Below are 137512 nucleotides of genomic sequence, written 5' to 3'. Positions count from 1 at the left end.
ACGAAGCCCTCCTGGCCGGACTCCAGTTAGCGCAAAGTCTGCTCGTCAAATCTCTCAAAGTCCATTGTGATTCACAAGTCATAGTAAATCACATGTTGGGTACGAGTGAAGCTCGTGACGAGAGAATGAAGAAGTATTTGGACAAAGCGCAAAGCATCAGCCGAAGTTTCTCCTATTTTCGGATAATCCGCGTTCCCAGAGCGGAAAATAGCCGAGCAGATACCTTAAGTAAGTTGGCCTCAGATCCGAGCTCAAAGGCGGAAGAATTAATGCATCGAAGCATTGATGAAGCCGAGGTACATTCAGTATCCAGCTCGCCGAACTGGATGACGCCGATCTTGCAGTATCTGGATCAAGGACAATTGCCCGAGGATAAGAGAGAAGCTCGGAAGATCACGTGCCGAGCACTTCGGTACGAACTTCATGAAGGAGTCCTCTTTAGAAAGTCTTACCTCCAGCCGTTATTGCGGTGCGTAGGACCAGAAGAGACGGACTACATCCTCAGAGAAGTTCATGAAGGATCGTGCGGCAGCCACATCGGAGCTAGAGCTTTAGCTAAAAAAGTTCTAAGATGGGGATATTATTGGCCAACCTTGGTACAAGAAGCAGTGCAGCTCGTCAAGACCTGCCCGAAGTGCCAAATCCATGCAAATATCCCAAGGATGCCGCAAACCGATCTATCCACTATGCAGAGCCCTTGGCCTTTCATGCAATGGGGCATAGACATAGTGGGACCACTTCCTCAAGCTCCTCGGCAAATGAAATTCCTAATCGTTGCCGTGGACTACTTTACGAAGTGGGTGGAAGCTGAACCATTAGCTACGATAACGAGCTCGAAGGCATTGGATTTCGTCTGGAAGAACATAGTGTGCCGATTTGGCATACCCCACATCCTCATCTCGGATAACGGGACTCAGTTCACCGACAAGACGTTCAAGAATTGGTGCCAAGAGCTGAATATTCAACAGCGGTTCACTTCGGTCTCTCATCCACAAGCAAACGGACAAACGGAGGTAACAAATCGTATCCTGGTGAAAGGGTTAAAAGCTCGGTTAGAACAAGCCAAAGGACAATGGGTAGAAAATCTCCCTCAAGTCCTATGGTCCTACCGAACTACACCCACAACCTCCAACGGTGAAACTCCGTACAGTCTGGTATACGGCACTGAAGCCGTGATTCCGGTGGAGATCGGCGTACCCAGTCCCCGAACTCTAAATTTCTCCTCAGAAATGAATGATGACGGACTGAGAGCCGAGCTAGATCTTGCCGAAGAAAGAAGAGAATTGGCATGCATAAAAGCAGCCAAGTACAAGGAGCAAGTAGCCCGGTATTACAACCAAAGGGTGAAGAAGCTGCAATTTCAAGTGGGAGATCTCGTCCTGAGAAACAACGAAGTAAGCCGAGCAGAAAAGCTGGGCAAGCTCGAACCCACATGGGAAGGTCCGTATCGGGTGTCAGAAGTCCTCGGCAAAGGGTCTTACAAATTGGCTCACATGTCAGGAGAACAGGTGCCCCGAACATGGCACATTTCCAACCTCAAAAAGTTCCATTTGTAAGAGACAGTCCGGTCAGTCAGTCTTGAGTCCTGTTTGCTCAATGTGCTTTATTTTGTTTGCTTGGTCTTTATTTGTCTCTGTGCGTTTTGTCTGTGTGTTTTGTCTGTCTCTGTGTGTGTCGTCTCTTACAAATGTTACTGAGGTATCTTGTTCTTCGAAGGCTGATCCCCTTCTTAGAACATATACAAGCACACGATTGTGAGTCAAAGCTTCTACAGAAGATACAAGACCACAATTCAGCTTAAACAAGCAGTTCGTCTGAAACGAGCTGCAACAAGCCAACGATTGTGAGTCAAAGCTTCTACAGAAGATACAAGACCACAATTCAGCTTAAACAAGCAGTTCGTCTGAAACGAACTGCAATAAGCCAACGATTGTGAAGTCCAAGCTTCTAAAGAGGATACAAGACCACAATTCGGCTTAAGAATCAAGCACTTCGTCTGAAACGAACTGCAACAAAAGTCTGATTCTCGCGATAAAACTTGCCTGAATTAGGACTAGGGAAAGTCCGATCCACGCGATAAAACTCGCCGAATTAGGACAAGGGAAAGTCCGATCCCCAAATTAGGACAACGGAAAGTTCGATCCGAGCGATAAAACTCGCCAAATTAGGACACAAACCAAGTCCGGTCAAAGAAGAGTTCACTTCATCAGACCGAGGACAAACATCAACTTACCCCGTACCTTTATCCAGAATGCCGAAGTGATTCACTTCACTTTTCGGGGGGGGGTAGTGATGGAGTACGTACTAAACAAATACTAAACAAGCCCAACAGCAGTAAAACCCAAGAAAGAGTATCAGTTCGGCATGGCTAAAGAGTATCAGTCCGGCATGACTCAAGAGTTCAGTTCGGCACAACCACAGAGTTCGGCCCCAGCCTACAGCTCGGTAAAAGCCAACCAATCAAACTCTGCTCTCTGGTCGGCATCAAGCTCTACTCTCAGATCGGCAAAAGCTGCTCGGCAATAATTCAGCAGTCCGGTCTCAGTATTCGACCGAACTAGGAAATAGTGGACTCATGCAAGATTTCCACCTCCGCTACACCGACGATCTATTTAGTGGTGTCAAGCAGTCATTAACTCATGCAGGATAGTGGACCCATGCAAGGTCGCCACGACCTCCACGACATCCACTACCTAATAAATGCTGCATGCCACGATCTTGGTTCAATGTATAAATAGAACCTAGGTCAGATAGATAAGCCCCTTCTGTTAACTTCTGTTAAGCTCTCTAGAGAGAAAATAGCAAATAGCAAGTCTGTATTGTTAGCTGTAGAAAACAGATCAAGCAATACAACTCTGCCCTCTTTTCTTCCCGTGGACGTAGATTTACCTCAGTAAATCGAACCACGTAAATCTCTGTGTGTTGATCTTCCTTTATTTTTACGAGCATTCATCACCATCAAAAATTCGCCGATTCATCAGTAAGGTTGTTTTGTTTTATAGGAGGTGCGTGTGGGTACGGGAACTTGTACTCGGCCGGGTACGGGACGAGGACGGCGGCGCTGAGCACGGCGCTGTTCAACGACGGGGCGTCGTGTGGGCAGTGCTTCAAGATCATATGCGACTACAATGCGGACCCCAAGTGGTGCAAGAAGGGGGTGTCGGTGACCGTCACCGCCACCAACTTCTGCCCCCCCAACTTCGATCTCCCGAGCGACAACGGCGGCTGGTGCAACCCGCCGCGCCAGCACTTTGACATGGCGCAGCCGGCTTGGGAGAAGATCGGGATCTATAGGGGCGGGATTGTCCCCGTCATCTACCAGAGGTAATTTATACTACTCCCTCCATCCATAATAATTTGTCACCATTTGAACCGGCACAGATTTAAGAACAGTAATAGAAAATGTATTGAAAGGTTAGTGACATGTGAGTCCTACTTTTATATATTAGTTTTATAATAAAATGTGAGCGGAAATAAGTCAGTGGAATATGAGTCTACTACTAACAATGGTAAAAATGAAAGGTGACAAATTGTTAAGGACAAACGAAAATGAAAATAAGTAACAAATTTTCATGAATAGAGGAAGTATATTTTTTTTAATTGGTGATAGATTCAAGTATCCCATGCATTTAGATTGATTTAAGATATTTGTTTATTTTATTCGGCAACAACTTCCCTCAGATCATTCAAAGTGCATTTCGAAGCGATGGACTTTTTCTCTAATTATGTTAGACTAGTCTAACACTGACTTGAGCCTAGATTAAAAGCTTAGATACTATTGGGTTGTTATATTTATGTTTAGGGCTAGTTAAGTTGCAACCCATAATTGGTAACCCACTTTGATATCAAATTACCAAATTTGATGGTTGGAGGCTCAACATCTTACCAATTAAGTTGTGCTTTATCGTCCTATAAAATTTTATCGATCGACGTTCTCGATTTATTTATGTGTAAATTCCTAATTTCTTGTCGTAATTCCAACATTACCTCAGGGTTCCATGCAAGAAGCACGGCGGGGTTCGGTTCACGATCAATGGCCGGGACTACTTCGAGCTAGTTCTCATCAGCAATGTCGCCAACGGTGGCTCGGTACAATCGGTCCAAATTAAAGGCAGCAAAGCAGGGTGGATGTCCATGTCAAGAAATTGGGGTGCAAATTGGCAATCAAGCTCAAAACTAGATGGACAATCACTCTCATTCAAGGTGACCACAAGTGATGGGATCACAAAGATTTTCAACAATATTGTGCCCTCTAATTGGGCTTTTGGACAGACATTTTCAAGTCCAACCCAATTCTAGGCCCATTAGTACATTTTGAGGCCCAAAGCAAATTACAATTTGGGCTTTGCTGCTTTTAAAAAGGCCGTGGTGTGCTTTTATACGAAAAGCAGCCCGCTAAAGGAATTGATATGCATTTTGGTAATGGTGATTGAGAGAAATGGCAATTTGGCTATGGTTAAGCTTCAAAAGAGTTTAATATTTTTGAAACATAAATTATTGGTTTGTAATTTAGTGTTTAGGCTATTTAGTTTTGATGAATAAGTCAAATAAAAGTGTTAATACTATTTTTCATCCTGAGCTCGTTTAGTTATTAGATATCAACTCAAATAAAAGTGTTAATACTATTTTGCAACTACAGATATTAAGGGCATTTTCAAGAGATTGCTCTTGTTTTTGCAAAATATTAACTCAAATTTAGTCCAAACCATATTTAACTTTGCACCAAAGCAAAGTTACCAATTAAATTAAGTTACTACAAATATTAACGCAGATCAATTGATATATGATTAGTTATTAGAGAAATTTCCAAATAAATCTCAATTATGGCCTATCTATTTTGTAATTTCAGTACTACTATTAATTAAGTTGACAGCATGTACCACTCAAATCACTGTTTTATCAAATATTAATAACTATGCGACTTATGAGATAACGACGCACCAATTATTGAATGGAAAAGGAATGTTATAGCACTAATAATGGAGTTTATTAATTTGGAAACCATTATCTCCAATATTCTTTTTTCCCCAAATTGAATAAATTAACGAATCTCGTCGATAATAATCGGTTGCGTCAAAACTGTGGCATACCTTATATTTAGACTAAATGAAACAAGGATATATGTTTGATCTTTAATTGCACGCAATTTATTTCATTTATATGTTTACACTAATCTAGAACTATATATATGTTGAATCTTTTATTGTAAGCTACATACAACCCCCACATTTATGAACACCGCTAGTGTGTGGTCCATAATCCATATGAATATTTTATTAATTTGTAGCAAAAAAATAATCATATTTCAAATGATAAGAGCTATAAATACCTACTATTTGATTTATTGGCAATCTAGATGCTTTAAACATGCCATGACAAGCTTAATTTTCCATATCAATTTAACCTAAAATTTAGTCATTTAACTTTAGTTTCAACAATGTAAAATCCTATTATAACCCCACGTTTTTGAGGACGTGTGCAATTCTTTGCCGTACACGTAGCCGATATGCATATATACATCACGCTGATATGTTGCATATGCACTACTTATATGTTCCTCTGGTCATCATAATCTACAAACTCTCTATAATACAAACTATACAAACTTTAGGTGTTGACATTATTGACATTCCTCCAGTGACAGAATTTGTATTATGCGTTGACATTCCCCCAGTGACAGAATTTGTATAAGGCGTTGACATTGACATATGAATCTTATTGCTAACCGTTGATTACTTACAAGGAGTGTGTAAGATTAAAGTTTGTAGTTTGTATTATAGATAGGGGTTTGTATTTGATCACACATCTATGTTCCTCACACATTTAATTAATATGTTAATGACTCAATAATTCTAAATCAAAAAAATGTATAATTATTTTTACTATTATTTACCAGGTCATACATATTTATGTGGGTGTGTATAGTATATTTCACGTTGACTCTTCATTTCTTGTACCTCATCCACCAAATAGTTTCATGTCTCCTTCTTTTTAGAATTCCTGGCTAAGAATTTTTATATGAAGTGGTTAATGATCAGTAGGGTGAGTTGAAGTTGTAAATAACCAAAATTCCTCTCTTTTGACCAAATTCCATGTGCCTCACATTGAACTACTTATCAAGTCACACTTAATTATAGCAATTAATCCAAGTTCCAACTACATTATTTCAGTCTCAAGCATAATGGCTTGCAATATAAAGCTTACTATAAATAATGTTCTTATCTTCCCTTAACCACTCTTGTGAATCTCAAAGTGGTTCTAGCTCACCTAACATGCCATTACCCTAAACCTCCTGTCCGCCCTATTGGAGGGGTGGTGTCCTTACATATACTTACTCAAGGTCAAAGAAGAGAGTAAACAAAAAAAATGGCCTCCTTGATCACTATTATTCTCATCATTTCATCTATTTTCATGAGCTCTTCAAATTCAATTAGTGTGGACTACTATAAGCAAACATGCCCGGAGGCGGAGCCGGTGATCTCCAAGATTGTGCATAAGGGCATGATCAATGACAAGACTGTGCCAGCAGCACTACTCAGAATGCACTTCCATGACTGTTTCATTAGGGTATAAATAATTTTCTTTCTTTTTTCTTGATAGAATTGTTTTACATGTGTGTAACTTTGTGTATGGTTTGAAGGGTTGTGATGCCTCTGTGCTGCTGAATTCAAGTGGGAAAGAGAAGGCTGAAAAAGATGGTGCTCCAAATATTTCATTGCATGCATTTTATGTGATTGATAATGCAAAGGAGGAATTGGAGAGGATGTGCCCTGGTGTGGTCTCTTGTGCTGACATTTTGGCTCTTGCTGCTAGGGATGCTGTTGCACTTGTAAGTTCATTAAGTTATTATGACGTGGTGCTTCATCTTAATTATCAGGAAATATTGTTGAAAACCATGAAATTTGGTTAAATTCTGGTTTGTCCCACAACTCTAAAAATCAGTTTGAAAAACCATGAAAAGTCTTCTATGTGTAATATATTGTTGATGTGACAGATACATATCTCAAATTGATGGTGTGGCTAAGTAGATGTTAAGTATGTTGCTTAACTGATGAAGATTCTAAATATGAAGATTTTGAGGGAGATATAAACCTAAATTTCGGTTGCCGCGTTAGATACCATTTCACCAAAATTAGACACGTGGGACAATGTTAAAATTCAAGGTTATTTGACTAGTTTTTAAAGGTAGGGGACAAACAGGAATTTAGGGTGATTACTAAAACAGGAACTTATGTATTGTAGTGTGATTAATTGGTTTGTTCTTATCTATGTTAACTAACTAGTGTGGAGGACCAACATGGGATGTGCCTAAAGGGAGGAAAGATGGAAGAATCTCAAAGGCCAATGAGTCATTGCAATTGCCATTTCCCACATTCAACATCTCTCAATTGCACCAAAGCTTCTCCATGAGAGGCCTTTCTTGGGAGGACCTAGTTGCACTCTCAGGTAGTTAAGCAATTCCCATTGATCCTCTATTTTCATATATAGGAGTGGAACTCTTACCAACTCCACCTCGTTTGTGTTATACAGATCAAATGGAGTTGTTTTCTCTTTGAACATAATAAAATAAACACTCTCCTAAAATGAGTTCTCATGTTTAGTCTGATAACCGTATACTAAACCATGCATAACATATTTATGCAGGAGGGCACACACTTGGATTCTCCCACTGCTCATCCTTCCAGAACAGGATCCACAACTTTGACAACTTAAACGACGTCGACCCAACAATGAGCCCTGCGTTCGCAGGCGCCCTGAAGAGGACTTGCCCCATCCACAACAAGGTCAGGAGCGCAGGAGCCAACATGGACTCTTCACCAACTGTATTCGACAATGCATACTACAAACTGCTTCTTCAAGGAAAGAGCCTTTTCTCTTCCGATCAAGCGCTGCTCACAACTTCTAAAACCAAAGGTTTGGTCAGAAAATATGCAGCCTCTCAACAACACTTTTTTGAGGCATTTTCCAAGTCCATGATCAAGATGAGCTCCATAAGTAGTGGTGGTGGGACTGAGATAAGGTTGAATTGCAGAGTTGCTAATTGATTATATTGATCAGGATGTTTCGATTGTTATGCTATGTTATGTTATGTTATTGTTGTATAGATTGGCTTTGTAGTTTGTCGATATATACGTGTGATATGTACCGATGAAATGCGACTGTGATTTGTAAATGCATCTTGAAACAATGTGTGTTCATTTTCAAAATTACTAAATTTCACCAAGAAGCGAGGGCATATATTTCTTTTGAATTCATTATATTAATTATGATGTAGTTGCTATATGAGTAAACTAATAAATAGCCCCCACCAACTATGATCTAACTTCCCCAAAATAGGATTTAATTTACACATCAATGCTCATTCAATCTCACTATGAAGTTTGCCTCTTATTTGTTGGAGTATGGAGCTTGAAAGGAAAGTGAATCAGTTCATAGCAAAGTGACAATTTTAGTTTTTGTATAGTTTATATTCAGGCCCAACTCAATTCCTATAAAGATAGAATTAGAGTTTGATACTTTTGACAATTCATATCTAGATAGCAAGAAAAACGAGCATCAATGAAGAAGAGTGAAAACTAAACCAAAGTACTCCTAAAACTATATATCTACTTGAACATACATAGTAAAAGTGAAATGCGACCAACAATAACGGACGGATCAAAATGAGGCATGTAGTAATTGCAGACACGAGAGTACCAATTAAGTGATCAAGATCTAGGCATCAACAAACATGATTCATATCTATACATTCTGCAATATACTTGATTTATATATACTACTCTCTTTTATCCAAATAATTCATAAAACTAGCTAATCCTAGCCCAAATATTGACATTCATTTAAACTATTCAAACACAACATGGCACTAACTATCTCTTAACCATCTCTCTTACAAGAAGCCTTTTGGATCTATCTGTCCAAGAAACTCAAACAAATCTGTCTCTCCAACTCCTCCAACTGTTCCTCAACGTCTCCTTCTTCCCTTTCCTAACACAAACATCTGCAACAAATCTCCTATGCTCAATCTCATCCTCAAGCCTCTTCACGATCATCCTCATCGTCGTGAAGTCATTGATCATTATGAACACCCCTCTCGCCGCGACGTCCACCTTCGCGGCCAAGCCCTCGAGCCGTTTCTCGTCGCAGCTCCGCTCCAATCGCCTCATCTTCTTCGCCATTAGCGCTAGCACAGCCATAGCTGGCGCGATCGCTAGCCCTGCTGTGCTTGGTTGATGTTTGTGAGGAGGGATTCGCAGATTCTGGAAGCTTCTAGAGTGATCTCAAAGTAGTTGGTGAAGAAATGGTTGAAATCGGAAGTGGAGGGTGAGGAGTAAGGGGGGAGATGGATGGGAGGAAATGGCGGCGGAGATGATGACGTGGAATTGGCGATTCTCCTCGTCATAAGTTGTTGCTTTGATGAGATGGCTCTCGACTTTGTCGGATATTTCTATGTAAGACTTGGTTGAAAAGGCTTCCTTGTATTCCTCCTTCACATTTGGCTTTGTGGTTAAGCTATCTCCCTACTCTTCTTTTCGATGTGAACCTAAAAAACCGTACATTTCAAACTTCTAAATACATACTCCATTTACAAACATAAATTACTACTATAATAAATTACTAGAAAATTTATAAATTCTAATCAAATACCGTCTATCATGCAATTTAAAATGCAGCTGTAATAATTATATATTTAACATTTTTATCAAATTTTTCTGAATTTTATCAGTATTTTCTTAACATATTCAACACAAAACTCAATCACGCTACCAATTTTAAAACATAATTGTGCTAATAACTTTTGACCAAAATTTGTGAAAAATATAAAAGGTTTTCATGGTCGATTTTAAAAGTTACTCCATGAGATAAACTGAAATTTGACCGAAATTTATGACTATGAGCCTTATATTTTAAATTTTGAGATAATAACTTTTAAATGGTAATAGAGGTTTATGTCCATCAGCCAATGCTTAAAAGGCAAGAAAAGGGAACAAGGTTACAAGAAATTTTAGTATTGAAGAAGGAAACTATATACTCTCTCCGTCCCAGGGAAGATGACCCGTTCCTGGGACGGAACAAGATTTTATGCAGACTTATTTAAGATGTTTAAGTAGAAAGAGAGAAGGTTAGTGGGTGTTTTAAGTATGAGAGAGAAATAACGTAAAAGAAAAAAATATAATTGGAAGTTTTAAGTAAGAGAGAGAAATTCTCAAAATACACAATTAAATATTGACAATATCATCGAATTTTTTTCATTAATGATATGCTGGATCAAAAATTTTGAAATTTAGGAAATGAGTTTGTCATTTTCTAAGTTAATGAGTTATCAAAACGGAAAACATGATTGTAGTTTTCAATATTGTCCATTTGATTTTTCATTTAATTAAAGTGTGAAAAACAATAAATTCAAAAATTACATAAAGTGTAAAATTATGTGAATTTAAAATCGACATGGAATATAAAACCTGAATTTAACTTGGCGGCAGATCCATTAATTCAATTTTGGAAATCTCAACTTGGCGGCAGATTTAACAATAGAGGATTTCATTTATTTCATTTTGAAACATTTCAAGTTGGCGGCAGAATTCAACAATAGATTAGGCAATATCTATAAATAGATTTTGAACATTAAATTGCTTCCTAACACTAACACTAAAACGACAACAGATTTAAAGGAAGTCATGGTGGGCAAAAAGGAGTCTTCCACAAAAAAAATTAATCTTGTCGTCCAATTTATCCTGGGGGCTAGTGCTGACGGCACACCACCTCAGGGCATCTTCAAGGACGCTCAACGCAAGTTCTCACTGTCCCGACGAACCGTCAATCGATATTGGAATGCTGCAAAAAACAACAAGACGAAGGCAAAACAATGCAATTAGTGAGTGGTAAGAAATTTAGAAACAATTCTAAACATGTTACTCTTGATTTGAACTTATTGTCTAGTCTACATTACACAAAGAGAGGTACAATTAAACGACTTGGCGTTGGTTTGGGGTGCTCGAAATCTACTGTCGGAAGGTGGGTAATTCAGGGTCTAATTAGAGCTCAAACATCAGCCATTAAGCCGAATTTAACCGCCCCTAACAAACTGTTACATTTGAGATTTACACTTGAATCTATAAAGCTTGACAGAATGCTCAATGTAATGAGGTTTAGAAACATGCACCACACAATACATATTGATGAGAAGTGGTTCTACATGACAAGATCAAGTCACATATTTTATTTGGCACCCGGAGAAGAAGAGCCACATAGAATGTGCAAAAACAAAAATTACATAGAGAAAATAATGTTTCCGTGTGCTGTTTGCCACTTTTTGCAGATAATGGTGAAGTGTTATTTGATGGCAAGATAGGAATATTTCCTTTTACTGTGAAAGTTCCAGCAAAGAGAAAAAGTAAGAATAGACCAGTTGGGACAATGGAGACAAAAGCTATACAAAGTGTCAATAGAGAAGTGATGAAAGCATGTTTGATCACTAAGGTAACAAAATTTAATTTTATGCACTGATTTTATGCGCTTAATATTGAGACAAAGTATGCAAAAAAATTTTTTTTTGAGAAATTTCTGTAATTTATGCATTGATATTATGAATTTGATATTGGACTTGTAGATCATATCAGCCATTGTCTCAAAATGTCTCAAAAAAAATATGATATTGCTCCTAAAGTAATCTATATAAAACAAGACAATGCAAAACCTCACATTCTGGATAGTGATCCAGAATTCAGATTGGTTGCACAACAATCTGGTTTTGACATTAGATTGGTACATCAACCACCAAATTCATCAGATACAACTGTTAATGACTTGGGTTTTTTTTAGAGCTATACAATCTCTACAAGTCCAGACAACATGCAAGAATGTTGATGAGTTAGTAAATGCAGTTGAGAAGTCATTTGCAGAATTGAACCCTACTACACTTGACAATGTGTTTATAAGTTTACAATGTTGCATGCTGGAAATCATGAAAGCGAATGGACACAACGATTACAAATTGCCACACATGAGGAAAGATGCGTTGAGAAGGTCACATGAACTCCAACAGAACTTCCAAGTTCCTTTAGAGTTAGCAATGCATTGCATCAAATATCTCCAAGACATGGGATGCAGTGAGGCAATAGCCACAATAGTTCAAGCTCTGGGCTTGGAGCCTATTGATGTCATGTGAATGCATTGTGTAGATGATAAATGATTTATGGCATGATGCACTAGTTTTTTGAAAAGATACATCATTTTTTTGTAAAGATTCATGCTGATTAACATTGTATGGTAGTGTATGCAATGATTTTTTGTCAAGATGCATCACTTATTGAAATGCTCTTATTTTGTAAAGATCCATACATATCAAAGTGGATGGATTGAATGCAATGATCTTTTGTAAATTATGTATCCTATTTTCGGTAGAGACTAATGTTAATGTAATGCATGATGGTGACTAATGTTAAATTGTTAATGCAATACAGTGGATGGTGACTAATGTTAACGCATAATGAAGCTAACACACCACAATTACAACAACACACCACAACCACAACCAACACACCATAGCCAACAACCACCACACCACCACAACCAGCACATCAACTCACCTGCCAACAGCAATATATAGCCAACAACCAAGAAACATAGCCAAGCAGTATAATCAGTGAACAATAAAGAGAGTCTAGCATTAATAGACACAACCAACAATAGATCCAAATACGAAAAAAGGGTGAGAAGAGTACCACCCGTTTTCTTCAGAGGAACTCTCATCATACGAATAACTGGCCCATCTACTAGGATGGATGAACGGTCTGAAGCAACTGTCATGAACAAACCCAAAATCAATAAAAACAAGCAGCAGTTTAGGCATTAAAATCTTACAATTACCTCCAGTTTTCTTGTCAAATCTCGAAGTGATGAAAGTCATTTGCCTTTTTCTTAACTTGATATGTGAAACTAAGAAGATCCATTAAGATTTTTTTAGGAGGCAAGCACTGAAATTCTGCTTCTCCAGATAGTTTAACCCTATCGAGACCTGAGAATTTTCATTCAAGATGAGAATTTCTTGAAAAAAAAGAAGAAACAATCGAAATATCAAGAAATTCAATAACCAAAAGCCAAATGCGATGCTAAAAACGAATAAATTCAGTCACTTTACCGTCATACTTGGCTTGGCTAGATTCATCCACCATCTCCGTCGTAAAAATCGGCAATACGCCTGAAATTTGGGAAAACTGAAAGGGCACCGTCGGAAACCGCACTGCTCTCGTCGGTCATTGCGGGGAGGGTGGCGTCCTTTGCGCTATTAGCACAAACATAAAGAAGATCGGTGAAAGGAAAAGACAATGAAAGAGTTTATCGAAAGTTGTGGTGCCGGAGCCGGAGACGATTGTCGGAGATCGAGATCGCCGATTAGATCTAGGGTTTGGGGTGGGCGGTAAATTGGGTGGGTGGGTTCTCAGGTTTAGTTAATTAGTGAATTAATTAGGGTTAACTAATTACCCTTAAAATCCCTTATTTTTTCTTAATTATTTCCTTATTAAGTAAGAAGTCATCTTGGCTGGGACAGACGAAAAAGGAAAATGAGTCATCTTTAATGGGACGGAGGGAGTACTATAATACTGAAAAATAGAAATTTATCGACTTTGAGTTTTGATTTTCACAAACCTAAAAATAAAACACAGTAGTATCAATTTTGGAGTCCGCAATTGGAACTGGAGAATCACTTTCAGAATAAATTTGGAACGATACAAAGTTCGGTTATCATGACCAACGCACAAGGATGACAAGCATAAAATATTCACAATTATTTTAATAAATTGATTGTTATTTCTTTAAAAATCATTCACATCATTTGTAAAATATATGTACACATTAAGTCACACTAACATAAACCATAAAACTCTAAAAAATTTACATATTAACTTATTAAGCTAGTTGTTAGAAAAAATAGGATGAATTATAAATAATACTTATATTGAATAAATAAAGAACTAGCCGTTATTTACGGATGGTATTTTGAGCTTACAACATATGATCTTTCTCATCTTAATCAGACAAATGATCCTAAGAAATTAATGGATAAGAAAATTTATTTTCCAAAAGAAGAAGCCCTATTTATAATTTTCTTGGTTTAGTTAGGCTTTATAGAAAGAGAGACGTGAAGTATTTATGAACAAGAAATTAGTTGGCAACTACAATACTACACCCACAATTATAGCCTTTTACATGTTTTGTGTGTATTCCTTCCACGTTAACATTGTTTACGTGTAAGATATAGAGAAGCTTCGGTAACATTATAACGGTTTGAACTAAAAAAAATGAAGGTATATTTAGAGCCAAAAATGAAGGAAATATTTAGAAGAATAAAATCAAATGATACTTATTGGATTTAGAATATATTTTTATTGTATAGTTATCATAGGTTGTGTAATAATTAGAATAATGATCCAACCCATTGGGGGTGGAATCGCGACCCAAGTGCAGGATTGCTGCGCCGTGATTTCCACCTAGTGTGGATCAAAAAGTAGTACTACTGCTTTACTCATTCGAGGTCATTCAATATTTTTCCTGTAATTAGTTGTTAAAACTTCGATGACAACGATGTCCAATGTCAATTATGTCATTAACTAATCAAGCTCCTTGAGATAAATTTAGGAATTCAGATTGCGATGTTATTTAGTTATTTTGGAAAACTTTTTAACAAGTTATATTATGTAATTTATGACTTTGGCTTATGTGATATAGGAATTAAATTATGACTTATCACGTGTTTAACATTATACTCCATTCGTCCACCATTTGTAGTCCTATTTTGATTCGACAAGAGTTCTAAGAAATTGTTTAGTTATGGAATTTAGTTATGGTTTAGATGTGTCTGCATCCATTGCTGGATGATATCAGAACCGAAAAGTAGAGTTGTAATTGAAATAAAGTCCCTTGCTATGGAGGTCCTTTTCCATCCTTTTTACTAGCGAAAATATTTAGATGTTTTATAGTAAAAAATATTTTGATATTTTTAATATTATTATTTTTAAAAGATATCTTAAAGTGTGCTAATTTTAATCAACAGAAACAAAATGATAAAAGAAAACTATTTTGATATTAATTCCTATAAGTCTAGAAAAATTAACAAAAGTGTGAAAATAGACGAGGTGAGAGAAACACCAAAAGTGTATGAGGAATCATAAGCCTTGTGTGTTAGCTTTAGGAGATGACCTTAGATGGGCATTAAATAAAATAATTCTAACTAATAACTCTTGGTACGAGAAGTAACCTACACTCTATCTTCCAATAAAAATGCAATGTTTCATAAAATGAAAATACCATCATCTCTACTTTTTTATCTTTTACTTTATTATCACTTTATTAACTCACAAAACAATATTACATAAAATTCTGTATTGAAAAGTAAACGTTTCATATTTAATAGGATGGAGGAAGTACATTTTAATTAATACTACTATACTATTGAGTTGTGTTTTTATGTACGTGAATTGTGGTGTATGTTATAGGCGAATAGAAACATAACCCCGAAAAATGTTTCGCCATGTGGATAATTATATGCGATGTGCATTTAGTTTTATTTGATTATGTAAATAAAATCTACAAAATCTCAAAATTTATGTATTTAGATTTTGTAAATAAATAGGGAAATCTGTTATGGTCATGAATTTTGGCGCAGATTGCCTAACAAATTATTGAAATACTCGCTTGGTAGAAAGAGTTAAAATAGGAAATTAAAAAAAATCGAAAAAGATGGAGTATTGAAAAGTAAATAAATAAGAAAAAAAGAGAGCGGCCGAAACCCTAATCTTCAGTCCGATCACCACCCTAACCGTTTGTTAATTCTTTCGCCCTCTTTTCTCTTCAATCCATATATATTGATCCTCTCACGCATTCACGCATTTGGTTTTCGCTCTGAAAATTCCAAATTTCTCTGCGCTCTTTGGTTTTGGCATTCATCCTTTTGATTGATGGTGTCTGACGCCTCGCCCCCTCCATCAGACACCGACCCCCTCGCCAACGGCGGAGCGCATCTCAGTCCCCAATCGCGCCGCCGCAGCCTCCCCTCTCCGTGGGCTTCGGTTGTGCGCGGAGATCCCGAGCCAAACTCATCCGCCGCTACCTCTCCGGAATCTTCGTCTGCCGCCGCCGCCGCCTCAGCCTCCACGTCTTCTCCGCCGATGGAGGAGGCTTTGTCTCCTGATAACTCGGAATCTCAGCCGGAAAACGGCGACAGCATTGCGAGGAGGCCGGTTTGGAACCGGCCGCTAAACGGCGTCGTTGAGCCGGTTACTGTTATGGGTGGAGCCGTCTCTTGGCCGGCGCTCTCTGAAACCACCCGCTCTGTTCCTAGATCGTCCTCGGATGCTTCTAGAATCGTCTCTGACGGATCAGTCCCCTTTTCACAGGTTACTGTACGTATTCATTATAATTCATCTTATTTAGGGTTTCGTACTTTAATGTGATTTTGCCCTAATTTGTGTGCATTGCCATTGAATTGATCAATTCACACCTTCAGTGAAAATTGGCTTTTACCCTAATTCCTTGCATTGTTTTGAATGTATATTTTTGCGAGAATTGTATCTATATACTCGTTTTGAAATTTTGCTAAATGGAATGACTGTATGATAAATGAATGTCTTTTCTGATTAATCTGTATATCTTCCTTTGGTTTCAGTGAAAATTGTCATAAAATTCTTCACAAGTTATGCTATTTGCTATTGTATCTAATGCTCTGTAAATATGCACATTTTGAAGTTACAACCTTTTTGAGCTTTCAATAAATGGAATGAGTTTATGGTAATTGAGTGGCGGTTCTGATTAATCTGAGATATGCTCCTTTGTTCAGCAGGCTCCTATAATATCCCAACCTCCTCAACGTTCACCTTATAATAATGCTAATAATGCCCATGGTAATTCCGGGGGAAATAATCCAAATCCGGCTAGGCTAAGGAGGAATCGCGGTGGTGGTGCTAGTGGTGGTGGAAGAGGTAGCTTCTCAGTGAGTGGACCATCTCAGGGTCCTTTTAATCCGCCACCTCTCCCAATGCCACCACCGTTTCCTGTTTTTGAAGTACCATTTGGGGTTATTCCTACTGTTCTAGATAACTCTGTTAGAGGTCCGAGACCTATTGGAGTAGGGGTCGGGCCATCTCATTCTGGAAATGACCATTCTACTCAGAGGATTAACACAAGGAGGAGCAACAACTATGGCCCCCGTCCTCGGGGAGATGTACAGTTCCACAACAACCATGGTGGAAGGCGTGATCATGACCGCAGAGAAGTCCGTCACCCGCCTCCTCCTTATGCTCCCCCACCCATGGGATATATGCCGCCTCCACTGCCGCCTGGTGCTGCCTCCTTTATGGCACCGCCGCCCATGATGCTTTTTCCTGGACAAATGGGCTTTAGTGAGTCCATGGCGTGGTTTAGTTTCTGTTACAATATGACTCTTTATGTTCTTTAACGTTTGTTTTCAACTTACAGATATGGAGTCTCCCTTTATGTATGTTCCACCTATGCCACCGGAAACGTTCAGGACTATGCCCATGGTCCCTCCTCCGCCACCTGTGATTTTCCCTCCTGCTAATGAGAATCCATTACCAAATCCAAATCTATCTCCAAATTCATTACCAAATATGATAGTCAACCAAATAGACTATTACTTCAGGTTATTTTCATTGAAAACTTATATAGAAGTTGCACTCACTATGCAAATGATGTTGAATTAAGTACGGATGTTGTTCCAGCGATGAGAATTTGTTGAAAGATAGCTATTTGAAGTCTAAGATGGATGATAATGGCTGGGTGCCCATCTCTTTGATAGCTGAGTTTCCACGAGTAAGTTTATTGGATATATATTCTTATGTTTTATGTAACCTATTTGTACCTTCTCAAGTTATAACAAAGTCTATTTCTTTAGTCTTAAAACAAGAATGAAATTTGTTTCCATCAATTACTCTGTAACAAAGTCTATGATGAACTTTTCTTCAATTGGAGAATGCATATTGTGTATTTTATTAATTTACCAAGACATATTGACCTTTTGCTGCAAACAATGTTCTTGTAAATGAAAGTCAATTTGAGTGTTACAAATGAATATTTGCTGCTTATTTTTTTTTTACCTTTTGCTGCAAAGCATCCTCTCAAGAGATTTCATGATATTTGAAAGAAACTCTCTTGTTATTAAATTACTCAGTATATTAGAAAGTGGACAAGCTGTGGTTGTTACATCTTCACCCCTCTTGAGATCACAGAAATCTTTCACTAGGTTTGGTTCTCTTGGTTTTTCAATGCAAATATCAAGGTTGTCTCTATGTCTGCCTTTTCAGGTTCTGCATTTAACAGAGGATGTCCCTCTCATTGTGGAATCATTGAGACGTCATTCTACGGCTGTGGAAATACAGGCCAGCTCTCGTTTCTTGACTTCTTTTGATGTTGCCAAGTAATCTTTTAATCTGAAAAACCCTGACCAGGAAGAAAGCATCAACTTAATTTTTTCTATTTTTGTCACAGGGTGACATGATTAGGAGACGTAACGACTGGAGTTTGTGGGCACGTTCAAATGGTGAACCTGGCACCAGTGGTGCCTCCATTTCAGCTCCAGAAAATACTCTGGCAACCTCATTAAATGAGGTCTCACTGGATGATGCCACAGCCCATGTAAATGGCAATATTGATGATGCAAGGGAAGGTCGGTTGGGAATGGCTGATGGTCAGTTGCCTGAGGACTCAACCATCCATTCTGGGTTGGCGAATGGAGACCACGCTGATGAGGTCCATTCGAATAGCTTGTGACCTTTCATTAACGAAAGTTTTGCACAGCCAAGGTTGGTTATTTATCCTTCATTACGGCGCCCTATTTGTGCTTTGGTAATAGTCTTTTCCTCTTAACACGTAGTAATGTCTATGCAGCACAAGGAGAGGTATGAAGGAGTATTTGTAATTTATCAGACACAAGAAGGACCGGAGAAGAATTTGGAGTGGAGCTGACCCTAGTTTATTGCACAACATGGACAACTGATTGTTCTTTTCCTGTTCACTAATTCATTTTTTGAAGCATCCGGCATAGACGATATGAGGTGCACTTTCCTCATTACACGGGCATTACATTTTACGTAAACAAAAAATGATATTGGTTTTCTGCCCGACATTGAGAGTGAAGCTCTTGGTTTTGTTGATACTTTGCAAATGACTCTGAATTCCATTATGATATGTGCTTTAACTTATTTTTTGAATATTCTTTCTTCTAATTGGCTTCTTATATTTTGGGGCATGACATACTTGATTCTGCCTGCGTTTTTATGTTGATTAAATTTTAACTCATTAAATAACGCATGCATGAGGTAACAAGAACAGATGTTGAAACTAGTACTGAAAAAGTGCACACAACCAAATCATATCCAAGGTTTAGACATTCACTCTATTTTACTAATGTACCAATAAGATTGATAAATTTGACAATCAACTCCTCTACTCCGCCGCTTTGAAGACACTAAAATAATCGTTCCCACTTGCCAATTGGGTTCATATTCTCTTGAAGTCCACCTCTCTTGAAGTCCACCTTATTCCGGATATTCCAGAGGGACCATGAAATAACATAAAACAACGCAACCACATTCTTTATGTCAAAATTGATGATGTGTTACACAATCTCTATCTTTTCCTTGCATAAAACCCATCATCGATCGTCTTGAATTCTGATTTTCAAGGTTACAAGACCATAGAAGCAAATAGAGTTGTGCTTGTAGTGGGAAGAGATTTTTTCAAGCAAAATATTATTATGCGCTATATGATATTGAGAAACCTGTAAAACAAAGCTAGATATAGGTTACCCATGTTTTCTCTTATCACACAACACAATCCACGGCTTGGTAAAGGTCTCCAACAAGTTCTTCTTTCCGAGCAAACATATTCCTTTTCCAACAAAGTCTCTATCTCCACACCTCGTCCTCCCATATCCCCATTTCCCCAATGTGATCATCTTTATGGAACGGCAAGCGTCAATAATATGGGGAAGAGGTTCGTAATATCGCCTTCCCCGGCTCAATAGTCAAACCAAAACCATGTTTGGTTATATATTTTACCACGACCATCATTCAATTTTTTTTTTCCAAAACACTTCATATATATACCTTGTTGAAGTTCCACGTGTTTCCTTACAAATTACCTGTCTCGCTTTAATTGATATTTTTCTCGGACATTGAACTTAATATGATTATAAATACTATGCTCTCTTCTACGTTAATCGTTCTCCACTTAACTCGAAAAAACAACATTGCATAAAATCTTATTTCAAAAATGAAATTGATCAAATATAATGGGATTAAATCATTAAAGTAGTGATGAATTTAAATATTGTCCCATAGTATTTTATAATTAGTTAACAGTTCTATATTTGAAGTGTTGATTTATAATCGAATGAATACTCTATTTTAGTTCTATAGTGAACTACATATTTACCCCAATTAATAAATAAATTACAAAAATTATGCAAAAATCTTTACGTCTCAAAACAATGATTATAGACTATTTTTCTTGTTTTAAAAATAAAATCAATAATATTGTGGCGTGCAATTTGATACTAATTCAATTATTTCAGTTTTTTCATAATATTATTCTGAGAAAAATAGACTATTTCGATTAATAACTTGGGGTTTTCTAGATTTTGCCAAATAAGTTCAGAGTCGCTGCAAGTTTGCATCTTCCACGGCTACAACTTTGCAATTCGTGAACTCTTTAATCTTAAGCTAATCTTTCATTTTTCATATTGTTTTGTGGTGAATCTGATTAATTGAAATTTGATGTACGATTAAAAAGCTTCTTATTGTTTCCAATATTGACTTTTTTTTAATTAGCTGGCAAATCAGAGGAGAAATAGTTATAAATGAAAGTGTGTCATATATATTGCGTTAACAGAAGTGCCACAAATGCTTCATGTTGGTCCTCGTAGTGGTTGAAATGCTTGATTGAGAATATGTGCAGCTAAGCTGTTTGTGAAAATGTCAAATTGAATTGTATCACATATATAGCGTTAATTATGTTTCTGCATTATGATTGAAGTTTCCTTATCGTGATTTAAATGCTTCATTGCGGAGATAGTTGTTTGTCAAAATGTCCAATGATGCCACACCACGAACCACTCACATTTTGTATGAATTTGTGACTACTATGGTTTCAGGCATGGCTGGGAAAGCAGTGAAATCTGTTGCAAAAGCAGTTGGAGAATACCAGTTCCCATGGAGAGAGAAGTTGACAAAATACAGAGATGAGCTGTCAAAGGGTGTGTGGGGTTACTGGGAGCTTGGTGCTTGGAATCCTCTAGCTATTAGTGCACGCCACCGAGCTCGGATCCGCAAAGAGGTCCTCCTTGCTGGAGGTGATTGGGAATTTGATCCAGAAAGGAAGGAGATGAAGACGAAGAGAAAAGGGCACAAGGTTGATAGGTTGGCTGCCGAGAAGCGAGCCAATACTGCTCGACTGATGGGAGAGATGCCCAAGATGTTGGATGATTACAAGAAGAGAAAGTGGGAGAGGAAGATGAAAGCAGAAGAGGATGCTGCCAAGAAGGCATTGAACGAGTAGCTAAAAGCTCAGCCCTTTCGATTCATGGTTTTAAAAGCTGGATTCCTTCTTGTTCGGTTTCACCTTGATGCTTTCTTAGTTGTTCTTACATAAGTTGTTGATGGACCTCCGTTTTGAACCTTTATGTATTGATGCCTTGTTGAGCTCTTACATAAGTAGGTCGTGCTTTTTAGACATTTGTTTTCTCTCCGGCCTCTGCTAAAACTGAGATTCTGATGAATTGTTATATCATATGCCAAAAAAGGCGTTGAACTAGCAGCTAACAGCTCCTCCCTTTCATTTCATGTTATTAAAAACTGGATTCCTTCTTGTTCAGTATCTTCTTGAAATTCATGATGCTTTGTTAGTTAGTTGCATATGTTGTTGAAGAACTTCCATTTTGAATGTTTTTGTTATGATGCTTCGATGAGCTCTTACATAAGTAGGTCGTGTTTTTTAGATATTCGCTTCTCTTTGGCCTATGCTAAAACTGAGATGCAGATGAATAACAGGACATCATCTTTTGTAGTATGAAACATTTTCCACAAGGTGTTGATATGCTTTCATTTGTGATGTTTATGAAGTCGATTTTGAGGAAAGAAATAACTTTTGAACTTGTGTGGGATGACAAATTAATTGAAATACTCTTACGAAATTCAAAACAACAAAAATGGAAAACAATAATGTAAACCAGATTAAATAGGAGAAACATTCCATTTATAAGACAATACCCCGAAAGTAAATTGATTTGTTCCTAGGGCATAGAAGTGCCTCAATCAGACCCACTCCCGCTAGGCACCAATGAACTTATACAATGAGCCGAGGGTACACCTATCAGACACTGTATGAAAGCAGTGGCGGTGTGTCGCACACCCATAAATAGGCCTGGAGGACTTAGAAGGTCTCGCCGTCAAATTACATCAATACTCAATAGCAGTTACGGCTATCCAAAAAGCCAAAGAGCTAGTCAAATACTACAAAAGGTTTAAAGTCTTTCACAATAATTGGTTATGCAAAACAAAATTATTTTTTTTAACTAGATATACCCCGTGTTGAATTCATTGCGCAACATTTATTTCTCAGAAAAGGTAAGCACTTTTGTATTTGAAACTTTTCCCTGCTGGAATGTTGTGTGCTCTTAGGAAGATCAACAAAAGAACAAAACCAATATGCAACACGAATAATAATAATAATAATAATAATAACAACCACCATAGTAAAATAGATATTATTACCCAGTCACAGCTCAAGTTGATGCCAAACATAGGAGAAACCAAACTTAACAAAACATTCAATTCAAAGGTAAACAAAATAAGCCATAAACAGCAAGTAGCACTTGATTCACAAGCCAGAATGGTTTTACATCTACTCGAAAGCCCACTGGTTCTCTCTTCGGACCTCTTCTTCCTCTTCAGGAGTGAAATCATTCTTGATGTTGAACGTCTTCCTGATCTCCTCCGGAGTCTTTCCCTTGATCATGTCAGCAACTGTTTGGCAAGTCAGATCCAGAAGGCTCTTGATGTTCAGGTAGTTAGCAGACTGCAAATGTTTACATTGGTTAAATCCACACTTACAAAATCAAAGAAATAATAAAATGTCAATGAGGCAAAAAAAGAACAGGAATGAACAATCATCAATAGAGATTGTTAGAAATAGAGTTTTCATAAAGATATAAAATATCCACAAGGGTCTAACTACAACGAGTATTATTCATTTTGAAAGTGAAATCATCAATAGTTAGATTTACAAGCTTTATTTAACACGAGCACCAACAAATCTGAAGAAAAGCTATTATCTTCACTGGTTAGACAGCAGAACAAACAATGATTGGAAGAATCATGATTCAATAAAAATATGAAATGATCAATAAACAAAAAACAAGAAACTATACATATGGAATAAGCTTTCGATCATTCTCCTCAGATATGGAGCAGTTGTGGGAGATTTTCAAATAGTCTAAATGATATTCAAATTTGATGGGTTATCATATCAAAACCAGAGAAGAATGTCAAATTTAAAAGTCCACAGTTAGTTTTAAACCTCAAATTCTATAAACAGACAACAACGCAATACTATCAGACCCAAAATCAGTAATGTATAAAGATAGTAAACAAATGAAAACGCATAAAATCAGTCAACAACAGCAAGTTATGAGTTATAAAACCAATATCACAAAGTTGAAAGCAAGTAATATAGTAATCATGATAGTAATTGGAGAATAGAAGGCAAATATAGATGCAGACAAGTAGAATTAAACAAAGCCCTAAACCACAACGCACAAACAATAACAGCAAACAAAACAGCAAAAAAAGTTATCAAAAAGCCTAGACAAACACCGAAGAACAAAAAATGTACCAAAATCAGGTCGAACAGCGTGGCCTGGTCGACTTTGACGAAGTCGGCATCGAAAGCCTTGAGGTCATCGTCAGAGGAGGCAACCTTGTCCTCGGCCTTGGTTGAAGCGGAGGAGGCGGCGGCGTCGACGTGCTTTTTGCAGTACTCGATGACCTTGGAGAGGATTTTTCCGGTGACGTTGGGGATCGGAATGACATTGTCGACGCAGTCGTCCTCGATCATGTGCTTGATGGTCTGAGACTCGACGGCGACCTCCTCGTCGACCTCGAAGACCTCGCCATCGGAGCTGCGGAGGATGATCTTCTTGCCGGAGTTCTCCGACGCGGACGCCATGGAATTTGATTTGAGAGAGGGTTTGGAATTTGGATTAGGGCTCGAAATTGGGGATGGGGGATTTTTTGCTACAGAGGTATAAATAAGGGGGAAGCCCAAATATATCGCACGCGGAAGGCGAAAAGATATTGTTAAATTATTTTTTAAAGGAAAATATACCTAAAATAAAACCATGAAAATAGTAGATTCTGGTATATTTACTCTTCTTAAAATTGAGAGTAAGTAACGAATTAGTACTCCATTAAATTTCAAATTTCACAATCTACTAAAAGGTACTACTAGTATTTTGTTTTTTTCATTTTTCCTTATATCTTTTCGGCCATTTCGCTACCATTTGTTTTGTTACCATCATCACCCCTCTAAATTCAACACTGCCACACACTAAACTCACATATTGAAACATTTTTCATGTCACATTTCTCCATTAGTACATGTTCTGATTGACAGCCTTACAATAATGACCATTGTCCCAGCTCTTAGTCCCTTGACTCGTGACCAAAACAACAGCCTACACGCTCAACCCCCCTTCCTCTACATTCAAAAGAAAAAAAACATAGACTTTCGAGTGGTTCCACTAGAATCGACCCACTAAATAATACAAAGCGAGGCCATAATGAGGCTCATTGGTAGTAACAAGTTTTGATTGAACTTTTTGTAAACCTAGGAATCTAGGATTGGCTTGGGCCAGCCGGAAACAATCCAAGAGAGGATTTGAATTTTGATTATGATACTATTTCAGTTTATTTAATTAGCTTGTTGTTAATTTATCAAAAAATACATATAGAATTTATTTTATATGGGATTATGCAAGTGATTATTTTCCTTTTCAGAAACAAGGTGTATTAAGAAATAAGAACTTTACATATAAGTTATAACGTCATGTTTCGAGCCAAATTTATTACTTATTTATTTCACTAATTACCTCTCTTAGTTCTCTATATCATCATTATCTTTCTAGTTATCAGGCATTGGATTTTTTGGAGGGAGGCGTTGAAAATTGTTTATTTAACACTAGTATAAGGAATTGATTGGTCATAGCATAGGTATGAATGTGTGTAATTAGGTGAGACTGAAACGACAATTTTTATTTAATTGGTACGCCTGGTAAATAAAGAATTGAATGATATTAATTACTTTCATATTGTATTATATGGGCCGGTTTAATTCAATCTGGACCGAAAATTGAAAATGATAGGCCTAGTTTGGCCCATGATCTGGGCCCACCTCAAAACGTCAACTCAATATTTTGATATCCATTTTCTTTGTATCATGTATATAAACCTTCATAAACTCTTAACTTCTTTGACACTTGACAGATCCTGAAAATAAAACCTATAACACTTTGAAGGTCGTTGTTTTCGTATGGTTTGGGAAATAAATAAATTGAAATAAGTTATAAAAGGTCAGTCGTTGTTGACATTTGTCTTTAAAATTGGAAGTTCTAATGCCCTCTCTCTTCTCTCTCAGTTCTTCACAAATAAATGGGTTGGTTGGGCTAAGTGTGAGCAAAACAATACATATATCAAAGCCCAATTTTCACCAAAATCAAAATTATTACTAGTACATCACAACATTTAGGCGTAGCTTTTATATACTGGCCCAGCCCAATTCTAGAGAAATGACTCAGCTCATTGCAATTGTTCATCCCAACATATTTTATTTGAGACTCAATCCTAGAAAAATGTATATTTCAAAATAATGTATGAATGATATAGCATTATAGCTTAATATGACTAACAGAAAAATGGAAACGTAATCTCATATCCTGTAAAGTCAGATTTGGCAACTTTCATATCTATAACTATAATAATACTAACTTTTTGATAAAATTAAAATTGGGTGAAAAAATCATTTCTAAATCAAACTTTAGTGTATATGCATATTTTGTACTCCTAGTAAACACGTCTTGCATACCATATTAATTTGTTTACATTTGTCAAACTATAAACCTTAATGTATGCTCTAATCTTGATTTTTGAATGTATGATAGTTTGTATAAATTTTTGAAGAGTTTACGTTACAAGTATAGCCATAAGTAACAATATCCTAAATTATTGACAATTATACCAGAATGAAAATTCAGGTGCGCGCACAATGTCACCTCCTCCTCCCCAACTCTCGTGTCTTCCCCTTCTGTATGTCGGGTGAAACTCAAATTCAAATCGGGTTTTGACCTTGCTCCTTGCGCTCACACTCATAGTCCTTCCTTGATTAAAAAAAAGACAATTAAAAATAAAGAAGAATCGATTGATTGTGTTAGTGTGACACATTAATTTGGGAATAAAGCATATGATGATGATGATCATGATTTATGTAGGCATGGAGCACGGGATTAAAATTATCACTAACCACAATCATTAGCCCACTAACCATCCAACTAATTGATTCTGTGGTCCAACCCCTTTACTTTTACTGCCATTAGACGGCGCCATTGATTTCATGGTATATTTTTTAAATTTAAATTCTTATCTTGATTAAAACATCCCCCACATTACCAAATAAATATAACATGTTAACATTATTTTTCCAATTTTATGAATATTTTAATTTAATTGATATTCATATATAGTACCGCTATAATTTTTTGGCCCATCAACCGTGCGATAAAACTAGTGAGGCCTAAAAAATAAAATATACAGTACTTCCTTGGTCTATGAATGTTCTGACTCCGGTAAGGATTTTAAGATTTGAAAATATAAAAAAAAATAGGATTAGAAAAAATGTTAGTGCAATGAGTCAATATTTTTTGGGGAATTTTTTCTATTTTGAATTAGATTAAAGGCAAAAATTGGTACTGAACGTATACTCATTTTACGATTCTCGATTCCACCCCTCTCCTCGAGGCTCTTCTTCCACGCCTCCGCTATCTCCTCCGCCTTCCCCTTGATGCTCGGCGTCACCGACATCGTCTCCTTTCCCAGCACAGGATCCACCATCATCGGAATCAGCAACTCCAGCAGCAGCACGCATGCCCACCCCAAATCATAGCTATTGCTATTGTTCGTGCTGCTCGCCACAGTAAACACCTCGGAGATCGCCTCCAGCACTAATCGCGGTGGATCGACGCAGCTGGAGAGGGCTTTCGGCAGCTCCGACCGGAACAGCTCGATCTCCTTCCGCGATCATGAAGATCCAGAACTCCTTCGCCGGCGCCATTATGCGATTCCTAATCTTATATTCAATTTATTTATTTAGAATATATGATGTTAGTTTCAAAATAATTAGAAATCATACTTAACAGCTAAATTTGGTCAAAATAGGTATTAAAAATGTTGACTGTTAACAATTTAACGGAACAGTTAGTTTTGGACCAATTGTGATCCGAATTGAAATGTTTGGTATGCAAAAATTCAAAAAATAATATTTAGGACCAAAATCATAAAATAGACATATGTTCAGGATCAATTTTGGATTTTTCTCTTTAAATTAATTCTACACAAATGAGGTAGAAGTAAGAGTATTTAATATTAAACTATATTTTTATTGATAATATTGACGTTACCATAAAGTATTTATTAGTCGACGTAATTTGTTCATTTCTCGCCAAATTAGTCAATGTATATATTAATATGTCAGCTTCAAACCTATTCAATCTTTTTTATATTTATAATTAATATCTCAGAGATAAGTCTTCGATATCCCATGCTGATAAGCCCTCTGTATAAAATATTGAAAATTAGGCATACTGCCTAAGTTACAAGGTGTAATAATTTGATTAAACTCTAGAGCATCTATGTATTTATTTAGTTATTTTTTGAGTTGTTTAAAGCGTTATTTATTAATCACAGCTAGGCTATAAGAGGCAAACCAAGACTGGTAAAAATAATGCTAGAAACAAAATAGAATAGGATAATAGCATGCCTAGAAATTATAAGTAATTTTTAGTCAAAAATGGTGGTTAACGGAGTTGACCCTCACACTCACGATTTCAATGCGAGTGATGTAACAAATCAAACCCATATTGGAAGTAAGTAATGTAAAAAAATATATTTTGAAGTTTGAATTACATGTAAATGTCGGATATATACATATGACAAACGCAGTGGCATTCCATATACCGTGCCATGTTGATTATGTAAGATAATAGATGCGGGGTTTATATAGATCAAATAAACTCTCTTCTGATCGATTAGTTTTTTGAAATGAATGAATCTATAAAATTTGCATCTTTTTATAAAATTCTAATGTCTTAATTTGTATATAAAATTGATGCTGTCATTTAGAAGTCCTATTTTAAGAATAGTGGATCATGGCATGAGAAAAGAGTGAATGGTGATGAATAATGATGTATAAGAGCCAACTTGAAATAGTAAGACATGAAAGGATGAGTTGGGAAGGACCAAGGACTCAAGGTGGGTGGGCTTGGGAAAGGAGCCAAGCGTGACTAACGATGATGTGTAAGAGCCAAATCAAAGTAGTGAACCATATAGTGACATTGGCCCGATTGCTACAGTCCTTATGAAACATCCTAGTTCGTGGAAATGAACCAATCGTGGTGGCGTAAGGAGGATCGATTGCAATTGAACATCGACTTTTTCTTTAAAATGAATTCTCATATAACTTTTGAAGAAGAGAATCCAAAATCAAAATAGAATATCTAAATTAAAAGAAATGGTAAATAAATAGTGTGAAAAACAGGTGAAGCAAGATCAAGAACAGTAGCTCTATAAAACCAGCTACTCCACCTCTCTAAACACAACCTTCATCGAGCAATGGCGAATTCCACCAGCAATCACTCTCCCGCCAAAAACGTGGTCTGCACCGCGCTAGCATTCCTCGCTCCTCTCCCTTCCATCTTCTTCTACCACTCCTTCCTCCGCCTCTATGCAGGATCGGCCGACTCTCTCCCCCCTCCGTGGGCGGCGTGGTGCTACCACCACCCCGTCCTGCTGGCCAATCTCCTCTTCTTCCTCAACATCAACGTTCTCTTCTGGGCCCTCGCCCTCCTCCAGTCAAGCAACTGGGTTCGTTCGTCCCCTCCATTTTCCCCCAAATTGACAAAAAATCCTAATTTGATTTGATTTTTTCAGTTGATCGACCTGTACTGGACGGTGATACCGGTGCTGGCGCTGCACTACTACAGGAACCACCCAGCGGCGGAGTGGGAGGGGCGGCGGTCGGGATTGGTGGTGGGGCTGACATGGGTGTGGTTCGTGAGGATGACGCACAACTACTTGCGGCGGGAGAAATGGCAGTTGGGAGAGAGAGAAGACTGGAGAATTAACGACATGCGGAAACAGTACGGCACTAAATTTTGGTGGGTGTCTTTCTTCACCGTCTATGTTGCTCAGCAGGTATAATTTTATCATCAACTTATTTTACAAAATTCAGGCCATTTCTAAAAATTCATTCCGATCATAAAAATTTTCGCCACGGATTTTGTCCGGCAGTAAAATTTATAGGTAGACAAATCGCTTCGTAAACTTTTGCCATCCAAATGTAACCCGACATACTTTGAATACACCGGCAAAAATTTACAATTTTTAGTCCTTAGACATTAATTTAAGTACTAGTATGTGTTTTTTTTTAATTTCAAATTTTATAGCATTGACTAAGTAGTTTATAATTTAATAAAATTTTAAGTACGATTGAATTGACTATATTTGAGTTATTAGTTGCTATGAATTATGTGAATAATGTACTTACAAACTATATTATGGTGTGAAGGCGTTTCTGATGGCCATAACCATGCCATTCTACGTGATCCACTCAAACCAAAAGCAACTAAGTTTTTGGGACGCGGTCGCGGCGGCGACATGCTTGGCCGGAGTCACAATTGCATATTTCGCCGACACACAGCTCTACAACTTTGTCGGTCGAAACGAGAGGCTGAAGAAGTATGGAAAAGCACTAGTGCCAGTTTTGGATGAAGGGCTATGGCGCTACTCGCGCCACCCCAACTACTTTGGAGAGCAGTTGTGGTGGTCGGGAGTCGGCCTTTTTGCCTGGAATTTGGATTATAGTTGGTGGTTCATTGGGCCATTGGTGAATAGTGTGTGCTTGGGCATCGTCACTGTTCTTGTGGAGGAGCGGATGTCGAAACATGACTATAGGGCTCGAGCCTACAAGGAGTACCAGGAAACGACGTCATTTTGGGTGCCGTGGTTCAAGACATCCTTGACGGGGAAACAAAAAAAGGAGATATGAATGTCTCTCGTGTTTGGGATCGTATGAAAATGAATGTTAATATTTGCTATCGCGTTAATTTCTCTTTTGTTTTCAAGTTTAAGTGTTGTTCGAATTGTGAGTGAAATTGAATGTGCTATGGTAATTGTGAATCCAAGAATTATTGTATCTAAATATTACGTGTCAAGGTAATTTAAATTCTGAATTTTAGATAAATTCTGTACATTTCACCTATAATGTCCACGTCTACTCTTTGCTCTGTTGCATTTGAGATATTACATTGTACTGCTAGAAAAGATTTCATTTCATAATCGCCTGCAGGTTGAACTTGTTAAGAGGATTTTAGAACAATAAATCTTTCCAAATAGTGGATGAATTATGCCATTTTGTAGACCACACTGTCCTCAAATATTTGGTAGACCTTGAGATCATTCATATTTGTTATATATAGTGATACTCCATAAAAAATGCTTATTTGTTCTGTTTCATCTCCTCTTGTTGCAAATTAATCATAACAAAGAAAGAAAACATGTTTTAGATGATTTAGTTGTAGAAGTTTGTTATGTTTGTGATATACCTCAACCTGGAAAAGTCACTGTCTGAACTTCGAGGAGCTAAAATATCTCAAAAGCTTAGGCAAAGAAATTTTCTGAATTGATTGAGAAGTAGAACATATCACTTGAGGCAGATGATTTACATAAGAAAGAAAACATGTTAAACAAACTATATGCTGATTGCATAAACCCTCTCTTTAAACATTGGTCCCAATAAATCAAATTGTTTTAGGCAGTTCCAGACCTCATTCTAAGCTCTTGATGTATTTATGTAGGACTAGATCAACGAGAGCCCTGTATGCTCTCTCAGTGGGATGGTAGCTGTCCCAAAATACGTACTTTGAGTCATCGCTGCACGTTCCACTCAATTTGTTACACAGTATGACCACTTCTATGTTTCCTGTCCCGCAGCAGCCTTTGTCACTAACCTCGAACCCTAATACAACCATGAGAAAGAAAGTAGTAAGGTATGTATGTGTTTGTTTGGGTATGAAGAGATCAAGAAGTAAAAATAGAAAGAAATTATCGAATATGGCTAACCGTGGTTTTGAGGTTGTTGAATGAGATCAAGAAGAGGGTCATAGATATTGACGTAAACAAGCTTGGACTGAGGCAAGCTTTTGGCGAGGGAAGCAAGTTCCAGTGAGAGCTTTTCGTTAACCATTTGCGCAGCCTGATTTTCTTCCTCGGAACACATCCTCGCTATGCCACCTGCAAGGGTTCTTTGAGCCGGCAAACATCCTATTGGTGGGGTGCCGAAAACAGCAATTCGTCTCGCTCCAAGCTTGTATAGTTCCTGTGTTTTATTCGTAAATCGAACATGTTATAGTCATGATTCAAGATGGATGTTTTATTAGGCCCAATATCCTGTTATAACTATGATTTGTTTCTTGTAAATTGCATTGAAATATTATAGTGAAAATCTCTGGCTTAAGGTATTCATCTCTTATTGTATATCAAACTGGATAAACAATTTCATGTGTTAATTTCTTTTTAATTTGTAACATTTTGTTCACCTGTATGAAGTTGGAAGCCGAGGACACCATGAGATCGGTGTATGAAGCGATGTCGTATTGCTTGCGACGGAGGCCGATGGTGAAGTAAGTGTTTGCAAGATCATCACTGCCTGCCACCACCAGGTATAAGCTGTTGGCCAAGATAAAATTGCCCTTTTCTTCCCCAACAGCTGCTTTCAGCTTTCCAATGTATTCTTTGAAATGCTTCAACTGATCAGACAGAGATATTGCTGACTGCACAAGTGCATTTGATTTTTCACAAACATTAGGACAAGAAAATCCTCAAATTTTACATGTGATGTGTCATTTGTTTTACGAACTGTACATATATTGATGATGTCATTTTACATAGTTGCATCACATTATTTGAGAGAGACGAGCGGGATGGAACTCGTACCACTATTTGAGCAGTTTGCGGGTCGAAGCCGCATCCTCCCGAAGCAAAGCTGACTCCAGTTGGAAGGTCTTGAGGCTTCAAATTGGGATCAAGATATGCTGGTATCAGTTCTTTCACTCCAAGTTCTTCAGCTGCAATGCAAAAATCAATTTTGTTACAATCACATGGTTTGGTTTAGTTCAACCATATCTCTTTCTGTCATTAGATATCACACTTTTGCTATTTCGAGATGTTTCTTATTACACGTCTCATTTCTATTTTATTATATATACTATATTTGGTAAATATGTCTTAGATTTCATTAACTCGTTTCCCTTACATTTAATTAAAAAAAAACTAACATTTTCCACACATACCTTTGCATTTTTATTAATATTATGTCATCCAAGTGGGATTCAATTGCTAAAAAATGATATACAACATGTATCTGAATGCTCTAATTATTGAAATTAGTATTACCTATTTTATATCTCACGTACAAAGTTAATTGCCTTCACATTGAAATTGACTGTAGTGAAAAAAAATGCAAATTTGTCCTTATATATGATTGAAAATGATTTTTATTTAAACCCTTCATGTATTAGTATATACTACTATATATGTAGTTTAAATAACAGTCAAATCAATGATTTAGCAGAGTCCAATAAAAAATGAGCGTTGCAATTGAATATGCTGATTGTGATGTAGTACTACTACTCATTAATTGAGCTTTGCAAATTAAACCAATTATTGATTAAAGTTGGCTGTTGAAGTAGTATGCATCTTCCAAAATGATAGAGAAATAAAGAAAATAAATATTAAAAAAAAAAATTGACGTTAAACTTGTGTATAAGTAAAGTAAGAAAATAAGGTCAATAGTATTTTGTTAAACATGCAAGGCACATAGAGATGAGAGAGTACCGATAATGTCCGGAGGAGTCTTGCCGTTGCTGAATCTGCCGGTGGGAACGGCGCCGTTGAGATCTTTTCCGTAGGGCGGGAAATTGCATTTGACAAGTGTTGCCACATGATTGTTCGCGCCTTGATCAACGATCGAATCTCCGAACGCATATACCGCCGGAACCGTTACGTTCGGAGGCAGATTAACACGCCCTTCACAACAACTCATCATTACATATACAATTACACCAAACCAACAACTCCATGAATTCCTCCTCATCTTCACAACCTCTTCCTTTTCTTTCTCTTTCTCTCTTTTTTTTGCTTTGCCCTCCAAAATGAGTCTATATATAATTGAGAACATGACGTCGTTGTACATTATTTTACTATGGAATAATACATTAATTATGAGATACAATTAATAATACAAAAGTACGGCTTTAATTGCTCTAAAGTCTAAAGTCCATTCATGCCTTTCTTTTTACATATATTTTCCTTTGCTTTTTTATGTTTCCGACTAGAGAATTTTATATTTTTATTTTAAATTACTATAAATTTGTTATATTTGTTATTAGTAGGGGAAAATTAATTACGATATTTAATAGTAATGAATAAATGGGCATTCGACATAACATATTATTACGTAAATTTATCTTTTCTCTTATAGTATTAGTAACATATAGTACGTGTCTGTATTTTTTAAATGAAGAGTGGAAAGTAATAAAGTATTTGTTGTATATGTATACGTGTGTTCTTTATTTCCACTTGTATACAAGTTAGGTGTACAAATTTAATTCTATGTGACAATTTCCTTAAGGATAGCCATGCATAATACTTTGATCTCTGCTTCACGAGAAATAATATTTTTTAATATTTTTTTGGTATGACGATTATTATGATAATTACTACTATTATTGATTCATTTACATAATCAATTAGTCAAGTAGTTCTCCAATAATATTCCAATATTTAAGCGTAATCTCAAAAATATCCAACATTTTATTATGTAGTAACATTTGGTATACCTAGCTTTTAATATTTAATATTAAAATATATCTAAGTAATTATTTTATCTTATAAAAAATGTCTATGTGCATATATATTATGAGTAAAATTCAAAAGTTATATGTATATTATGAATGTTAAGGGTTCTATTTCATGCTTTCAAGATTTTGAATTATGAATTATGATACGGTTCGACATCCAATTAACATTTGATTAATTATTCTGAAAATCCACTTTTCATCATTAAGTTGTTGTTAGGGTAGGTCCATAATAAATTACTAATAATTAAACATAGTTTGGTTATCTACCTCGATTCAGCTACAGAGCCACTAAATTTATTAATTGAAGAAAGTTTGAGATATTAGTATTTTTTATTGATGAAGCTAAACAAGATTCACTTTTGTGGATTACTTTTTAAAGTTTGAAATATTACAATTTGATACCCTGAATTATTGGCCTTAATTGGAAGTATTCTGAACTATACATAATGCTAAACATATCACTAGTTATACATAATTATGATTTAATATATACAAGAATTTTCGTAGTGCTAATAAACATGTCCCAATATTGAATTTTCTGGTTGACATAAACTTAATAAAAAATAGTGCCTCAATAGTGAGCTAACACCATTTATATGCCTAATAATAAAAAAATCTGATGAGTCACAATATCTTTCCACTACCCAAACATTAAAATAAACCTTGAATTTGGCAATACTAGTTAGTAGTAGTACTACATTTTATATACATTCAAATTCTGCAATACTGGTTGTAACGTTTACTAGATTCTAGAAATTGATTAGTTCGGTAAACTGCCACATTGAATTAGTAGCTTTTTTCAATACAAATCTGCCATATTTTTTGCAAAGAGATAAGTCAGAGTATAATATGGAGTACAATTTTTAATAGGATTCGTATTAAACCTGTCACAGTGCTAATTGATAAAGCCTAATACTACTAAATGTTAGTATCTGACTACCATCAATTCATTGTAGGAGGATCAAAACAAACTTAATCTAACAACATAATTTCAAATTCCAAAAATGTAAATATATATTTACTTAGTCAAATTAGATATTTAAAAATAGAAAGGAATAAAACGAGTGTGTAACATTATACCTAAGATTGATCAATAAGTATCTAATAATGTTCAAACAATTATATTTATAGTATTGATAAGTGCATCTGTGTACTTTTTTTCTTCTTTCGAATAATTTTTTTATGCAATTACAAAAAGCTCAAACCCAAAAAATTATAATAGCAAGCAATGATGCAACATATAAAATTGAGGTTCAAAAGGCCAACAGAAACAATAAAAACAACTGATAAACACAAAACTAAGCCAATAATTAAGAAATGACGAGCGAATAATCAAACAAAATCTATATAAAAAAAAGTCCTAAAGAAAAGAAACACCCAAACAACACCAAAAGCACCCAAATAACAAAACATCTAAAAAAATCAGCCAAGAACAGTAGTAGTAAAAGAAGAAAAGCATATCTCTGGATTTCACCAAACGACGTACCTGTCACTTTTTCAGTCTCCATTCCAATCTCTGATAACCGTCAGATCTTTTGTTACTAAGGTGATTGACAGTAAAATCCAACTAGGTATCACCTTCTAATCCACGAATGAATGTGCAAAATTAACATTGTCTTTTCTAAGTCCCAATTTGGTTTGAATCCATAAAAAACTATTTTATTCCAAATATATATTAAATCGATAATAATATGACATATACTAAGGAGATCCATAACTTTATGTAAAACCTACGAACTTTACAGTGCTCTTTAAACCGAACGATTAATAAAGCAAACTTAATTACAATTAATTCAGTTGGATATTTTAGTGATATTGGTAAGACGTCACAAGTCGCAAATATTGATCATAAGACACCGACTTATCTACAAAATTTTGTTAATATATAGATAAAATAAATATTGCATTATTTTAGAGATACTATTATCAACAAAATTTGAATCATAGTCTATGAATGAACTTACTATCACCAGATTTTATATAATGATATATTTTATATAATTTCGCTTAAAGTTGGGGTCAAGTGATAATATTAACCCAAAATATTAACAGAAAAGACAACAATTGCCTTCACAAATTTTCGTAATAACTCCTCTTCAAGAAATAGAATAAAAATCGTTATAATTGTAGGCCTGAAAATGTGGTTATTAGGTTTTGCATTAACATGAAATGAGTCACGAGCCGTATCAATCAACTAACTCCTAACTGCCCTCTCTCTTCATAAGTATACACATTAATTATGTTTACTAGGTATTTATTAAAAAAATCTACTTATTATTATAAATACTGTATAATAGTTATTTTTATATAAAATAAATAAAAAATTTGTATTATATGCATTTCGTATAATAATTAATTTTGATCTGTCACGCGTATTATTCGCGTACCAAAAGATATCTTAGGCTAGTTTAATAGTTTTATATACTTTTTAGACCAAAATAGATATTTTGAATTATATGTTTATACCATTTTTGTTCATTTTATTTGATATTACTATACTTTTTCTATTTGAGACGTCCATTATGCTTGATACATTTCTTGAAATGTGAGATTATTAGTATATATCTACTATAAATTTGAAATACTACTGTATAAGTTTATGACATAAATTCCAAATATGAAATCTAAAATATATAATCTCTACCATAACAAATTTCTTTGTCTGCCCCTTTATGTATCGGAAGAAAATTGATGCACGTTGATCTCAAACGTGCGAACCAATTATGTGGAGTACAATATTAATGGTGTTAATTGCGATGGTTAAGTATTAAGCATAGTAGTTAAGTATTAATCATGTTAGCTAAGTATTAATCACAACATTAACTACAAATTAGTAGTACTAACATAGAAGTTGCTTTCAATAGAGTTGAATGATTGTTGTATATTGCATGTGGTATGTATAGCATGTCGCTGTGACATCATTTATTACAAATAATGTTGAAACTCACTACCACACATTATTAACAGGCTAAATCGGCCTTATCTCCTTTTTTGGTTTTGTTTTATTTCTATAATAACAATGTAGGTGGAATCGGCTGATTCAATTGCTGGCTCACGAAAAGCGGCAGCCCAAATAAATAGGACTAGTAATTCCTTACAAAGGCTTGTCTTTTCGATAGAAAAATCTAACAACAAAACTACGTTAGTTTAATTGTCATGTCATATTCGATTTCTTCGTCAATTTTTTAGGTATGTACGTCACTACGTGTAAATCCTTATTCTTCTACAATTTTTTTAATTTTTACATATTAGTATGTAGTATGTAAATTAACAACCTACTAAGTTATTTAGTTTTACAATTAATCAATTTATCACTAACATGATTGAATGACTTTAATATAGCTTTGTCGGATGTAAGCAAGAAGATATTGCATTATACTAAATTAAACCATTTCATTTGTTAAACTCCTTTGTATTCCTTTTGTCCCAATTTAGTTAGACGTTTCTTTTGAGCGCTGAGATTAAGACTATAAAATGAAATAAATAAAGATAAATTAAAATAAGATAGAGAATAAGATACTTAGAAAAGATGAGCGAGATTAAAGAAGAGAGATAATAAAATAAGAGTGATTAGATATTTTGTTTATAGTCAAAATATGAAATAACTCAATTAAATTAGAACATTCCAAAAGGGAATACAGTTGTCTTGTTTATGTTTTTTTCATCGTCTCCCTTCCATCCCAATATAAACCGAAATTCAACAAATAAAATTATTTAATTTCATACTTATACAATGTCATTTTGCTACTTACAGTCACTTTAGTTAATGTTCAATAATAATAATTAATCAAGCGATATCAACGCCAAAATCTAGATCTAGATTAGTTACAAAATCAAAATAAATCAATCTTTAATAATTTCAAAATGCGCAAAATACAAACTTGGTAACCTAAAAACCAAGAATAATTATCATTTACCGTACCACACTTCAACAAGCATGGGAGGAACATTATTTTCTTATATTTTGAAAACCTTCAAAAAATGAACTTTTAAGAGAAAAAGGGCAATAACGGTTTGGAGATATCAAGACTCCTATGATACCAATATTTTTATAAGCCAATCATTCAGTTAAACGTCAATAGCCTATTTCTATTCCCGGAATCCGGCAGACACTCCGACAGCATTTTCCATCCGATCATACCAATCACCGATGCGTGTATGCTGTACCATGTCTTGACCAGCCCTGAGGTAGCGAATGGATTTCAAGACACCAAAGACGGCTAGGTCAGCTAGGTTGGGTTTAGCTCCACCTGGTGCAAGATAGTTATGAATAAGAATAAGCTGTAATGTTGCATAGGTGAATCTAGTATCAGCACAGTCGAACTTGATCATGAGACGAACCTAGAAAATCTCGACCCTGAAGAGCATCTACCCATGTTTCGGCAGCTTCATACAAGGCCGCCCTCTCATCTGTAATGTTGTGTCTTTTCTTCAACCTCTTTGATATAAAATACATCGCACCAGCTCCGACATATTTTGCACTCATTTTCTCCATGAAGCTGAAGTTGCCTGCAAACCAGAGACCAACGCAGTTTAGGGAAAAGAAAGCAATGTCAAGTTTTGAGACAAAGGATAAGGAGTAACAACATTTATTCTTGAAAAATAGAAAGAAAAAAGAGAAAATTTGGTAACAGCCAGCAAAACCAGCCTCTATACAGTTTAATCAGCATCAATCTTGAGACAAAGGATAAGGAGTAACAACCAGCGAAAACAGGCAATGGATAGTTTTGCCTCTCATAGGAAGTAAGATTACAAGTACCTCAAAGCACTTCAAAAGCCAAGATCCAAACGTGCACTAACACACATTCTTTAACACGGCTAGTATGATAATAGCTAAGAAAGACTACTACTAGCATCAATAATAGGGGGATAAGCTTAATAAGATACACATCAACCCAAGAGACTGTCATGCCTACAAGAAACAAATAAACATTTATCAGGAAAAGGTAGTTCCCACATAGCCAGGCACCTTGGAGATCTATCATTGCTTTGTTATACTACTAAATAATAGTTGTAGCAAATGAGTCTTATATTGCTGAAAGTGAGAGACACCAAGGACATTATAGTAGTGAAACGAAATGACTGACATGATTGTTCTTTCTCATGACATTATGAATTATGTCTCTGCTATAGCTATGTTATTATTAATCTCCATTTCTGTTTCCCCAGAGTGGGTGAAACTATTACGTTAAAATAAGCATCTTGTGCATCTGTTACAATGTGCCTGACCTACTCAGCACCTGCTTTTTATATGTACATTATAACCATCAATTTGCACAAATGTATATAAACTAGACTGGTGGATCACTTTGACGCGATTCCGCGAATCGTAAAAAAGGCTACAAATTTTGAAAACAACACAATCTGCCCCAAAAATGGACAAACTGAGACATGATTTTCAAATTCAATAAATATTGCAAGCAACTGAACTAATTTTAAAAAGATCTTACCCTTTGTAGTGATGTAGTCAAATGAATCAATAGCCTCAGAAATAGATCTGTATATATTAGGCGATAAAATGTGCACCAAGTGATTGTCCACCCATCTGCAATGATAGTAATTGGGATACAGTTAATCCTCACCAAATAGCCATACTTGAGAGACTTTGCCCAAATGACAAAATAAAAATACTATATAAAATTGGGCATAATGGAGAAGAGCAATATAGAAAAAGTGTGACACTATAAGAGTCAGAAGCACATGCCTTCGCCACTTCTTCTCTTCACTTTCTTCAGCAGAATCAGTGACCGCGCCAGGATTGATCTTTGTGTACAATTTATCAATTATATCTAATTAGATAACACATGAAGAGAGTTAGGAACTTAGGACACGTCATATTGATAAACTAATTGAAAACAGATATCATACTGATCTCATGTTCTACTTATTCAATACCTGATGAGTCAACCATTTGTACTCCATCAACCATCAATATGGGTACTTTCTTGTATTCAGACCACTTGGTTTCCTTTTTGCTAAGAGGGTTGACCTCCACAACTTTGTATGGTATGTCATAGTAATCCAGGAATGCTGGAAAGTAAAGGACAGAAACATAACCCATGTTATGAATATCAACATGATCAGAAGAGAATACTTCATAAGATTGGGAGTAGCAGCTAACAAGATAATGATCAGAAAAGGATGCTACATGACTTAAAAACTGCACAGATTGTCATTTCCTTGCTAATATGTACTATCAACAACTGGCATATCATTTATATCATTATGTTAAATTGCACTTGCACACCTCAGTTTAACGCACATTTTCTTTGATCAGGGTTAGGCAGGCAGATTTACAGTCTGAATGTACATCAAATTTCATTAGCTTCAACTGTTGGCCTTCGTATTAATTTTAAATTTTAACCTTGCACGTATTTAAAGGGGTTTGCTTTGATAAAATTTAGGCAACAGGTGCATCAGCACCAGTGTCGATAAGATAGTGCATAAAAACCCGGCAATCATATTAGGCATGTGCATCAGCACCAGTGTCGATAAGATAGTGCATCAAAACCCGGCAATCATATTAGGCATCAAGATGCATCTTACTACATAATAAAATGAGGAAGAGATATCCTGAACTTTTATCAAGCTTGAATTACTTCAACTATAATCCGTGTTGTTAAAAAATTACCTGGCTCGCAGGGCGCTCAGGGCACCAACTGAATCGCCCGATTTAGCTTAGGTGAGCCATATTCACGGGCGGGCCAGGGGCGAGCCTTGGCGGCTTGGGGCGGCTGAAAATTTTAATTAAGAAAACTCTAAAGACTTCAAATCTTATCAAATCTTCTTTTCCTAAAATAAATCAATCATAATTAATGTTGAAATCTTTTCCTTCTAATCTGATCCTAATCCATTCAAATCAACAAAACTATTGCCAAAAATAATATAAATTTTATAATTTCTCCAAAAATAATACCTATTCTCCTCTTCTCAAGACATTAATTATTCCTTATTATTCTCTTCTCCATTAATTCTTCTTTCTTTTGCTCAAATTCTATTTGAGTACAGCTAGAAAAGAAGCATTCTAATTTGTTAGAGCACCCCATTGCCCTCCGGAAATTTACATAATCTCCCCATTGCACCCCACGCCCCTAACAACACTGGTTATAATATCACTAACCAGTAAAAAAATTGGCTACTTACATGTGAATTGATACACACATGAAATTTGTCTAATGTTTATAACCAAAGAGATCAATAACCAGTAAGTTGCACCCATTTCAATTGTAACCAAAAGAATGTTCCCATCAAGATGCCGTGATTATGCTTAATTGTAACAAATAGTTCCACAAATAGACACCAGCCAGAAGGGTAGGCAAAGCAAATATGAAACAATTACTTGATAAAAAATTCTTATTTTAAAAACAATGGACGAAAACCTCCAGATTCTATAAAACTTAAACAATAAACAACACGGATCGAGCCCAAATAGTTCGACAGTGTCACAATTAATACATCGTATAACACCTATCAAGCCGATCATTGAATTTTAGATAATCGAAACAAGTCTTATCAATTGCTTAGTTTGACTTTCAACAATGTTAATAAGGCTCACAAACTAATCAAGTCACACCAATAACGGATCCAAATTGCAATTCCAACGTTATTGATGGATAATTCCCGATTGGTTGAATTGAAGGAAACAGTACAAAAAAACCGCTGAAGGCAGAATCGAAATCAAATACCTTTAACTTTATTGCAGAAAGGGCAAGCTTCATACTGATACAGAACGACATCTTTCGGGCGGAATTTGACGGTCTCTTTAGCGTGAGCCTCTTCGACGATAGCAGTGGCGGCCGTGGAGAAGAGCATTGTTCCGAAAACAGCGTGTGTGGCGGCCTTGTCGCCAGCGATGCCGTTGTACGAGAACCAGTGAGATCTCGACGAGGAGTTAGCGCTGCTGGAGATGAAGAGCGCCGCCTGGAAGAGGCGGTGGTGCTGGTCCGCGGAGGCGATGCCTCCAGCGGCGCGGCGAACGGCGCCGAGTCCGGCGGCCCTTCGCATCTGAGGAAACATGGGGAGATTTTTTGGTGAGGGAAATGAAAAAACTAGAAAGTTGGAGAAAAGGGTTTTTATAATTATGTGGTTTATACAAGGGTTTTAGATTCTGTACACCTCACCCTACAAATGGCTTCTGGTTTTGGCCTTTTTCTTTTTATTATGATTTTTTTTATTTTCAAAGCAGTAGTATAATTATAATTATAATTATAATTATGGTATTTAGAGAAGGATAGAAGGGGATTGTTATATTGTTAACTCAATATTTAATTGTTAACTATAATTAAATAATAGTGTTTAGATATTCAAATCAAGGGTCTAGATCATCAGTCTCGAAATATATCAATATGATCAACAAAAAATATCAATAAAGGTATTAAGGTCAATTTACAACAAATTACTTGTAACTAATTTTTAAAAAATATCACATAACTTTAAAACGCATATAACTTTTTCGATTTAAATTATTTTTTCACACAACATATATCAAATTAAAGATAATTTCATAAGGTTTCTAACGAGATCTCACTTGCATATGTTCCGATGTCAAAATTTGAAAAAAAAATCGACAATTTTCATTTTTTTCGTACAACAACAAATGTCAACCTAGTATATAAAATATGTCAATATAATACCCGTAGAATGTCATTCTTAAAGAAATGTGTTGACATTCTCAAAGCATTGTGTTGATATTTTCAAAATACTATATTGACATTTTCATTCAAAACCCTAATTTGATAGTTTTTTTTTATCTTTTTCAATTTAATTACTAAAAATAAAAATTACACGTGACAAATTGTAGACCTCTGAATTTCTAAAATCATATGGTCTTAAATTAGTTGTAGTTAATGAGAATGAGTTAGCAATTGATCGTTCGCAGAAGTTTATCATGAAACAAAAAATTTTAAATCCCAAATTCCAAACTAGCATGTCGATTCATATAAATTGATAATTTTAGAGGCCATATAAAACTATTTTATCAATCTAAAATGGGCTAGAATTAAAATGGGCCGGTAATTGGGGATTGGCCCAATAGCCATTGCCTCTTTATTTCTTGAAGAATTCAGTCATCCCCTTTTCTGATAAACCCTATTCCTAAATCCCTTCTCCATAGCTCTCTTCTTCCCCAATAGATCACTTTTATCATCATATTTTCGTTCAAAAAATCTAAAGTATGTCGGAGTACTGCCGTCAGCGTGACTTCATGTTCTGCGAATTGTGCGGGACAATGCTCTCCTTCGGCTCGCCCAAGTATGCTCAATGCCCATTGTGCAAATCCCAGAAGCGTCTCAAAGGTCATTTTTTTCTCTTTTCTTCATACTCTATTGACAGTATATCGTCTTAACTCTCGAGGAATGATTGGATTTTTACTTTAATTAGTTTATTTTTGCTGAATTTTGAGTTCTATTGGAATCAACAAAACAGCAGCTTTTATTAACTTCAAAATTTGTCTATTGAATTATGGTAACTGATCTTAATAATGATACAATAGGAGATTGATTACCTTATTACACTCTTTAGATATGATCACTTTACAGGTAGAGATGCAAATATTGAACATTGTGGTTTGAAGCTGGACTTTTACTTGATATAGGAGTGCATCAGTATATGATTTAGTGATTGCATTGGCTATACAACTGCAAAGAGAAATATAATTAGTTTTGATTTCTTAAGAGTAGCAGATATATTATTGAGTTTTATGTTTCTCATTTATGAACTTGGAGCTATTAGTTTCTGCCTATTGAGTGAGGCTTTATATTGTCTTCAGATATGAAGAGAAAAACGCTCCGCTATACAGTCAGTGCTGAGGTATGATGTTCGGTTTGATTGTGTGTGTCATTCATTAACGTCATAGGATTTGTGTTTTAAGAAGCATATACTATTAAAGAGTTTGATATTTTTTAGTGTTGTAATTAGTTGTGAAAAGGATGCAGGCTTATGATCTTTTGTAATTATGTGCATTAAGAACATGATGCTTGTCTCTTAAAGGATAAGTTCTTTTTTCGAATAGCCTTAGATATGCTAGATTTTGTTACTTTTGAGCTGCTACAGAGTTCCTCATTTCAATCCTATTTAGTTGGATGTTGAAAACATAGGATAGTAATCTTCCTACATCACCAAACCACATATATTGAAAAAATAATAATCTTCCTATATCGTTTAAATGCAATTGAAAAACCACATATATTGCAGGATTTGAGGAGGGAGATGGGAGTGTCTACCCTCGAGGATGTAGAAGAGGAGAGGGAGCTGAAACAGATGGTCAGAATTATTCATACAAGTGCTGTCTGTTATGTTGTATAAAACCACTATTGCTCTTGTTATATTTATCTTCGTCATACAGGATTACAATGCAAAATGCAAAGCATGCCAACACTTGGGCCTCGCTTACGTTGCTAGACAGGTAAACTATCAGCTACTACATACATATACCTGGTCATATCACAATATCGATTGTAACCAACTCGGCCCTTTTTTCTTTGTCCTTTTCAGATTCGATCTGCTGATGAAGGACAGACGATCTTCTATTCTTGCCCTGTATGCGCGCACAAACAGACTGAGAACTCGTAAAGGATGCCCTCTCTTGTATGTATCATAAGTAACATTTATGTAATTCATTTTCCTCAAATGAAAGAGAGGGTATGAATTAGCTGCATATTAATACGATGATTTCCCATTTTATTTTGGGTTGATGTATTAGATTTTGACAATATATGTGGTTGGGTATGAGAATTCAGAAGATTACATTACATGGTCAAAGAAGCTCAAAACCGTCCAAATCATACAATTATGTCTGTAATTTAATTAAAACCGACCTTTGACATTAGACTCTATAGTCTCTTCTCTTCGTTAAAGTTGTTGCCTCCATCACAATAGTGCTTTATTAGTTGTAGAAAAAAAATGAAGATTCAATAGTATTGATTTATATGTTGGTTGGTGGATAAGATTAAAATGAAGAATTTTAGTGGAGTGTTTAGCAGTCCAGATGTATATAGTATATTAAACTGTAAAATTTATAAAATGTTGTTTAATTAAAAATTGTAGTAAATCAAATGCTAACTAATTGATCAAAATGTTGTTTAATTGTGAATTTAATATTGATTAATTAATCAAATATTGTGAATATTTATCTCTCCACGCAACAATGCAGTTCCGCAAATAAAAAAATGCCCCAAAACTCGAATGTGTAAATTTTGTAAAGATTAAGTGTCAGCATATGAGTATGTTTAGATTGGAATATAGACATAAAATGCACGACTGAAATAATAATAAGTATATTTACCCTTTAGATCACCAATCATTTAATAGTACACTATAAATAGTTATAATGTCTTCTTATATCAATTTTACGATATGAAAGTTAAAATGTTTATAGCAATTCTAAATGATAGTTGTGGTCAATATATTTACTCGTGTAGATATACTTATTTCATATTCACTAATAAATCTACTAATTAAACTCATGTTTCTATAATCAATCCGATCACCCAAGTGAATCAAGGAAAAGATGAGTTAGATTTAAGAAAGGGTCGGTTGAAGTTATCCAATTAACTAGAGATATAAACACAAGCTTCCATAAAACGATATCATTTGCATTATATAAGTGTACTACATTCAATACCGTTGAACACCACCTCGTTTAATAAAAACAATAGAGGCAGTGGACCTGGTCGGTCACATAGTATTAAATCAAACAACGTAAAACAATTATCAGAATATCACTTCTCATTTAAAACTACACAGATAGTAGTATTAATTATCTCTACAAACAACAAATAGGAGAAACGAGGAAATGCAACTTAGTTTATAAGACGTTTCGTTCTCAATCACTCAATATATCAGGATTCAAGTCATAGCAGGTAAACGAGAAATCATTATTGATCCATTGCGTCAATTAGGTTAGGCGTAGAAGGCGGCGGAGATCATCAGTGGCTCCGGCATCTACCGCAGCCGCATTGCAGGTGAGCTTCGGCCTCAAAGAAAAACTGGGCAACGGCAAGCTGCTCGGCGGCGGCGCAGAGATCGCAAACATGACAGAGCCCAAGAGCATATCCACTCGATCTTTCACTACATCTGATCTCACTGAATTATCAAATCGTCCAACTCTTGCAATATTCTTTGGAGGTGTAATTTCTTTCAATTCTTTTTTGGAAGTGGAAGATTTTGTGGATTTCTTTTTGTTTTTAGTGGGGAAGGAGGAGGCGCGGCGGGGGAGCGGGAGGAGGGGCGGCTGCTGCGGCGGCGGAGGGAGAGAGAGAGGCGGAGCTTTCAAAAGGCCTTTGGATGTGTAGTGATTAGGTTTAGGGTTTATGGTTTTGTGATGGGATTTGTAGAGATCCATTACATTTACATGATCATGCAACGAATCTCTCTCCTCCGTTGTGTTAAACATTACTGCTCCAGCCTAAGACGAAATCGAAAACTAATTAAAAGAATTTCATAACTCTTATTGTATTTACAATTTTACACACGCACACACAAAGTGGGAGAGAGATATACATAGATGGCCTTTATATAGAGAGAGATGGGAATTGCATACAAAATTACTGCAATTTGATTGTGTCAAACAGTTAAACATACCAAACTTGAGGAATTACCAAAGCAAAGGCATAATTGAAGGAGGAAGATTTGTAATTGATATGAATTTAATTTGTAGTACATTGCCTTAGAATAGGCTGATTCTTTTCCTAAAATACAGTGTACTCTTCCCTACTAAAGTGAGAGAAATCGATGTAATTCATACACAAGAAATAATACAAACTCTTCACTCCAGATTCTGCACTTTCAATATGCATAGCCATTCCGATTCTCTCGATTACCATCGATAAGATGGTATCAGAGCGGGACGATTCGGGCTTGAGACTCAGAGCAATATCATCACCGTCTCAAGTACCTTTCCCGACCATTTGAACCTGCAAACACCAACCAAAAAAAAAGAACCATGTCAGAATCCAATAACCCACCAATTACACTCTCAGCCGAACAATTCGCTGAGTTTATGAGATTGAGCATGTCTCAAAAAACCCAAAATCCACAGCCTTCATCAAACGAATCACTAGGCGAAGTACGTCTAGCCGAGAAGCTCAACGGAGATAATTATCCGTTATGGGCTAAACTGATGAGTCGGGGGATCCGAGGGAAGGGTCTGGCATCTCACATTACTGGAGTTACAGACCCTCCCTCTCCGACAGATCCAGACTACAACCGATGGCAGCAGAGAGACGATTGTTGCTTCAATTGGATCATAAGCAATATCGACGCCAGCCTCGTGAATGAGGTTTCCCAATACGAGACGGCTTACGACTTGTGGGATAGTCTAGCCACAACGTATGGAAGCGGCGCCGATCAATTCCAGATATCAGACCTGCACAGACAGGCATACAGTATCAAACAAGGGGACTTAACCCTAGAACAACTATGGCAGAAACTCCAGGATCTCTGGATATCAATCGATACCAGAGACCCAAACCCGATGGATACTCCGGCGAGCATAGAGAAGTACAATCAACACACTCAAAGACACCGATTGTACCAGTTTATGTGGGCACTGGATGATCACAAATACAGCAAAATCAAGAGGGAAATCCTTAACATGGATCCCATTCCAACCGCAAGGAAGGCATACGGATTGGTCAGGAGGGAATCCGTCAATGAAAAACTACTCAATCCAGATACACAGGAGCCTGGAATAGGAGCGGGTCTTGCGGTATTCGATCGGAACAGAGCACAAACATCACAACAATATCAATCACCGAGGAACCCTAGCTACCACAAGGAGGATGATAAAAGTAAACTAACATGCAGCCATTGTGGAGGAAGAAAACACACCAGAGATACGTGTTTCCACATCCACGGGTTCCCCGAGTGGTGGGAAGAAATGAAAAGGGCGAGGCAGGCCCGAAATGGAGGACGAACCGGAGGAGGCAGAGGAGGCGGCAGGGCATCAGCCGCCGTCGCTCATAACCGCGCCACCAACGTCGAGGGCCCGACGGGCGGCAGCGGAGGCACCAGCACCAGCAGTAGCGGTGGCGAGGTCAAAACCGAGGAGAAACCACCCAAAATCGGCTCCGTGTCCGTCGCAAGGACTTGGTTCGAAGGTAAATCGGCAACCAATGGTGACTTCGCCGGGGTTACCGGCGGAGAAAGAGGAGGAGAAGGAGCTAGGGTTCCCACAGGCGACGAAGGGGGAGCGGCTAGGGTTTCCGAAATAAGCCATTTATCTACCCAATTTCCCCAAATCTCAAACCAGCCCCAAAACCCTTCCTTATCCCGGGAAAAACCCCACCCGGAAATTACCTCTCACAACCCACCCCTAAAATCTCCTATATTCCGTAATCTACCCCACCAAAATAATTCACTTCAATTTCAGCCCCACAGAAAACCACAATTCAGAATTAACCACCACAAAACACGAAAATTACACACAGACCCCTCCTTTGCAAAAACTTTGCAGATTACACCCCAGCCTTTGAAACACCTCGAAAACAACCCCACAATACCCTGCCAGAACTCTTTTGATGCCTTAGCCTGTTCCTCCACATCCACTTCCGACCAAAAAGACCCTCACTGGATTTTTGACTGCGGGGCAACCGATACAATTTCATTCGAAGCCTCAGATTTTGTATCCATTGCCAAATCAAAAAAATCGTATGTACAAACCGCCAGTGGGGACCTAGCAAAAGTCATGGGGGCTGGCACCATCAATATTTCGCCGACTCTGTGCCTCTCAAATTGCCTTTTTGTCCCATCTCTGTCACATAAACTGTTATCAATTAGTCACGTGACTAAAGAACTGAACTGCAAGTTACTAATGCAACCTCGCTTTTGCATGTTACAGGATATCAAGACGGGGACGATAGTTGGGCGTGGCACTGAGCGAAACGGACTGTATTATGTGGACGAGATAGCCCAACAGAGTGCTGCATTGATGTTGACTCCCGGACCAACTGACAGACAGGCTTGGCTGTGGCATCGTCGGTTAGGACACCCATCTTTAGGATATTTTCGTCTTCTTTTTCCTAATTTAGCTAGATCTTTAAACTCTTTTCATTGTGATACTTGTGTGCTAGCTAAAAACCATAGACATTCATTCAAGCTAAACAATACAAGAATGAAATCACCTTTTGCTTTAATCCATTCTGATGTTTGGGGTCCGGCACCCATTGCTGGGGGCCAAGGTTTCCGTTATTTTGTTCTCTTTATTGATGACTACTCCCGCATGACCTGGATTTATTTTCTAAAAAATAAACATGACGTGTTTGATAAGTTCGTAGATTTCTATACCCTTATTCAAACTCAATATAAACACACTATCCAGATCCTTAGGTCCGATAATGGGGGGGAATTCATAAATCAGAAAATGCAAGAATTTTTTAGGAGTAAAGGCCTAGTTCACCAAACCTCATGCACCTATAATCCGGAACAGAATGGGGTAGCTGAACGAAAAAACCGTTATATCCTCGAAATTACACGCGCCCTTTTGATTGAGTCCAAAATACCAAAATCCTTCTGGCCCGAAGCTGTCGCCACTGCCGTATACCTCATAAACCGTCTCCCAACTGGCATACTCCAGTTTAAAACTCCCCTAGATATTTTTTCCCAACATTTTGAAATCCCTTCATCCCTCTCTCTCGAACCTAGAGTCTTCGGCTGCTCGGTCTTTGTTCATATTCCTAAACAAGATCGCTCCAAATTCGACCCATGTGCCCTCAAATGTGTATTCCTAGGCTACGGAAAAAATCAGAAAGGTTATCGATGCTATGACCCAAAAACCCGTAGGATACACACCACCATGAATTGCGATTTTGTGGAGGGGGAATATTTTTACACCCAATCTAGTAGTCAGGGGGAGACACAAACCTCGGACAATAGCCCTCACAGTGACTTCCTAGATTGGCTGCCTAGTATTCAAAACCATCACTTAGGGGGAGAGCCTCAGACTGGGGATCCACAGACAGGGGGAGATCCACAGACAAGCCATGTCATAGACGTTGGTCCACCTGAGGCAGCTAGCAACACCGCCGGGCCGTCAAGTCCTGTAATACAAGACGAAGAACAAAGTGACATTGCCCGGCCGTCAACCCCGCCTTCGAATCCCGAGGTAATTAGTTCAGATATTGAGACTAACCTTGATAGGAACAATGAGGACGGTGGAACTAGTGGAGATACACGAGATCCATACGAGCTGCCCCCAAGAAGAACCAGAGGAATACCTCCCAGACGCTACTCACCAGACTGGAAAGGGAGAAAGGCAAAATACGCAGTATCCAATATTGCGCAAGGCCACCTATCAGAGATGGCTCGAGCCTTTGAAGCTGCGTTATATGAAGAAGAAGATATCCCACAGACATTTGAGGAGGCAAATAAACATAAGCACTGGAGAGAAGCCATGAAAAAAGAGATAGATGCCCTTGTGAAGAATGGCACTTGGGAGAAATGCACATTACCAACAGGAAAGAAACCAGTTGGATGCCGATGGATATTCACAATAAAAAGAAGAGCAGATGGTTCAATCGAGAGATACAAAGCAAGACTCGTGGCAAAAGGATACACACAGGTATATGGAGTGGACTATGAAGAGACATTCTCCCCAGTAGCTAAGATGGAGACTGTGCGGGCACTGTTATCTGTGGCAGCTTGCAAAGACTGGACGCTACACCAGTTTGATGTAACTAACGCCTTCCTTCATGGGGAACTAGAAGAAAACAAGGAAGTGTACATGGAAGTTCCACCGGGTTTTTCCGAGGAATTTAGCAAAGGAGAGGGATGCCGACTACGGAGAACTTTGTACGGGTTGAAGCAGTCACCTCGGATCTGGTTCGGAAGATTCTGCCAAGCCATGCTCAAACACGGGTTCCACCAAAGTCACTCCGATCACACACTCTTCACAAAAAGGAGGGATAACAAGGTGACGTGTCTGATTATATACGTTGATGATATGATTATCACCGGAGATGACGTAGAGGAAATCCAGAGATTAAAGGATAACCTATTCAAAGAATTTGAGATGAAAGACCTAGGGGCATTGAAATACTTCTTAGGAATAGAAGTGTTGAGATCCAAACACGGAATATTCCTAAGGCAGAAAAAGTACGTCTTAGACCTATTGACAGAGACCGGACTCCTCGAGTGCAAGCCGGCTAACACTCCAATGATTCCCAACCATGGTTTAAAGATCGAGGAAGGAGCAGAACTCGCAGACAGAGAAAGATACCAACGACTTGTCGGGAAACTCATATACCTTTCACATACGAGACCTGACATTGCATACGCCGTAGGTATTGTGAGTCAGTTCATGCACCAACCCCAAACAACTCATATGGAGGCAGCATTGAGGATCGTGCGGTACTTGAAAGGCACTATAGGATACGGAGTGTTCCTAGCAAAGAGAGAAGACTTGGAGATTGATGGGTACACCGATGCCGACTGGGCAAGCAATCCCGTAGACAGAAAATCTACGGGAGGTTACTTTACCTTCATCGGAGGAAATTTGGTTACGTGGAGGAGCAAGAAACAAAAGGTGGTAGCTCTATCTAGCGCCGAGGCAGAGTTCCGAGGAATGAAAAGTGGACTCATGGAAATCCTTTGGCTAAGAAGGCTACTCACGGAGATTGGTTTCCCACCTACTCGGAAGAGTCAGTTGTTTTGCGACAACAAGGCTGCCATCAGCATCTCGGAAAACCCAGTACAACACGACAGAACCAAGCATGTAGAAGTGGATCGGCACTTTATCAAAGAAAAACTGGAAGGAGGTATTGTTGAATTTCCATTTGTCCGGTCTGAAGAACAACTTGCAGATATACTAACCAAAGCAGTCCATCCGAAGGTCTTCAAGGAAGTCTTGGACAAGTTAAGCATTGGGGATACCATTGCTCAACTTGAGGGGGAGTGTCAAACAGTTAAACATACCAAACTTGAGGAATTACCAAAGCAAAGGCATAATTGAAGGAGGAAGATTTGTAATTGATATGAATTTAATTTGTAGTACATTGCCTTAGAATAGGCTGATTCTTTTCCTAAAATACAGTGTACTCTTCCCTACTAAAGTGAGAGAAATCGATGTAATTCATACACAAGAAATAATACAAACTCTTCACTCCAGATTCTGCACTTTCAATATGCATAGCCATTCCGATTCTCTCGATTACCATCGATAAGAGATTGGTGCATTGAGTTGTATATTTTAATGTGGTCGCACAGAAATGAACCGACAACCGTAGGCGGTTTGGTGATGTGGAATGGCGTGGGGCGGCGCCGCCGGGGCGATGGAGGCCACTGGATTTTGGCTGTTTTTAGAAATATCGGTGATGCAGATGCTGACCCTTTATTTTCTTCTAGGGACTTTTTGGGAATTCCCACCCCCCCCTCACGTTTCCGGGCAAAATGTGGAAATTTCCACAAAAACAAGATAATTATATACACTATTTCCTAATAAACTTTTAATAAAATAAAAGAAATTAATTCAAATATGATCACCTGCTAACTTATGAGACCGAAATAATATAAAAAGGAGAGTTTATATTGTTAACGGAATACTTACTAACTACAATTAAATAATAACCCTTAGATATTCAAATCAAGAGTCAAGATTCATTAGCTCTGAAATGTCAATACGATCAATAAAAACGTCAATAAGAGTATTAAGGTCAATTTACATTAAATTAGTTGTGACTAACTTTTAATAAATATTACATAACTTTAAAACGCATATAAATTTCTCGGTTTAAATTATTTTTTCGCACAACATATATCAAATCAAAGATAATTTCATAAGGATTCTAACGAGATCTCACTTGCATATGTTTCGATATCAAAATTTGAAAAAAAATCGAAAATTTTCAATTTTTTCGTACAGTATAAATGTCAACATAGTATATAAAATATGTCAATATAATACATGTAGAATGTCATTCTTAAAGCAATGTGTTGACATTCTCAAAGCATTGTGTTGATATTTTCAAAACACTATATTGACATTTTTTCATCCAAAACCCTAATTTGGTAGTTTTTTTCTTTTTTAATTTAATTAATAAAAACAAAAATTACACGTGACAAATTTTAGACCACTATATTTCTAAAATTCTATGGTCTTAAATTAGTTGTAGTTAGCAACTAGAGAGTGAGTTAGCAATTGATTACACCTCATATAAAAAGTTATGAAATATATATTTAAGAGACCAGAAAAACAGCAAGAAACGTACAATATCTTTTTAAATCAAAATAAATACTACTCCATGATAGGAACACTTTCTTTTATCAATTATAAAGATTACTACTCCATAATGAGTAATAAACTTAGATATGTCAGTGACTGAGATTGAGTTTTGTTTAAGTTAAATGGTTATTTAAATTTTATAGGAGACGTCGTCATGTTGTTTTGTATTGTAGTAGTACTATTTTTATACCGGAATAAGAAATAGTACTATATTTTTAATTTAGTAGAATAATTCAACTAATCTTTAATTGGTAGCATCAGTTAGGTCCTAACGTAATACTTAGTTTTTAAATTCCATGACCAGTTCTTTTTATCAAAGTGAAGGAAATAAGATGACAAGATAAGATAGTAGCCCAACAACCAATTAAATTATATATCCAACACTTCCCAATCTTTCTCTTATTCAATGGCATTGGCAAAGAGATAAATGTATATCAAATATTGTTCCCATTACTACAATTTACACACATCTGTGATGCCATTTTTATACGTACAGTACTAAATTGTAACAGATTACTAATTATAATACAAGTTAAAAGAAAACCGTTAAGTATGGATCCATCCTGGGTTGTTCAATGCTAGAAAGGCAACCTTTTTTATGTTACTTTTATTACAACACCTGCTAATTTTTGTTCCAAATCCCTCACTTCAGTCTCCATTTGTCAAACTTTCGTTTGTGATATTTTTTTAAAAAAACATGGAGTAATAAATTCACCCTTTTCGATATCATGCAATTGGTTCTTGAATTTGTTGAGAGATTTTTTTGACATAAATAAGATTAGAGATATGGGTGTTGTGAGCACAATAATGGGAATGATTGGTTTTGGGATGGGTTTTTCAGCTGGGCTTGTGGCTGGATATTTCTTGTTAATTTATGTTCTACCAAATGATGTTAAGGTGAAATCTCAGATTTCAACCCCTTTCTATTTTAGGATTAATATCATTTTGTTGTGATTAATTTGATTTCTTTGTGAAATGTGAATTGGCATTGCAATGTGCATGTGTTTTCTTCATCAATTTGGTGTTGATTTAATTGAATTATTTTGGGATTTTACCCCATTGTTGATTCTTGATTTCTTAGAGTTATGTTTTGGGGAACTGATCAGTTGTTTAGGGAGGGTTTACTCTGAGTATAGCATAGATTGATCGAAATAACTCGCTCTGATTGTGTAGAGATTGAAAAGCCTTGAGCTTGTTTGATGATGCAATCTCAATCATATACGCGTTAATCTAGCTAGTCCCCTGAAGCCAGCACCCTCCCCGGGAAAAGCTGTCAAGACTAGAGTGTTGAATATCGAACATAGGTGGAAGCACTTTGTTTTTCAAGATGAGAGAATAGATGACTATTGATTGATAGCATAGATTGATCAAAGCAATTCAATCCATCGAATACTTTGACACATTGCACAGTTTTGATCTTGTGTTGCTGATATGTAAACCTTCGAATGCACAATCATATGCACGTTAATCTAGCTAGTCGCCCGAATCAAACACCCTCTTCGGGGAATAGATGTCAAGATTAAGAGTAAAAGGACTTTAGTTTTTCAAGACTTTTGTGCTCATTCACTCTCTGCAGGATCCCCAAGTCCGTCCATTAGTCGAACAATCTTCCGAGTTTCTCCAAACTCTGCTTCCTGAAATACCACTTTGGATTAAAAATCCAGACTATGACAGAGTGAGCTCCATTTCTCTGTCCAATTTGTAGAAATTTCTATTCATAGCCTCATATAATGGCCTCTGCTGCAGCTAGATTGGTTGAACAAATTCATAGAGTGTATGTGGCCTTATTTAGATAAGGTATGTTTGGTTCATTGCATACCGCATTTGTCTCTTAATTCGCAATCTGGTTACAATGATGACACGACGAAGCTCTCAGGCCATATGCAAGACAGTTAAGCAAATCGCGGAGCCTATCATAGCTGAGCAAATTCCTCAGTACAAAATCGACAGTGTGGAATTCGAACAGCTTACTTTGGGTGGCCTGCCTCCGACTTTTCAAGGTCAGGCCGTGGATTTTTCTTGCTGCTTCTTTGTTTTCATTGCTATTAAACTTGAAGTTTATCCACAGGAATGAAGGTGTACACCACTGAGGAAAAGGAACTGATGATGGAGCTAGGTTTGAAGTGGGCAGGTACGCCTAACATCCTCGTTGCTGTCAAGGCGTTCGGGCTGAAAGCCACTGCACAGGTATCGTTCCTTTGGGTCATTCCTCTCACTGATATGTTTGATATCCATCCATAAGTGATCTGTCCTGTCTTTTTGGGGTGTTTTAGGTTATCGACTTTCAAGTTTTTGCTTCTCCGCGTATCACCATGAAGCCTCTTGTCCCAACCTTTCCTTGCTTCGCGAATATATTTGTTTCTCTAGTGGAGAAGGTATGGACTAAATCAGTTTGTTTAATTAGTGAAAATTTAGATTCCTAAAGGTAACAAGATAAGATGTTCGGTTATGTTTTATCGTTTACTAGCCGCATGTCGACTTTGGAGTAAAGCTTTTCGGTGCTGATGCAATGTCCATCCCCGGTGCGTATAGAATGGTGCAGGTATATATACTTACCTTACTCATATAGAACTTCAGGTATAGATGCTAGTTAAGGCGATCTGTCGATTTTATGAAGTTAATGTTCGATTAATAACGAGAGGCGAACGACCTACTAATTCGGGTAGACTTTCGTGACATTGTGTTTTATTATGCTTCTTCAGGAAATCATCAAAGATCAGGTTGCAAACATGTATTTATGGCCTAAGAGGCTTGAAGTTCAAATAATGGATCCAATGAAGTAAGTTTCAATGTTGTTTTCTACCTATATTTCTAAATTAATCACATGTTACTATTGCCTAGTTCATGGATTTATGACGTGTGAATTGACAGAGCAATGCAGAGGCCAGTTGGTATGGTGCACGTGAACGTCGTCCGAGCAATGAATCTGAGGAAGAAGGATCTCTTAGGCTCTGCTGATCCGTACGTGAAGTTAGGTCTACACGATGACAAGATGCAGTCGAAGCAGACATCTGTGAAGAAGAACAACTTGAACCCCGAATGGAACGAGGAGTTCAGCCTCGTTGTCAAGGACCCTCAAGCTCAAGACTTGGTGATCACGTTGTACGACTGGGAAAAGGTGTGCCTTTCTCGTTTGCATCTGTTCTCCGTTATGATTTGACACGATACATGTGATTACTTGCACAAATCTTTAGGTTGGATCGCATGAAAAGATGGGGACGAATGTACTTCACTTGAAGGACCTAACTCCTGGGGAGCCAAAGCTTGCAACTCTCGACGTTCTTAAGAATCTCAATCTGGACGACCCTCAGAATGAGAAGGCGCGGGGACAGCTTGTAGTCGAGATCAATTACAAACCTTTTGGTGAACAGGAACTGGCTAGCTGCAATATTGCTATAGGCGAAGTCGAGAAGGCTCCTCAGGGGACGCCCAAGGGTGGTGGCGTGCTTGTCGTTATAGTGCACGAAGCTGAGGATTTGGAAGGCAAAAACCATAACAATCCGTCCGCACGCCTACACTTTCGTGGGGAGATGAGAAAAACTAAGGTAAATCTTCTGTTCTGATAGTTGAACTGGAAATTTTTCATGAGATTGCCGCCAGAAAAGAAGATGCAGCTTGTTAGTATAATTTGTAAAGATCTCATCGAATATGCAGTTTCATGATGTGTTTCTATTTGTATATTTGGTAGAGACTGAGAAAAAACAGAGATCCGAGGTGGGAAGAGGAGTTCCAGTTCGTGCTGGAAGAGGCGCCTAGCAACGAAAAAATCCATATTGAAGTAACAAGTTCTTCGAAGAGAATGGGAGGCTTTCGATACCCCAAGGTAATGGTTGGACGTTCCAAGTGCTTTTGATCGAGAGGCTTTTCATTTTCTAACACGATCAACAGGAATCACTTGGCTACGCGGATATAAACCTAGCAGACGTCGTCAGCAACAAGAGGATCAACGATAGGTACCACCTTATCGACTCAAAGAATGGCCGGATTCAGATTGAGATGCAGTGGCGAACCGCGTCATAGAGGCTCTTGCAAAGTTGTTTTGATGGATATTTGATGATCTGAGACTAAGTATGAATTGATGGAATTGGTTTGAATGAGGGTCATACATACATACATATATATATATATATATATATATATATATATATATATATATATATATATATATATATATTGTTTATGCTGCAATAGTTTTTCTTCTGGTTTAGATATGCATATGTAGATGTGAATTAGGTTGCTCAAAATTATTTCATTACCTTTACTCTTATATATTACTCATTCTAAATATTTCTCTCTTACCCATCGATCTCTTACGTCCCCCTACTGCCCATATCGCAGCAATTGCTTTAAGCAATGCCAATACTGAAAATATATCTACAATTCTCAATCTAAATGACACATTTTTTTTTTTTTGAAATATCTCACTCTAAATAACAAATTTCTAAATATAAAAATATTACTCTTTCAACATTTTCCATTTCTTTTATTTTATGTTTTTCACTTTACTTACAAAACAACAATATATAAAATTTTACATCGAATTAGAAGTACTCTAGACAAGAGAATATGATTTAAATTACCAATAGTTACGGGCCGGCGTGATTTACATCCCTGTCTAATATTAAAATTTCGCCTTCACCACTTGTTTCACTAATAAACGAATGGCACTCCGTTTCACTAATTCCCTATTTATTCATGTTCTACAAAAAAAAAGACATGGTATAAAATTAGTGAATATTCAAAGCATGACGCAATAGATTGATTGGTGCATAGGGATTAACGTTGGACCATCTTCTGATCTGTTATGTCACAAAAGTCTATGCAACTTTTTCCTCTTTTTGTTAGACATGTCGTCACATACAACTAGTCAATCTTGGGATTAAAAGTTCTATTCCATACTCTTAACTATTTCTAGCATTTCTCTATTAAAATGTCTTTTTTCCCTTCTCTTTATCATGACACAATTGTGTTTGTGAATTCAGTTATCAGTTAATTATGTATCTTAAAATGGCAAATTTATGGTATCTGAGCCTTTTTAAGTCTATTAAATTCATATGTGAGATTGCGGATTTTAATAATAAACGTATAAAAAATGCGTGACATGTTAATCACTCCCTCTATAAAACAATAGAGTTTACACAATTAATGGCAGTTACTAGGTGCAATATCTACCACTTTTTCTTCAACAATTTGAATTAAGTGTAAATTGGCAGAAAAATTATGAAGCTTGTTCTACAATTCTGGTATAATCAATCACAACAATTAAAAGGTTATATAATTTATTTTTAGTTATCTCATGGTGAGTTTTTTTTTAAACTGTATATGGTATGACAATTGAAAATTTATATGTGGATATCGCCGCAGATGAATTTAATAATCTTGTTTATTCTTAAAAAATTAAATTATTTGGTGAAAAATATAAATAAGTACTCCTTTTATTCCACAATAAAAGTTATATTTCACTTTTATCATAAATAGTAAGTAGGTCTCATACTCTACTTACTTATTCCACTCACATTTTAATATAAAACTAATATATATAAGTGCGATCCACATTCCACTAACTGATTCAACCTAATTGACTTTAAATTTCTTAAAACTCGTGCTCAAATCAAATAAGACTCCTATTGTGAAACAGAAGAATTATATTATAGAGTGACCAGAAATTTTAACCACTGAATAATTAAGAATAAATCTAAAACTGATTGTTTTTCTTACTAGTATTTTTAAAGCTCGGAACATACCAGAATTTGAAAAATAAGTTTCATGATTTTTTAGGCAATTTTCTTGTACAGAATTTGAATCAATATTCGCAGAAAGCTTACAATATAACATAACCATCCATGGTCCACCAACCTTTTTATTCTTTTAAATCCCAATAAAGGATTCCATTATATGAAACTTATCCTCTTAATTCTCAATGAAATTAATTAACAAATCATGTAATCCTGATTGCTTTATAAACTATTTTACATTTTGTGTAAGAATTCCAGCTGGTAAAATCGGTAAAGATAAGAAATACTATGAGAATGTAGAATACAACCAAATCCCACCCCTTGACTGTTCATATGCAGGAATTGCTCCTAATTAATTAGAAGAGACAAGGCGTAGTAATGAAATCATAATAATAGGCACGTGAAGATGAAGACCAAACTTTTATTTTATTATTTTTTGAGAAATTTCAGAATTAAAATTTAATTTTATTTAAATATAATTTTTAGAATTTTCAGAGCACTTGGCTGTTTGGAGTTGTTTTTAATTGCATACATGTCATCTTGGTATGTTTGTAAGCTTGGTAATTTTCAGTTAGGCTTATACAAAGTATTTTTTGTACTCGGTATATATGTTGTCTTTAACTAACACTTGTCTATATACCGACTAATTTGGTGCTCGGTAAAAAAATTGGAGCAGTTGGAAATTTAAGAGTGAAGGATACAACCAAACCCATCCTTGACTATTCACATGCACGAATTGCTCCAAATCTATGAGAAGAGACAAGAAGCAATAATGAAATCATAAATAATAGGTTGAGGAAGAAGATATGAAGATTGACACAAACAAAAATGAAAGTTGACTTTGATCCTCGTCCAAATTAGAGTCAGAAAGGGTACGTCACGACACACCGACCCGTTTCATTAACCTCACACCAAGACAAGCGACGCCAGCGTTAAATAAATCCATATTTATAGTTTTTCTATCTCATTTTTAAATTTTTGGGACATAAAAATGTCGACTTATAAATATCAATAATATATTTCAGTAGATAACCTTGCCATTAAATAATTGCAGATAGATCCAAAGTTATACTCCCTCCGTTTCTTGTTAATAGAGACATTTCTTTTCGCCGCAGAGTTTTAAGAATAGTGTGCTAAATGGATGTTGGAAAAAGTAAGAGAAATGAAGAGAGAATAAAGTAAAAGTGAGAATTACTTTTTACCAAAAATAGAAATGACTCAATTAACTTAGAACTTCCCAAAATAGAAAAATGATTCTATTAACATGGAACGGATGGAGTAGCTTTTTCCCGCCGTTTTTTAAATTAAGTAATATAACTGATATCGTCTATTCATAAAAAAAACATCATTTGCTTGAAATACATCAAAAACATAATGTACATTGGCTACTAAATTTTTTCGTAGTTGAATAATTGCACATCTAAAACCATCTTTAGTTTTTACTAGGGTAAGTAATTGGTCGGGAAAATCATGAACTATTGCCGAAATTTGATATTTCCCGCAACCTTTGAAGTTGGTCGGATAAATCAAAGATTTTAATAATTGTGCGAATTTTCCATAGTGATTATATTCGGTCATGGCTAAAATTGACGTGAATCTCTTATGTTGCGACGTATGTGTCATTTTCTGAAATAGACGAGCATTAATAATTCTAATGAGGAATTATTATTTTCCAAATAACTATTCATATTATTCTGCCTCTAATTTCTAAGTAATAATCATCATACGATTCGCACGATTGTTAAAGTTCATGCTTTATCCTACCAATTTTTAAAGATGGTGGAAAATATCAAATTTAATGTTTCATGATCCAACCAAATACGGAGTACCTTTTTCCTATTGAATAGTTAAATTTATGTGACAAATCATAATTTGACAAAATTAGTATTTTGTCATGAACCTGCCCTAAATAAAGTATAGATTGTTACAGCCATACAGACAGCAAAATCTCGTCTGCTACAGAAAAGAAAAATGGAAAGAAGAAAGTGTTGTCTTGTTTGCATCTTCTTCTTCATTTTATCCCAACCTGTATATCTTCTTCCATTATCAGATCTCGAAATCTTACTAATGCTCAAATCATCCCTCGTCGGGCCCTCGGGCTCGGGCCTCAACGACTGGGTTGCTCCTTCTTCTTCTTCTCCGACGGCGCACTGCTCATTCAGCGGCGTAACATGCGGCGCCGACGCCCGCGTGATATCTCTGGAAATCACAAACACTCCGCTCTTTGGCACTCTTCCGCCCGAGATTGGGCTTTTGTGGGGACTCGTGAATCTCACACTCACCGCCGCCAATGTCACCGGCGCTCTCCCGAGGGAATTCGGCATGCTTTCGTCGTTGAAGCGGGTCAATCTCAGCTCTAACGCCTTCAGCAGCGGAATTCCCGACGAGATGGTGGCAAAACTGACGGAACTTGAGGTGTTCGACGTGTACGATAATAGTTTATCCGGTGAGCTCTCGGTCGGATTCGTGAGATTGAAGAAATTAAGAGTGCTGAACCTCGCCGGAAACTACTTCTCCGGCGATATTCCGGCGGTCTACTCCGGCTTCGAGAGCCTCACGCATTTGTCGTTGCAAGGAAACAGCCTCACCGGGAAGATTCCGGCTGGTTTATCCGAGATTCCGAATCTTCTAGAACTCTCTCTCGGATACTACAACACGTATTCCGGCGGAATTCCGCCGGAATTCGGGCTGATTTCGACGCTGGAGCTGCTCGATTTAGGGAAATGCAACCTCAGCGGCGGGATTCCGGCGAGCCTCGGCTCGCTTACGCGGCTGCACAGCTTGTTTCTTCAGGTGAATAATCTCACCGGCGAAATTCCGGCGGAGCTTTCCGGGTTGTTTAGCCTCATGTCGTTGGATTTATCGATAAACAACCTCTCCGGCAGGATTCCGGCGAGCTTCGATGGTTTAAAGAAACTAACTTTGATCAATTTGTTCGGGAACAAATTTGAGGGGCCGTTTCCTAGCTTCATCGGCGATCTGCCGAATCTCGAAGTTTTGCAGATTTGGAGCAATAATTTCACGCTTGAGCTGCCGGAGAATCTCGGCAAAAATGGAAGGCTGGTGCTTGTCGACGTCAAGAACAATCATCTCACCGGAAAAATTCCGATGAATTTATGCAGAGGCGGGAGGCTCAAGAATTTGATTCTCATGGATAACTATTTCTACGGCCCGATTCCAGAGGAACTCGGGGAATGCATGTCGTTAACCCGAGTTCGAATCCGGAATAATTTCTTCAACGGCACGATTCCGGGGGGATTCTTCGCTTTGCCCGCGCTGGACATGCTGGAGCTGAGTGGTAATTACCTGACAGGTCAGCTTCCGGCGAGATTCTCTGCTCGGAATCTCGGCACTCTTGCATTGTCCGGCAATTGGTTATCTGGGAACATTTCTGAAGGAATTGGGGGTTTGAGGAATCTCGAGATTCTATCGTTAGATTCCAATAGATTCTCCGGTGAGATTCCGGCGACCATTTCTGATATGAAGAAGTTATCGGTGCTGAACCTGAGCGGCAACCATTTGACGGGGAAGATTCCGGCCTCTGTCTCCCGTTGCTCCCGTTTGACATTCTTCGACGTGAGTCGAAACGAGATCGACGGTGAGATTCCGTTGGCCATCTCTGTCCTTCAGAATTTGAATGTGATGAATCTGTCGAGAAACAGGTTGGTTGGTTCAATTCCAAGTGAGATTGGGTTAATGAAAAGCTTGACATTGTTGGATTTATCTTACAATGATTTCTCGGGGCGAAGGCCGACGGCCGGGTTGTTGAAAGACATGGACGACCGTTGCTTTGCAGGGAATCCGCAACTCTGCAGCCCCAACGCAACTTGCGTTGCTGCTGCAGCTCGTGCACCGTCACCACTGCGATCAACTCTGTTGATCGCAGTGGCGGCGGTGTTAGTGGCTTTATTCGCTGTATCAGCGATATGGATGGTGGTGAGGAGAATGAAGGCGAACAAGGGACGGAGATGGAAGCTCACCACGTTTCAAAAGGTGGATATGAGAGCCGAAGACGTGGTGGATTGCCTCAAGGAAGAGAACGTAGTCGGAAAAGGCGGGGGCGGTGTTGTGTACCGCGGATCCATGGCTGATGGCACGGATATTGCGGTGAAGAGGGTGGCTGGGCGTGGAAGCGATCGTGGCTTCAGGGCGGAGATAGGGACGTTGGGGAGGATCCGCCACCGGAACATCGTGCGGCTCCTCGGATACGTGTCGAATGAGGATACAAATCTTTTGTTGTATGAGTATATGCCGAATGGGAGCTTAGGTGATATGCTCCATGGGTCGAAGGGGGCTCATTTGCAGTGGGATCTTAGGTGCAAGATTGCACTCGATGCCGCTCGAGGGCTCAGCTATCTGCATCACGATTGCTCGCCCTCGATCATTCATCGGGACGTTAAGTCCAACAACATCTTGCTTGATGCTGATTTTGAGGCTCATGTCGCTGATTTTGGTCTAGCCAAGTTTTGGCGCGACGCTGGCGCCTCTGAGTGTATGTCCGTGGTTGCCGGCTCCTATGGTTACATTGCACCAGGTGTGTGTTCTTATGTTCGGCTAATAAAGAATTTGAAATTGAATTAGAATGTCATAACTTCAAATTACTATCACATCCTAAAACTTTAATATATCCGTCTCCAAGGGCTTAAATTATTATTAGTATTATTGTTGTGACAGAATACGCTTACACATTGAAAGTCGACCAGAAGAGCGACGTGTATAGTTTTGGAGTCGTGATGCTCGAGTTGATCACAGGAAGGAAGCCCGTGGGGGAGTTTGGGGATGGGGTGGATATAGTTATGTGGGTGAAGGAGAGTACGGTGGATTATGAAGCAGCGGTGGCAGCAGTGGTGGACCCGAGGCTGGCGGCGAACCCGGTGGCTCAACTGCTGAATTTCTTCAAGATTGCGATGGCATGTGTGGAGGAGGAGAGCTCTGAACGCCCCACGATGACGGAAATTGTGAACTTGCTTTCTACAATTCAGCAACCTACTCTTCACATTGATCACCTACTTATCCAGGACTGAATAATAATTCCAATTTTATGTTTCCATTATTCCAAATATAGTACAGTGTAGTAGTTCTCTAATCTATTCCAATCAAATCATCTATATATTTCATTCTGGAGTTCAATGATTTTTTCCCATTAATATTAATAAATCGAAATGATAGGTGAAATTAGCTTTTCATCAATAAAATTTGTTATCATAGTAATTTTGCTGGAACTCTTTCATTGCTGATTGTGGAATAATAATATAGTAATTAGAATTTTACACATGTTCCAAAAGTATCATTTACTACAATTAAATTATAAAAAAAAGTAGTCATGAATTTTCTAATTGTTTGAAATCAATAAAAAAAGCTTTAAAACTAATAGGACTATAGGAGTACTATACAAAAGTAAAAGACACATTCACTAGTCCTTTCCAGCTACATTCTTTCACAATTCTTAAAATCTATGCCGATCAAAAATAAAAGATTTTAATGACAACCGAAGAGAAATTGTATTCTTGCCAACAATATAAAGTAGATAATTAATTAAAGAGGGAGTAGAAAAAAGAGTGAGATTTAATTATTGATTCTTGCCAAATACTAATATAATACTCATTTTAGCTTAGAACATCCCAAAATCGAAAGCGATTAACTTTGGATAGAGGGAGTACTACAAAATATTTTTTATTCCCAACAAAATATAGCAAGCAATTTCATTTAGTAAAAGTTTAAATTTGTCTTGTAAAAAACCACGCACATAGTTAATTGCAGCATTCATAAAACGAATATGCTTGTTCCTTGCATGACATTACATGCCTGCTGCTAGTGCTAGCATTTGAGAAGAGAAGCAATGAAAGGAAACCACCTTCCACATACATATTTCACACAACAGTCACAAGATTCTGGTGTTATGTACTCCACAAAAGAACTCAATTTCAAGAGCAAAATGTCAAACCACACAGAATGTTAATATCAGCATATGCTTTAATGCCAGTACCAAAGATTTAGATGAACACCATAACCAGCAGCAAATCACTGCTACCATAGAACGATAGGCGAAACAGAAAACATAATCGAAAACATACAAAGCTTAAGCTTTCCAAGGATTTGAATTGGAAGCTTCATCTATCTTCAGAACATACCATAATTTATCTCCCTTCTTTTTCATCAATTCATAAACAACCACATGTACAAATATTAGAATAATTTGTGCCCCCCAGTCAACAAAACATCAGCAGCAGCAGCAATGTAAACTCATGAAAATGAGGATCAAATTGAACTGTCAGATATGCACCAAGATAGAGATCTCTTTAAGTGTTGAGACGACACCTTCTGACCTTCTGTAACTTATGGCATATATACTATAGACCATGTTCAAATATATAATGTCCAAGAGTTTCAATTTCAGCCTCTACTAGAAAATCCTAGTTTCTAAAATTTTCAGATTCAGAACCCACAGAGAACTCTGACATTCACAAATGTTAAATAGCTCTAGCTGTCAGGTCCCAAGTATTTATTTTTGGAGATACACTCAGTTGCATAAAACTGAAACAAGAACATTCAACAATATCACTCAGGTCAAGAAACATAACATGATTTTCCTTGCCTACTATAATCTGAAAATTCTCAATCCAATAATTCCTACCCAAGTTGCAATTCACTTATGACCATTGCAAGCCTCAAAACCTGCATTTGCTTTATTTCACAAAAGTTTAGAGTTCGGAAAAGTAATTACATTCACTCAGCTAGCAAGTTCAATCAAAACATTATTTACATCACCTATGTTGGTTGGTAGTACATAGAACACATAGCATCCAAACATATAATACAACCTACATAGAATACATAATTAAGTACTGCCAAAGTTAGGCATAATGCATCACATCCTCGACCAAATGTAAAGTATAACAAACTAAACCTAAAACAAATAGCTTTCCACTGACAGCACAGCCATTCACAGTTGTGATTTTAGAAGTAAATCACAATGGATGCACATCTAAGTCCTTATTTCAAATCAGCAGCACAAATGTCACAGATTAGCATAATTAAGAAATGATGACAATTGACAAATGTTTTTATCATACGGAACTTATTGGGAATTTTTCAACCAGAAAGATTGTTATTTACAAATAGGCTTAGTTCACAACCAATGTCCCAATTGGAAAAACTAATAAAACCGATCACCAAATGCAGAGCTACAACTAACAAGACAAATGTAAATCAAGTGCATAAATTTAGCGGCATACCAATACAATTTATGCCAAGGAAGAATCAGGACTATCACCACCACCACCACCACCAGCAGCAGAGGGAGAAGAACTGGACGAAGCCACCCTTGAACCGGCCGCCACAACTCTCTTCTTCCTCTCCTCTTCATACTCCGGATCATCTGTGGGCAGCTCAAACCTACAAACAGGACACGAATTCCTCGCCCCAAGCCACGTTACAATACAGTCGCTGTGATATCCATGTCCACAAGGCAAGTTCTTCGCAATTTCTCCCACATTCACCGTGTCTTTACATATAGCACAAGCAATTACGTTTTCCTCTTTGTCAATAAAAAAACCCTCCAACCCCTCCACCACTGATTTTGCAGCCGGAGGCGCCCCATGCCGCGCTCCGCTGTCACTCTCGGCTAAGTTCTGCAGCAAAGCCTCGTATTCAGAGGCGTCGACGTAATCCCCCGGATTCCCCACGTAGGTATCCGAATCCGGAACCTGCAGCGTCAGCTCAATCGAGTGGTCCTCCTGCCCTATCAGCACATCTGCCCAATCGAGAATCCGGTTGCGCCTGCTGGCGGCGCGAGAGGCGAAATCCCTCAATCGGAGCTGGAGCACATCGCGCCGCCGCCGCATCATCTCAACCATTTCGTCCTCATTGTCTTCCTCGCCCTCCCCGCGCGGTGCAACCACTTCAATCCCTTCCTCGTCCTCATCGCCGCTGCCTACGGATCTGTTATTCCCCGCCCCACGCTCGCGATTCTCCACCTCCTCGCGGACGACTTCCACAGAGTGCTCATCCTCGTAGTCCTCTTCCTCCTCATCATCGTCGTTGTCCCACTCGTCCAGCTCGATTTGGAGGCAATCGTTGCTGGACGGATCGGAAGGCAACGGGGGCGGCGCGTCCTCCTCCCGCGCCGCCTGAGCGATTAAGCGGAGCACCTGGATGAACTGACTCCCGAAATTCGGATCCTCCAAAGGATCCGGCACCGCCGCAGCAGCGGAGGGGACGGCTGCGGCGGCAATTAACTCGAGGCGGCAATTAACTCGACGAATCCGTTTTTACAGTCGCAGCAGACGACGTCGGGCAGATCTGCGAGGGTTTCGACGGAGACGCGCTTGTCGCAGTGGTAGCACCAGTACTGATGGCCCGATCCGGTGCGGGCTTCGGGCTGGGATCGGGCCGGTGGCTGATCCGCCGGGGTTTCGGCCATCGAGATCGCTCTCCGGTGATTTTAGGTTTTCGTCGACAAATTTTTGGGGCCCAAAAAACAGAGCAGAGAACGTCTCTGTGTGCATGTGAAAAGGAATTTATGGATCGTCGTATTTTTCCTTTATTTTTTTTTCAAGTGGAAATTGTTGAAGGCGGGTTTCTCTACGGTTCGGTGGGATCAAGTTATCGGCATTGAGACTGGAAGTCGTAGTACGAAGTTGAGGGTGTTGGTGCGGGTTGATTTCATTAATTCCTAATTGACGTCCAGATCATCACCAACTCTATTCATAATCTTATCTTTTACTACTGCTATTTTTTTTTAATTAATTAAATATATGTACGAAGGATGACAACTATTTTAAAATGAAAATGTACCACTAATATAAATCCTTATATTTAGAAGCAGATTCGATCCTAACTTGTCATGCGGTAGACTTGTTTGCCTATGTATCGTAGATTACTTGATTATATTTGATATCGTATCACATATTGCTTAGAACCACAGCGGAGTTGTTTGCCTATGTATCGCAGATTGCTGGTCTATGTTGTCATTTTAACTATAATGTCATAATAGTGCTCTGATTTCGTTATCTCATATTGTTTGGAATCATATGTCAAATTGCTCACCTATGCATTACATATTGCTTGCATATATATTACAGATTGCATGCTACTTGTTGTCACGTTGTCACTTTAAGAATGTTGTTACCCTAACTCACCCATATATATGAATAATTAAAAATATGAAAATTTTGTATGATTGAAAATAATATAAAAAATTATACGAGTATACTTCATAATATTAAAAAAGGTTAATTATTCTCGAGGAGAAAGAAGCATGTTTAAATATATGTTGCACATGTTTCTGCATAAAGCAAACTCTTTGGGTTTAATTTATACGAAAATTACTAGATTAACACTGATAATTAGGGATAGATGTTATTACCAAATAGTAGTAGTTCATTTTTCGGCAACAATAGTTGATCATAAAGTGTATCATTTATTAGTTGCAAAGCCTTGGAGGATACTTCGTGCAAGAGGAAAGGCTTGACAGATAATGTAGTATTAACAGTAAACACAATAAATTCTTCAACGAAAGAGGCAAAGTTTAAAATCGATGGTAATGCGCATCCTAAAAGGGTGACTCGAATGAGTAGGTAGCTAACATTTGCCTCAAAGTTGGACCAAAGTGTATTTTTGCAATGCGAAATCTAATCTAGACTTTGGGAAAACGAAAGAGTGATGATTATAGGAGAAAATGAGACCATAAAATAGAATAAGCAATGACTCAACTTTATCCAAAATAACATATAAAGAAGTGAATTAAACCATTTTTATCATGCAAAGATGCATAGATATTCAAATCCCACAAATAAGGAGATGACCTGGCCGGGCCCTGCTACAAAAAAGGAAAAGAATGAAATAGTATAAAGATGAAGACCTTGTGACCACACCTAGATTCAAACATCGTACCATAGCATGTTGCAATTATGTAAGATCATATTTAAGTCATAATCATTCCAATAATTTTCTCACAACATAATTAGGAAATAAATCAGACAAACCTAAAATTTTAAAAAATTAAACAATATGACATAAGATTCAGCAACTTAAAAAATTAACTAGGAATAAATGTTACAATGATTCGAACTCATGAAGACAATTAACCTTCATGGCACATCTCATGAGAGTCACAATCTGTAGCAGAGGCAAATCTCATCACATTACGGACATGCCTCCGCCAGCAACAAAGTCTTTTGACAAGAAACAAGATTTAATTGTGTTTTCGTGATTTATACAAAACATAGAATATAATTTTGTCATCAATTTTACTCAGATCAAATAGCTAAAATATTTTAAACGTGCAAATTTGTATAATTTGTAGTATCTTTTGATGTATAAAGTCACAGTTTAGGATGTAGCCATATTAACGGTGCTTCCAATGGATACTCACAACCAATGATCATTATAAGGGGTATTTTATATGAATCAGCGCTATTATAGATTACCAATAGTGAAGGCCATAGATAATATCTAAGTAACTTCAATATTAAAATTTTGGGCACATTAATAATTTAACATCCTCGCCAATAGAGACTTCTCGTAGATTGCACACAAATATACAGAATTATTTAATTCCTAGTGTCACTACTCTGGTCCCCTATCCCTTATTAGTCACGTCCATGACCATTCAGTTACTATGTTCTCACACAAATACTATACATTTTAACAACCAATTTATTTTACTCATAAAAGACATATAAAAAAAACACCTATTTAACTAGACTAAACTAAACTATTATGATGAATTTTCATTCACTGATTTTCCTTTTTAAGGGACATTCCACTTCTAGTTAATTTTATCACAAAAGTAAGAAAACAAAATCTTGTATTTAACCCAAAATGTGGAGGCAGATCTGGGACATTTAGAAAGAAGTGTATTTTTTACATTATGGCTTTTTCGTGTGTTAAATTTTGATAATGTGACAAAAATATATAAAAAAATACGTATGTACATAATAGGTAGAGTTTTGAATATGCCCTATCCATAGATTAAGAGGGATTGGATTCTCTAGCGACGCATAAGAAATACTAGTAAAAACAGAAAAAAGCTATTTTGCTATTGGTTATATAAATTGTGTCAAAATTTAATACTCTCTCCATCCATAAAAATATAGGCATATAATATGACACGAAAATTAAGATAAAATTGATAAAGTAAGAGAGAGAAAAATAGTTAAAATTGTAGTGGACAGTGAAAATGTTTTAATGGTGGTATAATAAGTTGTAAATAGTTTGATGTATAAGGGTAATAAGTTGAGATACCTTGCCATTAATAGAAATGCCCATATTTTTATGGAACAAATGAAAATGAAAAGTGCACATATTTCTATGGGACATAAAAAGTATTAAAAACTGAGTTAATTATAGCAATTTTATAAGTACATGCAACATTAACTGTTGTTGTGATTGTGAAAAAAAATGTTCATGTAAGTACAAATTAAGAGTTCATGCATCCGTTCGAATCGAACGGTTTCAGTACAAATTCATACTTCTAGCGGTGATAAACTCTAACTACATTTGTTATTACATCACATATGATATAGTTACCACTGAAAAATGATAACGATCAAAGTCCCAATAAGGCAAATTTGGTTATTCATCTCATTTAAATGTAATAAGATTTTGTTGGTGGTGGGAAAATTAAACAACTGTTTAAGTTTGTGATACTCTATTATATGCTAAGTTCATAGTTTGTGAAAAAGCATTTTTTTGAAAAATTTCCTGATATTAGGCGCAAATATACCAAAAAGAAAAGGTTAGTACAAAATCAAATTTCATGCAATCATGTGAATTGGATGATTTTGCTTGATAGTACAAATTCATTACGAAATCAAAGGTTCATATGATCATGTGAATTGAATGAATTCGATTTTTCGCGTCAAATTTAAAATAAATGGTTTATGCTAGTTTCACCCGGATTGAATGAGTTTGTGTGATTACTGTGAATTGAACGAATTCTAGTTGAATATTCCACAATCTCGATATAGGGATAAAGTATATAGAAATATTCTATACTAAGCAACTAAACTATAATGTCAACCTCATCTATTTTAATTAAGTAGAGTGTAAGAATGAGACAAAATGCTAATAATGTACTCCAAGTAAAAGAACACTTTAGAATTAACAACTTAAATAATGCTTGGAATTTTTTTTCCTTAAAATAATGTTTGGAATTATCTCTTATTCCACAAACAAACAACAAGGATAAATGTTGACAACTTGACATCTTATCTTCCAAAGCAATCCGCTTTGAAATTACCTTAATACCACACAAACAATATCCAACTAAATAAATACATTTAAAAGTTTGGTGAAAGTATTAGTAAAACACTATTTATATTATTTATATACACAAAATTCCACCCCAAAAATGGTCTACACTTTAATTTACACAAGGCCAAAGGATTACTGCATTTTAATTACAAAAAAAAATGCAAAATGGAGTATATGTTTAAAATAAGAAACAAAAACCAAAATTGGAAGTAGGAGTATATAATTTAGGTCTGCAGTTGATCACATGTTTTGGTGCTGAGGGAGGCGGAATCGGACCTGAGATGCCGGAGATTTGACGGCGACGCCGTGCCAGCAGATGCCGCCGCGGCACATATCGTGGCCGCGATCGGGCGCGGCGCCGCTCATCATCAGCGCGCGGGTGGCCTTGCGCGAGACGTCCCAGGCGAGGGCGGCGACGAGGATCAGAGCGACGGCGGCGGTGGAGAGGACGATTACGCAGCTGCCGCTGAAGCTCCGGCCGGCCGCCATGCCGTAGGCCTTGATGGCGGCAATGACCACAAGGTAGAGAGTCGTTAGATTAGCCAGCACCGCGTCGGAAATCGCCATGGCCTCGGAATCTTCTGGAGCATGAGAGCTTGCTGCTGGTTTGAGAGAGAATTGGGAGTGACCTAGAAAATGGAAGAATTGGGGGTGAAGGCCTGAAGGGGAATTGGAAATTAATGCTTGGGTGGGGGGCGATTCAAGTGTTAAAAAGGAGAGAAGATGAGTGGGGGTGCGTGCATTCAATTGATCACTACCGATATCAAAACTATTTTTTATAATTAATAAATTTAAATAGTGGAGGACATCCAATAGCCCTCACATAGCCTTCCCACTGCCACATCACCAGCACTAAAATCCTCCTGTCACATCATCTGGACATGCAACTGGATATCCAATAGCCCTCACATAGCCTTCTCATAGCCTATCCACCTCACTAATAACAATTATATAATTTAATTTACAATCGTAGCAACATACAAAATTTAATTTACGATACAAATACGGGAAAATTGAATAATACTATTAAAAATTAAAAAAGTACAATAATTTTAAAAAAAGTACATTAATTTTTAAAAAAATACAAAAATTAAAAAGTACAATAAAAAATTACATAAAAAATCACTCATCGCCCTTCTTGGCCTTGCCCTTCTTCTTAGGGGCGCTCCGACCCGCCTTCCTCCCCGGCTTTGAATGGGAGTTTCCGGAACCTCGTTAATCCTCTAAGGAGAAGGTCTCATACTGCGTGTACTGTGCATCCGTTGGGGTCGATGTGTGCGAAGAACCGGTGGAAAAATCAAAAGACGGCCGATAGACGTTTTCCAAACCGGGCGTCCCCTGCGGCGGTTGCATCATCTGCTGCGCCGGTGGCTGCATCCCGGGTGCCCACCCCGGCATCATCTGCATAGGGGGTTGCATCGGTGGTACCCCATGCCAAGCCGGCCATCGGTGGCATCATCTGCTGCCACGAGTACATGTTGTAGTACCCGGTCATCGGAGGCTAACCACCTACCACGGGAGCCGGGGGAGTCTGAGACACTCCCCCGGGAGTCGGGGGAGTCTGAGACCCGGTCGTCACTAGAAAATTTTTAAAAAAAATTAAAAATCTGACGCCGGTCTGACTTCGATCCGGGACCTACAATGGCGCCGTGAGGATCGGCGTGAGAATCGGCGTCAGCCCAAGAATCGGCTTGGGCACGCCGATTTCGACGACGCCGCTCGCAATGGTTCGGCGTCCGCGAAAAATTGGCGTGCCGGTGCCGACGCCGCCATGGGAGATGCTCTTAAGGAAATCCCAATTGTATATGTTGCTAAAATAATCTTTAGCTACTTTGCATCACATTTTCAATACCATCTTTCACTATTTATGATGAAATGTAACTAATTAACACTATTGTGTTTGTTAACTAATTTATTAATCACTTTTGATAAACCAACATACTTTGATTTCAATAAGCTAGTTGTTTAAGGGAACATGATTTCTCCACCAATGGGTCCCCAACTCAACTGAACTCTCATCTCCGCAATTCTCTTCTGCCTTGCTGCACAATAATCACTGCGGACTTGATTGCTTACTCATTATGTTAATCCAATCATCTCCGTCTATAACTAATTTTTTGATTAAGTTTCTCTACCTCCATTTATTATAGATAAACTAAAATCGAGAGGAAATTCGAAACTATAAAAATACAAATGAAAAGTGGATCTTCATTTTGTTCATCACATATATAAGTTATAACATCAATTTAAACCATGAATGGGAAGACTCCGTCATAAAAAATTCGCACATAAAATCAAAATTGATGATTTTATATACCAATTTACATAAAATACCTAAATATTGTCCAAAAGATGTTGTATTTATAACAAATACCCTGTTAATTAATAATTTTAAAAGCAAATTAACGTTCTTAATTCATACTCCGTATTTTAGAGCATCCACAACCGTGCTCTTGCCAACGAGCACGGTTGTGGGCCCGGCCCCACTTTTTCTGCCTGCTCTTAGGCAAGAGCACAACACCCACAGCCGTGCTCTTCGGCAAGGACGAGCACAAGAGTCCCACCATTCTATTGTTCAATTTAAATAAAAACATTTCCATAATATTAAAATTAATTAAAAAATGAAATAATATTATAAATTACAAATAAAATAAAATTTACATAATTAAAATTCTAAAAAATAAAAATTACATAATTAAAATCCTAAAAATTAAAAATTACATACTTAAACTCCTAAAAATTAAAAATTACATAATTAAAGGCTAAAAATACCCCCGTGGAAGACTATTCATCATGCGGCACTACTCCCAATTGTTTTTGGAGACCCAATATCATGGTCTCATGCGATCGAAGTTACGCGGGGGTCATAGTTGACCTATCGGCCATATTGAGTTGGGCTAAAATCGCCGACAACGAGTTGGTAGGGGGTGGAGGTGGCGCAACGGGAATGGGAACGGGTTCGGGAGCATCGCTGGATGGAGTCGTGGCTCGACGGCGGTTGGCCGCCGCCTTCTTCCTTCCTTGCGGTCGGCGTTGGGAACCTCTCGGTCGGCGTTGTTGGCTAGTTGGCTAGCCACGTCTTCGGAGCCGGCAAGTTGGCTAGCCACGTCTTCGGAGCCGGCGTCGGATAGGGATATCGACCTTGACCGTTTGGAGGAGCCGCTAGAGGAGGATGTTACGCCTCCCATATACTTCGGATACGACCGCGTCTCCTGCCAAATGTTGAGGTACTTGAACGGCTTGTAGTTCATGGATTGGTAGGTCGACAAGGCGGAACTGATGATGTCGACCTTGCTCCGGCCGCTCCCCGTCGACCGCTCTTCCTGGAGGTAATACCCCTGGAACTTTTGGATTTCTTCGTTGGCTCTGTATATGGCGTTGCTCACCATACTCTCGTTGCGCTTGATTGTTCCCGCCGGCCGGTTTTCATTGTACCGGCGACAGATGTGCTACCAATAATGATCGTCGGATTGATTCGTGCCAACCTCCGGATCTTCGGAGATTGACAAGAACGCCTTGAACAATTGCTCCATCTCCGCCGGAGTGTACGGTGTGCGGACACCGCGAGTAGAAGGAGTCGGAGTTTGGGAGGCGCCGCTCGACCTCGCTCTAGGCTCGGGTGTCCACCCGTATTGCCCTTCGGGGACATCTTGGTCGGCGATCGGGTAAGGCAGGTAGTCACCCGGAACTCCCGAACTTTGGGTTTGAGGAGGGGCCGAATATTCCGTTTTCGGACTAGGAAACGGTTGTGAACCGAACCAATTGGGGTTCCAGCCGTGGGAGCCCGGGGGTGATCGCCGTGGCCGGACATTGTTATGTTGTAGGAGTGGAAGAAAGATTGAGAATGAAGATGAGAGAATGTAGATGAGAATGGAAATGAGAGAATGTAGATGAGAATTGTGTAGTGTGGTGTGAATTTTTGGGTGTGAAAGTGGGGTATCTATAAATGAAAATGTGTATTCTTGGGGGAAAAATGAAAAAAAAATTAAAAGAGGGTAGAAAACGGATAATTTTTTTTGGGAAGTGGGAAAATATTTTTTATTTTTAATAAGTTTTTTTAATTAAAAACCGATTTTTTTAAAAAAAAATCAAAATTGCCAACGGCTAAGCCGTTGGCCAATCCGCGCCTGCCACGTCACCTGCTCGCTGGCACGGACGTGCTCGATGCATCGAGCAGCGCCGTGCCAGCAGCGCGAGCGCAGCGACGAACAGCATCTCCGTGCCGCTGGCACTGACGGACGGACGCCGTCCTATTCACCGTTGAACATGCTCTTAGTGCGTTAAATAACGTGTACCTAGGTCTAAATAATGTTCTCGCCAATCATTTTGCCTTTTGTGAAACGCAAAGGCGAAGCTTCCAGAACAACCAGAGCTACTCCACGTCTAATAAGCATAACCAACCAATGAGTTCCTTACACGTGGAATATCAAACCAATCAGAAAGCTCCATATCGTGGCACTCGTCAACCAGTAAACCCCCGAGCTGAATAAATCTCACTCTCCACTCGATCGCAAAAACAACTCACTCACAGATACCGCAGCGAGCAAAAATGAGGAAATGGACGATCTGCTCCTTTTTGTTACTACTCTGCCTTTTGTTTCTTTTACCAGATCAAGGTACTTAAATTCTTATTCCTTTTCACGATTTTTTGGTAAAAATGTGCTACTCATTCTATTGATTTAGATTCATTTTACTGATTCGGCGTATGAGCTAGTTTTTAATCATTTTTGTGCTCTAGGATTGGTTGAAATATAGTGATTTTCGAATATCGAGGGTTTGGTTTATAAATCTGTGGAATATTTTAGGTAGGAATTTACACGCAAATGCCGAAGCTGAGTCGGATGCGCCAGTCGATCCTCCGAAGGTGGAGGAGAAAATCGGCGCCGTACCACACGGATTGTCCACCGATTCCGATGTTGTGAAGAGGTAGTTTGCGTTTTATTCTTTCGTAGTGTGTGATTTGTGATTTAGTGATTTTCGTTTTAATTGATTTATTTCTTCTGGTGCAGAGAAGCTGAATCGATGTCGAGGAAATCTCTCCGCTCGAGCGCGGAGAAGTTTGAGTTCCAAGCCGAGGTGTCGCGGCTTATGGACATTATCATCAACTCTCTATACAGTAACAAGGATATATTCTTAAGAGAATTGATTTCCAATGCGTCAGATGTGAGTATATCTCTCTCATTTTTGTGTTTTTTGGTATTTGGGCTGCAGATCTAATGAAGTGTCCGAGAATGATGTGTGATTTTTATGATTATTCAGGCTTTGGATAAGATCAGATTCTTATCACTTACGGATAAGGAAATTTTGGGAGAAGGTGATGATGCCAAGCTTGAGATACAGGTAAGCTTTGTTGCAGAATATGTTTGATCTAATTTGGTGTAGTAAGCTTTTGATATGGGTTAAGAACTTAAGATATAATGTGTATCTGGATCAACCTGAAATAGTAATTTAACTATATGTTTTCAAAGAAGAATGTTGAATATCGTAAAAATTGAAAAAGAGATTACACAAACTGGTGGTACTTGAGTGCAAAGTGACTTGTGTTTTAGTGACTGGGGATAATTGAGCAGATTATTAATAAGAGATTAATATTTTCATGTAACTATACAGATTAAGTTGGACAAAGAAAAGAAAATACTCTCAATCCGTGACAGAGGTATTGGTATGACAAAGGAGGATTTAATCAAGAATTTGGGTACCATCGCTAAATCTGGAACCTCAGGTACTGTTCGAGTTACAATTAGTGGGGTGATTGTTTTAAGGCTAATTGCTCTTTGAGCTGCTGGTGTCTCTGTTTGATCAATTTTCTCTACTAAAGTTGCATAATATGTTGTCACTGCAGCATTTGTGGAAAAGATGCAGACAAGTGGAGATCTTAACCTTATTGGGCAATTTGGTGTTGGATTCTACTCTGTGTATCTTGTTGCTGACTATGTTGAAGTTATTAGCAAACATAATGATGACAAACAGTATGCTCTTTTGCACCATAATCCTATACTACTAATTTCTTATGCACAATGTAATAACATAACTGATGTTCAAAATTATGACCAATTCTAGGCACGTTTGGGAGTCAAAGGCAGATGGAGCTTTTGCAATCTCAGAAGATACATGGAATGAACCACTTGGTCGTGGGACTGAAATTAGACTGCACCTCAGAGAGGAAGCACAGGAGTATTTGGAAGAGCACAAATTGAAGGTTAGTAGTTTACATGCAGATCTATATGTTTTTTTTTATTTCTTTCTATCCACCGACGGAACCAGCATAGGGCCAAACCCCCGCTCCAGCGGGGGGCTTGCCTGGCACCAGCCGCCCATTTATACATAGGAGAGTTGAAGTGGTGGCAGGGGAAGGGAAAGGGGGGCAGTGCTGAAAGAAAGGGGAGGCGGAAATGGGAGAGAAGAGGGGGCGCGCAGAGGAGAGAGAAAAAAATAGTTTTCTACTACTATTTCTATTTGTTAATTTTTTTGGCAAATTTTGGAGTAATCTAATCTCACGAGACTCTAGGGATATTTTTAATTTTTAAAATTTTATTCATTCTTAAAAAGCTTCTTATATTTTTATAAAGTCATTAAATGTTTGCATTTAAAGTAATAAAATATTGTATTATCTTCTATTTATAATTTATTTAATTATTTTATACTATTTTCTAATTGTAGTATAATATCATAATCTCTGAATATTTCTATTAATATGAAAAAGGTATTTACTCCCTCTATCCGCCATTTAAAGATGCATTTTGATTAGACACGAATTTTTAAAAATATAAATGTGTCTTAAAATGACGGACAACCCAAAATGACAAAATATGTTAGGTTTTGGCTTACTGAGGGAGTAATATTTCGAATCCATTAATCGACAATTATGATACTATGACACTATTAGGAAAGATAGACTATCTGCTCTCGGAGATAATTAGGGTATCAATGCCACACTGACAAATTTATAGTTAAAATTTCAGCACCAGCTTCTTTAAGTTTCTGGTTCCGTCACTGTTTCTATCTGTTTATACTTCGAACTAGGTGGTTTGAATGATTACTTTCTTCCATCCCTGATTACCTTGTCTTTCTTTATTCATATGACTTGTTATACTCTGTAGTTATTAACTTTTTCTATAAAATGGTGTGAATTTGCTTTTGCCCTCTATAGAACTGCATCTCAGGTGTAGTGATTTCATTGTGTGTGATCTATGATCGTTTGCTCTCCTGCCCTTTTCTTCTTTGGATATCTACCTGTGTGGGGAGATACATATTAACTAGGTTGTTTGACGGTCTGGCTTAAGTATGCAAAGAAGGTCATCATAACCATTGTGCCCGGAGTAGATGACTCTAGCTGTTTCGTTATGGTTTTTTCGGTTGTAGATCTCACATCTCTTTTTATAGTGGGTTGGAGGAGGTGCTGTTTATCCATTTTTTTGTGGCTTAATATCACTAGTGAACTACTTCAAGAGATGTGAAGAGACATTGATTTGTGTTTGATTTACTATCTATTTCAGCACACTGATCTTATTTCTCCATATTTCTAATTGTTGCAGGAATTGGTGAAAAAGTATTCTGAATTCATTAACTTCCCCATACATCTTTGGGCTACTAAAGAAGTGGAGGAGGAGGTCCCTGCTGAGGAAGATGATGCCAGTGACGATGAGGATAATGGTACCTGCATCATCTGTGAACCCTTTGTACTAATCGTGCATGTTTAAGCTGCTTGCCTGCTTCTTGATATTCGAACTGTTCAATTTTGTTACTGGTTCATTACAAGATAATTAAAGTGTCCATGCATATAGTTCTTGGTGCTGATCTAATCCACATATGAAATGTAACAGCCGAAAGTAAATCATCCGAGGAAGACGAAGAGGATGCTGAGAAAGACGAGGACGAGAAGAAACCCAAAACAAAGAAAGTGAAGAAAACTACCTCTGAGTGGGAACTTTTGAATGATGTGAAAGCTATATGGCTACGGAGTCCTAGGGAGGTGACCGATGAAGAATATACAAAATTCTATCACTCTCTGGCTAAGGTGGGGACCATGAACAATGTGCAACCTAATCTTCTTCTACACCGGTTTAATTGTTTGAATTAACATTAATCTCTATTTACAGGACTTTGGCGAAGAGAAGCCTATGACATGGAGTCACTTCAATGCTGAAGGTGATGTGGAATTCAAGGCTGTGCTGTTTGTGCCTCCTAAGGCTCCTCATGATTTGTATGAGAGTTACTACAACGCCAACAAATCCAATTTGAAGTTATACGTCAGACGTGTCTTTATCTCAGATGAATTCGATGAACTTCTGCCCAAATATCTTAACTTCTTGCTGGTAAATCTTGCTTCCTTGAACCTTTCTATTAAGTTATGGAGTAATAATAAAGATATGGGACCTGTTCTAACTAGTACTTGTGCATGTGACCAGGGTCTTGTTGATTCCGACACCTTGCCACTTAATGTGTCGAGAGAAATGTTACAACAGCACAGCAGCTTGAAAACGATCAAGAAGAAACTCATCCGTAAAGCCCTTGATATGATCCGCAAGCTTGCTGAGGAGGACCCTGATGAATCTAGCGACACAGACAAGAAAGGTATGATAATCTGAAAGAGATGTTATTATTGACCGATGTAGGATAACTTCTGCATTGTAAGTTCTTTCTATGTGCCTAACTGGTTCTGCTTTTGCTTTGAAATGTAATGTGATCCCAGAAGTCGAAGAATCCGGTGACAGCAATGAAAAGAATGGCCAGTATGCAAAATTCTGGAATGAGTTTGGCAAGTCAATCAAGCTTGGTATCATTGAGGATGCCACCAACAGAAATCGCCTGGCAAAACTTCTTAGATTCGAAACGTAAGCAAATTATCTATATTATGGAGATAAATTCATTCAATGCATAGTAATAATGGTGTTTCAATGTCATGTGCAGTACCAAATCTGATGGTAAATTAACCTCACTGGATAAATACATTGCAAGAATGAAGTCAGGACAGAAAGATATCTTTTACATTACCGGAACAAGCAAGGAACAGCTCGAGAACTCTCCATTCCTTGAAAATCTGAAAAAGAAAGGTTACGAGGTAAGCTCCTCTCCATATGATCCTTGTTCATCTTGTAGCACTGTGTTTGACATGGGTTGTGCAGGTCATTTTCTTCACCGACCCTGTGGATGAATACTTGATGCAATATCTGATGGATTATGAAGACAAGAAATTCCAAAACGTATCCAAGGAGGGGCTCAAACTCGGGAAGGAATCGAAACTGAAGCAACTCAAGGAGTCGTTCAAGGAGCTGACCAAATGGTGGAAAGGCGCTCTTGCTAGTGAAAACGTTGACGACGTGAAGCTCAGCAACCGTCTGGCGGACTCCCCGTGCGTGGTGGTGACATCAAAATATGGGTGGAGTTCGAACATGGAGAGAATCATGCAGTCTCAAACGCTTTCCGACGCTAGCAAGCAAGCCTACATGCGTGGGAAGAGGGTCCTCGAAATCAACCCCAGACACCCCATCATCAAAGAGCTTCAAGCCAGAGTAGCCAAGGATCCCGAGGTATATCCACATTTCACGAACTCATAGCTTCTTCCTCTTTTTAACATCTCCCTGATTGTAATCTCCTTTGGTTTGCCTCCCTCGTGCACAGGATGAAAACGTGAAGGAAACAGCAAAGCTCATTTACCAGACGGCCCTCATGGAGAGCGGCTTTGTTCTCAATGAACCGAAAGATTTTGCTTCCCGGATATACAGCTCGGTGAAGAACAGCCTCAACATCAGCCCGGATGCAGCAGTGGAGGAGGAGGACGATGTCGAGGAGATGGAGATGGAGACTAGTTCAAAAGAAACGGAGACTTCTCCCAAGATTGAGGAAGAGGCAGTGGATGAGGATGTGCACGATGAGCTGTAGGCTGTGATCATGTTTTTTTTTTTTTTTTGTGTTATCTGGATAGGAGATTCTAATTTTCATTTTGTTGTCTTAGAAATTCTCGTCTAGTAAGTAACGTAGGTGCAAATACGAGGTTGAACCGAGCTATGATGTGCGAGTTCTCGGGACACGCGAATGCTTTTATTACCTCAATTTTAACTAAAAGTCACTTTCACTACTTCTAGGGAACTTTTATTACCTCAATTTTGATTCGACTTGCAATTTTAAGATAAAAAATTTGAATGCAATAATTCCATTGAAGCATTTTGATAAAATTGTATAAGATGAGGAGCTTGAAAATCATGTTAAGATATTATCATCGGTGAGGAAAATGATGTCGTATGTCATCCATTCATCAAGCCAACATGTTATACTAATAGTAGGATATCATTTTTCTTTTTAAATCCAAATTTCATGAGTAGTTTTTTTTCGGACAATTCTTAGAGTTACCGGACCATAATTTGGCTCAATTTCATATATTTAGCTAAAAAGGGATTATGTCTACCAACTTTAGTTAGTGCATTTAATTAGCATATCCAAGTTTTAAGCATAACGAGACGAAGATGGAAAGTCTCTTTTAGAGTAATGTGAGACAACTTTAGTGAAAATGGAATGATTTGTTTTGCAATATCTTTGGTAGGGATGGATCGATACGATATATTGTATTGAAAACGTTGTATCGTATATCGTATCGAAAATATCGATATGAAAAAATTTCATATCGTTATCGTATCGAAAGTTCGATATATCGAAATCGATATATCGTAGCGAAATTCGATATATCGTTCATAACTATATATCAAAGATCGATACAATATACCGAAATATCGTACCGCTTCAAATACCTGTATATCCAAAAATATAATTTTAAAACTAAAAAATAACACAAAAATTAATTCAAAAATATATTGAATTTCAATATATTTTGATATATACGGTATATATCAATAATTCAATATGTATTGATTTTCAATATAATTCGATATACCGAAAATATCGATATATATCGTATATTCGATATAAAACGATATATCGCGATATAAGGAAATTCATATCGTTATCGTATCGTATCGAAAACTTATGATACGATACCGTATCGTATCGAAAATTACAGATATACCGAAAATTCGATAATGTTTCGATATTTTTCAATACGATGCGAGCGATATATCATTTTTTTGATATTTTCCCCAGCCCTAACCTTTGGCACAAACGAAGCCTTTAATTGGAATTTGAAACCGTCCACCTATAAACAACTATCTAATCACCAATGCCAGAGGAGCGCCAAAAGAAGATTTTAAGAAGATTAAGTGATCAACAAATCACAAGTCACAGCTGTCTAAGGAGTTGGAGTATATCTGTCTATGAATATGCCAATTGCAGCCATATAAAACCAAGTAAAATACTTTTGAGAGGTTGGTTCATTATATTTTTTAATTAGACTATTTTAATTATTAATAAAAGTAATTAATTATCTACTCAATTCGTTCCACAAGTGTATGCATTCTTTACTTTTTTAATCATCTCATAAAAGTATGCACTTTCTAATTTTGAAACTATTTTCTTTCCATTAATAATATTTTAATTACTTTTTCTTTCCACCTCTTTCTTATTTTACTCATTATGCATTAAAATCCGTGTCCAACCAAAAGTGCATACTCTTGTGGGACGGAAAGAGTATTAATTTGGATACTATATTATGCATGGTCTTCGCCAATGTGCATCCAAGGTATTTCTCCTTGTGAAAAACAAGTCTAAGTGAGAAGAACATCACCAAAAATTAAATTAAATATTTAAATATGCACATTCCATCAACTACTAGTATCATAAACACATCCTAAGGAAGAAGTCAAGAAACTACAAAAAAATAGTAGTAAGTAGTACTAATTGAAGGATGATTCTCTTATGAAGTTTCTCTACACAAAAAAATCTTTTGTTTGGCAATGTGCTCCATATCCTAACAACAATTTGCTAAACTAAAATACGAATTCTACCACAAAAGAAATGCAAACAATGTTATTGTCGTCGCAACACAAATAATGTGATTAGGGTTCGGTGAAAGATGTGATGTGCCACCGGTGACAAAAGTCGGGAGCCACGTCGCCAGACTATCTTCGGCTGGATGAGAGTGTGAGCCACTGGCAGTGGCCGCGGCCGGTGCTGGTTGCCCATTTGTAGTTGGTGACCAACTTGAAGATTTTTTACTGCAAAAAGATATAGATATATATTAAGACATGATCCATTCGTCCGCTATTACATTGCTATAAAACTTTTCATGAAATGCCCATTTAAAGTATATGGTTGAATTAATTATAAAAACAGGAAACAATGTCACAAAGTAAAACGTACGTATAATAATACAATAGAAACCAAAAATAGGGATTCTAAGACTTTGAACGAGTATGTTGTTAATACTCAAGATAACCAAATAAAAATAGTATATGCATGTACAATTTGTAATATACTTACTAGTACTCCAGATTAATTTTTAGAAATCACTACTACTATTTAGATAAAGCAGCTAGTTTCCATGCATGGTAGATTAAAAAAGGTTTAAATTTCAATGAAATTTAATTGTTTTGTATATTTTTTGAGAAGAATTTGTAACCTTGTGAGCGAAGGGCAAAACGTAATGGTATAATCGGCTCCGCTACAAGTGAAGGTGCTCGTAGGATCATCGTACGCGTAGCTATACGATCTCGGGCACGCATTCTTGAATATCGAAGAATACGCCGTCGGCCGGCACTTATCCGGCGACCCGAACTCGCCGCTGCAGCAGTACTCGGGCGTCCCGAAGGCCCCGCATGCGCTCTTGCAGCCCTGCCCGCCCCCTGCCCGAAGCTCCTCCGGGCACATCCGGTTCAGATCCGCCACGCACCCGGTCGCCCCGCAGCCCCCCGTCCCGCCCCCCGCCTCCACTATCATCGGCAGGTTGTACCCGTCGACGAGGCTCACATCGTAGAAATCCTGACTCCCCGACGACCCCACCGTGAACTCCGCGAGGGTGGCCGGCGGCGCCGCTCCTAAGCCGTTGCATTCCATTTGGCCGGAGCCGCAGTCGCCCGTGGCGCAGCTGCCGCGGCCGGTGGCTGGGTCGAATGAGCAGCCGGTCCGGCCCCAGAACCGGCCGGACCAACCCGATTGGGCCGTGATGGAGCGGGTGGAACCGGGTTGGAGTTCGAAACCGGTTGTGTCTAGACCGGAGCTGCCCGAGTTGGATAGTGTACCCGGCCAGACCGTGTAGTCACATCTATTGACCAATTGGAATGTAGTCCCTAAACATCCTAGTATAAATTATAACAACTCAATATTAATATCAGATGAAATATATCGTCCAACTTAATTAATTACTCCATGATATTAGCTAGGTACCTTGGATCATGTCGAGGAATATGAAGGTGATATAGAGAGAACAAAATGTCGACAACATTTGGATGATTTTGATTGGTATTTTTGAGGATCGAGTCTAAAGCCCATACAATTTTGGAGAAGAGAGAATGGTGATTGATGAAATGAGAATGAAGTGACAAAGAAGATACCTCTATATATATATATATACACATTTATTTGTGGCATGCATGATATATAATTTCTTTAATTCCTCTTTTTCTATTTATGAGTGCGTGTCCATCATGTTTATAACACACATGTGCGAGTGTGACAGCCACTGTCATTTTCTTAATGTTAAATTGAACATATTTTTTAGAACCATATCCGCAATAAGGTAGTCTTCAAGCCCACTTGGAAATTAATGCTATTCTGGCGCTTGGGATAATGGAACAGAGGATGGTACCCGGAATTTCCATTCCACCCGGAACAGATGCTAGAAAGCATACACATACAAGTTTAGAGGATACACGAGAGATGAAGATCAATTGATGACTTTGTTGCTAGTCAGAGTTATTCCCCTTAGGTGGCGTTCGGTTGCCATGATTAATATCATGAAACTATCCATCTAGGATTAAGTTGAAGGGTTCAATCTTATGAACCAAACATGATATATATTTAATCATGAGATTTAATCTTGCCAACCGAATACCCCTTATTGTATTGTTGAACATTCAAGTTCGGCATATTCGCATTTTACTCTTATAAAAAAAAGGAGCATTAGAGCTATTATTAGAGACTCATTGTTTTTGGGAGTCAAATTAGAAGTTAGTATATCTTTTGACTCGAAACAGTCATATTACAAGTTTTTTTGAAGAACCGACATCGACGGCAGGTGGTAGGGTTACATACATGATACATAATATATATACGTTTAAATAGATTTGAAGGGCCTACTCAAAATTGATGAAATTTTTTGTCAAAATATCCTCTCAGATTTAGTGGACCAGAGTTTAAAAAACATACTGTTTTTTTTCTTATGCTTTCTAAGAAAGAAAAGAAGAGAAATTGTGTGTGACAGAGATGTAATTAAATCGTAGTGATCAATATGTAGTTCCTCTATATATTCTCAGGAAATTGACTGTAGTTCCTCATTATCATATTGCATCATCTAATTTCTTGCATAATATTATCGATGTCAATATCCTGCAAAATTGATCAAACCAAGAGAGAATTTATAGAAATCCTAATTTAGTTTTCAATCCAATATAAAAACAATATTTCCATTATTTATATGAGCTCCGAAAACACTAAATACTCTAAAAAAAACTGGCTAAAATCCATCGTGCATCAACACTCCATCAACAATCCCTCTAATGGCTAAATCCATGCATGTTTGGTGCCAAATTTTAAGTCATTCCACTGTAACAATTTAAGCTTCATCGACTCATATTTGTAACATTTACAAAATATCTAAATAAAATGTCTACTACAAGTTGTAGGTCAAACATTGAGCTTTGAACTGAAAATGAAGCAGCTCTTATCAGAAAAATTAAAATTAAAATTAAAATAAAATAAGCCAACATGTATAGTTGGTTTCGATGCATAGCCTTTATATTTTTAAGATAAGAATTGAATAAAGGTGTACGAAAGATTGCATTTTTAACATAGAATTTCAATAAAGATGATGCAATCTTTTTTAATTAATATATTTATTATTGGTTTTGTAAAAGATAAAAAAAGAAAAAAAGCATGACAACGAGTCAAGAATCAGTAGGTGGTGACATGAAAAGTAGAGGTGCTTACACCGCAAAAGGAATTGCATATATGTTGATAATGTTTATGCATATCTCATTTAATTGTGGTGCACTCACAAATTAACTTTATAGTATAATTTTTTAGTTTGATTTTTAGGATACTGTAAAGGAGTTTCTGGACTACATTCTGATTTCGATACTAAAAAAAACTTTAAAAATCAGGCTATACATCCATAAAAAGAAATGTGATAAATACATACTCCTATATATTAATTACTGTATTCATAGTATTTAAATTCAATTAAAAATGTTGATATCAAAATTCATTGAATAAATTCAGCAATAAACCCTCTTTAAAATGAATTACTAGAAAAGTTATTCAACATTTTGTCAGGAATGACGCAGGCTGTACCAATCTTGAAAAAGAGCAGTGGAAAAGATTGTTTTCTTTCTTTTTGTTTAACTTTTTTCTACTTTTCTAACGATATTGATAATCTTCAAATCTTCCAACTGTTCAACAGGATAATCTTTGTACCCAGGGCACATTCATATAACAATATACACTTGTAATTGAGCATTGTTATTAATTTATTACTAATATATTCCCCTATCCCAAAAAATAGTTGTAATCAGATTATCAATTTTGTATTAAAATACATGTAAATAGTATTAGAAATGAAACTGTAATCCATACAAATAACAATTTCGTTTTTAATCTTATACTAAAATATGTGTTGTTTATTGGTAAAACTATGGAGAGTGAGCAGAAGAAATAGTATAAATGGAAGTGTGATCCATCAAAGCATGACAGAAAGCAACCATGTAGAACATACGTGCATGAACATGTTGGCTATATCATGCAAAGACCGTCGCAAAAGATTATGTTTCCCCCCTTTTTCATATTATATTTTTCAATTTTTCCTTTTTCTTCTTTTCTTTTTCTTTTTCATATTAGGAAAAGATTTTGATCATCCAAGGAAAAAGATAGTATAGTACTATGTTATAAATGCATTAACATCACTACTAAGTCATATTTTTGGTTTTTTCAAAAATTATTTCTAAATAAATTAAAAAGAGATTTTTTTGTACCTTTAACAATCCTTACAAAATATGTAATGACTATAATTACAAAATACAAGTGTGTTTTGGAAGAAAATACTATGCTTGTACTATATATTTAGTTGATTTTACACGTCAATCAGTATTAAGAATCATTCAGTAGAAAAATGTCAATCAATCCAAATACAAAGCTAAATGCTAAATAATTTAATACTACTTCATCTTATCCTTTTCATGCACCATACCAAACCAAACCAAACAGATTGATCAAATTTAATCCTAAAAAGAAAGAAAAAAAATTTGTTATAGGCCTCTAGATTTAACCTTTATAACTAGACCTTTCAGCTTATCCCCACTGTTCAGATTGTATTCTACACAATTTTAAACAATAGACACACCCCTTTAAATTAGGCCCTTCAATTGATCTATATGCCTTTAAAAACATTATACATCCTTTTTAACTTTTATATATTAGACCTTTCAAATTATCTATGTGTGGTGATAATTAAATAGTAAATTTATCACAACATCGAGAAATTTAATTAATTAAAGAAGTCAAAGAATACGTCAGCAAAGTGAGAAAATGCCAGATAATTTTGTTATATTATCTCTATACTTTTTGCTACCAATAATAGTTAAAAGTATACGTAAATTAATCACCCAATTCATTTTCTTCTAAGCTAAGTCATCTGTCGTCTTGTCATCTTCTTTTCTTTTTTTAGTAAACACACATTCATACACACATAAGGCAAAAAAAATAGCCATTTGATTGGGTTTGAAGAAAAGGTTAATAACATGCAGGTTTACTTTTTTTAATTACAAGATTACTAGTAGTACATAATTTGCTTACCTCTTTAAAACTGGTAATCGTTATCTAATCTGAATCAGACAGCATTAATACAACTATTAATTAGTAAATTAGAGACTGCACACAAATTATCCAATTTCAACTATTGCGCACCTTTTCAAAGTATATTCAACACCATATAAGTTTCATTTGTATAAAATTATGAAGTGTTTGACATTCATAACGTTGTCAAAAATTTCGGCCACAGGAGAAAATTTTCGATCGGTGCTTGTCCATTTCAAATTTGTACGTCACAACGAACTCTATTTATTTTTGCAAGTCATCTTTTGTTTTAATTATCTTACAACTACATATACTGAATATTTTTATTGAAATTATTCAAATAATTTTAGTGATCACATAATTTTTCTAATATTTATTATAGTTATTAATTTAAAATTTTAAACATCACAAATTTTGAAAATCAAATGAAAGGAATCGAAAGATTAATTGATGTATACGAGGAGCACTAATTTATTGTTATATAAACTATAGACATTTTAATTGTATACATTATAAATTAAATATTGAAGAAAACAACAAATTGAGCCCAAAAGAATTTTGTTTAAATTCCATAACAGCACAAACAGCTTCAACAAAATTTAGGAGTCTAAGTTAATATGTTTAGTCAAGTTAAAGACAATTTATATTGCTTAAACAGTGTAATACTGATATTTGGTTTGAAAATGAGAAAAAGTGAAGCCCTTGTTAATTTTTGTCTGCCCGTCTCGAACCGCATTATTTTCACTGCATAGCCCAGTTATTAATCTCTGCCTCCCCCTGCGATAAAGCACGTTTAGTTGTATTAAACTTTCTTTATATCCTCCTCTCTCGCGTCCTCAATTTGGTGTGCGGTGTGTCATTCTCTCCCCTCTCGATTGTTTGCCTTCCATTCTCCTCTCTCCCCTCCCAACTTCACCGGCCTTTCCCTCTCTACTTTGTCAGCCCTCTCATCTCGCAACATATTTTTTCGATTGTGCCATCGACTGATGACAATCGTCATTTTCTCCATCGTGCAACGACAGTGGATGCCGCTGGTGGTAGTGGCTCCATGGCTGCCGTAAGCTAATTCGGTTGTTGGATATTCTGATTCGAGTGGGTGGTGGCTGTGGGCTGTGACGATTCCTAATCGAATCTGAGCCAAAGTTTTTCATATGTTCTTGACTTCTTGGATTGGGGTAATTGTGTGAGGTTTTAATAAGGATCAATGTAAAATAGGCCTTAATTTTATATAAATTGAAATAATGAAGATAACTGAATTTTATATGAGCCTCCTTCTTTCATCACCATTCTTTAATTCATATGATTTTTTTGCAAAAAAAAAAATGTTCTTTGTGTTTCAGTGTTCGATTAATTTGTTAGACTTTTGCTCCATCAACTTTTTGTTTAATTTGTTTGGGCTAATATCCGTTGAGTTCTCGAGCTTGCATTTTTTTCAAGACCAATGTCATAGTTTTTAATGAATGAACTAATCTAAATTAACTAAAACATTTGAATCGTGTATTAATGTAGCTAATTAAAATATATAAATAGAATTATATATTAACGAGTACTCCTAAGAGCATCCGCAGTGGTGAGTAAGGCCTCGTCCGTCCGTCCGTGCCAGCTGCGCGGCACCGCCTGCTCGCCGCTGCGCTCTTGTCGCTGGCGCGTTCTGATTGGCCAACGCCATTTCCGTTGGAAATTCATTTTTTATTTTTTTAAAAAACTGAAAATAATACGAAAAATTTTAAAAAAAAATTCATATTCCCAAAAATATGGCCGTTTTTTTATTGTTTTTCTGGATTTTTTTTGTTTTTTTCCCAAAATCATCTATAAATACACACACTTATCATCCATTTTTCATATCAAATCATCTCCCATTCATCTCTCATTCATATTTTTTTATACAACTTATCTACATCTTCCTTTCTCACTCAAACCCTCTCAAATGGATTTCACCAATCTCATTGCAGAAGCGGACCGCGAAGAACAAGAATACTATGAACAATATCGTGCCGCCTATGAAGCCTATGTCGCCGCGAATACCCCCTCTTCTCCTCCTTGACCAACTAGATCAACTCGCCGCTACATCCATCGTGACCGGGAGGGAGCCAACTAAAGGCTCGTTGTCGACTATTTTTTCGACCAGCTGCGGTTTCCGGAAGATTACTTTCGGCGCCGTTTTCGCATGTCAGAACGCTTGTTTATGCGTATTGTCAACACATTATCCGCCCGTGTTGAATACTTTCAAACAAGTACAGACGCAATCGGTCGGCAAACTCTCTCGTCCTTGCAGAAGTGTACGTGTGCCATCCGACAACTTGCTACTGGGCAAACGGCTGACCTCTTCGACGAGTATTTGCATGTCGATGAGTCAACTGGAATCCTTTGCCTTAAAAAATTTTGCGACGCCGTTCGTTCAGCTTTCGGCGAGGAATTCCTTTGGGCACCCACCACCGATGATTGCCAACGGTTGCTTCGTCTTCAAGAAACAGTCCATGGTTTTCTCGGTATGCTTGGCAGCATTGACTGTATGCATTGGAGGTGGAAGAATTGCCCGGCTGCTTGGAGGGCAACACTTAAGAGGCCACAAAGGCGGCAGCCCAACACTTATCCTTGAAACGGTCGCCGACTACCGCCTATGGATTTGGCATGCATATTTTGGTATTGCAGGATCCAACGACTTGAACGTGCTCTATTATTCACCACTCTTCAATGATGTTTTGAATGGTGTAGCACCGGTAATCGACTTCACCGTCAACGGAAATGCATACCACATGAGATACTATCTCGCCGATGGTATCTACCCAAGGTGGTCGACTTTCGTGAAGACGCTAAGCAACCCGCAACACCCGAGACGGGTTCTTTTTGCGCAACGTCAAGAGTCCGCTCGGAAAGACGTCGAAAGAGCTTTTAGGGTCCTTCAAGCCCGATTCAACATTGTGAAGGCCCCGTCTCGGCTGTGGTACGTGAAAAATATCGCCGACATCATGTACACGTCTATTATCTTACACAATATGATTATAGCTGACGAAGGACCGATGTCTCGTAGCTTGTTGGCAATCTGCCATAAATTGTCACTAATGATGGAATTTAATAAATCAATCTTAAATATATAAAATTAAGTAAAGCATTGGCAATGAAATGAATTAAATCATATAATAATAATGAAAATAATATGTAAGGTTAATTGTCTTTTCAACTTTTATCTAGACACAAATCAAAGATGTTTTATAAGCCAAACAACTCTATAAAAGCATCTCCAAGAGAGAAAGGTATATTAAGAAGTATATTTCTCAATTATCTTCTCAAAAAGGTTATTACACCTTTTTAAAAAGTAATAAACTCTAAAGAAAAAAGGTAAATTAAAAAAACAAACAAAATAACTAACTCTATACATTTTCTATCAAGAAGAGATAGTAAAAATATCTTTTATATAATACCTCCTCAAATACTATTTTCTTTAAAGCATAAAATTTTATAAAAAAAAATTGATAATTATTTATCTTTTACTTTTCATTTATCTTCTCCTTGGAGATGCTCTAAATATCCAACTTTTTTACACTTATCTTACGTTATCTTTACCCCGGATCAAAAACTGTCTCAGTATAACTATCTTGTCATTTCTTGAACAATTATTGTTCTATTTGTAATAATGGAGTGCTCATTTCAGTTGGAAGAAGAAGGCAGAAGAAGGAAGCTCGGCTTTGAGCTGGAACTAGCCGAGAAGGCAGAAGAAGGAAGCTCGGCTTTGAGCTGGAACTAGCCGAGAAGGGAGTTCGGTTTTTGAGCCGAGAAGGGAGTTCGGTTTTGAGCCGAGAAGGGAGTTCGGTCTTGAGCCGAGAAGGAAGAAGCAACCTAGCCGAACTAGCCGTTGGAGCAGCAGTTAGTTAGCTGAGATGTAGCGGTTATTCTTCTTGTTTTCTTGATTCTTGTTGTAGTTAGTTAGTAGCAGTTGCTACTTGAGTGTAGAGCTTTAAATAGCTCATAAACCGTGTATGTAGTTAGAAGTTTTATCAATAAAGAGTTTTCCAGTTTCTCTCCAAGATTATCATCTTCAATACTCAAAGTGTGAGTGTGTGTGTTTCTGCATTGTGTGATCTCATACAACAGTGAGTGTGTGTGTGATCTTCTTGAGTGTGTGAAAGCCTTGTGTGTCTAAATCACAACAAGTGGCGCCGTCTGTGGGAAGGGATATTGAAGCTGATTTGCAGAGGATCAAACGGTTTCAGAGATGGCAGCAAGGCTTGATGCAGAAAAGTTCACAGGCAAGAATGATTATAGCCTGTGGAAGATGAAGATGAAGGCGGTTTTGATTCAACAAGGCTTGGCCGCAGTTCTTGCAAAACCAGAGGAGAAAGGAAAGGCTCCAGTGCTTGATGATAAAGCTCAGGCAAAGATGGAGGAGATGCAGCTCAAGGCACATTCTGCAGTGATTCTGTGCCTTGGAGATAAGGTCTTGAGGGATGTTCAAGAAGCCAAGACTGCGGTGGAGATCTTGGACAAGTTGGATGAAGTTTACTTGGCCAAATCCTTGGCTAACCGGCTGTATCTCAAGAAGAGGCTGTATGCCTATAGTTTTTCTGGAGATAGGTCCATCATTGAGCAGCTAGAGGAGTTCAACAAGATCATTGATGACCTGGGATCTGTTGATGTCAAGATTTCAGATGAGGATAAGGCCATTCTCACATTGAATGCCTTGCCTAGCTCGTATGACCAGTTAAGTGATGCAATTATCTATGGAAGAGATAAACCTATCACCTATGCAGAAGTCTATTCAGCCTTGATGGCCAAAGAACTCCAGAAGACAGCCAACAGAGGCTCTGCAAGCTCCAATGTTCAAGCTGCAGAGGCCTTGAATGTGAAGAAGTTCAAGAAGCAGAACTTCAAGAAGAAGTTTGAGGGCCCTAAACCCTCAAGTTCTGATGCTCAGAAGGAAACCAGAGCTTGCTATTGGTGCAAGAAACCTGGACATTTGAAGAAAGATTGTCATGCATGGAAGAGAAAGATGGCCTCTGAGGGACACAACCAATCTGATTGTGTGGAGAGTGCTGATCCCCCGGCTCAACTTATGAATATTAGTGACAATGGGGTCAGTCACAGATGGATAATGGACTCGGGGTGCAGCTTCCATATGTGCCCCAATAGAAGCTGGTTTCATGATCTTCAAGAAGCATCGGGTACGGTTGTTCTTGGAAATAATCATACTTGTCAGATAAAAGGGATAGGGAAAGTGAAGCTAAGCCTACAAGATGGCTCTGTGAAGATCCTGACTGGGGTGAGGTATATTCCAGAAGTGAAGAGGAACCTCATCTCATTGGGAATGCTGGAGCAGAGGGGGTTCACTATATTAATGAGTCAAGGAAAATTGTTTGTGAAATCTGGAGATGCAGTGATGATGGAGGCTGACAGAGAGCATATTCTCTATTATTTGAAGGCTAAGGCTGTTGATGGAGAAAGCAATGCTGTGTCAGATGATTCCCTAATGCTATGGCACAAGAGGCTGGGCCATCCAGCAGAAGGAAGCTTGAAAGAACTCATCAAGAAGGACCTGATCTCTGGAGATCTCAACAAGATGGACCCCTGTGAGCAGTGTATACTTAGAAAAGCAAAGAAGGCATCCTATCCTACAGGTATTCACTCTTCTACAGCCCCTTTAGACTACATACATAGTGATCTTTGGGGGCCTTCACCGGTGTGTTCAATTGGTGGAGGAAAGTATTATCTAGCTATCATTGATGACTATACAAGGAAGTTGTGGGTATATATTCTTAAGGAAAAATCTGAAACACTCACTAAGTTCAAGATATGGTGTAAGGAGGTGGAGCTAGAGAAAGGAAGGAGTGTTAAATGTTTAAGAACTGACAATGGCTTGGAATTCTTGTCTGCTGAATTTGATATATTTTGCAAAGAGAAGGGTATGAAGAGGCACCGTACTGTTCCTGGTAATCCCCAGCAAAATGGTGTTGTGGAGAGGATGAATAGGACTATCCTAGAGAGGGTGAGGTGCATGCTTCTTGGTTCTGGTTTGAGCAGCAGGTTCTGGGGAGAGGCAGTGTATACAGCAGCCTATCTCATCAATAAATGCCCATCTACTGCCCTGAAATCTGAAACTCCTGATTACATGTGGTATGGAGCTCATAGTGACTACTCAAAATACAAGGTGTTTGGGTGTGCAGCCTATGCTCATGCTAGGCAAAGTAAGCTTGAAGCTAGGGCTCTGAAATGTATCTTGCTGGGATATCAGAGGGGTGTTAAGGGGTATAGGCTCTGGTGTATTGAGCCTGGTAGGCAGAAGGTGGTGGTGAGTAGGGATGTGGTGTTCTTGGAGGATCAGATGCCCTACTTGAAGGATAAGCTGGACTCCAGTGACTCCAGTGAAGTTGAGAGTGATTTCTTCAAGGTGGAGCCTATGGGAGTTGGCCTAGGAGCAGGTGGAGTCACTGACTCAGAAAATGAACCTGATCCAGAGGGTGATGGTGCTCCAGCTCAAGGCAGAAGAAATGATGAGCCCACAGCAGATCCTACCAGAGAGTACCAGATTGCAAGAGATAGGAGAAGGAGAAATGCAAAGCCTCCTGAGAAATTTGCAGATATGGTCTATTATGCACTGTGTGCTGCTGAGAGTATTGATATTGCTGATCCTCTCACCTATAAAGAGGCCATGAGAAGCAAAGACAGAGAGAGATGGATAGAGGCCATGAATGAAGAAATAGAGTCTTTACTCAAGAACAAAACCTGGATTTTGGTGGACAAATCCAAGCTGAATACAGATGGAAAGGAGAGAGTGAAGGAGGTGATTAAGATTAACACCTTGCACAATCCGGCTGACATGCTAACAAAGTCTCTAGGTAGAGACAAGTTTGATCATTGCAAGAAGTTGATCAATGTTTGTGCAAGAACTGAGATGAGCCCTCAGGTGGAGAATTGTAATAATGGAGTGCTCATTTCAGTTGGAAGAAGAAGGCAGAAGAAGGAAGCTCGGCTTTGAGCTGGAACTAGCCGAGAAGGCAGAAGAAGGAAGCTCGGCTTTGAGCTGGAACTAGCCGAGAAGGGAGTTCGGTTTTTGAGCCGAGAAGGGAGTTCGGTTTTGAGCCGAGAAGGGAATTCGGGGAGTTCGGTCTTGAGCCGAGAAGGGAGTTCGGTCTTGAGCCGAGAAGGAAGAAGCAACCTAGCCGAACTAGCCGTTGGAGCAGCAGTTAGTTAGCTGAGATGTAGCGGTTATTCTTCTTGTTTTCTTGATTCTTGTTGTAGTTAGTTAGTAGCAGTTGCTACTTGAGTGTAGAGCTTTAAATAGCTCATAAACCGTGTATGTAGTTAGAAGTTTTATCAATAAAGAGTTTTCCAGTTTCTCTCCAAGATTATCATCTTCAATACTCAAAGTGTGAGTGTGTGTGTTTCTGCATTGTGTGATCTCATACAACAGTGAGTGTGTGTGTGATCTTCTTGAGTGTGTGAAAGCCTTGTGTGTCTAAATCACAACACTATTAAAACAGAATCTTTGGATTGGAGTACAATTTTCGCAGTCATCTATTTCGAAGGGTAAGATTTCAATGTACGCAGTATGTTTAAAATATAGTGGACTAATTGTTTAAATATATGATAATTAATCATCTTTATCAGCAGATAATTTTTAAATAATTGGAGTACTTATTATTTCCAAATTTTTAGTTAAATTAGGAAGTAAATGCCCAAACTCTGGTAGATATGAAGGACACCCATTGTAAAAACTCAGAAATTTAACATGAAAAATCACTAAAAACACGAGATTTTAATAAAAAAGTTGCGGATTTATCAAACAGCACTCTGAATGAAAAGGACTTGTGCATTATATATAAAATTTCAACGACCAGTAGCTGATCTCATCAAATGCGTTTCTTCATTGAGCTATTTAAAAAATCAATTTAATTGCAAAAATTAAATTTTCAAAACAAAATTAAATTCTTTTTGCAATGATCTTTTTTAAAAGGAGCTATTCGAAGATAAAATAATGAAAATAAACATCAAAATTTGGAAAATAAACATAATTGGAGTCGAATCAAAAAAATAAGAAAAATCGACAGAAGCAGACTGATGGCTCTCAGAATGAGTAGGAGGTAAATTATCCATTCATATAGTATCGGAATAATTTAAGGTATATCCTCATTAAGCCAGCCAAGCCATTTTTAAATCTAAAGGAAACAAATCGGTTTCAAAAATAAGAATCAAATAAATCGAAAATAATCCGAAACAAAGGATTGTGATTACATCAACGATGACACTGAGCATCTCAGAAGACCGTCGTGAGATATTCAATCCAGAATCATCATTTGGGGGAAATCAATTGAAATAAACAAAAAGATTCTTCAAAATAAAGGCTTTAATAATTAAATTTGAAACAAAGACATAAACCAGAAGATATGAGATGGGGAGAATAAGCGGAGAATAGGTGAACTCCAAAGAGATGTTGTTGTTATGTTATACAGCTGAATTCTAAACATATTTATAGGTGAAGAATTGTTGAATTAGGGTTTTTCTTTGTTAAACTGTCCTCTGCCTCTTAGCCCAGTAGGCCCATTAGGTTAGCTAGCTCCAAAAACTATTGGGCTTTCGATTGAAAAATTGGGCCGATTAAGCCGTGATCCGTTGAATGTTGGTCGTTTCAACCAATTTTGGTGTAGTAATAATTCCCTAATTACTAGTACTATATTTTAATTTGTGCAGATGTAATTTGATAATGGTTTGTACATATGATATGAGATTAATGTGTGGAGATTGATTGTATTGAAGAGAGAAAAGCGGTTGGTTGAAAGTATCTCCCTCCCTCCCTCCCTCAGATTCCTCTCCGCCTCATTTTGGTTTGATGAAAAAAACACATCCCACCTTGATCCGACTGAAAAGCACAGAAAGAGGTGGGTGGGGAAAAGATGAGAGAGATCCTTCACATTCAAGGGGGCCAATGCGGCAACCAGATCGGCTCCAAATTCTGGGAGGTGATCTGCGATGAGCACGACGTCGACACCACCGGAAAGTACAACGGCGCCTCCCACATGAAGCTCGACCGCATCAACGTCTACTTCAACGAGGCCTCCCAGGGGAGGTACGTCCCTCGGGCCGTCCTCATGGATCTCGAGCCCGGCACCATGGACTCCATCCGGGCCGCCCCCTACGGCCACATATTCCGCCCCGACAACTTTGTATTCGGCCAGTCCGGGGCCGGGAATAACTGGGCCAAGGGGCATTACACCGAGGGCGCCGAGCTCATCGACTCCGTTCTCGACGTTGTTAGGAAGGAGGCCGAGAGCTGCGACTGTATGCAAGGTTCACAATTATTGCCTTCATTCTACAAAAATATATCGCAAGTTCTCAAATGTCTCATTTCATCAAATTTCTAGGAAAATGAAGTACATTGTAGGCTCAAAAATGACATCGTTTAATTAGTCTGTTTTTTCACGTCAATAAACATATGCATTACTATTACACATTTGCATTTTATACATATACACCAACTCCATATCGTATTTTGCTAAATAAAATTGTTACAGGACAATTGCAATTTTTAGAAACTTTATGTTTGCAATTTAAAATTTGGAATATATGTTACCAGAATTTGGCTTAACTTTCTAACTTTTATTGCCTAAGATTTGTTGTACCGAAAAGAGTAATTGTTGGAAATTAAGAGACAATAAATCCCATTTTATAGCATAATATTTGTTGCATCGGAAAGATTAATTGATGTTACCAACTATGTGATCAGGGTTCCAAGTGTGCCACTCATTGGGTGGGGGCACGGGGTCTGGCATGGGCACCCTCCTGATCTCAAAGATCAGAGAGGAGTTCCCCGATAGAATGATGCTCACTTTCTCCGTTTTCCCATCCCCGAAGGTCTCTGACACGGTGGTTGAGCCCTACAACGCCACCCTCTCCGTCCACCAATTAGTCGAGAACGCGGACGAATGCATGGTCCTCGACAATGAGGCCCTTTACGATATCTGCCTCCGTACCCTGAAGCTCACTACTCCAAGTTGTGAGTACCAAATTTTACCTACCCAAAGCCTACAATTTTGATCACATGTGCATGCTTTTAGATAATATTTTCTATGTTTCCAAATATAAGTCTTACAATACTTCATTTTGGGCCATAACCTATTAAATATCTACTTTCATTTTAATAATTTGGTAAATGAATCTCATATTCAATTCATTTCACTTGATTTTATTATAAAACTTGTACAACGTAATAAGTATATGAAAATAAGTTTCAACGTAACACTCATTTTTTCTCTCCTGCAGTTGGGGACCTGAACCACTTGATCTCGGCGACGATGAGCGGGGTGACATGCTGCCTAAGGTTCCCAGGGCAGCTAAACTCCGACCTTCGGAAACTGGCCGTGAACCTTATCCCTTTCCCCCGCCTTCACTTCTTCATGGTGGGGTTCGCCCCACTCACCTCCCGTGGATCCCAGAACTACTTTGCCCTTAGCGTCCCAGAGTTGTCCCTGCAGATGTGGGACGCTAAGAACATGATGTGTGCGGCCGACCCCCGGAACGGCCGGTACCTGACAGCCTCCGCCATGTTCCGGGGGAAGATGAGCACAAAGGAGGTCGACGAGCAAATGTTGCACGTGCAGAACAAGAACTCGTCCTACTTCGTCGAGTGGATCCCGAACAACGTCAAGTCGAGCGTCTGCGACATACCGCCTACCGGGCTGAAGATGTCATCAACGTTCATCGGAAACTCGACGTCGATACAGGAGATGTTCCGCCGCGTCAGTGAGCAGTTCACGGCGATGTTCCGCCGGAAGGCTTTCCTACATTGGTACACCGGTGAGGGGATGGACGAGATGGAGTTCACGGAAGCGGAGAGCAACATGAATGATCTGGTGGCGGAGTACCAACAATACCAGGACGCCGTCGCCGACGAGGAGGAGGACTACGAAGACGGCGGTGCTCAAGATTATGAGAATTGATATACTATCTTCCTGCAAAAAAAGTACTAGAGAATGCCTTTTGATTAATGTTTTGTCTTTGATTTTAAGTTTTTATTCAATCATCATATGTTAGTTTTAATGAATTAGTGTAAGTTAAGATTTGTTCTGTATTAGTGATTGATTAATTTTTGTGAATATTCGTCGTAAATTCATTTCTTATAACAGCAACTACCACTGTTGGTATAATTATTCTCGTAATTAGATCTGGGTATTCGATCAATAACCGAACCGACAAGTCGGATAACCGACCATGTTTCGGTTCCAAAACAAAAACCGAAACCGACACCGACAAAAAGTCGGTTATTTCAGTTAGAACCGAACGGTTAACCGTTAAACAATTGAACCCAAATTACTTAAAAATTTTCACTAAACTATGTTGTTCATGATGATATTTGAACTCAGATACAGCCAATCACATTGCATCAACGGATTATTATTAATTAAAAACCTTGTTCCATTTTTCTTCATTTTATAATGGCCTATTCTCTCCTTTCTTTATTGTTACAAACGACGTGGGACAATGGTAAGTTTATGCTTACATTTATATACTACTACTACAAATAAAGTTTTTGTACGAACAAATAGAAAAGTGGCATTATACTTTTACGAGTACTATAGAATTAAAGAAAAACAACATTTATTTGTTTACCTTGTAGCAGTAATATTTGCGGCAGTGCACTAAATTAAAAGGCTATCACAACAAAATAAAATACAAAAATTATTTATTGTGTGTTCATCGTTATTGGGTGTATGTAAACTTTTCTCATAGTTGTAAAAATCTTGACTAAATTATTTTTTATATATAGTTATTTAATAGCTACCCTATATAGGAACTTCTAAAAATATTTAATAGTTGTAATATATATTAATCTCGGCTAAATTTGTAGTTGACAAAGAACTCTATTAATATTTATTTAATCTAATCTACTGTACTAATATTTATAGAATCTAGGATTTTATGGAAATATTATTCCAAGAAAATAGAAAAGGAAATTTAAAAATGAAAAAGAAATTAACAAGCAATGCTGAAACTATTTGCCAACATCTCATAAAATAAAATAAAAATGAATTTATAAACTATATAAAACAATCGTATTCATCTATTTGTAATATTTAAATTGAAATTTAAATTATGCCTCACCTTCGAATTCACCTTCATTAAAAACATAATTTAAGAAAATAGCATAAACCCAAAAAATCACTTATGTGTCTTAAGATTATCCCACATTGACTTTTACAACATAAGAATACAAAACATTGTTATAAAAGATAAGCCTCTTCCTCAGTGAATTTAATCATAGCCTTTGGGCTTATATGTGGCTCGTGGCCCATATAAATATGAGTCTAAATATATGTGGCTCGTGGCTTTTGGGCTTAATCGGTTATCTGTTCGGCAATCGGTTTAAACCGATAACCGACGTCAAAGCGGGTCTCCTAGTCGGGACCCGAACCGTGATCGACATTTTCGGTTATTGGTTAACCGAAAATCGACATTTTTGGTTCGGTTCTTGGTTAACTGAGAACCGACAAACTGAATACCCAGCCCTACTCGTAATCATAAAATGAACATCTAAAATTCATACTATGCTGTAGAAATCTTTAGATCGAATTTGTCACCCTTGTAAAACAAGTTTGTTTACTTCATATTAGTATGACGACACGAGAGAATCATTAGTACAACAATATCTCTTCCATTCATTCCAAATTATAACTTTCTGCAGATAAATCCATCAGTTTAAGAGAGAATCATAGTACAAAAATTACCCAAAAATGTTGCCGCTTTACAATCTCAATTAAACCAATATTTTTGGCAAACGTCAAGAAATTGATTCTACCCAATTCTATTGGAGAACAAGTGGTCAATGTGGAACTAAAATAAAACAATAAATTAAAAGATTTTAGTATTTCCTAAATCTAGACTTGTTTTTGATGATTTTCATCCTCTTCATCCTCGCTTCAGCAGATCTGGCCCGTTTATCCGCCGCGGTAGCATCAAACGGCTGACATACCTCCACGTCGCCGAACGCCTCTTCAGCGGGACGGTTTAGATCGAAATCCCGTACCCCGCCCAATCGGAGCACATGATCTCTTCTCATCTCCTGATTTACAAACAAAATGTTGATTCAAGTTTTAAAAAATTGGATTAATTCGAGAGCCTGTTTTGGGGTTAATTCTATTTCATACCGCTTGTTTGAATGATTTGAGCTGGGAATTGTAGGCCTTGAGCTCGTTGTGGAACTTCTTCACCTTTTTAATCTCCTGTTTTGTTTAGATTGGGAGATAAGGTGATGATGAGAGATGAGAATGACAACTGTTGGTGAAATATGTTATGACGAATTTACCCTTGACAGCAGCTCCTTCCTCTCAGTAAGTCTGTTTATCATATCCAAGTAACCTTCCCTCAACTGCAGATCCAAGGGCTAAATTCGTCAATTTCGGCATTAATGAAGGAGAAAAAACTTGCAGCAAAAACTCAGCAGGAAACAGGGGATCGTCAAAATCAGTGAATCAAAAGCAAAACTCGAAATATACTAAATCAAAGAGGAAACAGATTAAGGAGAAAGTATGTACCCTTTTCTTCGAGTTTTTCTTCGACGAATGCTTGTGCCTATCATCGCATTCGCTGGGGGGGAAGGACAGCGGTGTTTCGGGGCTCGAAACCGCCGCCGCCTCCTCCTCCTCTGCTTTGAGTGGAAGGCATGCCTCTTCAATTCTGTTTTCCGGCAAGGATGAAGCGCTAATTAGCGACGGCGGAGAGACAAGGCAGGATCTCCTCCGCCTGCAGCCCCAGTTGTGATCGGAGAGCGATTCAGATAACGACAAGAGCTTCCTGAGACCGAGCAGGATTCGGCAAACGGCGAATTCGTCTTCATTCGCCGAAGAAATCAGAGAACTGCGCGAATCTGCGCTCTGCTCCATCTCTCTGTGAACGAACTTCGAATTTCGAAATCGATTTGGTGGTGATAATGGATTTGAGGGGAGAGAGGAATTGAAGAGAGAGAGAGAGATGAGTTGCTACTTGCTAGTTGCTTGAGAGTGGAAGGTTTTGTTTTTTCTTTTCCTTTTATTTTGGGGATGAAAAATAATTATGGGGAAGAGAAAGCCGTGGCTTGTGACACGTGTCGCTCGAGTAGAGCAGGAGAGTCTACTAGGGTTTAAGCGATATATGGTCCCCACCGGTCATCCGAATAGCCTATTATATTTCTGATTTTTTTTAAAAACTAATAGAACAAATTTTTTAGTTTGTTGAAACTAGGTTTGTTTAGAGTCAATGGAAAGTCTATTCCATATTACAAGGAAAATGTTGAATAAAGGCTAAAAAAATCTAACAAAATTATTTTTATAGTTATTTACCTGCTCATTTGCGTGCTTATGTTACTTAATTTTGCGTGCATTTTGCTATCATGATTTTATTTTTCTTTGTTGCTTTAATCCGTGTACGTTGCTGCGGGATGTATTGAATTGTTGCGATTCGTAGCACATCTTAACGAGGTCAATTAGTAGCGTTGATGAAATGTGAATCGATGGCAAAGTAATACCACACCAATATTATCAGGGTCATGTTTAGTCTCGTCGTTGCACCATTAGACATGTTAATGCATCTATCTTAGTCATTGTTCTAGTAAATGGTTTAGCTTTATTTGTTTTAAAATTACTTAATAGTTGTTGATTGGCTCAACATATGACACGCATAGTGATTGCGATGTTAACCTTTGCTAATTTTTTTGTTTGTTGTTATTTGTGATTATTTGATTACTTGTATGTTTCGAATTGTTGTTTGGAATTTCTTTTTCAATTTGGAGGTGTTGGAAGACCTATTTTTTATGACGCATAATATAATGAATCGTGATGTTTGCTACCAATTTTGCTTTAGTTTTTCTTGTATTAGTTGATTCCATTTTTGTTTATTGTGATAGAATATTCATTTTTACTATCTATACATTGAGCTTAATCGATTGACACATTTTCAAAATTGGTTTCAAAGTTACCGACCGATGAGTCACTCTCGTCTTGTCAAAAGCAACTTTTTTATCTACGTCAAGCCCATTGATAACTTTATTTGAAATTTACATAATCCAATATTTACTTATGTGTTAAATTTCCTATGATCCAAGACCAAAAGTCGTGTTGCCAGATACTACTACAATTTAACACATTTCCTATGATCCAAGACAAAAGTCGTGTTGCCACATTGTTAAAATTCTTAATATCTTGTCTCACATCGACTTGGTAACGATCCTAGCTCACCTATAAAAGTATGGATAACCCTCACTCTTATAAGGTCTTTTAAGGGGCGAGTGGCTCATTTCTTCTAATACACATAATTTGCTTATAAGAGTAAGGGTTATCCATACTTTTATAGGTGAGTTAGGATCGTAATTTGCTTAAGTTCGATTAATATCCATTTCGTTCCAATTTAAGTGATTGATTGATTTTCGACATATATTTTATAAAAACAATAATAAATAATTAAAATGAAAAAATAGTAAAAGAAAAAATAGTATTAAAGAAGTCAGTATTTATTACTGTATCATTTTTCCAAAACAACGGCAAAAAAAATCAATCCCATTAGAGTAACTAACAATTCATCTCTACAAGCTTTTGAATTTTGCTTTTTCCACAATAACTGTTGGTACATTTTGCGTTTACCAATAGTTAGAAATTTAAATTTATTTATTTTTACCAAATTAATGAAATTTTGGGTTGCAATAAATGGTGAAAAACATTTCATATAATTGACAAAAATAGCGACTTGCGCCAAGATTTGGACTTTATTTAGACCGAGTGTTTTGTTATAAATAGAGTATACATTCATTTTCTCCTCTTCTCTCATATGTATAATTTATGTTTTCCATTAATTGGTATAAGAGATAATGTTAAAGAAATTCCAAGAAGAGGGTATATGTTAATAGATTTACGTATCTTATATAGAGTATTATATTAATTCTGAAGTATATCTTTCACAACTCTCAAAACCACCGTTCAAAATGTTTTTTTTTGTAAAATAAAGTTAGGCAAAATTTACAAAATATTAATTATAATTATATTTTTCAAGATTCATACGTATCTCAATTTGGAGACTTAGGGACTTGGAATTTAAATGCGTATAAATTTGCATTTAATTTTAATAACATTTTCGCACTTTCTACAGTAAAAACAATCTCTCCCACACACAAGAGATTAAATACGATATTTATGAGCTTACTTTGGTAAGTTTTTGTTTTGGTTAAAATGTGATTAGCATATTCAAGAATATATGCCATAAATACCATTTAGAAAAAGTTGAATCACACTAGCCATAATAAAACACGAGTCTTGTTATAAAACCTTTTACACTTGGCGACCATTGGCTTAGATTTCTCTTCACTCATAGTAGTATTTATTTTTCAAATTTGCCAATTATAAGTGTTCTAATTAAAGGTTAATTTCTAACTAATGTAAGAGATTTCGTTCATTTTAGGTTAAATATGATTTAACACTCCAACAAATCATGCTCTAGTTTTGTGAAATGGTTAAATAGTTTTAAAATGGTTCAGAGTTGTGTTGTATCGTGCATTCTCATTGCTTTAGTGTCTTAAAGAAAAATAGATGAATCTAACTCTTCAAACCATTAGATTTATTAAGAGTCCTCGTTCCATCCACTATAGCCTCTTGACCTCTTCTTTAAAAGTATTAATAATAAGATTACCAATGTATGCTAATAGCTCCTAAATTAATAACTTTATTCAAGCTAATTTATCTCAACGGTGAATAAAAGTAACCTAGCCCTTTTTGTTTGTTGATTGGGCCTTAGATGCATTTTTATTTTATGGACTGGAATTTATAATTTTATAGTAAGTAGGAGTGACTAATCAAAAGACCATTAATATTCGGATCCCGCAGCAATCTATTTTCCAAGACAATGTTACATACAATTAATTTCATTTCACAAAGTTTGGTCTAGGGACACGTACTTGCTAAAAAAAGTTAGAGATGGAACATTCAATTTTTGATTAATTTATTTGCCTAAATCGAATTGAACAAGAAATCGATCACTATGAAAATTGAACAGAACTAGTAAATTGAATCATCAAAAATTCAAAATCTAAACTAATACAATTGTCCGTCTGATTTTCATTTTTTTTCTTGTTTCTATACATCTGAACGAACCGATAAATCAAATTTTGTCACAAATTTAAACTGAAAACGCCAAAATCTAAAACATCGAACAAAATTTTAAATTTTGATTTAGTTCGACTTGAATATTCTATCTCGATTGTTTAGATCTAAGTAAAAGATTTAGTGACAAATTTACAGAAAATAAAGTCTTTTGTTAACGAATTTACAAAATTTAGCAACGAAAAAAAGTAACTCAAACTTTTGGCAAAAGCCAAAGTCGGTGTTTTTTCCATGATAAAAATAAAATCCATTCTCCCTTCTCCAATCCATCAACTCCTCTAACTCTCTCTTTCTCTCACACACATACACACATACGCATACGCATACGCATACGCATACGCATACGCATACGCATACGCACATCTCCGATTAAGTGTTGTAACAATTTAGCATCTGAGCGGAGAAGATAGAGATGGGTTGGTGTCTAGGAGTGAAAACGGGCATGAGCTGGAAAGAGCAAGCCATAGCCTCTTTCGGGGTGAGGCGCCGCCGCCTCCGCTGATGGCGTTCACGGCCGTGCTGCTGATGCTGGTTTACTTGGCGACGCACTCGGACTACAAGGAGAGGATGGAGAAGCGGAAGACGGGGTTCCGCTTCAGCCTCCTGCTGCTGCTGCCGATGCTCCTCATCGTCGTCCTACAACTTCGGAGCGCACCACGCGGCTGCCGACGATGATCCAGTCCAGGCTGGTGCTGCTCCTGCTTTTTGTGCTGGTTCATTACCAGTCCTGGTTTTACCCTTCTTGGTTTAGATTTATTTATTTGATACAAGTACATTTCTATTTCTATTTCTATTTCTATTTCTATTTCTATTTCTATTATTACAAAGTTAGTTAATAGTTAAAAACGGTTGATTGGGATGGCCAACGTTGGATGCTCCTACCATTGTATTGTAAGTAGTACTACTTATTTGGGTTGTGATGTTCTCTCTCTTTTTTAGGTTATCTCTATCCATCTATAATGGTTTGTAAAGATTTACAAAGAGTATTGGAACGACTGAGTTTACACATATATAGTGCACAAACTGTACGACCACAAACTGAGTTAACACACAACTTTGCACGCGGCCTCGAAGAGAGCCAATTAATTGAGCTTTGTTTAGCCCCTTTATTTTATTTTTTTATAAAATTTGAACATTCAAATTCTAATTATTTTTTGGTTGTAGTCAAATGTGATGGATAACAATTAATAAGTCGCAGCCAAATGTTATATCCTATTAATACAATTGATAACCCATAAACACTATTTTTAATAACACCAAAGGCATCCATCGCAGGTTATATGAGTAATTGATTACTGAATCAATATGATGAAAAGGGCAGTTAAAAGGATATACGTGCAGGATTGTAAAACAATTATTTCTAATTACCGCTATAATTGTTTCTTGCCAAACTCTTTTATGTCTCACACTCACTCTCACACCATCACCTAATTAAAATGAAGTCCTAATTAGTTATGTTTAATTAGAAAATAAGAATTTTCTTTTTTAAGTTAGGTTATAGCAGAATGAATTCATAGCCAATTGTCAGGGAGATGACCGATTATATCATACTAATATTTACATTTTGCTTCATTGCCCTACGATATCAAATTTACTGACGGTCGACGGATTTACATACTTCATTACTCAGAAATATATTCTCATTATACTATGAAATAGGAGTAACAATCAAGTGGAGTAATAATGAGAAGAGAATATTCATATCAGATCCTACATCCTTTTTGTCTATAATTCATTTATTACTATGTTTTAGTTTAAGGTGAAGACTACTTACTTGATTGGGGTTTAGTCACAAATTAGAGTTTATAATTTTTTAGTTGCGGTCAATTTCATGGTAAATACGGATAAATTTTTTAATCACATACCCTAACTCTCATGTTTTAGTATCTCAAACTAATGAAACATGAAGAGTATCCCACACCCAAGTAAAGACAAAGCAATTGAGGTGAAAGAGTAAAATACACAGCGAAAGAATAAAAAAACAAATATTTCTCGGCCTTTTAGCTAAGATCAAGTGTAGTATATATTCTTATCAGTTTGATAGTATTTGATATGCAAGTCGTTGGCTCACACGATAGCTTGTGGCCTTGGTCTTCAGGCGTAGCTCAACCGTTGCACCACTGAATGAATTTCTTTTGATAATTTGACTTCATATTACACATTTCGAATATACCACAATCACTTGAATATTTTGTTCAAGAAGAACAAAAATCATCATAAGCTCATCTTTATCCAAACAAACAGATCTGTCATAATTTAAAATTCAAATATAAAAAATAATCAACAAGACTGAATCAGAATGTCTCAGTCTCATGGAAGAAAATTTAATATTTTATCATCAAATTATGAATATTTCAACCCTGTGCAGACTACATCCTTTTACATATACTACAAGCTGAATCAACAAGCATCCAAAGAGAATTTTTAGGACCACCTTTACAAACAAGAAGTTAAAAACCACGAATGATGGGATTTTTTTTTTCAATAACTGCAGTAAATGCAGCAAAATGCACGAATGATAGGTATAATAACCAGATGCAAGCATGCACGGTGCAAGAGAGATGCAAGAGTATGTTTGAGCTGAATGTTGGTATTCGTTTGTGCTCTTCCTAGCAATCTCTAATCCAGCTTTTCCAATTCTCCCATTCTCTCGATGATTGCCTACACAGTTCACGATTAACAAGATGGAATGAGATAATTTGCAAGGCAGACTTCCACGAATGACAAATCATTCTCCAGAGAAAACGGAGAAAACAACCATTTCTCATTTCATATTTCAGCAAATAATAAACATTTTCTGTACATGCGACAAAGAATAGAATAATGCAGATTTATCTACTATAGTCCATCTAAATACATTCAATTAACATCCATTCGTGTAAACAAAAGTGGCAGCTAACACCACTGCCACTTTAATGAGCACATGAGATTACGGTGAGGTATGTAATGGCAAACATAAACTGCCGAAATTGGTGTAAAGGTACTACTACAAAATTTAGTGTTGGGATTAGAAAAGCCCACAAAATTTATTTCACAAAAGGGATTCTTAATAATATGCCTCTGCTACAGTTATCAAAAAATTGTATTACCTTCTTGCTTGTTTCTTGCAGTTCCCCGGCAAGTATGAACTCATCTAGTATGAGATACACCTGTACAGTATACAGTACAGCGTATTCATCAGGTGAGAAACCAGCTAAATGAGAACAAAAGGTAAACAAGATATTCAGAATAATGCATGGATCACAATCACACAGCACCATTATAAAGCAAAAGCAACCAAAGGAACTAATTTCACGCATCCATCAATGTTTTGAAGTAAACAATTATCAGATTATGCAATCAGTTTCAATTACCCTCCAAAATTTAAGTACCAAAAATCTGCCAAAGAACAGGGTGCACATGCACACATGTTCCACTGAATTTAGTATTTGGATACACATGCACTAAGAAGAAGGGAAAAGAGAAGGAAAACAAACAACGCACACACTGACACTAACACAATTTCTCGTATACAAGAAGAATTAGAAACCGGTCTCTGTAGGCCATCATAGCTCACACGATTTTAGGTTCAAGATAGTAGGAAACATGCAGACAGCCAACAAGGGATGTGCCATTATCATACCCTAGGGAAACACATGAACGAAAGTGAAACTAAGCTTGAGAATGATAGGCTAAATAAAAGATTTCCAGCTCGGTATGTGATCAAGTGCAAAATCATCATTCGTCCTTAGTACAAACACATATTTCAAAATTAAAGCTATGTCGCCAATCAAGAAAGATACAAAAACAACACATCCCCTCAAAAAAAAGAACATACCAAACCACAGCCACAACTGATAAAACATAAATAAAGATTAAACAACTAAGTTGTAGGTAATTAAGTACAAAGTTTCACTGCAGATTCTCCATGAAAGCAAATGGTTCAGCAGTACAAGAAAGTGAAAAATGAGCATCATACCTTGTGGAAATTAAATACGAGATCTAGCTCACACACATTGCTGAAAAAGTGATCCAGTATCTCCACAAATAAGTGAATGCTTTCCAAATAAGCCAACTCATTGTCAGTAATGTCTACACACAACGAGAAAAATAAACCAGCATATCGCCTGTAGATGACCTTGTGAGTTCGGAACTGCAATAAAAGATCCTGTCAGCTTCTTAACGTGCCATTATAACACAACCAAGACGCTACGGTGAATAAATTTCATAAAGGGGTACATTATTGGGATATGGATTACACTAACACATATAGGATTGAGTATTTGAAGAATTGTTCATTCAAATACATGTTTATACATTTATGACATCTTCAATGGTAAACAGCTAATAAGAGTATGGACAATGAAATGAAAGAAAGAAGGAAAGGAAACAAAAAAGGAACTTTGTGACACTCTCTTCACCTTGCAATTCCATATATCCACACAAACACACAACCAGGATTATACTCACATTACAAGAAATAGGCAAAATTAGAAACTGAGGATCACAAACATAAGTTGAAAAATATTATCACCTCTACAAAATTGGTGAATTTGGGATCCCTATTCACAACCAAACGATGAACCTGCAAAAGAAAAGCGAATAAGGTCCCCAAGATTCACAGCTTGGGATAGCAAATTCGAATCAATTCACAGAACAAGTTGGAGAAATTACCTCGTACTCAACCTTGTGCTTCTCGGATTCCTCGAGAGGAATGTAGTATTTGGCTAATCTAGTTTTCCCTTGCCTGTTCTGCAATAGTATGAACCGGATCTGCGAGATTCAACACAAATTCGTGATTCAGGAAACGAAGGATAATTGAATCATTAAAATGGAGTACAAAAACAAGCGGAGAGAATTTACCATTTTTTCAAGAACTAATGTAAGCTGAGCTCCTATAATAAAATTTTGAAGAGGGATGGATTAATTGCGAGGATGATTTGGTAATCGGTTCACTATATTGACTTCAATTCCATCATAAATTGAAAAGTACTCGGAAATTTTTCATTTTATTCATGTGGAAATGTTTGAAATTAGGAAATCTTTCAATTATTCTGGTTTGTTTGCTATTTTTGTTTCCTTGCTTAATTCAAAATGGACCCAGAAAAAATACCTGCCCCAAATGCAAGTGTTCAACTAAACTAGGCTTAGCCCGAATTTAGCCCAAATACCAAATGGACTAAGCCCACTCCACTAACTAAAATTCACTAATCTTTTTATAATTAATTCAAAAGATTCACAACCATTTAAATCATAAAATTTAGTTAAATACCAAGTCATTAAAGACAAATAGGAAATTATGCCTTTTCCAGCATGTTAATCAATGTTTAAAACAATAATTCTTGATTAGCTACTCTTAGACTATAAAACAATGGAGACAATTGGTCGAAGCGACATGTCTCCTAACTATCACTTTCCTAATCCTAACCCATTAATTAAACAATCAAATTAAGCACCCTAATAAATTAATTCAACAATCATATTATCAAATGCAAAATAAAGCAATTTTACTTGTAACATTATAAAAAGGATCAAGTGAATAATGTCGTCAGAGAATCTGTGCTAGTTAATTTAGTTTAGGTAGTGATTTACAACTTGCGTCCTTTTCTTGAAGATAGGTGTCCAAATTCAGCTTAACGACCACTACCTTAATTCAATGGATTAAAACAAACAATTTTGATCAATTCAATTTCGACAGACAGATCGAGAGTGATTGACAGCTGTCTGGCCTGCAAGATTTTCAGTTTGGCGAATAAATGAGCTGTTGAGAGCCTTATTGTAGTTCCAAAAAATATAGTACTGGTTTATGTAGTACACTTGACGTATACATAATAATAATAAAAAAAAAACACCTAAAACAATGTACGGAGTATATGATGAAAAAATGACTCAGAGTATTGTTATTAAATAGTGGACCTTTTCTCATTAAACCTATAAATTTACCGAAATTAGAGGATAAATTAATTTTTGTCAACGGTCCAAGATGAAAAAACAAGAGTATTGGATGTAGGAAAAAATAAAAATTTACTAATTTAAGTCTTAATGGACATGATCAAAATAGAAATGCATTGTCAATGAGCATATTATGAAATTCGAATTAATTTAATTTGATTATCGCAGTAAAATGATCGGCCAAATAATAAATTATCTCCAACATTTATACCACAATCAAAAGATGGGTACTAAACCTTTATCCACAAAGAAAAACAAAGATGGCTGCAGAAAATCAAACATATGGCATATGCTTTCAGTCTAAATCATTAAGTCCTAATTAACATGATCAACTTCATAAGAAATTAACGTTAAACCAAAATATAAGCAATAAATTAGGTTAAAAATGCAATTACATAACGAAAATTTGATGTTGAATCCAGACAAACACGAATAATGTCTTAAAGAGTATAATAGATAACACAAGAAACACTCGGGCAAGTGACTAGTTTTCCAGACACTCAACACTTGATTTCCTTCAAGCCATGGGCAAAGTACAAAAATGTTGGATCAGTCGCACCTTCCTTGTAGTAAGCAAACACCAATGAGCTATCATCGGCCATGCTCTCCCCGACAAAACTATGATAACAGAAAATGTATACACACTCATTATTCTATTTCAATGGCAAATGCTGAAATTTCATCATAAACATAGAAGATCTACAAGGTACATCAGAAGAAAGAACAATATTTTGCTTCTTCAAAGGAGATCATGCATTTACGAATAAATACACAGATGTAAACATGAACCAAAATCCCAACAGTCAACATTATTTACAACTATAAGGATGACAAAATAGAGAGACAGGATTCTTACAATTGGAGATCTTTGATTTTAGAGACAAGATATTTGGTTGCTCCCTCGATGGATTTCTTAAACACCTCTTGCTTCTCCGCATCAAGCTTGGGAGTCAACGTCTTGATATACTTCTTGATATATCCAATAAACTGCTTCTTGTCGAACGGAGGTTGCTCCTAAAAAGAACAGGCTCAAACCATGAACTTCAAAATCACATCATTGACACGATTAACACATAAAACTACACGGAGCAAACCTGCAGCCTGAATGTGTCGACAATGTCAACCACTTTCACAGCTTGGTCGTCAACTCCTTCATCTTCCCCTCCACCTTCAGCTGAAGGGTTAGCTCCGATGTCAACATCAACTGCACCCGTAACTACCCACTGTGGTAAAAGAAAATTCAGACAGTTAAGAAACCAAATAAACTTGCACCCAGTCACAAATAATTACATCACATCGACGAGCAAAGTGCAAATTCTAACCTTTCCGGCAACTTCCCACAGAGCTCCATTCTCGATTTCATTGTAGGGGAAAGAATCAGAGAGGAGTTCATCACCTAAAAACAACCGTATGTATTTCTTAAAGCAACTAGAAAACCACAACAAATCCATCGACTCACCCAACTAACAAACAAAAAGTAAAGAATATACGAACTTCAAGAGCAATACAAATAAATCTTAATTACAGTATTTATCATATTCAAAATCCAAAATAGCATAACTAATTCACTAAACTAAAGGCAACATCATGATTCATATTCCAATTAAACCCTAACCAATATAATAAGAAGGACAAAATACTAAACCTTGGCAACAATAAATAAATCTGCGGCGGAAAAGATCTAATTTTTATCAAAACCTTAATCACAAATCACAAACCAGCCTAAAAATACCTCTATAAAAACAAAATTCAATTAGATCAGAATCATAACACAACAGATCAAGCACCCGCCAACAAAACCAAATTAAATAAATAATCAAAACCTAGTAACAGAAAAAGATACAACTCACAAACAGATCTACACACAATTATTAAAAACCATTAAATTAAAAACAAATTAACCCAAAAATAGCAATTTACCGGTGAGCAGATCTTGATAAACCAACATGATTGCAGAATTTCAGTTCTCAATCAATCGAGGGAGTATAGAGAGAGAACTGAAAGGGAGCCATTATTTAGTAGAGAGAGTTTATATAGCAAGGGTTTTGGTCATTTGGATTTCCCTTATTTACGTTTGAATCCTTTTAAGTTTTCATATTTACATAATTACTGCATTAATTTCTTTTTTTTTATGGTAATGTCCTTTCCATTTTATATTTTTACCCATTACATATTTCCATTAAGTATATTTAGATTCACATCTCAAATTACAAAACAATACATTAATTATTTTTATGGTAATATCCTTGTCAGTTTATATTTTGACAACACATATAGATTGTTTTATTTGTTCAGTACAATGATTTCATTTTTTGCAAAGAGTTTACTTAATACCCAACTATATATTTATGTATTAGTATTTCATTGCATATACGTATGTACTATTTAAAAAATGTACTATTATAGACATGAATATATTTTAACTATTCCTATTTGTCTAAGATTACGTGCAATGTTGTTTTCTACTATATAAATTTTAATGCAAATCGAATAAAGATAATAGTGTTTCGTCCATCTTCATTAGAACATGAGATACAAATAAATTAAATAAACGATCCACTTGTTTATTACTATTCAACAATATATTTAGAAGCAATAAAATAAATTGATGTAAATAATCAACATTAGTAAATAGTGTTTTAAATAAAATAATAAAATAATATTTTAGAACCCTAATACTTGTAATCAAATAGAGTTTTAGAAAAAAACTGTTGAGAGTGGGATTTGAACCCACGCCCTTTCGGACCAGAACCTTAATCTGGCGCCTTAGACCAACTCGGCCATCTCAACTCCGATGTTTAAAATGTCGCACACTTTTATTTTGTAGGTAATTATAAACAATACAAATTTAATTACAATTTAAAATTTCAATTATATTTTTTTTAAACAATGTGAATTAGATTTTCTTGCAGCATAGTTTCTATCATTAAAGGTAAATACTAATTGATTGAACATAGATAAAAATAAGCGCAATTCAAATTACAAACTAAGGGCTATATACACCTGAGCATGTTAAGAAATCCCATTCCTATACACTGCTTCAAAGGATCAAAAGATCTGTGTACTTTACAAGCAAAAGAGATACTGCACCTTAGTCAAAAAGACGAATCCAACCAGAACTCAATAGCTAAATGGAGAACATTTTCTCTGCAACCATGTTAGTCGAAGGTAGTCATTCTGCAGAGAAAGGAACAATTCCCTGAAATTAGGATTCTCAAACACATCCAAGGCAGCATAGTAAAGTTTGTCATGAATTCCTTCAATCTTGTCCAGCGCTTTTATGCAGTTAGTGATGGTGAATCTTTCATCCATTTGAGACTTTGTGGCTGTTCGAAGCCTAGAGGACTTGATCATATCCAAGAAGGCTGTAGCCATAGTTTCAATTATCCCGTGACTTTGATCAGAGATGGATCCAACTTCGGAAGTGCGCTTTCTCTTTTTGTCAGCCATGCTCTTGCTAACGTTTTGGGGTGAAGATCCATTTCCTAGCATAGATTTCGACTTAGATGGAGTTTTAGGACTTGGGTTTGCACCTTCAGAACTAAACTGATCAATTCCAGCTGACTTGTTCAATCTTCCGTAGTGGCTTGATTGGGCGTATTTTCCATCCACGCCTGAATCTGCAAATATTGTGCATAGCTGCTCGTAAATAGGACATTCCTTTGTCTTCGCTGGTTCCATCTTTGTTTGTGCCTGCACACAAGTTGGGATTTATCAAACAAGATTTATTTGAGAACTTCAAAATCATCTTGATACATACAGATGAGAGAGTTACCCCGATATCTTCCCACAGCTCAAAACCCGCGTAGCAGGGATCTGGCATTGCATCATTCTGCGTATAAATGGATTGGAGACTATGATAACGAGTACGTAGAACATTAAGATGCTTTCTTAATTGTTTGTTATTAAAACTGAGACCGGTCTGTCTATTAAATTCCTCGCGGATCTGATTCCATGTTTTCTTGTCGAAAATATTGTTTGGTCTCTTTCCCTGTCGAATCTGTTCCACAACTATGTTTGCGAAAATTTTATCAAGTGCAGGTGTCCATCTCGTCCTCAATCGTTCTCGCTTGGTTTGTTGCTCGTTGGATTCACCATCCATCTGTAGCATCAGACAGGCATAACGTCAGTAATTTTTTTTGGGCAAGGCATGAAAACCATTTGAAGAAGATATAACCAAACTTTCATCTGGCACTACTCAACAGCAGACTAAGGTATGTTTTCAGTTGAATGCAAGATACGAGCTTACCTTGGTTAGATCCTGACCCCAGATTTCACAAATGTGATTGAAATGTTGGCTATGTTCCTCTGCAAGTGTGTCCCACATCACACTGTCTCAGTTAAGTAGAATTTACACCTTAGACTGGGTTGCTTCATCAATCAGTAATTTTTCAAATGCAAGGAAAACAAATCATTCTTTGAGGAAACAAAATTGGGCTCGGTGAGTAAGCAATTCTGCCAAATGCTCATTTCATGTCTTGATAAAGTCAGATTAAGTTCAGATATGCTAAAACCATCATAACGACATGCCAAGTTCCAGTACTATGAGTTTTTAAACTGAGAAACATAGTGGCCAATACCGCTAATACCGACGGGAACCAATAATCAGCTTAAGAAAAAGGAGAATTCATATTTCACTGCTTACTACATTATGAACTATTTTCCGAATGTGCCGCAGCTCCAATCTCAGCTTCTCAACCAGTTTGAAAAATACTCTAATGAACTCATATTGATATCACACTATCTACTTTTTAAACATTCCACACTGATAAAACATATACTATTACCAAATTGTTCCTCATAAAGTTCTCCATCTTAGAAAGCAACAAACATGATAAATGAAATCACTAGTTCTCGTCAATGCACCAAGTCCGTTTTACTTCTAAAAATTGCATAGATGAGCACGGGATGAGAAATAACAGGACAATGAGGATGAGGATGAGGACTCAGGGACAGTAGGAGAAGCCACTGTAATTATAATAACACCAAGTACAGCTGCTGCTTCCTAATCTATGATAACTGATCAATTCACCTAAGTTCATTAAATCTATGAGGAAAGGGAAAATGAATACTGATCAATTCAGCTGCTGCTTCCTAATCAACACTCGTAGATACTTCGATCAAAGGTACTAACATAGTCACTCTATTCCATCACAAAAACAAACAAGTTGATTCAAACACAAACAAGTGACAAGCCTCACCACAAACAATCGCCATTGAAAATTAACAATTCAACGCCGGAAATCAGAAAGCGAGTAAATCCAAAATTGCTTTGCAGCCATAAACCCTAAATCACAGATTCATTCAAATTAGAGACATCCATCTTCCCCGACCAAATACCAAACCTTTAATAATCGCTTACAATTAAAAAAATGAAACGACATTCAGCTGAAAATGGAGACGAAGGTATGGCGGGAAGAAAATCTACCTGATCGGAAAAAATAATCGGAGAGCGAACAGTTAAATTGGCACAATTCATAGTTTCATACCATAGATCAAAATTCAAGCATTAGGATTTGAGTGAGACCAATTTCATCAGTCGCTGAAAAGGAAAAGGGGCAGAAAATCCCAATAACTACTGGGCTTTCACACGACATTAATTTTGAAGGGCCAAATTAATCTTTTAACAATGGAAATTATATTTAAACAACTTTTCTTGAAATGCTGTCTAAAGATTTTTTTAATCCTAGTTTTAATTAAAAATGGATGTATGCCTATATATTTATGCAGGCAAATGACCAAAAATATCAACAAATTTGGTAAATATTTAGGTTGTCCTGTAATTTTAAAAAGTAAATAAAAAACCATAAAATTTAGACTTGATAGTAATTAGGAGTATCTAATAATGAAAAAATTGATCGTCCAAGTAAAATACATTATTGATATAAGTCAATCAAACAAGATTATTTTCTAAATAATTGGACAATATAGTTTATCTAGTCGGTCATGACTCATGACCCACAAATAATTTTCAAATTGTTACTATAATATATGTGATGGATGTGATGAATTGCTAACTAATTAATAATTTAAAATTAAAATTAATTTTTAACTATTAGATTAGGAGATCTAATGGTTGATATAATGTCAAGTGAGTTATATTTTAAATTTAAATAATTATTTTCTCTGTTTCATGTTAATAACGTTATTTTTCTAATTTAGGAAGTTCTAAGTTAATTGAGTCATTTCATTTTTGGAAAAAAAGTAATTCTCTCTTTTACTTTATTCTCTCCATCTTTCTTATTTTATTATCTCTTACTATATTCACCAACCATTGAACACACTATTCTTAAACTTCGTATCGAAAAAAAAACATCTATTAACAATAGGATTTAAAATTCATGTATAACAGATTCTACATTAAGATTTTAATTTACTTTTCTTAATATTTTATTTATAAGTATTAAAAATCACATGCACTTTTTTTGTATATATTGAAATATTAGCTACATAAATATCTATTAAAAACGTGCAAAATGAGGTCTGAATATTGTATGATGAAAATCTAGCCTCAAATTCAATCATATTTAACCCCCACAAAAGTTTTTCATATTTTGATTTTTCTGTGTTTTATTTTTTTGCTAGCTATCAGATCTCTATGATGAATGATGTTAGAAGACAAATATTGGGATGAGTTATGTTATTCATCTATTGTTTTTCCTCTGTTTGTTCTTCAAATGTTAGATAAATATCAAGATTTAAAGTTGTTATGGCTTTTGCCTGTATCGAAAAAGGTTTGATGAAAATTGAAGTGCCACATCACACATATTTCCATTTGATAAAGAAGAATCTCATTTTGGAACACCCTTTTACTCATTCATGAATGTTGTTCCAAGAAGTATTACCCGTGGTGTAAAAGTACAGAAGATGATGATGGTGGTCTTTGCAAAAAAAAATCCCATCAATGCAAAGAGAAGTACTACTGTGAATTTGATGATGACATTGTTTTATACGTGAAACATGGACAAATGCAAACAAATTCTGATTTTGTAGACTGCATTTCACCAACATGTGAAATGGCACGCCAGCACCCATAAAGACTGCCTTTGAATTCTCATTAAATAGTTTCAACCGTTGCAGCCTTTTTTTCTCATAAAGATTGGCTTTCAACACTACACTATCTCCTTTGGACGTTTGTGCACTAGTTATTTTAATAAACAATTATTTTAAATCCGCCCAAGGACTTAAACTCTTCAACGCAAACAACAACCCAATCACTTATTTGGACTAAATAATTAAACGAAAAAGAAAGTCAAACGTATACGTAGGTGGTGTTCGGTTTTAGAAAACATGTACTATAGTGAAATTATGAAAATTATTAAAAAAACTCCAAAAAATGACTAGTTGTTAAACGATGTCAGATGATCAAAACCATTAGTTTGACTTGTCAACCTGTGTCCCAAGCACCGTACAATTTTTTTTTCATTCCCACACAATTGCATTTTGTGGGGTGTCGATTGATGGAATTGCGTATACTGGGTGACAAAGTAGGAAATATTAAAGAATATGCTGTCAATTTAACTATTTTAATTTCAAAACAAAGTGATTATACTTATTTTGAGATTAATTTAATTTTTTGACTTGATAAAGTCCCAATCTGATTATGCCGTTCTCCGAGCGCCGTTCTTCTTATCATGGCTGGTCAAGTAGAAGGGTGGAAGAAGGTTGTAGATGAGATGGTGAATAACTTATGCATTTTAATCCTGGCTGTTCTCCCGCTCGGACAGCGCCGTCGAAGTGAGAGAATGAACTTTCGAATTATTGCATTTTAATCATGGCTGTTCTCCCGCTCTTGCGCAAGGACGCATCCGTGCCGTCGGCAAGAGCAGACCCCTGCTCGCCGCTGTGCTCTTGCGATGGCACGGCTCTGCTCGATGCATAGAGCACGTCTGTGCCAACTGCAAGATCATGAGCAGCCGACATGGCATGTTTTGGTTGACCGTTGGTTTATCATTTATTATTATTATTTTTTAAAAAAATCTGAAAATTTCAGATTTAATTAAAAAAATATTTTCTCACTTCCTAATAAAATATATCCATTTTTCCACACTTTTAATTTATTTTTCATTATTTTTACCCCAAAAATATTATTTCATCTATAAATACTCTCACTTCAAACACAAAAAAATGACACTATACCAAACAACTCTCTCAATCTCAATTTTTAGGATTTTAATTATGTAATTTTTAATTTTTAGGATTTTAATTATATACAATTTTTAATTTTTTTAGTAATTTGTAATGGTATCTAGTATTTTTAATGCATTTTAATATTGTGGAAATGTTTTTAATTATTGATGTATTTAAATTGAATAATGGAATGGTGGGACCCTTGAGCATGCTCTTGCGGAAAAGCATAGATGTGGGTGTAAATTATTCATTTCAATTAGAGTAAAGAGAACACACCTTTTAAAGTTGAAGTAAATTGTTTATAATGCAAGGTTATGTGCATCCCAATAAACAAGGGTTACTCCCAAATAAAATGTCATTAAGTAAAAATCGCATAGATTAATAAAACAACGAGAGCATGATTGAAACCTAAGCCCAGATTCAAATAGGCAGAAATTAACAGAGAGCGTCAAATTAGAAAGCTAAAAAAACGATGGGCAAGCTCTAATGCATGTAAAATCTCAATAAAAATGTGTTGATATTTTCGTGTACTTGTGTTGAAATACTCATGTCATTGTGTTGATATTTGTAATACACTATGTTGATATAAAAAACTATGAAAGTTATGATATGATAATGAATGATGATCTTAACATTTTTGTTGATATTTTGTCTACTATTTATTGAAATTTGAAAGATTTAATCTCATTCACTCATTTTAAAATCTAAGAGTGGAGATTTGATCTTGATTTTAGATTATTAGCAATATAAAAGGATCCACATATGCAATATAATAAAAGCAATTTGATAATGATAATTATAAACAAATTCAAAATTTACAATTTTTCCATTTAATATTCAAAATTGCAAACATACTTGAATTTGATTAAATTTCATGATTTCTTTTGTGACAATTTATCTTTCATTTGTTCTTGTAGCACATTAAGTTTGTAGAAAATACCAAATTTTGACCAAAATTCATGATTTTAGGTATTAATATCCCTATTATTTTTGTTAAGAAGAAGGTTATTAGTATGATAAAGTGTGAAATGAGAATTAAGTTTGCATCTATCAATTACTATATTTATAATGTAACAATTGGCTTTTATAGAAATTACTCTTACGAAGGATTATAGTTTAAATTTAAGAAAATGATTTAATACTAAAGTAAATGGAGTACTACTATTTTTTTCATAATTCTATTTATTATAAATAAATTATCATTTATTGTTGACAAAGGTGCATGACAAATATACATGAAAGAAGACCGACACATATCCAAATGCAATCTCAATCATATGCCTAATCACATAATCAAGGTTGGTAGTATAAATTAACTTATCATGGTTTCGAGAAAATTAATAAACTTATTACTATAAGCTTATAATGCAATATGTTTCCCAATTTGTCGTTACAAATTTATCGAAAGAAATGATAAAAAAAGATGTAGGAATATAACATGTTTAACTAGTGCGACCGTCGGTTGAAACAATTTGCCTAACCCATCCAAAGATTTCGTTTTCATTCACACAAGATTCTACCTTTACTGTTCTTCAATATATTCCTCTAAGAGCATCTCCAATGGCTAGCGCTGGCCAATTCGCGAGCGCTTGCCGATGCGCTCGCCGCCATTGCAGGCTCCGGACCGGCGAGTGTTCGGCGAGCGAATTTATTTTTTTTTTAAATTTTCCAAACACGTTGGCCAAAATTGCTGCAGCCTACATGAGATTTTGCCCGGAGGGGAGGCCGCGCACCGGGGAGGAGTGCCGGAAGGGGTGGGGCCGAATCAGAGCTGGGGTCTCCCGATTTTCGGGCTTGTACGCCAACGCCCTCCGCATGCAGAGCAGTGGCCAAACGGAGGATGACTGCAGGAGGATAGCGGAGAAAGCCTTCCCCTAGCCCGGGTTGTATAAGGAGTTCACCTACTCGAACTGCTACGAGGTGCTGAACGACTCCGAGAAGTTCCGAGCAGGTGTCGACGCTGGCTGGCCGAAGAAGCAACGACTGAACTATACCGGTGATTACAGCGGCAGCAGCGGCGGTTCTCACGACCTCCCCGAGGATGCACATGAGTTCCCGTCCCCTCCCGCGTTTGCTCGCCGCACTCGCCCGGTTGGTCAAAGGTGGGCGCAACGGGAGGCGAGGGGGGCGCCGGGGGGTCCGAAGAGGTACAGTCGGCATCCCCCTTGGCCAGTCGACAGAGGATCTCAAATTCTTCGCGCGTCAACAAACGCGCGCTCAGATGACCAAGACGTTAGCCGAATGGCGGACGGCGACGGACCCCGAGGAGAAGAGTTTTCTTCACGCAATGCTCGTGAGCATGCGTGACGATTTGAGATCCGGGGGGTTCCGGCGGATACAGAGGCAGTGACGGCGGCGACGGTGACGGTAGCGAGGGGGGCGACAGAGACGAGGAGTGAGGCGGAGGTCGTGTTTTTTTTTTAAATAATGTAATTTTTTTTAATTTACCTATTTTTTTATTGTATTTTTTTAAATTTAAATAATATTATTGAATTTTCTTGTATATGTGTCGTACTTTTAATTCCGTATTTTGTGTGATTGTCAATTATTTGTTTTATATAATTAGGGGTGATGTGGCTAGGCTATTGCTGAGCTATTTATTTGTCCTGATGATGTGGCAGGATGATTTTTAATTCTGATGATGTGGCAGGAGGAATTTGTGGCTGGGCTATTGACACTAAAAATTACTACTACTTGTGCATCCGCATCTTCATTTCCCTCGTTTATCAAATATTTGCTGAATTTTAGAGATTTCAAGAACTTGGGTCTTGTCAAAATCTAATCTTTTGCAGTTGGGAAGACATACATTTCTCATCTCCCTCTCTCTCTGGTAGAAAATGGGGGAGAAGAGTAGTTCGAAAGGGTGGTGTAGTTGGTTTATAGCCTTCATAGTTTTGGGTGTTGTGGCTTTGGCTGTTTTCTTCACTGTTAGATCCAAGATTCACAAATCTGACTCTGGACCTGCCCCTGTTCCTGGCCCTCCCGGCGCCATTGACAAGAAATATGCTGATGCTCTCAAGGTTGCAACCCAGTTTCTCGACATACAAAAATGTACATTCTCTCTCGCTCTCTTTCTGTGTCTTTTTATGAGTTCTTGTTTGATAAATGACAGTGGCTTTAGCTCCTGATTAGTTTCTTGAGATCTGAGGTAATTTTGGTGATGACATGTGGAATAATTTGATTTATATGCTAAGAAAAGATAATGCTGCAATTGGCAGTGTATAGTTCCTCAAAATTTGAGGTTATTCTAGTTACCAGTGAGATTTCTAGTTCAAAGGTTTATGAAGACTCAAGAAAGATAATGCTGCAATTGGGAGTGGATAGTTTCTTAAAATTTGAGGTTATTCTTAGTTACTAGTGAGATTTCTAATTCAATTATGAAGACTCAAGAAAGATGAAATTTTGACTAATTTTGTTTTATATGCTAAAGAAATGATAATGCTGGAGTTGGGAATAGACTATTTTGTTGAGATTTGAGGTGGTTCTTAGTTGATAGTGGGGTTTCTTGTTCAATTCTGAAGCAGGGAAGCTGGAGGATAACCAGATTCCTTGGAGGCAAATTTGGATCTTTCCAAGGGAATGTATGATGCTGGTGATCATATGAAGTTTGGTTTTCCCATGGCTTTCACACTGCCACAGTGTTGTCATGGTCCATCCTCGAGTATGGTGACCAAATGAAGGCTATAGATCAGTTGGAGTGGAGCCCGTCCAAGGCTCTCTGTAAATGCATTTCCCTCTCATCTCTCTCTCCTCTCATCTATCTCTATGCATCTTCTTCCCCAACTCTCTCTGCAGATTTTCCTTAAACATGTATACTTTGTTTTTATTTTCTTTGATTTGCAATGTATATTTAGGGTAAGCTAATAACTACGGTTTGTAGTATAAAACATGTTCTCTGCATTTCATTTTGTATTTCTAACTTCAAATTGGAGATTAAGATGATTCATTCTCTAGGTAGAAGAAGTCTTTCTTTTTTTTACAAAATTAAGAATTAATTGTGGTTATTTTTTTTAGTTTGGTTGGCGGTGGAAATGGAGTAACTGCCTTTTGCATTTCTGCGAAGGAAAAGCCATTGAAGAAGAAAGTCAAGCAAGGAAGATTCCCTTGCAATCACGTTGATTGTCCCCATTTTCGCAGGAACAACAAACTGCCCATTACGGAGCACTGGAAGGGTTTCCATGGTGTCAAAAGCAACCGCCCCAGTGATTTCTGCAATCACTGTGGCAACTACAAGCTAGATCCTCATCCGTGCAGATTTATGGACCCATGTCCGTGGAAGGGGATTTGACATCAAGAGAATCCTATGCGCGGTTGAAGGAGCAATACTTTCAAAAAAAGAAAGAGAAGTACCAGAGGGAGGAGGGGGAGGAGAGGGAGGAGTAGTTACTTTTGCTTCTGTTTGTAAAATGTTTAGGCCTCGTTTAGATATGTTTAGGCCTCGTTTTTTTAGCTTTCTAATTGACGCTCTCTGTTAATTTGTGCCTATTTGAATTTGGGCTTAGGTTTCAATCATGCTCTCGTTGTTTTGTTAATCTATGCTATTTTTACTTAATGACATTTTATTGGGGAGTAACCCTTGTTTCTTGGGTTATTTTACTTAATGTCATTAAGTAAAAATCGCATAGATTAACAAAACGCCAAGAGCATGATTGAAACCTAAGCTCAGATTCAAATAGACACAAATTAACAGAGAGCGTCAAATTAGAAAGCTAAAAAAACGAGGCCTAAACATATGCAAACGAGGCCTAAACATTTTACAAACAAAAGCAAAAGTAACTACTCCTCCCTCTCCTCCTCCTCCTCCCTCTGGTACTTCTCTTTCTTCTTTTGAAAGTATTGCTTCTTCAACCGCGCATAGGATTCTCTTGATGTTAAATCCCCTTCCACGGACATGGGTCCATAAATCTGCACGGATGAGGATCTAGCTTGTAGTTGCCGCCGTGATTGCAGAAATCACTGGGGCGGTTGCTTTTGACACCATGGAAGCCCTTCCAGTGCTCCGTAATGGGCAGTTTGCTGTTCCTGCGGAAATGGGGACAATCAACGTGATTGCAAGGGAATCTTCCTTGCTTGAATTTCTTCTTCAATGGCTTCTCTTTCGCAGAAATGCAAAAGGCAGTTACTCCATTTCCACCTCCAACCAAACCTAAAAAAAAAATAACCACAATTAGTTCTTAATTTTGTAAAAAAAAAAGAAAGGCTTCTTCTACTAGAGAATGAATCATCTTAATCTTTAATTTGAAGTTAGAAATACAAAATGAAATGCAGAGAACATGTTTTATACTACAAACCGTAGTTATTAGCTTACCCTAAATATACATTGCAAATCAAAGAAAATAAAAACAAAGTATACATGTTTAAGGAAAATCTGCAGAGAGAGTTGGGGAAGAAGATGCATAGAGATAGGCGAGAGAGATGAGAGGAAAATGCATTTATATTAGATAGCATGCGCACAATACCGTGTAATTATGGAGAGAGGTGAGAGGGAAGGCACAATAGGAGAGTTGGCTAGCCAATTTTTGTGTGTTGTTCTTGTTTTGAAACACCTATGTACCATTTCTTGATATTGGTTTAGCTGGGACAACAAGCTGGCGGGAGCTCAGGTACGTTTCATCTCTGCTTTCCGATTTCTCATTTCAATAGGCTTTATTGACTGTCCAAAAAGTAACAAAGCACCTTCCTGCAGGTTCTGCTGTCTCGAGTCTCCTTCTTCGGATCGAAGGACCTCGACAGGTACAGAGAATCGGCAGAAGCAGTCATGTGTGGTCTGTTACCCAAATCGCCAACTGCTACGACTAGCAGAACAACACACAGTAATCTTCCTTCTCATATGCTTGTTTTGTTCTTCAACTCGTTTCATCGACGAGTCTCGAGCAAATACAAACTTGTGTGGGCTTATAATGTTAAATTCAATATTACATATTGATAGGGACTCCGATACGCCTCCAACAGCGGCATCACGCGAGCCACGAATAACAACCGAGAAGAGCAGCCCAGCAGCTGAGACAATTGAGCCAAGCGGTCGCGGCCTCCGCTCGGTCCAAGAGGAAGAAGACTTGCCGAGCAAGATACAAGGATTATAGTTTTAAGTAGCAAATCTTTATGATTATCTTTTACTTTAGATATGTTTTCAACGTTGTTTTAGAATAGGATTTATATAAATCTTTTCGGGTTTTCTTCTTGATTCTTTCCCGAATCGTAGAGTCGAATCAAGCAGGGTCCGGATCCTATAAATACTAGGATCCATTAGAGGTCAAAGACATCGAGAAATATGAAATAAAATTCAGTTCTCGAAACCCCAAAGCTTGACCTAGTTGCTACTAGGTTTATTTTTCTATTTTTCATCACATACTTCCACAAATCGGTGCTCTAATCTCCTCGATAAGATTATCAATCCTATCACATATGCAGGTGGTTTAGTATGGATAAGTCAATGGAATGCCTTGCAGCATCCCGTCTCTTGCTGTCATATACAGCAATTACATGCTCTCGTCCCGAACAGCAAAATTGTCTTGTAACGGAAGAGATTTCAGGCCGTCAGATCTGCGAAAATTCGCAATCTCTCAGGTACAACATATCAGTATCATGTATATATAGATATCAGCAGTAACTAAATCAAATGGATGTTAATAGTTCTTAGTTATTATTTGAGATGTGGCTATTATTTGCTTACAACTCTCTTCTCACTCTATACATATATATTCATATTTTCAGGCAGATTTTGTATAGGGAAACAACCCTATGAAAATGAGTTATCTTGTGGGCTATGGAGATAAGTATCCCCAATATGTCCATCACAGAGGAGCCTCCATTCTGACTGATGCAACGACCTGCCTTGCTGAATTGATGATTACAAATAATTATAACATTAATAGTTGTTGTAATTTTATTTATTAATGAGTTAGTCGAATTCGACTTGAATCCAATCTAAGACTCTGATATTATATTATTCGTATTGGATCAGGAAATAATCATGATAAATATTGATATTAATCTTTTAATTTCATATATGTCAAAAATGATCGGCAGCAGTCAAAAGTATGCATATAGTCTTGTCAACCCACCCAACCTCCAACACAGGGACGGAGCCAGGAAGTCTACATAGGTGGGGCAAAAATATACATAGAGATATTTTAATACATTAAGAAGGGGCAAAAATAAGGAAATTTAAAAAAATTTAAAATTAACTATTAAAAATAGCATACATGAATTTTTTTTAGGTGGGGCAATTGCCCCTTGTGAAGGCCATATAGATCCGTCCCTGCTCCAACACCATTTAAGACATACATATGTGGTGGTAACCATGCGTGGCATCAACTACATAATTATATTATTACTATATGAGTATGAAACAAAGTGGAGAGCCTACTTGCCAATCAACACTATCTATAACTTCAACATCACTTTCTGCCGACAATACTTCTCTTTCTCATGGATTGACCAATATGAAGTTAAAATTGCACCTTACTTTTATTTATCTTTTTACTTTTATTTATCTTTCTTAGTTTGAATCCTTTGTTCACATATAATAGTAAGTTTGGATGAAATTGACCAATTAGTAATAATGCTTTTGTTTTTCAATTTGATCCATAACCAAAATTAGTCTATATTTATTTATGATATGTTTTCCGCTCTAATGAAGTGAGTCTTATTTTTCAATAACAAAATATTTTTTGTTGGACGAACGAGTTATTAGAGGAAGAATTCTAGTACGAACAAGTACAAGCAAATAAAGACTACTTAATTGCAAGACAAATTAGAATTTGAATCCAACTAATGTATGTGCAAGACTTATTAGTTTTCTCCCACAGCATTCTTAATTGTGAACCTATAAGATAAAATAAATGTGAATACTTTTAAAGCATGAAGAAGATTGATTGGTTAATGCATTAGTTGGATAAGATGGGGACATGAACATAGGATTAGAGCGACAATATTAATCTTGTTAATGAGTGTGTCACTTATGTCGCGCCAATGCCCTATTACTTTGCTCCAACTTTTTGGTATTATTTTGATTTGAATTTTTTCATTATTTTGGTGTGATAATATGTACACACATGGAGTATTATCTAATGAAAAATTATTTGATTTAAAGTAATACACCTTGCGACAAGTACACAATTGACATCTTCTAACAAATTTAATTGAGAATATCACTTTACAAAAAGGATCAAACCGAGGCAACAATTACAATGCAACACTAGGCACAAAATAATGGAATTAAAATTCCACTAAATTTAATCAATGGAGTATTAAACTATGTAAATCCCTAGGCCTAGCTTGCATGTGTGTCAAAATTAAATACTCCTATGTACTTTGCCTAAATAAATTACTCCTAAGACTTAATAAATTCCAAGTCAACGAGCAATATCTGATCTTGTGGTATAGCCCAATTGTTGTTCCATTTCCCAACTAAGCTTTGAGCTTTGGTGTATCCTCGTTATGTTTTGGAACATAATCCTGCATTTTAAGTACCAATTTATTAATTACAGACAAGAAGTAAAGAAAACGTGCAACACCAACCGCAAAATAATACTCCACACTCATCTTAAATCCTTCGGAATCGGAACCATGATCATCGATGTAATATACTACTCCCTCCGTCCCAAAAAAATATGCACTTTGGGAACGACACAGGTTTTAATGTAAAATAGGTAAAGTAAAAGAGATGTAAAGTGAAAAAGTAATTAAAGTATTGTTAGTGGAGAATGAGTCTCACCTCATTAGAGAGAAAATACTTTCCAAAATTAGAAAGTGCATAATCTTGTGGGACGAACTAAAAATGAAAGAGTGCATATTCTTATGGGACGGAGGGAGTACTATATTTATCATTTTATCTTAATAAAATATTTATTTTCTCGTCCACATAAATTTGTTTTATAGTTGATGCATGGGCTGTGTTGTACCTCGAGCTTCGACATTAGTTCATGGGCAGTTTGGGCAGACACAATGATATGACGAGCAGATGGTGCAATGAAACCTTCATCCACAGCTTTGTCTATGAACGACAACAGTGAGTTGTAGTACCCATCTACATTAAGCAAACCTACCTGTAAATTACAATTTATATTTCATATTAGAATTGTTGATATTTCTATTTATCCTTTTTAACAAAGAAGAAGAAGAAAAAACATTTTTCTAGCAAAATTTCCACGCGGAATTATAATTTGTCATAAATAACCACATCACACATTTCCTATTTCATAAATAACTACAAATATTGTATAAAATGGTGAGAAGTTATAATAAATACCGGTTTGTCGTGAATTCCAAGTTGAGCCCAAGTTATGACTTCCAACAATTCTTCCAATGTACCATAGCCACCTTCATCCACAATTAATATTTAAATAATATTAAGTACTACATAATTTAGCACCAACCACATAATTCGGTCCATATGCTAACTTTAAAAATCAACCGATAAAAAAAAATCGTGTTTGGATTTTATTTGCAATTATGTGAGAGGAAAATATGTGGTGGCTGACTTGTGACGTTTTTCAATTTATTTTTGAAATTGTGGGAATTTCATAATTTTCGGACAATATATACGCACCAGGTAGGGCGATAAAAGCATCAGCTTGTCTAGCCATCTCAGCCTTCCTTTGATGCATACCAGAAACAGCTCTTACTTCTCCCACTGACTCTCCTGTTATCTGAAATCTCCATTTATTAAAAATTAGCTAATTAGATGCCATTTTATTATGTTAGTACAATATATATATATATATATATATATAAAAATATATAACATGGTTACCTCTCTAGGCATCAGAGTTTTGGGAATCACCCTGTTTGAAAAAACAAAACATAACAAAATAAAAAAAAATAAAAGAATAAATAAAAATAATAAATTGATTATTACCCCAACACGTGGCGGCCGCCATTATACACAGCTTGAGAAATTAAACCCATCAATCCTATGCTTCCACCTCCATACACCAAGTCTATGTTCCTCTCAACCTTTTACACAACTTTTTTATTAGAAAAGGACTCTATTCACTTCAAATGGTCATCACCAACATCACTACAATGTTCAAGCTAGCTAAAAAAACAACGTTGGCTTAACAAAGTATACGAAAAGCCAACTACCAGCAGCAGAAGAAGAGCAAAGACAGACAAACCTACGATCAACACAAACTTATAGTACTACATATATTTAGAAAAACTACAAAATAATGATAAAATAATTTTTTTTTAAAAAGGGATTAAAAATTAATTACCATTTCTTTCCCAAGCTGAACAGCTGCAAGCTGGTAGTTAGGCTTCTTACCAGGACTGCTTCCACAGAAAACACAGATTCTGTTGAATCTTGATGCCTTCGTGTTCTTTTCCATTGCAATAATTCAAACTGATTGTTTTTGGTGTGAAAAAAGATTGAAGTTGACAAAGAGGTGTTTCAATTTCTAAGAGTTTTGTGGAAATTGTGGATTGAAGAATGGTTTAGAAAGGAAGGAATGAGGAGATTGCATAGGAATATTGGGAAGCAATTGGTCCCTTTTTATATCCAATTCCTATCCACCTCTACACTCATTTCTCACTACTTTATATTATTATTATTATTATTATTATTATTATTATTATTATTATTTTACTTTGGATTAAATAAAACTATATTATTTGGCAATTTGGTGTCATTTTCAGCCTAAAGTCCACAGGAAATTAACAAACGGGGCATATGCTTTCTTTTCTTCCTTTTTTCCTAAGTTTTGGATTTTTTTGTTTGATGCAGTCCAAGTGTGCAATCCCTTGTGTTATCATCTAAAGTCTAAACTGCCTATCTTGTAACAGTGTTTTATTTCCTATTTTGTTATCTTAATAGGAATTACTATGTTTATAGTACTTGTGATTGTTACACATTTATACAAGAAAATGAAAGATCATGAAATAGTACGAGTTAATTTCTAATTTTTAATAATTTTGCTTAAATTTTAAAATTTTGAGTGATATAAGGTGTATATATCTTCCTGTAAATTCCTAAATTTTAATTAAATCATAATGTTGCATACAAGCTTTAAGTTTGTCTACAGAGATGGGCTATTGATCTTTTTATAATTTTGCAACCAATCATGATTCATACTCTTACATGATTTATTGACTTACTTAATTATGTGGTACTATAAGATGTTAATTAAAACTACGTCATATTGTAAGCAATGTAATACTAATATTGTATTATACCAAATTAAATAAATTCATTTTTATTTTTACTTTGTCCATCCCATTTCTCGTTTCATCCTTGAGTACGTATTAATATAAACATGAATTTATAATGAAATTATGTAAATTAATATAATACGACTTCTTTTTGCTTTATACTATGTGGCATCGTATTGATTGATATTTGAGAGTGCCACGAAAGTATTCCATAAAGTTATGTCGGTGTTAGAATCCAAATCTTGATCGGTTGAAAATTGGTACAAATTAATAGTGCAGTAATTTACAAATTCATATTTAATATGCAAAATTAAAATTTAATGAAACTGTAAGAATTTGTGGTCAAATCATCCTTAAAATAATTAGCCAAATAAAACTAGATGCATGTAAGTTTTATTGTTTCATGCATACATTATCTAGACCAAATCATTTTCCATTTTTCTATGTTAATATGCACTTTAAAAACGGCAAACTGAATAATGTAATTCCACGCGATATGGATTAATCCTCTTAAATGTGTATATAACAGTATAGTTGATCTTTTTAATGAGTTCTATGCGCCTTTTATTGATTACTTTAGTATGATAAAATAAATATTAAGACTTTGGTTATCGATATTGTGTCATACCATATTATTAATATAAAGTCGTTCACTATAATATAATACGTGGTCAAAACATCCAAATATATATTTTCATACTCGTGTTCACCTACACTTCACCTACACACAAACTACGTGAGAATGAATTCAAAATTGGTCAATTAAATATTCCGCCGAATATTGTATTTACGAATTCAAAATTGATCATTTAACTTAGTCTATTTCGATTCATTTAATTTGTTCCTTTCGTTTTTTTAAACATCACCGGCCATGTCTCTACTTTTAAGTACAAGCTTTAATTGCTTAGTATTATGCATTTGTTCGCAATTGTATTATATGATAGTTGTGAAAATCAGACATCGTTTTAAAAAACTTAGATAGAAAAATTATAAAATTTGGATTTATTTGCAATGATCTAACGGTGATTATTTAGGTGAAAATTATACTACGTGTTAATGGTGTCATCCATTCATAGTAGAAAATTACGTCATTTTATTGGAAAACATCAGTGATATATATTACACTCATAAAATAATTATAAACAAACCCTAACTTTAAAATTATTCAGATAACTTTAAAATTTTGATTAAACGTAATTATTTTAGAAGAATTTGCCCAATTAATAATTACGGAGTATAAATTAAAATTTTAAGTTTAATAGACATTAGTGATGGGACAAAGGGATGGCGACATGTCGTGAAGGAATGAATGAATGCCGCTCGTGCAGTTGACTGAAGGCCACACCTTTTACGTGCTAAACTACAAATATTGAGAAATTATTGAAATTGAAATTAGACTCCATCCACATGGATCATTTAATTTAACTATTCAGACCAAAATTCTTCTCTTACTCAACCCTACCACTACATTTATTCTCGATTAAAATGTGTTTTTCACAGTAACTTATTAAGTGAATACTACTCCCTCCGTCCCTAATTAGGAGTCACTCTTTGACCGGGCATGAGTTTTAAGGAAGTGTTTGAATGTGTGGTGTAATAAAAGGAGTTAAGTAGTGGAATGTATGACCTCTTTGACTTTTAGGGAGAGTGACTCTTAATCGGGGACGGAGGGAGTATTTCAGATCCATATCTGAAATATTTCAGAGTACATTAATCATAGGGTATACATTTTCAAAATATTATTCAAAAATATATTTTTAATGCGACTCGTGTAAATGATACAAGCTTATAATGTAGAACAATTTACAAAAAAATTTGATAAAAATTAAACATTGTATGAAAAATTGAAATAAGAAAGGTAGGGGCTTAAATCTATTGACCACACGAAGTATGTATGTCCACCTCTTATTAGTGGTGATAAAATCAGAATAGATTGACCAGACGAGGCTATCGACAAAGCTTGCTAGATTCGTTGTTTTGTCCTATAAAGTAATTATACTTTGCGTTGGAAATTTTGAAAAAAAACAACTTATGACGCAAAAGAAAGCATTCTTAAATGAAAGATAAATTAACTTAGTTTTGTCCTTTTTTACGAAGTTTCAATTTGCGCCCTCTAATTTTAGTTAGGGCACTAATTATAAGGACGTTTTTAAAGTGTCGACGGTATATTGAAAACCACAAATTAGTGTCCTAATTGCATTAAAAAAATATCCTTTAACTGTTTTTTTATCTCAGTGTTTATAGTAACGTCAATGCGTCTATTAACCTTTTGTTTTTGTTTAATTTCTTATATTTATCTACTGCTTTTCTTATGTAGAATTAGTAGTTTTAAATAATATTTATTTTTATTTATGTATTGATTTCAATGTTGTTTTGCGTGCGGTTGTGTTTGTGTATAATACTATGGATTCTTATTTTTTGTTGTTGTTTGTATTCAATTAATTAACCTTGTTAACGTGAAAAGTATTTATAAAATTCGATATGTTTTATTTTTTTTCTAGACCTATATCTGAAGAGTATAGACATATATTGCTAATGGCCCACAATCAATTAATTTTTTATTTTTATTTTTTTAATATAATTTGACCGCTCAATTATTCATCAAAAGTGGATAAAGACCAAGCTTGTAAGTTTCCAGGTGGCTTGGCTTAAAGTTGCTGGGGCAACACATTTCACACCAATAATACTTATCATTATTTCAATAATGTGTAATTTTGCTTATAATAAAACACCACTTTTAGTTTTGTACACACTATTGCTATAAATTAATAGACGTGTCACGGATATTAACCATTGATTTCAGTGATTATACTATAATAAGGTGGACCAAATAAAGGTGTGATCAGTGCTACTTCCAAGAAGATACTCTCTTCAACAAAATGGATATTTTTTTGAAGATATTTAATTTTTTATGGTATTGATATCTTTTTTTTTTGTGGTATTGATATCTTTTTTTTGTTAAACACAAGATACCAAGTAGTGTTCAAATAGCAATTTGCTTCTTCATCTTCCACTTTCCAAATGGGGAAATCTTAGTAGGTGATGACATCACGTTGTTAATGACTCCCATTTTAGTTACATGCAATTTTTGAATGTTTTTACTAAATTTTATGTCAATTATCCTATTCCAGTCTCGTAATGACATACGAAACAGGCTAGGGAATTGGCAGAGATCATTTAGAGTGCGAACACGTCATGTTACTATTTTTCCGAATTTTCTCCTATTTTTGTTGTATAAGTATTTCTTTGTTTTCCTTTAGTTATTAAGGGTTTCTAAACCTCATATAAATAGTGGGAAAAATGTTATCTTCTTCAATTTTTGGTTTTGATGGTAAACTATATAGGTCTTTGAGAAACTGGGATTTCTGCAAATTCTCTATGGGTTCGATTGATGTCATATACTTTTATATATATATGGATATACATTTCTCCTTAATCTTTCCTTATTCTCGTCCACAAAATTACTTAAGGTAAGAGAAATTGAGAGAGACAATGAAAGGGACTGGTTATGCTTTTATGCTAAATATATCTATAAATAATTTGCATTTTCAATTTTATTGTAGCGTGAAGAAACGGAATATGTGTTCCTGCCACCACCACTACTACTATGTTAGACTTTGGAGTTTTAAGGAATATTCCATCCTCAAAATGTCGACTATATGTATCTATTGGAAAGTCAAAATTGAGAGTAATTTTTATGATAAATTTAATGTCTAGACATAATATATATTTCTAATTAATTTACATTTTTTAGTAAATGTCTAATTAACCAACCACTAGCCTCGGAGAAAGGTGGATCGACGTGAGGCGGTTTTGCCACACTCTCATGACACCCTCATGTACGATGTACGATGATGTGTCAAACATTTTGGTAAGTTGGCTAAATCTTTTTTGCTTTTAATTTCCCTAGTAGATGTCGACTGGCGAAACGTAGTTAAATTTTCGAAAACTATCGACTAAGTAACTAACGTAGTTCAGTTGTTGGCTACTTCGTGGGTTTTCTGGTTTTTGCCATTTTTATTTATTTGATCCTTCATTTATTGACGTTGCTTGTTTTGTTTTTGCTTTTAGTTCACTTGTATTGGTGGGTATTCTCTTGTGTGTTTTCGTGATTGGCAAAGTAATTTTAGAAAAACAAAGTACATAATCATACACATATATAATTCATTTTCATGGAAAACAGATACACACGAAATCAAAGAAATAGAATAAGTGATAAAACATTATATCCAGAAGGGGATAGGGGGAATGGAATATGAATTAAATAGCGTTTCAGTTTGAAAATGGGATTTGGAAAGAAAGAAATAAAGAAGAGTGGAAAATGATGCATCAAGAAAAAGGGAAAAATGAATAGTTGTTTTACCAAACGTTACCCCATTAATATTGTTTGTTTGGTTGATGAAGACTATCATATATTCATGCATGTTCCCACTAGGATAAGATTCTTTCTTTATTTTCATAAAATAATAAATTATGTAGGTGACTAGGAGTATCATACATTTGCAAATATGACATACTCACCCTTTAAAGAATAAGTATAAAAGATGGTATGAACTTTCGTTAAAGTTGTAAAAGTAAAGGAAGTGGCCTAAACTTTCATTAAAATTTGTAAATACAAATTTTAATAAATACAAAAATGTTATCGGAATATGTTCGATCGAGCTGTTTCAAACATGTCTAATATATATGTGGATCGAAAATAAGATTGTGTTCCTCTGAATCCCATCGTTCCAATTTTCAATCTAAAATTTTCAATTTCGTGCCAATTTTTCAATTTTCATGACATCGGTGCTTACTTCATACTTTAATACGTGGTTATTTAATTAATTTTCAGTTAATCAACTTATTAAATTAGTACTCCCTTTTAATTGCAACGTTTCGACTTTTAGCTGACTCAATCAAATCGTACTGTGCAAGGAACTATTTAATCATTTTTATATTTTACTTAGTATAGTATCACGTATTGAAAATGTGATCAAGAGTGAATCGCGTTTTATCGATTATATATACTCCCTTTGAAAGCAATAATAATAATAATAATAATAATAATTTTAGTTTGTAAAAATTATGAGAGTTGGGGTATATTTAGATATTATGGGTTGAATGTTTATTGTTGGTTGATTTGTGTCCAAAGCTTTTTCACGAGAATTGTGGGCTTCGAGTAGTATATTTGTCTTCTGGTGCATGGCTTCACTTTCAAACCGACGTACTCACTCAATCTTAACATAAATAAATAAATGCCTATTTAAAAATAAATAAATAAATAAATAAATAATTGCAATAAATGTGAATATATCTTCCGAGAATTGTCACATTCCTATTTTTGTGGAAATTCAGTAAGTACTTAACATTTTAGTTCTTATTTCTCCAATTTTTTTCTACTCACTTTCCATAATATTCTTAAAACTCATATTTGAGTCGAAATAGGGTAGGGATGTCAATCGGGCCGGCCCACCGGGTTTCAGGCCAACCCTACTCGGATTGCGGATCAATCGGGTGCGGGCCTTCAGGTTATAAAAGTTCAACCCTAACCCTAAACGCTCGGGTTTCGGGCTGGCTCAACAGGTTAATCGGGTTGCTACCGATAAAATTAACATGCGATCAATCCAATGAATAACGACGAAAATTAGTTATATTTATAAAATATAAATATTTAATTATGATAAATTTGAGGTATATACTTAAACTCAAACACAAACATGATCAAATACTAATATTTGAGATTTGTGTAAAATAAACATAAATTTAAATATTTTAAAGCATGTTTTAAAACATATTTTACCAATTTAAATATTTATTAATGAATTAGAAGTTTCTAATTTATTTATTTATTATTATATTAATAAAAATTTAATATATAATTTATATGTTTAATATAAAATTGAATGTTATTTTTTTAGTTATCTATATTATAAAAATAATCAATGAAATTGTCCAATTAGGAGTCAAACAAATAGAACAATAGAAATTTTATAGGGTTTTCGGGGCAGCCCATCGGGTTTTCGGGTCTGGCCCTAACAGGTTGCGGGTTTATCGGGTGCAGGCTAATCGTGTTGTAATTTTATCGGACTAGAAATTTTCAACCCTAACCCAATAAATTTGGCGGGTTATTCGGGTAAGCCAACGGGTTGCGGGCTGCATTGACATCCCTAAAATAGGGTGTTATTTTTCGACAAAACTAATAACTAATATTTATAATTAAAAAGGACAAACGGCCACGAAACTATGATATTTGGTCAAATTTTGGTATGTCCGTAACTTTAAAAATTATTACTCCCTCTGTCTCAAGGAAGATGACCTCTTTTTTGGGCGGCACGAGATTTTATGTAACTTTATTTTGTGTGTTAAGTGGAGAAAGTAAAGTAAGAGAGATGGAATAAAATAGAAATAAAGATGTTTCCATTTTTAATAACGAGTCATCTTGATTGAGACAAACCAAAAAGGAAAATGAGTCATCTTCAATGGAACATGGGAAGTAGTGGTTAGAAAATTTATGAAGTTTCGATTTTTTTATGTTGAAGTTGATAGTCTATAAATAATATGTGAACGTCACCGGTAATAAATAAATAGTTGTTGTTTATTCATAAAGAAAACAAAGATTCAAATTATGCATTACATATATTACAAATAGATGATCTCAAATTTTTATCATAACATAATTGAGAATAAATTTAATTCTTTTAATTTTTCTAATAATTGTTTAAATTTATAGAATAAACTAGAATTTAATAAAATTATAATAAGATTAGTAGGAGTAACTTTTATAAAAAAAAATATGCGCACTAAAAATGTAGGGGCAATGGATAATATTATGCATGCATATTCCACCTCA

At 36.5% G+C, this 137512-nt stretch overlaps 20 protein-coding genes, 1 long non-coding RNA gene, 3 other non-coding genes and 3 pseudogenes across 35 annotated transcripts in view; 13 read left to right on the top strand and 14 right to left on the bottom strand.

Moving 5' to 3' along the window:
• The window catches only part of LOC121807848 (expansin-A11-like), a 9741-nt gene extending 5201 nt beyond the window's left edge, over positions 1-4540 (top strand). Inside the window, exons 2-3 of the mRNA XM_042208189.1 lie at positions 2982-3324; positions 3993-4540. Of these exons, the coding sequence (XP_042064123.1) occupies positions 2982-3324; positions 3993-4299 (650 nt within the window). The 3' untranslated portion in view covers positions 4300-4540. The remainder of the gene's footprint in view (positions 1-2981; positions 3325-3992) is intronic.
• A 1826-nt stretch (positions 4541-6366) lies between these two features.
• On the top strand, positions 6367-8211 carry LOC121807367 (peroxidase 64-like). Its single transcript, XM_042207584.1, has 4 exons — positions 6367-6567; positions 6641-6829; positions 7284-7446; positions 7645-8211. The coding sequence occupies exons 1-4, from the start codon at positions 6367-6369 to the stop codon at positions 8043-8045; spliced, it is 954 nt and encodes a 317-aa protein (XP_042063518.1). The 3' UTR covers positions 8046-8211.
• A 7530-nt stretch (positions 8212-15741) lies between these two features.
• LOC121810062 (la-related protein 1C-like) lies at positions 15742-19228 on the top strand. Of its 4 annotated transcripts, none has more exons than XM_042210958.1 (7): positions 15742-16397; positions 16838-17399; positions 17476-17659; positions 17739-17829; positions 18321-18395; positions 18505-18818; positions 18904-19228. In XM_042210958.1, exons 1-6 carry the CDS (start codon positions 15960-15962, stop codon positions 18784-18786), a joined length of 1632 nt encoding a protein of 543 aa, XP_042066892.1. In that variant the 5' UTR covers positions 15742-15959; the 3' UTR covers positions 18787-18818; positions 18904-19228. The 4 variants fall into 4 exon arrangements, with proteins under 4 accessions (XP_042066892.1, XP_042066893.1, XP_042066891.1 ...); XM_042210959.1 differs by having other exon boundaries at positions 15743-16397; positions 16841-17399; XM_042210957.1 differs by having other exon boundaries at positions 15743-16403; positions 16841-17399.
• Positions 19229-20504: 1276 nt separating this feature from the next.
• Positions 20505-21888, top strand: LOC121806694. Of its 2 annotated transcripts, none has more exons than XM_042206815.1 (2): positions 20505-20794; positions 21170-21888. In XM_042206815.1, the coding sequence occupies exon 2, from the start codon at positions 21172-21174 to the stop codon at positions 21571-21573; it is 402 nt and encodes a 133-aa protein (XP_042062749.1). In that variant the 5' UTR covers positions 20505-20794; positions 21170-21171; the 3' UTR covers positions 21574-21888. The 2 variants fall into 2 exon arrangements, with proteins under 2 accessions (XP_042062749.1, XP_042062748.1); XM_042206814.1 differs by having other exon boundaries at positions 20510-20718.
• Positions 21889-22766: 878 nt separating this feature from the next.
• On the bottom strand, positions 22767-24323 carry LOC121808640 (SKP1-like protein 1A). The gene is made up of 2 exons (XM_042209226.1): positions 23908-24323; positions 22767-23091 (listed from the first exon to the last, which is right to left on the bottom strand). The coding sequence occupies exons 1-2, from the start codon at positions 24238-24240 to the stop codon at positions 22918-22920; spliced, it is 507 nt and encodes a 168-aa protein (XP_042065160.1). The 5' UTR covers positions 24241-24323; the 3' UTR covers positions 22767-22917.
• Positions 24324-28873: 4550 nt separating this feature from the next.
• LOC121807319 (uncharacterized protein C594.04c-like) lies at positions 28874-30582 on the top strand. Its single transcript, XM_042207542.1, has 3 exons — positions 28874-29204; positions 29271-29534; positions 29908-30582. The coding sequence occupies exons 1-3, from the start codon at positions 28953-28955 to the stop codon at positions 30385-30387; spliced, it is 996 nt and encodes a 331-aa protein (XP_042063476.1). The 5' UTR covers positions 28874-28952; the 3' UTR covers positions 30388-30582.
• A 416-nt stretch (positions 30583-30998) lies between these two features.
• Positions 30999-33539, bottom strand: LOC121810016 (GDSL esterase/lipase EXL3-like). The gene is made up of 5 exons (XM_042210886.1): positions 33234-33539; positions 32334-32464; positions 31937-32170; positions 31461-31716; positions 30999-31356 (listed from the first exon to the last, which is right to left on the bottom strand). The coding sequence occupies exons 1-5, from the start codon at positions 33490-33492 to the stop codon at positions 31166-31168; spliced, it is 1071 nt and encodes a 356-aa protein (XP_042066820.1). The 5' UTR covers positions 33493-33539; the 3' UTR covers positions 30999-31165.
• A 4540-nt stretch (positions 33540-38079) lies between these two features.
• Positions 38080-42338, bottom strand: LOC121807690 (prostaglandin E synthase 2-like). The gene is made up of 6 exons (XM_042207958.1): positions 41944-42338; positions 40154-40288; positions 39963-40047; positions 39709-39803; positions 38600-38767; positions 38080-38508 (listed from the first exon to the last, which is right to left on the bottom strand). Exons 1-6 carry the CDS (start codon positions 42272-42274, stop codon positions 38348-38350), a joined length of 975 nt encoding a protein of 324 aa, XP_042063892.1. The 5' UTR covers positions 42275-42338; the 3' UTR covers positions 38080-38347.
• A 1014-nt stretch (positions 42339-43352) lies between these two features.
• Positions 43353-45006, top strand: LOC121806791 (DNA-directed RNA polymerase I subunit RPA12-like). The gene is made up of 5 exons (XM_042206943.1): positions 43353-43551; positions 44025-44065; positions 44450-44518; positions 44601-44660; positions 44750-45006. Exons 1-5 carry the CDS (start codon positions 43431-43433, stop codon positions 44825-44827), a joined length of 369 nt encoding a protein of 122 aa, XP_042062877.1. The 5' UTR covers positions 43353-43430; the 3' UTR covers positions 44828-45006.
• An 8969-nt stretch (positions 45007-53975) lies between these two features.
• LOC121806678 (synaptotagmin-2-like) lies at positions 53976-57564 on the top strand. Its single transcript, XM_042206796.1, has 12 exons — positions 53976-54368; positions 55048-55146; positions 55218-55268; positions 55348-55471; positions 55540-55658; positions 55745-55846; positions 55939-56013; positions 56174-56250; positions 56343-56589; positions 56666-57016; positions 57160-57294; positions 57360-57564. The coding sequence occupies exons 1-12, from the start codon at positions 54258-54260 to the stop codon at positions 57489-57491; spliced, it is 1623 nt and encodes a 540-aa protein (XP_042062730.1). The 5' UTR covers positions 53976-54257; the 3' UTR covers positions 57492-57564.
• Positions 57565-61147: 3583 nt separating this feature from the next.
• On the top strand, positions 61148-64336 carry LOC121806437 (receptor protein kinase CLAVATA1-like). Of its 2 annotated transcripts, none has more exons than XM_042206475.1 (2): positions 61148-63740; positions 63881-64336. In XM_042206475.1, the coding sequence occupies exons 1-2, from the start codon at positions 61178-61180 to the stop codon at positions 64228-64230; spliced, it is 2913 nt and encodes a 970-aa protein (XP_042062409.1). In that variant the 5' UTR covers positions 61148-61177; the 3' UTR covers positions 64231-64336. The 2 variants fall into 2 exon arrangements, with proteins under 2 accessions (XP_042062409.1, XP_042062410.1); XM_042206476.1 differs by having other exon boundaries at positions 63864-63966.
• Positions 64337-66257: 1921 nt separating this feature from the next.
• LOC121809798 (E3 ubiquitin-protein ligase CIP8-like) lies at positions 66258-68028 on the bottom strand. The gene is given in 2 exon segments (XM_042210599.1): positions 66258-67416; positions 67419-68028. Coding segments are annotated over 2 exon segments (1176 nt in total). The 5' UTR covers positions 67629-68028; the 3' UTR covers positions 66258-66450.
• Positions 68029-71510: 3482 nt separating this feature from the next.
• On the bottom strand, positions 71511-72208 carry LOC121806971. Its single transcript, XM_042207152.1, has one exon. The coding sequence runs from the start codon at positions 72029-72031 to the stop codon at positions 71705-71707; it is 327 nt and encodes a 108-aa protein (XP_042063086.1). The 5' UTR covers positions 72032-72208; the 3' UTR covers positions 71511-71704.
• Positions 72209-75921: 3713 nt separating this feature from the next.
• Positions 75922-81542, top strand: LOC121807927 (endoplasmin homolog). Its single transcript, XM_042208258.1, has 15 exons — positions 75922-76080; positions 76270-76390; positions 76474-76627; positions 76724-76804; positions 77075-77186; positions 77307-77433; positions 77525-77663; positions 79000-79117; positions 79288-79481; positions 79564-79779; positions 79873-80038; positions 80157-80298; positions 80375-80525; positions 80590-80994; positions 81086-81542. Exons 1-15 carry the CDS (start codon positions 76014-76016, stop codon positions 81344-81346), a joined length of 2454 nt encoding a protein of 817 aa, XP_042064192.1. The 5' UTR covers positions 75922-76013; the 3' UTR covers positions 81347-81542.
• A 1628-nt stretch (positions 81543-83170) lies between these two features.
• On the bottom strand, positions 83171-84877 carry LOC121807928 (thaumatin-like protein 1). The gene is made up of 3 exons (XM_042208259.1): positions 84737-84877; positions 83973-84648; positions 83171-83568 (listed from the first exon to the last, which is right to left on the bottom strand). Exons 1-3 carry the CDS (start codon positions 84792-84794, stop codon positions 83355-83357), a joined length of 948 nt encoding a protein of 315 aa, XP_042064193.1. The 5' UTR covers positions 84795-84877; the 3' UTR covers positions 83171-83354.
• Positions 84878-96416: 11539 nt separating this feature from the next.
• Positions 96417-96490, bottom strand: LOC121810162. Its single transcript, XR_006052419.1, has one exon. It is a non-coding gene; the product is annotated as a small nucleolar RNA Z105 (small nucleolar RNA).
• A 70-nt stretch (positions 96491-96560) lies between these two features.
• LOC121810165 lies at positions 96561-96652 on the bottom strand. The gene has a single exon (XR_006052422.1). It is a non-coding gene; the product is annotated as a small nucleolar RNA Z161/Z228 (small nucleolar RNA).
• A 590-nt stretch (positions 96653-97242) lies between these two features.
• On the top strand, positions 97243-99441 carry LOC121806952 (tubulin beta chain-like). Its single transcript, XM_042207132.1, has 3 exons — positions 97243-97636; positions 98073-98342; positions 98609-99441. The coding sequence occupies exons 1-3, from the start codon at positions 97243-97245 to the stop codon at positions 99283-99285; spliced, it is 1341 nt and encodes a 446-aa protein (XP_042063066.1). The 3' UTR covers positions 99286-99441.
• Positions 99442-100977: 1536 nt separating this feature from the next.
• Positions 100978-102348, bottom strand: LOC121806948. Its single transcript, XM_042207125.1, has 4 exons — positions 101878-102348; positions 101649-101711; positions 101491-101565; positions 100978-101405 (listed from the first exon to the last, which is right to left on the bottom strand). Exons 1-4 carry the CDS (start codon positions 102223-102225, stop codon positions 101205-101207), a joined length of 687 nt encoding a protein of 228 aa, XP_042063059.1. The 5' UTR covers positions 102226-102348; the 3' UTR covers positions 100978-101204.
• Positions 102349-107449: 5101 nt separating this feature from the next.
• Positions 107450-107600, top strand: LOC121810120 (annotated as a pseudogene).
• Positions 107601-107778: 178 nt separating this feature from the next.
• LOC121806444 (AP-2 complex subunit sigma) lies at positions 107779-110489 on the bottom strand. Its single transcript, XM_042206480.1, has 6 exons — positions 110308-110489; positions 110119-110217; positions 109979-110029; positions 109424-109597; positions 108555-108614; positions 107779-108126 (listed from the first exon to the last, which is right to left on the bottom strand). Exons 1-6 carry the CDS (start codon positions 110308-110310, stop codon positions 108085-108087), a joined length of 429 nt encoding a protein of 142 aa, XP_042062414.1. The 5' UTR covers positions 110311-110489; the 3' UTR covers positions 107779-108084.
• Positions 110490-111770: 1281 nt separating this feature from the next.
• On the bottom strand, positions 111771-113449 carry LOC121809954 (translationally-controlled tumor protein homolog). Its single transcript, XM_042210810.1, has 5 exons — positions 113317-113449; positions 112719-112792; positions 112491-112619; positions 112253-112410; positions 111771-112014 (listed from the first exon to the last, which is right to left on the bottom strand). Exons 1-5 carry the CDS (start codon positions 113342-113344, stop codon positions 111897-111899), a joined length of 507 nt encoding a protein of 168 aa, XP_042066744.1. The 5' UTR covers positions 113345-113449; the 3' UTR covers positions 111771-111896.
• A 656-nt stretch (positions 113450-114105) lies between these two features.
• TRNAL-AAG lies at positions 114106-114186 on the bottom strand. Its single transcript has one exon. It is a non-coding gene; the product is annotated as a tRNA-Leu (tRNA).
• A 136-nt stretch (positions 114187-114322) lies between these two features.
• On the bottom strand, positions 114323-117053 carry LOC121806481 (L10-interacting MYB domain-containing protein-like). 7 transcript variants are annotated; one of them, XM_042206532.1, is made up of 5 exons: positions 116825-117053; positions 116598-116683; positions 115646-115727; positions 115157-115498; positions 114323-115089 (listed from the first exon to the last, which is right to left on the bottom strand). In XM_042206532.1, exons 1-5 carry the CDS (start codon positions 116873-116875, stop codon positions 114517-114519), a joined length of 1134 nt encoding a protein of 377 aa, XP_042062466.1. In that variant the 5' UTR covers positions 116876-117053; the 3' UTR covers positions 114323-114516. The 7 variants fall into 7 exon arrangements, with proteins under 7 accessions (XP_042062466.1, XP_042062472.1, XP_042062467.1 ...); XM_042206538.1 differs by having other exon boundaries at positions 115646-115704; positions 116825-117048; XM_042206533.1 differs by having other exon boundaries at positions 115172-115498; positions 116825-117043.
• Positions 117054-122252: 5199 nt separating this feature from the next.
• Positions 122253-123438, top strand: LOC121809813 (annotated as a pseudogene).
• A 434-nt stretch (positions 123439-123872) lies between these two features.
• On the top strand, positions 123873-126358 carry LOC121809815. The gene is made up of 4 exons (XR_006052308.1): positions 123873-125129; positions 125213-125339; positions 125456-126093; positions 126241-126358. It is a non-coding gene; the product is annotated as an uncharacterized LOC121809815 (long non-coding RNA).
• A 1280-nt stretch (positions 126359-127638) lies between these two features.
• On the bottom strand, positions 127639-130016 carry LOC121809812 (annotated as a pseudogene).
• Positions 130017-137512: the final 7496 nt, after the last annotated feature.

Source organism: Salvia splendens, chromosome 6 (genome assembly GCF_004379255.2).
Source record: "Salvia splendens isolate huo1 chromosome 6, SspV2, whole genome shotgun sequence".
NCBI classification, from domain to species: domain Eukaryota; kingdom Viridiplantae; phylum Streptophyta; class Magnoliopsida; order Lamiales; family Lamiaceae; genus Salvia; species Salvia splendens.
This window is presented reverse-complemented; position numbering and strand designations above follow the sequence as displayed.

What these genes read in the sequence shown, in the direction of transcription:
- LOC121806437 (XM_042206475.1), top strand. Translation starts at nt 61,178, where the DNA reads ATGGAAAGAAGAAAGTGTTGTCTTGTTTGCATCTTCTTCTTCATTTTA. An exon ending in CTATGGTTACATTGCACCAG is followed by an intron (nt 63,741 to 63,880) that starts GTGTGTGTTCTT and finishes TTGTTGTGACAG; the next exon opens with AATACGCTTACACATTGAAA.
- LOC121807690 (XM_042207958.1), bottom strand. Translation starts at nt 42,274, where the DNA reads ATGTTTCCTCAGATGCGAAGGGCCGCCGGACTCGGCGCCGTTCGCCGC. An exon ending in TTTCTGCAATAAAGTTAAAG is followed by an intron (nt 40,289 to 41,943) that starts GTATTTGATTTC and finishes TTTACTTTCCAG; the next exon opens with CATTCCTGGATTACTATGAC. An exon ending in ACAAATGGTTGACTCATCAG is followed by an intron (nt 40,048 to 40,153) that starts GTATTGAATAAG and finishes TTATCTAATTAG; the next exon opens with ATATAATTGATAAATTGTAC.
- LOC121810062 (XM_042210956.1), top strand. Translation starts at nt 15,960, where the DNA reads ATGGTGTCTGACGCCTCGCCCCCTCCATCAGACACCGACCCCCTCGCC. An exon ending in TCCCCTTTTCACAGGTTACT is followed by an intron (nt 16,404 to 16,837) that starts GTACGTATTCAT and finishes TCCTTTGTTCAG; the next exon opens with CAGGCTCCTATAATATCCCA. An exon ending in CTACGGCTGTGGAAATACAG is followed by an intron (nt 18,396 to 18,504) that starts GCCAGCTCTCGT and finishes TTTTTGTCACAG; the next exon opens with GGTGACATGATTAGGAGACG.
- LOC121806694 (XM_042206815.1), top strand. Translation starts at nt 21,172, where the DNA reads ATGGCTGGGAAAGCAGTGAAATCTGTTGCAAAAGCAGTTGGAGAATAC.
- LOC121806948 (XM_042207125.1), bottom strand. Translation starts at nt 102,225, where the DNA reads ATGGAGCAGAGCGCAGATTCGCGCAGTTCTCTGATTTCTTCGGCGAAT. An exon ending in AGAAAAACTCGAAGAAAAGG is followed by an intron (nt 101,712 to 101,877) that starts GTACATACTTTC and finishes TTGGATCTGCAG; the next exon opens with TTGAGGGAAGGTTACTTGGA. An exon ending in TCAAATCATTCAAACAAGCG is followed by an intron (nt 101,406 to 101,490) that starts GTATGAAATAGA and finishes TTTGTAAATCAG; the next exon opens with GAGATGAGAAGAGATCATGT.
- LOC121807367 (XM_042207584.1), top strand. Translation starts at nt 6,367, where the DNA reads ATGGCCTCCTTGATCACTATTATTCTCATCATTTCATCTATTTTCATG. An exon ending in CTAGGGATGCTGTTGCACTT is followed by an intron (nt 6,830 to 7,283) that starts GTAAGTTCATTA and finishes TTAACTAACTAG; the next exon opens with TGTGGAGGACCAACATGGGA. An exon ending in GGACCTAGTTGCACTCTCAG is followed by an intron (nt 7,447 to 7,644) that starts GTAGTTAAGCAA and finishes ATATTTATGCAG; the next exon opens with GAGGGCACACACTTGGATTC.
- LOC121807927 (XM_042208258.1), top strand. Translation starts at nt 76,014, where the DNA reads ATGAGGAAATGGACGATCTGCTCCTTTTTGTTACTACTCTGCCTTTTG. An exon ending in CAGTGACGATGAGGATAATG is followed by an intron (nt 79,118 to 79,287) that starts GTACCTGCATCA and finishes GAAATGTAACAG; the next exon opens with CCGAAAGTAAATCATCCGAG. An exon ending in AATATCTTAACTTCTTGCTG is followed by an intron (nt 79,780 to 79,872) that starts GTAAATCTTGCT and finishes GCATGTGACCAG; the next exon opens with GGTCTTGTTGATTCCGACAC.
- LOC121808640 (XM_042209226.1), bottom strand. Translation starts at nt 24,240, where the DNA reads ATGGCGTCCGCGTCGGAGAACTCCGGCAAGAAGATCATCCTCCGCAGC. An exon ending in CGCTGTTCGACCTGATTTTG is followed by an intron (nt 23,092 to 23,907) that starts GTACATTTTTTG and finishes AAACATTTGCAG; the next exon opens with TCTGCTAACTACCTGAACAT.
- LOC121807928 (XM_042208259.1), bottom strand. Translation starts at nt 84,794, where the DNA reads ATGTTGTCGACATTTTGTTCTCTCTATATCACCTTCATATTCCTCGAC. An exon ending in ATTCCTCGACATGATCCAAG is followed by an intron (nt 84,649 to 84,736) that starts GTACCTAGCTAA and finishes AATTTATACTAG; the next exon opens with GATGTTTAGGGACTACATTC. An exon ending in TTTTGCCCTTCGCTCACAAG is followed by an intron (nt 83,569 to 83,972) that starts GTTACAAATTCT and finishes ATCTTTTTGCAG; the next exon opens with TAAAAAATCTTCAAGTTGGT.
- LOC121806952 (XM_042207132.1), top strand. Translation starts at nt 97,243, where the DNA reads ATGAGAGAGATCCTTCACATTCAAGGGGGCCAATGCGGCAACCAGATC. An exon ending in GAGCTGCGACTGTATGCAAG is followed by an intron (nt 97,637 to 98,072) that starts GTTCACAATTAT and finishes CTATGTGATCAG; the next exon opens with GGTTCCAAGTGTGCCACTCA. An exon ending in GAAGCTCACTACTCCAAGTT is followed by an intron (nt 98,343 to 98,608) that starts GTGAGTACCAAA and finishes TCTCTCCTGCAG; the next exon opens with TTGGGGACCTGAACCACTTG.
- LOC121807319 (XM_042207542.1), top strand. Translation starts at nt 28,953, where the DNA reads ATGGCGAATTCCACCAGCAATCACTCTCCCGCCAAAAACGTGGTCTGC. An exon ending in TCCTCCAGTCAAGCAACTGG is followed by an intron (nt 29,205 to 29,270) that starts GTTCGTTCGTCC and finishes TGATTTTTTCAG; the next exon opens with TTGATCGACCTGTACTGGAC. An exon ending in CCGTCTATGTTGCTCAGCAG is followed by an intron (nt 29,535 to 29,907) that starts GTATAATTTTAT and finishes TATGGTGTGAAG; the next exon opens with GCGTTTCTGATGGCCATAAC.
- LOC121806444 (XM_042206480.1), bottom strand. An exon ending in AGCACAAGGTTGAGTACGAG is followed by an intron (nt 110,030 to 110,118) that starts GTAATTTCTCCA and finishes TTTCTTTTGCAG; the next exon opens with GTTCATCGTTTGGTTGTGAA. An exon ending in AATTCACCAATTTTGTAGAG is followed by an intron (nt 109,598 to 109,978) that starts GTGATAATATTT and finishes CTTTTATTGCAG; the next exon opens with TTCCGAACTCACAAGGTCAT.
- LOC121806481 (XM_042206532.1), bottom strand. Translation starts at nt 116,875, where the DNA reads ATGAATTGTGCCAATTTAACTGTTCGCTCTCCGATTATTTTTTCCGAT. An exon ending in CGATTATTTTTTCCGATCAG is followed by an intron (nt 116,684 to 116,824) that starts GTAGATTTTCTT and finishes TCTGTGATTTAG; the next exon opens with GGTTTATGGCTGCAAAGCAA. An exon ending in TCGGGGTAACTCTCTCATCT is followed by an intron (nt 115,090 to 115,156) that starts GTATGTATCAAG and finishes ACTTGTGTGCAG; the next exon opens with GCACAAACAAAGATGGAACC.
- LOC121810016 (XM_042210886.1), bottom strand. Translation starts at nt 33,492, where the DNA reads ATGAGGAGGAATTCATGGAGTTGTTGGTTTGGTGTAATTGTATATGTA. An exon ending in GACTCCTCCGGACATTATCG is followed by an intron (nt 32,465 to 33,233) that starts GTACTCTCTCAT and finishes TTTGCATTGCAG; the next exon opens with CTGAAGAACTTGGAGTGAAA. An exon ending in CGGCTTCCAACTTCATACAG is followed by an intron (nt 31,717 to 31,936) that starts GTGAACAAAATG and finishes AATAAAACACAG; the next exon opens with GAACTATACAAGCTTGGAGC.
- LOC121806791 (XM_042206943.1), top strand. Translation starts at nt 43,431, where the DNA reads ATGTCGGAGTACTGCCGTCAGCGTGACTTCATGTTCTGCGAATTGTGC. An exon ending in GCTATACAGTCAGTGCTGAG is followed by an intron (nt 44,066 to 44,449) that starts GTATGATGTTCG and finishes CATATATTGCAG; the next exon opens with GATTTGAGGAGGGAGATGGG. An exon ending in TCGCTTACGTTGCTAGACAG is followed by an intron (nt 44,661 to 44,749) that starts GTAAACTATCAG and finishes TGTCCTTTTCAG; the next exon opens with ATTCGATCTGCTGATGAAGG.
- LOC121806971 (XM_042207152.1), bottom strand. Translation starts at nt 72,031, where the DNA reads ATGGCGATTTCCGACGCGGTGCTGGCTAATCTAACGACTCTCTACCTT.
- LOC121809954 (XM_042210810.1), bottom strand. Translation starts at nt 113,344, where the DNA reads ATGTTGGTTTATCAAGATCTGCTCACCG. An exon ending in TTATCAAGATCTGCTCACCG is followed by an intron (nt 112,793 to 113,316) that starts GTAAATTGCTAT and finishes GGTTGTTTTTAG; the next exon opens with GTGATGAACTCCTCTCTGAT. An exon ending in AAAATCAAAGATCTCCAATT is followed by an intron (nt 112,015 to 112,252) that starts GTAAGAATCCTG and finishes CTGTTATCATAG; the next exon opens with TTTTGTCGGGGAGAGCATGG.
- LOC121806678 (XM_042206796.1), top strand. Translation starts at nt 54,258, where the DNA reads ATGGGTGTTGTGAGCACAATAATGGGAATGATTGGTTTTGGGATGGGT. An exon ending in TTGTTTCTCTAGTGGAGAAG is followed by an intron (nt 55,847 to 55,938) that starts GTATGGACTAAA and finishes ATCGTTTACTAG; the next exon opens with CCGCATGTCGACTTTGGAGT. An exon ending in GTGCGTATAGAATGGTGCAG is followed by an intron (nt 56,014 to 56,173) that starts GTATATATACTT and finishes ATGCTTCTTCAG; the next exon opens with GAAATCATCAAAGATCAGGT.